Raw genomic sequence first — 135,476 nt, 5'->3', positions numbered from 1 at the left:
CAGTTAGCTTTTGCTGGGAAAGAAACATCTCACTGTCATTAAGGAAAGTTCAAGAAAGGGGGGGTGTGGGTTTGTTTTTTATTTCCCCTTCTACTATCTTTAAAACAAACTCTTTCTTTCATATTTTCTTGTGGCTCAGCCTATGTGTCCTGGAGACTTTTCTGGCCTCTAGTCAGCATCTTGAGAGCAGGGGAATGGCTACACTGAGCACTTTCTTCTTTCACCTCTTGCGTGCATTTGGTGAGAGGGAAGTGCTCAACAGCATCAGAGTTTTACATAATTGTTTTGCTCTTCCCTTGCTCTCTTTCTCTTAGTATGCTACATTCTTGAGCTAAGGGGTTCAAGAGACAGTCTCCCTTGAAATCAGCTCACATGAAGGCTTTCATAAGGTCTTTTGGAGGTCATATTTCATCCCTTGCAATTATTAAAGGCTACCTGCTACAAGAAAAAATCATTATATCATTAGTCGTAGGAAGACCAGAAAAAAAGGCTTGGCCTGTTTCTTGTGGAAAAGTGCTGTCTACAGATGACCCTCAGGAACTGGGTGTTTGATGCTTATTCTGCATTTGTTCTTACTGAAAGATTTACAGCAGGCAGACAGCTCATGCAGCTAATGCTAGTGGCAAAGACATAAGATGAGCTTAGGGCAGGGAAAATGCAAGTGAAGACTTAAGTAGAATGTTCGAAGATTAACCAGGCCTGGTGGACTGCATCTCTGAATACACGGATGTGATGCAGGATTTCTGGAAACCTGTTGTGGACAGACAAGCAGACTGGGAGAAGGCTAGAACAGTGCCAGTCTTAAAGATCATCTGTAGGGAGTAGAGCAAAGTTAGGGAATTTTAAAGCCTTTGCATCAGATCAAAATTTTTAGGACAAACTCCCAAAAGTCTGACAGCACCTCCCAGATAAGCGAGTGATTACAAAAAAAACAAAACAAAACGAAAACTACACCACACCGAGGTCATTTAGTTCTAGAAAAGAGTATCCAGAGAATAACACATAGATGCTCTCGATCTTGATTTGCGAGGCTATGGCAGTGTGGCACAACATTCTGGTTAGAAAAGCTAGAAAAACAGTGAAAGGCCTGAGGATGGGGTTTGATGCCTAGCTGGATGAGAAGCATCCCTGGAGGGCAGCAGTGGCAGCAGACATTACATTAGAAGCTTTCCATTATCATCTGTTCTGTAGCAGGTCTTTTAATGGGTTTGTTAATAGCCACTGCTGGGCAAAGGCCTATGCTTACTACATCTGCAAATGATAAGAAGGTTCAAGGTCTTTGAAGGGCGGGGTTTGAATTCAAGATGTTATCAACAAATAGGAAAAATGGCCTGGGAAAGAAAAACAAAAAAAAGAAGTGCAACTAGGACAAGATCAAGATCATGGTGTTGGATTGGAATAAACAAATGCACAACATAAGGTAACAAAATATGCTGCTTAACAAAAAGATCTGCAAAACCACAATGTAGTATTGTCACATGTTAAACAGGAATCCACAACATGATGATACTGGTAAAAATAACTATATTTCAGAGTTCCTTACCTTTATAGGAGTATAATCCCTTCTACTCAAAAACATCAGACCTTGTCTGACCTGGAGTATTCATCTAATTTGGAACACTGCATTCAGAGCAGGTGTGGGCCAATTAGTCTAAGGAAGAGAAGAGAAGTCTGAGAGGTGAAACATTTAGGTCCTCAAATGCATAAAATCCTGTGCAGAGAGCAGCAACATCTGCCCTTTATGGTGGATTAGGTAAAACGAAGGAATATTAAAGTTTGAAATTAGAAGAAATGTTTTAATGGATATTGTATGAGGGCACGGGAACTGATTGCTCAAGGAAGTGCTGTTTGTGTGAACTTTGCCACCTTCTTGGTATAAATGGAAGCAAAACTGCTGCTGCGCATTGCTGCAGGAAGAAAAACCTGCCCATCTGTGCCAGGGATGGGAGAAATGGGGAGGGAGGTGTGTTTGTGTCGATATGGGAGCCAGAGCCCCAAGTGCACCACCAGGCTCTGCTACTTCTGCCTCCCCCCATCCTGTTGCTCTCCTACATGGACGTCCCAGGGAAAGCCATGCTTTAAGGTGCTCACCAACCCATTATCCTGCTGCAATCCCCTCAGCAGTGCTCTCCCAGTAAATGCCATCTCACATTTTTGGACTTCCCGGTTTCTAGGAAAGAAAAAACATTTTTAACAGAACAGCGTTTTCTTGGCCAAGTGAACCAGGATTCTTCCTTTACTGCAGAGAGCATTTGTGCTAAATGGACAATAATTTAACCAATTTTATGGTCCATTATCCCTTAGAGCAGAAGAAAGCAAAGAACTATCTTAAGCAAATAGATAAGAAAATAATTTATTTTTTAATGCAGAGTGAATGTTCACCAAGCCCTGTGCTGTCATTGTTTTTTCATATACTGAGAACTGCAGCCAAACCAAGTGATGTGGCTCATCTCTGTTTTGTGATCATTTCATTTGTTCATAATTAATGTCCTACATCCTGCAAACCCAAGCAATAGCATCTGAGAGCTTCTTTTCTCTTTCAGTAGTCAGTAAACAGACATCTGGCTGAGACGTGCTTGGCATTGTTTAACCAACAGACAGTTGTGTTTTATGGGAGTGTGGCACACTGGGCCAAATTCCAGTTCCACTGGAAATCCTTGGGCCTGCTCCAAGGAATTCAGGTTAAGGACAACAGGGATGTCGGGGCCCAGGTTTTTATTCTGATAGGTGGATCCATCAATGCCTTATCAACAGCTCTTCACTGGTATAGGGGACATTGCTCTAAACCTCTGTTGGCTGTTCTGGTGGGTAAGGTATGGACTTATGTGCTCCATGCCAAGCTGTGAGACAGAAGGGCATGAGAGAGACTCAACATCAGCCTGCTAACTGATCTGTTAAATAAATATGGTGGGACTGTTTCCAAAACCTGTTTCTAAATAGCACCTGAGGATGTTTTGGCTGCCTCTGCACTTGGTATTTCTCATAGCACATGCAATCCTTGTACCTTTGGAGTACCTTGTACTTTTGGAGTGATTATTTGGAGAGCTGGCTGGGATTTCTTAAGAGGCAGAGCTTGATTGGAAAAGGATGAAGAGGCCAACTGTGCTGCATTTGCAACTTGAACAATTCAGGATTAAGTGTCGCAATTGTCTATCTGTTTTAGTAGTTAAAAATAAAATGTAACCAAATTATACTATCCTCTGTTGGCACAGGTTTTATGCTACTTGTACTTAGCAAGGTTTCATACTTAATTTTATCTGTTCAAGGTAAACAGCCCCTTAGAATCTACACTTACTAAACAACCTTTCCAAAATCCTCTCCCTAGAGTATTTTACCAGGATCTCATGGACAAAGCCAGTTGTTCCTCTGTTTGAGACAGAAATTATCTCTTTGCCTTATAAAATGTATGCCCTGACAAGACTTGATATCCAGGTAAAAGATGAGAATTAATAAAGCCAGGGGGTCCTTTTCCCAGAGTATATGAGGCAGGTTCCCAAAGGGACCCTTCCTGGATTTGGAGAAGAGAGAACACTGGGTGCCAGCCTGAGTTCAGCCAGGGCCCATCTAGGTGGGCAGCCAGGAGACCCCTGAGGGAAGTGTCACTGGAGCAGAGAGGACAAGAGGAGCTGGAGCCGCCTCCTCTCCCTCTCCTTTCCTCTCCCTCTCACTGCTGCTTCCCACGCTCCTTCAAGTAACAGAAATTTTTCATTAAAAGGAATGCTGGATTCCACAGCTTGGCTTCATATTTGTATTCAAAGCCCTTAATGAAACTATTTCATTATTTGAAATTTAAATGGAAATCGTCCATTTCTCCGGAAGAAGGCCAAGAGATAGAAGGAGATGTTTTGAATGTCCCAAAGTTTCTCAAGCTTTCTCAGGTTCAGGATTTCTAGTGTGAACATGGTGATAGTTGCTTGCCAGCTAAATATTCTGTATGTTGCAGGAACATTTTTCTGTGAGGGCAGATGGTGTTCGATTGGTAGTCAGAATAATACATGAACAGCAGAGAAGATGTGGGTTGATTAAATAATTAGCATACTGTGACATTCTATTGCTTCACTCTAACTTAAAGCTAGGTCAAAATGCTGGTCTATATTGCAACTCCCTTCTTTCTTTCTTCTGGTTGCTTTTTTGTTCTCTCCAAAGCAAAGTTTTAAGAGAAATCAAATCATTTCTTGGTAGCACAACGTACGAATTTGTTTCTCAGCTCTGCATGTTACAGAATAAAAATAATAATATAAAGGAAATTAAATTTTGCTAAATGAATTTAAGTTGCCTGGCAACCCATCATACCCAGTGTGGGATCCACTCAAGCATCGTTGCAGCTTAATATGTGGCACAGATCAGTGTTCAGGACAAAATGGATGATTTTGGGAAGTCAGGGCAATGAGGACTAGCAGGAGGACTGAAGCCTGATTTTCAGTCTCCATGTCCATCTGAACAGCTCTTTGCCTTCAGTTTGTTTGCATGTCCACCAGAAGCCTAATGAGCTAATCTTATCAACTCTACTGCTTCCTGTCCCCCTACTCTGTAATGGTACAATAACAATAGTTACAGGCAGTTTGTTGTCAGCCAAAGCATAAACATAGAAAACACGCTTCTCTCAGCAAGGATATCATTATTCCCTAACTAAATACAACCCACTGAATTACTCATCCTCTCTAAGTCCTGCTATCTATACCAGGTTTTCAGAGATTTTCTGTGAATAAAAATGAAAGAAGCTGTCCCACTAAGAAATCACTATCCTATAAAATGTTAGTGTTGACTAAAAAGAGAGCAGTATCTTTGGCTGCCATGTAACCACTAGCCAGGATGTAGAGGAAGAGTTGCTGTAGTACCTCGCAGATTTGGGGGTCTGAGGCCTTGGATGGTGGTGTACTTTGCTAGAAATAAAAATGCAAGTAGTGAAAAAAATTATCTGCTACCCTGTAAGTGTTACTGCTGTCTCCACAGTAATCTCCTAGATGTCCCCAGTGCTGCAGGCTTCAGTGTCTTAAAACATCCAGGAAGAGTCCCCGACAAACCTGTCCTTTACAAAGCTGGGAAATTTCCTTCTTTTTGTTTTGCTATGAAATCAATGTTAAGGCAAGGATTAAAATTTCATGTTTAAGAACGATCATGGTAAAATTGGCCAGGTGAGGTGGTTCACAGCTTCTGCTAGGGCGGGCTGACACTGTGAAGAAAGGGCTGCAGTGCTCCTGGAGCAGCTGGAGAGGATGTACGCTCTCACTCCAGCATCTATCTGAAGAAAAGAGTTCAGTATTTCTGTGTCAAAGTGCTGCAAAGACAAACTATACAAGAAATACTCATGTCAATAGGTTCCCTCCGAGATCACAGTTGGAAATCAAATTTCTCAATGTTATTTTGCTACTTTAGAGGACAAATGTTCAACAGTGATAGTAAAATAGAGTCACAGAATATGCTGAGTTGGAAGGGACCTACAAGGATCATCAACTCTTAGTCCTGCATAGGACCATCCCCAAGAGCCACACCATGTGCCTGAGACTATTGTCCAAAAGCTTGAACTCTGTCAGGCTTGGTGCTGTGACAACTGCCCTGGGGAGCCTGTTCCAGTGCCCAACCACCCTCTGGGTGAAGACCCTTTTCCTAATATCCAACCTAAACCTCCCCTAACACAACTTCAGGCCATTCCCTTGGGTCCTGTCACTGCTCACCACAGAGAAGAGATCAGTGCCTGCTCCTCCACCTCCCCTTCTGAGGAAGTTGTAGACTGCAATGAGGTCTCCCCTCAGTCTCCTCCAGGCTGAACAGAACAAGTGACCTCAGACACTCCTCATACAGCTACCCCTCAAAGCCCTTCACCATCTTCATTGTCCTCCTTTGGATGTTCTCTAAGAGCTTAATATCTTTCTTACATTGTGGTGCCCAAAACTGCACATAATATTCAAGGTGAGGCTGCCTCAGTGCAGAGAAGAGTGGAACAATCCCCTCCCTCCCCTGGCTGGCGATGCTGTGCCTGAGGTGACCCAGGACACGGTTGGCCTTCCTGGCTGCCAGGGCACTGCTGACTCATATCCAACTTGCCATCCACCAGGACTCCCAGATCCCTTTCTGTGAGACTGCTTTTCAGCATCTCATTCCCCAGCCTGTATGTACATCCTGGGTTGCCCCATCCCAGGTGCAGAATCTGGCACTTTTCCTTGTTGAACTTCTCATGGTTGGTGATTGCCCAGTCCTCTGATTTATTGAGGTACCTCGCAGGGCCTCCCTGCCTTCGAGGGAATCAACAGCTCCTCTGAGTTTTGTGTCATCTGCAAACTTGCTTAGTATCTCTTCCAGTCCTGCATCCAAGTCATTTATGAAGGTGTTGAAGAACACAGGACCCAGGATGGAGCCCTGTGGAACCCCACTAGTGACAGGTCACCAGTCTGATGTCACCCCATTCACTATTGCCCTCTGTGTTCGACTCGTGAGCCCACTGTATGATGTGTTTATCCAGATGTGTGCTCAACATTTTGTCCAGAAGGATCCTGTGAGAGACAGTATTAAAAGTTTCACTGAAATCCAAGAAGATTACATCAACTGGCTTCCCTTGATCAGCTAGGTAGGTTACCTTGTCATAAAAAGAAATCAGGTTTGAGAAGCAGAAGTTTCCCCTCATGAAGCTGTGCTTGTTGTGACCAATCCAGTAAATTTACATTAAGTTCTTGGAAGGTATTTTAATACAAATGAGCTTTCCAGTCTGCAACTTACAGCTCAGCTTGGGACTGATTTGCCTCCTCCTAAAGTCTGCAGAACCATTGGCTGCTCAGGTCTGTGGTATAAAGACCAGATGCTACTACTGAAGACACCTTCTGCCTCCCAGATTTCTGGGTGGAATTTTATTTGGAAATTCTTTGATTCCTGTCGTAAACTTTAGTATAATACTTGCCTCTTGCGCTAAGAAGTTGTTTTGTTCTTCTAAATTATTAAATTCCAGTGCTATGAGAAATTATTCCAGTATACCCCTGTTTATCTTACAAAATACTACATAGCTTAATAAATGCATTATTTTAGGGTCTTTGGGTAATTACTGCTATTGTTATTTTTTAAGTAGCTCATTAATACAACCAGGCCAGGAGGTTGAAACCATTGCTAATTTATGCCCTCCCCCCTCTTGAACTGAAGGAACGACATGATGAACAAACTCTCTTACTCAAGTACTGAGACCCACAGTTGCATTTCAAAATGTAAGATAAATTTATTTAGATCACAAAGCTCACATTCATTTACTTGTTTAATTTATAAAATGCACCTTGAAAAACATATTTGCTTAATGTAAAAGCTCAAAGACAAATAAAGGAGAGTGGACTGGACAAGAACAAACATTCCAAGACTGGCACCCCTTTAGCTCAGTCACAAGCTGCAAACTCACAGTGATTCTAAAGTTCTTATTCACCATATAAGTTATAGGGTTACTTTTCTTCCTAATCTAATGGAAGGAAGAAATCCCATTACATTCAGAATCCTCAACAAGAACAGGTATAGCTCTTCGCTTAGTTATTAATATTTATAACTGTCATGAGAGGGATTGTTTAGAAATAACAGTAAATTCTCTTTCCTTCTTGACCTCTGGAAGGCTTGAAAATTTGCTATCCATAAAACATGAACAGAAATGGTCAGGTTTGTACCAGGGTGCTTAGATGCACATAGTGGAGAGAACAAGCTGTGGGTACAAAGCAGATGATTTTTGAGTAAGAGTACCATTGGGAAAGTATGTTTATGGTATTAAGCTGTAATTCTAAAGGTCTGGGAGTGCAGTGGATATTATGTAAATTCAGTTGGAAGTCAGTGGGAGTGGCAGCATGATTAGCACACTTGAATTTAGCTGGTGATGCTCATCTCAATTTTGTAACAAAACCCCAACCTAGCACAACATTCTTATCAAGCTCCAGATGCAAATGACACTCTGCTCTCATTCTCTTAATTTTGCTTTAGCAGTTAACTGTGTTCTTATAATAAAAGTGAGATGTCATCATACTAGTGGGATGTGGGGGTGTTTTAGGACTTAAGGTCATCAGCTTGGTTTGGGGGACCCCTGAGACAAGCAATAACACAGTTATTAAACATTATTAATATCTGTGGATATTAATAGGTAAAATGGCAGCAACAGGCCTAAAAAAAGTTTGCTATTTGAGTGTACAGAAGAAGCATGATCACGCACCATATGACATTTAGCAAACTTTGTCAGTTATGCTCCTCTAATCTGAAGAATTGATCTAAAGAAAAGTTCAAAGGATGAGGTTGATTAAATAGCTCACAAAGATACCAGTTCCTGTGTACATTCATAATGATTCCTGGCCAGTCTCTATTTTCCTTTAGCTAAGTAAATCTTTTTTATTGGACACCTGATTCTGAAATTATTTCTCAGTGGTAAAAATCCTGGCAAAAAGCCCAACCAAACAAAAAAACCTACCCCTCCCCCTTTTCCTTAAAACAAAGGCACCATTTTGAGGTTCCTGTGAGACTGGGACCTGCATGATACTTTTATACATCTCCCATACTTCCTACAAATTATAGTGAAGAGGAGTTTTTTCTTCTTTATTGTATCCGCATATATTTTTTCCAACATTAGTTTGGAATATTACTGTTTAGCTGCTCCAAATGTTCCTTGCTTCATAACCTCCTTATTACCAATTGTTTGTTTGTCTGAATCATAAAGGAGATGTTGCCATCTCCAATTACAAAATATGCTCCACCAGTGGTATCAATAAAACCTGCTAAAAAAACAAGGGAATTTTTAAGGTTGCTTTCTGGATTTTAGCATCCATCTTCTGATTTACTGAGAAGGTAAAAGATGAGGATGAAGCATATGGATGATGTACTGTTCTGAAAGAGGCTGTGACTAGAAGTGCTGAAACACGAGATGCTGACTCAAAGGTGAATTTATATACACCATTATATTTCTTTGGGTTTGTTCCAAATAACACTGAAATGAATTTTAAGAGCTGCTCTCTCTATCTGGAGGAAAGGACAAAAATATTCAAAACACTCTTCAACTTGTTGTCTTTTTTTGGCATTGGCAAATACTATTTTTTTTTTTTTAATAATTAGAAATATGTAACTTCACTGTGTTTTAATTGGTGCTGTGCAAAACTAAGCTTGAAACTATTTCTGTGCAGGAAAGTATTCATCTTCCTCTCTCAACAAGCCCATGGACTGCACAAGAAGAGAAGCAGATTGATGGTCCTGGTGATCCAGCCCTGCTAGACACCCCCTGGATAGCTTTGGAAAGCCTCTAAAGATAAACTTAATGCTCCCTGGTTGTTTGTCAGCTGCATGCAGGTCTAGTCTCTCTGAATAATTTAGAGATGTTTTAAGTTACTCTCATTACAAATGGCCTTGAAAAGGAAAACAGTTAGTCGATCTGGTGGGGCCCAAAAATACCCCAGCTATATCCCTGTATGTGTCTCCATTCATTCCCTCTCTGCTAGCAGGTGAACAAAAGGCTTTCTTTGTATATTCCTTTGCATATTCATGCTCAATTTGAGTTCAGTAGCAAGCAGAGGTTTATTTTAGTATATCAGAGTAAATACACTGATGTCCAGAGGCCGTTTTGCATTCAGTGAATTAACTCTCTTTCCCTCTGGAAAATTTCCTTGACAGAAGATGGCAGGTCAGGTCCCTTGTCATAGTTGTACTTTGTGTTTGCTTTGCTTGGTAATGCCTTCAGCCCTCCCATTTTCTGTTGTGCATTTAATTATTCATGTAGTGTTCATCCATTTTTTTGGACATATAAGTTGAATTAAAATATCTAAAGCCTAGATATTAGCATAGCCACATTTTGTGGCTGTGAAAAATTAATTGAGAAGTGCTCAATAATGATAAATAATATCAAAATTGATATGACATTGTTACTTTTCCAAGGTGTACTTATGAATTTATTAGTAATATCTTCAATGCAGTCTTAATCAATTGTATAAGTTGTGTCACAGACATGAAACCATTTCTTACATGAGTTTAGAGGATTTTGTTTTTAGACTTGTGAATGGGACTTGATACAAATGCTGTGGTAGTGCCAAACTGATGTTTGAACTTGTAGAGTGTGATTAAAGGAGATAGGCTGAGGTCTTGGGTACTGGCACTATCTAAAATGAAATTTTAATTCAGTCATATATCGTACTTATAACATTTCATGTCAATATCTTCATCTTGCATGTAGCAATAAAAGCTTTCCATTAGTAAATCTCCATCAATCAAAAAAAGTTGGATTTGCTTTATTTCTCATCATGATAATGAGTTTTAAAAATGATTAATGGCCTAACCTGCTGATTTTTAAAAAGCCAGGATAGCAAACATAATTATTGCATGAAAGAATTGCCTGCAGCTTTTTGTGTTGTGCATGTTTGAAACAAACCAACCCAGACTTTCCATGTCAGGGTAGATTGACTACCAAATCATGGATCTCAACCATTAGTACCTAAAGGTGACTGAAAGAAACTCCATGTAGAGATTAGTAAAATACAGGTCTCTGGGAAAAGGTATATTTTGCAGGATACTTTGAGATATTGAAAATTAATATGGATTTTTAAGACATCAGTCTACCAAAATCAATACTGGAATATTATTTTAAGACTTGTGTATTTCTTTTTCTCCATGATGCATTTGCTAGACATCTTTTCAGCTTGGGACAGTGCTATTATTAATGTTACCATTAATGATATGCTGTCACAACATAGTGAAGCCGGCAGAGTGAAAGACAAAACAGTAAATAGCCCATGGCCTACACTGGAAAGCAGCCATATGTTAATGAATCCACATATATATATATATATACACACACCTTCAATAACACTGGAAGATGCAGGAGATAGGAGCTCAAGCACAAATTCATATGTAACACAAATAATGTAGATGTAAAGAAACAGGAAACTAAAAATCTTTCTCACAAATTCTTTTATAGGGTAAACCATCAGTTTACTGGAGCCAGCATCTCCTCAGGATCTTACCTCCATCAATTCTTTAATGGATTAATTGTTCCTGTGTCTTTAACATATAACTCGTGTTAGCAAATATAGGATAAGATAAAAAGGAGGAAAGTTGCAAGGAAGGAGAGGAATTCAGTTGAAGATCTTTATGTGATATCTCTTGTGCATAAATTATATGGTACAGTTCTGGAGGAACATATTCTCTATTTTTCTGGTTTGTGTGTTAGACTTCATGAACTGTATCATGTTTGGAAGCAATGCATAATTGATAAGATGTAATACTGACTTGATAAATTACTGGCAGTGTTTGTATACAGTTGAAAACTGAGATAAATTGTTTAACCGAGAGCTGGGAGGTGGCAAGAGAATTGGTGCCTGCCTGCCCCATTCACCCTCAACCCCACAAAAGCTGGGAATTATATTTCCAGGTATTATTTCTGCGTGTCTGGGTAAGATTTGGTCACTCACTTTGAGCAGCACACAGGTGGAAGAGGTTTCTAAAGAGACCTGTATATGAATACATAAAACAATAATATCAGGTCAAGTGGAAGATCGATTTCTAATTCAATACAAAGCTTTTATCTTAAATAAATACTTTAATTGCCATGTTAGGTGGCCTGTGGGGATCACATTGACAAATATGTCCCTTGTATTACAAAGCACCTTAAATCTGGGACAGTGCTTGCAACAAGTTATGTAAAAGAAAGCTCTTTCTAACAAAGTAAATGAAAGAAGGGTCAGATTGAGGTATGAATAACTATATTATCCCAGGGGAACTGTAACGACTCTTTTGGTTATTTGGTGTCATTTAATTACAAGAAGGACTGTGTAGAATAACACAGCAGAGCATAACTTTTGTTTTAACAAAAAAAAGATGGACTTCAGATGTTTTCTGTGGGCACCATAATACAAGCTTTTAACAATAGACTTCAGCTTAGGTTACTAAGGCCATATGTTTCCTAGAAGACAGAAGATAATGCTGTTTCTTTGGACCTTATCCTTTTATTTGCAGAAACAGTTGCAAGGGCAGGGTACCACTTCTGTCTGGAAATTAGAGAAAGAGATTATTGAAAATTATTTCTGCTATATCTGGTGACCTAAAGCTTGAAAGCATCGATTTAGGTATTGCATAGCTTACTTGTGATGTATGGTTATGTTTCTAACATCATATTACAAACACAATTACCTTGTGTAGCAGAGTTAGCAATCAGAAACTCATGGAAGGTATTTTACAAATGCTACATCCTTCTTGGGCTTGTAGCCTTTGAGCGCATTAGTGTTTTACTGGAAGTTTTCCATTAGGAAAATATTTACCATCTTAATTCTAATATAATTAAATACTTTGCTTGGGGATTTTCATGGTCACTAATTGGGTTAATACTGATCATTATAACAAAAACATAATTAATTTCCCACAGTAGTAAAATTAATTACACATTTAAAGCTAAATTGAATCAGTCAACAGCAAGAATGAACAATGGCGATGCTTCTGATTTCACTGTCTGAAGGTTTCTCAAATAAAACCTTCACTAACATAATACAGATGGACCATGTGTGTGTTTCAATAACTGCCCATAAGCAATTAACTAATTAGAGGTTAAAGAAGAACCAGGATTGATATTCCAGAAGATGCAAGGGAATCACTTAATCTTTTTTGGGGATGCAGCAGGAATTTGGGTTTACTTATACACTTCTACTTCTTCTTTGCTGAACAAAAATAAGCAGATGAATCTGAAGAGCACATCCCCCTCACCCGTGCTCAGCAAGAGTGGTCTTCTGGGTTTGTTGGCTTCTTCATACTGTTGAGGAGATAATGTCCCTTGAGGTGTCTTCTGCACATATGAACCTGATGTTCCCTTTACTGAAGGGTCCTATCTTTTTTTCCAGAAAAAATGGAGAGTGGTGTGCCCTCTCCTGTAGCCTTACTAATTGCCTGGCACCCAGCTTTGACAGCAGAGTTTGGGCCCTGGGTTGATTTTATAGGATAGATCAGGTGGATACATCCAGCAGGGTCTCAGGCCAAAGAGGATAAGCAAAGCTAAATATTGTTGGTTCAGGACAGTTCCTATCTTCATGCTTTCTGATCCTTCAGCTTCATTTCTTTCAGGGGAGAGAGGCAAAAACTCAAGAGCCACAGCTTCCCCAGGTCTTCCCCACCAGGAACCAGTATGAGAAAAGCTTGAGAGATTCTTCTTTGCATGTAAGGCTCACCATGTGGTTCTTTCCACTGGAGGTGGAGAAATCACTCCCTGGATTTAACAGAAAATGTAATTAGGGTTAACCTTAATTTAAATAATTGTTAAGCTATTAAAATAGCTATTAGCATGCCCTATCATTTGCTATCAGAGAAATGCAAATGTGTGTCACTGCATCAATTCATGAGAACACAGATTGGAAGCTGGTAATTGTTACTGTAGTTCCCACCCCAGGGACCCAGGAAGTTTTTATTCTTATGTTACAAACCCAGAGTTTGTGATCACCTCTCTGTTAGCAGCAGTAAAGTAAGGTGGGAGTTGTCAGAAATATAAAGACATTTTCATCCTCCTGCGTTTGCAAAACAGATTTACCTTCAGTGATGCAAAATGGAATAAATCCATAATCAAACCTCTGTACATTTTTACATAGTTTTATAGCAATTATCCCATCCTATTTCTACTAAAGATTCAATATTTTAATGAGCAATGGATCAACAAGATCCTTTGGCCTGGGCTCCAGAAGTGCACCACTGTCTATAAAATACATGTTATTAAGAATCACTGCAGTCAAGTGGAGCATTATGTAATTCTTTGACAAATGGACTCCCTGCATAAGTCCTGGGAAGTCATAAGTTTGTTAACTTTGGATCCCATAATAGCCATTTCTCTTTGCTTGCCAGGCATTGAACTTAACTCTAGAAAGCTACATAACAGACGATTCAAAAGAAATCAGTATCTAAAGATATATTATTTTGTTATGTGCAATAATTACCTCCAACAGGAACTGAGAATCAGGTAAATATAAACCAGATTTTTTTTTCTTTTTTTTAGATGAAGATATATAAGTTGTAGTAGTTCTAAAAAAATATTGATCCTAAGATAAATTCAGGAGACAGGTAGGTCTAATCCTTGACTATTTTTACATGAAGCAGCCCTTGATTTTGAGAACACTGTCACTATGTATTGAGAGTATGGTTTGATCTGTCTTTTTAAAAATCACATTTCTTTGAATGTAGATGAAATTTCTTTTCTTGACATTTATTCTTGTGCCACCAGTGTCATAACAGAAACTGCAACGATTGTGATTAAAGAAAAATTATTTCATTTCTCTGCAGCTTCTGTAATTGCCTTTGTGTCCTTTTCTGAACTGCTGTTCTGTAACTCCTCAGTCCCTTCTTTGAACAGCAGCTCATTGTTCTGAACTTCTATGCCTACTATGGCAACAGGACCTTAAAATGCAGTGGAAAAACTCAGATATCTCCAAGTTGTGTGGTAGAAAATAACCTGATTACTTCTCTCCATTCATATTAATAGATTCTGTTCTCAGATCTTAATTCTGATCACTGCCCTGAGCAAAAATGAGAGTGTTCAGCAGAGGTATGTGGTGTCGGTGATGAAGCCGCCCCCAGTCTTTTCCCAGGTTGGGCAAAATTAGCATAAGTACTCCATGCACACAGCTGCGGCTTCAGCGCGCAGGAGCTCCTGCAACAGCTTCCCGTCCCCAGGAGGGGATTTTGCCAGTGGAATGGCACTGGCATGGATTCATCAACCACACGCCTCCTCTTGCTTCCTACGCACTCTTTTGTACTGTCACCACAGATCAGTGTAGAAGCACAGCTTCACAGGTCAGAGCCTGGTTAGACTCTGCTGAACATTCTTCTTAAGTGTTGTTTTCTCCCTGTCCCCAGAGAGCAGAATCTATTTCTCTGGGCAAATTGTAAGCCAGATGGGATAATGCATCTGAAAGCTTGAAAGTCAGATCCTTTGAATTTTTTTGCTTTATGATCTTAATTTATGCACATATGAAAGTGAAGCATGGCTTTTTTTCTCTCTCCTTGTCTCTTTACTATCCAAAACATAAAAAACCAAAACAAGTCTTTTCAAATAACATTTTAAAAATTGTTCTTGAAATTGAGAAAATTTGGAAAGATAACCCATGAAAAACTGTTCCAGCAAACAATCGTAAAACAAACCATGAGTTTTATTTTTTCTTTCCCTTATCAGCTGTATAAGAATATCTGTCTAGAATAGTTTGATTTGTCTAGCACAGCATAAGCAGTGTGCACTAGAGCTGGCAAAAAACCACAGCTCTCTAATGCCTGACTGGTTCTTTATTGAGGAAACTACTCTTTCTCTCCCTACAGCTCCTCATTTATTACGATACACACCTTACAGTTTCTAAAATAAAAGTTATGAGTTTTACAGAGAAGACTTTCTGTAAAAAAAGTGTGATTCTGATTTAAGAGCTGTGTTCAGTCTGTGCTCTGCCTTGGAGAAAGCTCCAATGAAAACAAGCATGCACCAGGAAATAAAAGATTCATTTGTCATGTGCTTTGGTACCTTTGGTTACTTCAGAACAATGTAGACATATTTAAATTTCAGAGCAAACTTCCAGATTCTGCTGCACATACAAAAGTAGGTTGAATTTAGACCTTGACTTGTTACAAATCCCAGTACTGAACCAGGAAAATAACAGAGCCAATAGAGAGAGGAAATGTAAACGTTAATAAGTAAACATAATGAAAATTATCTTTTCCCCTAAGAGCACTCTCCCAAACAGCAAAAGTTTTGTCTAAATTTTCCAAAATGTTATGCTTAAAACTGCGGCTAAAGATGGGAAATGTTGGGCAAATGTTTTTAAATTTGGCGGCTCTATAGTTAATTGAAAACAAGATGTTATTGGTAAAACTAGGCAACCAAAATAATGGAGTGCTGAAAGGTTCACCCCTTTACAGTTATTACTAAGAAGGCTACAATGGCAGCAATGGCAAATGTTTTTGTGTTTTCTTTCCAGAAGCAGGATGTTTTAGAGGGTTGGGAATTAACTTTGATATTATGGCTCAGTGTATTATTTAATACAATGATACATTTGTCACTGGAGTCACTCAAGACTATTCCCTGACTACTGAACATCCGCACGTAATTGCATACTTTCTGTTCAGTCACATATTGCTGTCTCATTTGGGACACAGGGCAGTATATTATCTTTAAATATAAATGTCTGATCATTAGCTTGGAAGATAAATGATGGTCATTTTTCTGACCTAACTGGTTTGATACAGCTATAATATGCTGGCTTGGAACAAATGCAGACTTTTAGAAGACCAGTATATTTTGTGGGCAAAACTTATGAGTGGGACATGTACAGCATGGCTCTTATTTTGCATAAAGCTAGATTATCTCTACTCCTCTGGCCTTAATCATATGTGGGAATATAATTCTGCTAAAATGCCCCAATATAAATACCTGCAGACAAGGTATAGTTCAGTTAAGGACTTTCAACTGATGAAAGTGGAAACCTCTCCTTAAAATTATGGAACCTTTTTCTATATAAACACAACACTTTATCCAGGGATCATAGTTGAAACCTTAATCTGTAAGCTGTGACCACAAGTAGTTAAATCACCAGCTCCAACAAAATGAGATAGAGACATCCAATGTCTTGCACATGGTCATACAGCAGATTAGTGGCAGCAGTGGGAACACCAAGTCTTATGACTCCAACCTTGTGCTCAGTGCATTAGATCATAGTTGTCTTGTTTATATCACTGTATTTTCTGAAAGGTTGTTTTTTAATTTTTTTTTCTAATCAGATGCTTGTAAATTAAGTTGCTGACTGTAATCAGAAATGTATTTATCACTGACTCTGGCTTACAACCAAGCACAGTGTTATTTTTGAAACAGGACAGCATGTTCCTCTCATTCCAAGGAAAAGTTAATTATGAGTCGCAGGAGTGTATGTCGTGATTTTGTTGTGACTATTTGTCCTCTATTGTGTCACTTTTGCAAAAGACAATTAGTTTCTTAATTCTCATTTGGTGCAACAGCATTGCCTTCAATGAGATGCAGCTTTAGTAAGCTGATAAAACAAAGCAGGGTAGTTTTATAAAGCTGGTGACAACGGGAAGAAATGGGCATGTTTTATAACTGAGGGAGGATGAGAAGACAAAAAACCCTTACTGGTTGTATAGTTCAATAATCATCAGGTACCCTAGCTACATACTATTTTTTCATCAACCAAGAATATTTTTGGTCTGTAACCCATCACGTTGTTAGAACATAAGCTCTAAACTCTGTTTGCTGTGCTGTCATGGCAGCAAAAAACTTCCACTCAAATGCTGGCTGTCTAGACTTGGGCAGATTTGCCTTGACAAAGAGAACTGTGCCAAGGAAAAGGTCCAGTAGTACTAGCCATTTGGATGGATTAAATGATGGCACAGGTCTGCTAGATGGAAATGCTGGATTTCTGTTTGTCTGTGTCTGATAGCAACATTAACTTAGGGTTTAGTGGCAAATTATTTCCATGCAACATCAGGCCCCATATGTTATCTCCTCTTACAGTCTGTATTCATTTAATGTAAGCCTATGAATTTGTTTAAGTTCATTAATTCACTTTGTTTATTAATTCACAGTTCATAAATTGTGAATCTTATCAACTTACTTTAATAGCTAAATGACTAATCACTTGCTTCAGACCATACTTTAGGCTAGAGACATGCTACAGAAATACCAGCTTACTTTTCATAAAAAAAATACTAACCCCAAGGGAACTCAGCCACTAGAGAAAAATTGCTGAACATGACATCTGCTTGAAAATAAATTCCCTAATGGCTTATGGAAGCAACTTTTCCACAGAGAATTAACAAAGCCAAATTGTTTTACAGTTGTGTCATCTTCCATGTTATGAATTGCCTAGTATCAGTATCACTGTGTTATCCATACCCTGAAATACAACTTGTAATGTGTAACTTTACATCATTAATTAGTGTAAGAAAAATCTACTCCATTGGATTTTCATGGCTTGGCAAAGTGGTCATAATACATTTAGCCTACCCAATAAACATAGAGATCTGCTTCAGGGAAGACCGCTCCTTAGCCTCACAAAATTCATGTAAGACATTTGTCACACCAGAATTGCCACTGGGTGGTACAGAAAAACCCATACTGTGTCCTGGTACCCTGCATAATTTTCCAACACGTTCCCAGCAGACTTTTCACCCTTAACTACTTTATACCATCATACCATGCTCAGTGGTACGCAACACCTACCTACCTATCAATAAATGCCATTAATATACACTTAGATGGATTCCATGTAGCTCTTGCATTATTTGAGACATTCTGAGTAGGAAAAAAAATGGATACCATAATAACATCTTAAGACCACAGAGGCACTTGATGAGACCAAAAAAAGAACCCAGGACCATGCACAAATGTAGAGACATCCGGGCTGTGCCAACTGACTCCAGAGCCATGGAATGGTCCCTGGTCCTGTTTTATTGAGCAATGTGGTTACAGCTTCTATATCACTATTATTTTTCTGTAAAATAAAGGAAATTTCATTTCCTTACCTTGCAATATTATTGAGTGGATTGATATAATGAAGATATAACAAAAGGAACTTGATTTCTCTCTGAAATTATTTAAAATATTCTATTATGCAACAAGTGATTAATCTCATTAAATAACTTAAAGGAGGGACAGACCCTAAACTACAGTGATATAACGCCAGTGGAGTGCTTTTCTCTGTTGGAGAGGCACATGGGCTGAAGTTGGAAGAATATCAAAGGTGAGGCTTGGGAGCAGGTTCAAATGAAACACAGACAAAGAATGACCTACCAAGGGCACAAGTGTGTGGAGAGGAGAGGGAATGGAGCACACAGATGATAACCAGCAACAAGGCCCAATGACTTTTGGAGAACTGGCAAAGAAAATAGTGGTGAAGAATACAGCTTTCACTTGGACCACCTTCTGGACTGAAAACAATTTTGGGAGCCAACAAGAACTGCCAAGGGAAAGTAATTGTATAGATTGAGATCAGCAGTGGAGGGGTTCCAGATGCGGGTAACATGTAGCTGGAAAGAATGAAAAATAAGTTTGATAGTGAAAAGGGACAAAAAAGGCAGAAAGTTAGAAAGCACCCTTCAGGCAGCTGTTACCTCACAGTTTTAACAATATTATAATGATGAATCCAGCACAGTAACTTGGTTTTTAGGATAAATTTTCTTTACGCTTTGCAGTAGGTTTGTGAATATTTTTCACATATCCTTTGAATTTTCTATTACATTGTTTTCCCAAAGGTACTTGTGTATCCACCTCTCTTAGAAAAGACATGAGTACTAGACGGTCATTTAATACATCTGAAACAAAACAGTTTCTTTTATTGTCTGCCTTAAGCTTTTTGAAAAGCAGAGAAATTAAGATGTATCTTTTTGGGAAAAACATTTAGTTAGCTAAAGTAAATTTATGCCTAAGTCAAAGTCGCATCAAACAGAAATAAAAGTTTTAAAGCCGTATGACTAATACTTTACTGCCCCTTCATACAGTTCCATATATTACAAACCAAACTCATCCATTCCCCTACCAAACCAATCCTGCCCTGGAGGAATCATGTTTACTTATCTGGTCTTCTAGGGTTGGACCTATTTCTCTGTAGACAAGCTCCTCATCTAAATGTAAGTTTGCAGTATTCAAATCCTTTATTACCTTGGGGTATCAGTAGGATCAGAGGATAATTCAGGCTGGAAGGGAATTAAGGAAGTCAGAGTAGAATATATACGATTTTGGTTATTCTAATGGAAGAAGATGGGTCTTAAAAAGGAAGAAAGCAGGTTGATTTGCTTTAAAACAGCTTGTTTTATATATTTGAGTGGCAAACTGACCTCAGATTCATTTGTTACCAAGTTTTCCTTTTTTTTTTTTTAATAATTTCTGCCTGCGAAGTTCCCCATTGATGAGTATTTGTATTTCAGAAACCTTTGTGGAAGTTTCTGCTAAATAACAGCCAGAGTGGAAGTTGGGCAATTCTGGGAATCACATGCTTAAGCTAGTAAATATAAAATGGTTTTAATGAATTAATTCAGTAGCTTTTTATTAATTACCTTAAAAATGTACATAAAGCCTTAGTACTTCATACAAATACTACTTTAACTTTGTGATTCTACAGCTCTTCTGCAGAATTCTTTATCTTGATGTAGTTGTACAAAGAAGCAACATTTAAAAGAACCAGGACTATACTTCCAGTTTACATATAGTGTGATGTTTTTCACTGAAAGAAGCCTTTCAATAAGGCAATAGAAATGTTAATTAAAAAAATGTATTTAAATAGGTTCCTGCATTTAACAGTGATTTTAACAATTCTGCAGGTTGCGTACATTTTTACTAAAAATGTTTCTGTAGATTCAGTAATGTCATTAATGCATCAATAGAATATTTGTGGTGGCATCAGAATAAATGACATATTCTGGTAGTTATTTTAAAAGTAAGAACAGAACATATGTTCAGAAACAGCATAAGGAACAGCTCTGCTAAGTCCAAAAATCAGAGTAGATCATATGTTGCTGTATAATTTTGAAATATTCGAAATAATTAAAAGGCATGCTAAAGCTTTTATCAGTAAAAAGAAACATGAAATTAGATTGATGCAAGCGCTTCGAACCCTTATTACTTTTTAAAATATTTTTACAATACTGTTTCTAGGGACTAAGTTCAATGGGAAAGGGAAGTAATGAGTACTCCACAGGCTTGAGCTCTCAGCTATGCAGGAATATACGCACAATAAGTCACTGCAATTAGAAAGAAATAAAATGCAAATTATATACTTTGCATAAGCCTCCCAGTAGAAATGGTTAAGGATACCAGTTAATTCCAGAGAGACCCTAAGAGGTCTGGCTGCAGGTACAGCCTTATCCCGTTGCTAAGGGGACAGTGTTTGTCAAGCACTTTCTTTTGTTACTAGATACTGTCATCCTTCTCTACAGAGATCGGTTTCTCCTCCTTTACATGCTGAGCAGCTACACAGAAGTACTCTGTGCAATCCAGGAGTGGCGGCTTGAGCTAACCAGGTTACAGGTGGGAGGGCAGAGAAGCAAAGCAGAGGATCAGAGAGTGCACTAAAGGCAATTAGAGGGAGATGAAGAGTGAGAGCGAAGGACGCTGTTTCATGGCAACGGCAATGACTTTGACAAGGTTAGCCAAGAACAGCAACTGTGGGTAGATTTGGCCAGGGCTAGTCAATAAAACAGGACTGGCATACATGCTGTAAGTAACTAATGCTTACCAACTCACGAATCTGTTATCCTTTCCCCTTCCTTGGGAGGACAATTAACTCCCTGTGCTGCCACCACCACCTATGTGTACATCACTTTTACGAGCTACCTGGGCCACAGGGAAGTGAATCTCTCCCACTCTCAAATTCTCAGTGCCAGCTGATGAGCAATCAGCTTTAAGACCACCCTGACAGAAAAACTTTTGTATCATTCAAGCAAGCTGAGATTAAAATATTTTAATAACCAACACTGTGACAGCTTTAACTCTGCCTCTGTGTATGCTGTGGTTTTACAGCTTGTTGCAGCTGAGTCTCTGTTCACACCATTTGCAGTCTCTCATCTCTATTAGATCAGGTTGTGAGAGCAAGGTCATTCATTTTGTGCTGGCGCAAACCAGACCAGTAGTCTCTGTTAGCATCCAGGATCTTGTTCTTTCTAAAAATAGCCCTCCAGGAGAACTGGATGATATCTTTCCATCCCCTTTTAATATTTTAAGTATGAATAATGGAAATTGAATTTGATTTTGTTCCATGGTATTACCTTTGATGGCTTTTTGATGAAGAAGATTTTTTCCATTAAAAAAATAGACATGGCTTTCTGACTGGCTGTTTGTTCATGCTTATGTATCTGCCTGTTTTCATATCACTTACATGCTATGGCTTCTCTAGTTATATGTTCACATAACTCTTCTATTAGAAGGCACGGTAATTCCCATCCACTTGTGTGCTGGGATATTCATATGCGATACTTGTCTTTGAAAGAGCACAGAGTTTCTTTGTTGTTAATTTGCATTAAAATGTTTTGGTATTTAACAGTAGCTGAACAGCTCATTTTTCATATTTTGCAAGACTTGTGAAGGCCATTTACTGGGCTTCAAGATTTTTAATCTGATTTCCCAAGCAAATGAGGCTTATGTGAACATGTTCTCTTTGTCAACTGCTTCTACCTGTGAAAGCTGAGGAAAGCCTCAGCTTCGACACGGCTGGTGGAGTTCGTCAAGAACTCAGAAACAGTTAGGTTCCCTCTAGTTTTATGGAAACTAACTTCTGTGTAGAGGAAATAGAATGAAATTAGCACTCACATTGAAGAAAAGGCCAGGAGAATTAAGCAATTACGACAATTCATCATTTATGCCTTTCGTTTGGCAGGTTCTTGACTGTTCAAACAGCATGTGCAAAGCTCTGGAATAATTGCGACATGTCCTGTTATTGCTGGGGATGTAACAGAGGATATGGTGGGGATAAGCCAGGGATGTCCCACTGAGGAGGGATAGAGATAAACGGTAGAGAACTACATCTGCAGGGCACCCACTTCATTAGCTTATCTTCTCATGGAAAAACTGGCATGTCTGCATGGATTGTGGATGAATTTGGTGAATGATTTTTTTGCACAGTTTTGGTGTATCATTTCTGTAGTTTGTGCGGGCATGTGCTCGTTGATTGGCACATTTTTTGGAATTGCATTTAACAGTCCTGGCTGTATCTTCATGAGGTATTTGTTTTGGAACAGTGAAAGGCAACAAAGTAGAATAATGTTTTGGTCACTTGAGCCAGTTAAGTTTTTTACAAGTCCACCAATAAGAGTAATTATGTCATTTATCCAGCTCTGAAGTTTGCATGTGACTTTTGGCTAACTGAACATCTGCTAGAATAATTAGGTCTCAAACCCCACATTTTTATTTATGTTTTAAGTTTTTATTTCTGGAGCAGATGCATTACCCATGGATTAACAATGTGAAACTGAACAAAAGTCCTTGCTTTTTGATTTAGCTCACAGGACCTTTTCCAACTGTATCCCAGTTGGAAATCTGACCTTGTGGAGTCCCAAATTTGGCAGAAGGAAGGTGCTGCTGGAAACACTATTTTCCAGTTTCTTAATCATTTATTCATGAATTTGAAGTTACACATTGAGTATTATTTGGGCAAATCATTTGCTTCAAGAGTCAGGTTTATGATTCTTTTTCAAAAAGTGGAGACTTCAGGGTATCTGGTATGTCACTCTCACCATGTGTAGCTATGCAATTTCTGCCAGAGGGCTCAGGCTGTCTTTCCTAGCTTTCGAAAACTATAAGAAGCTAAGTAAGAGTCACAGGTTATTTACTTAGTGCCAACAACTTGATAATGCAAACCTTAATACTGAAAGGTCAGGTGTTTAATGTCCCAATAAAGAACACTTTGCATGCAAAACTAATCCGATTGCAAATCTGACTGGCAGTGTTCACAAAATTGCTGCCAAAAGTTCTTACGGGAAGTTGTAAACTGATATCCCAAATCAATTAGGGCACAGCACTGTATTAAAATTCTTAGCCATATTTTCATCTGCTGGAGCAGTAATATCTTTGGGAGATCTTTCTTGAAGATGTTTCAGAGGTTGTGTTTTAACTTCAACATTATGGGTTAGAGATTTTGAGTTTGTCTCTTCACTTCAACATTGCCACACCAATTTTTTTGCATTCCCATAAATGAACCACAAGGATAGAATACCCCGGAGCTGCATATCCTTGTGCTTCTTGCTGGGACTTCCATAAGTCTCCTGGTTGGAAAAACAGAATTTCAGTTTTGTGGGAGTTTTGATATCTTCTTTCAGAACCTGTTCTTATTCCAGATTGAAATACAACCAGAGAAAAGATGAGGGCCCGCACACACACACAGGGAGGTGCAGGTACATGTGCACACACAGCATTGGAGCACCCTATTAAGTGACATTTCAACAAAGGAGTGAGTTTTCTAGCTGAAAGATTTTATATCGATAAAATCAAGATGGTTCATTTTAATGTCAATATTATGTTAAAATATTATAAAGTAAAAAGTCTTGTGATTAAAAGTTTTTTTCTGAAATGCAAGACATTGATATTTTTCCTTCCTCCTCAGTGACATTTCAGTGAAATGACTGGCAACATTCCACTGGAAAATGTTGGAAAAAACGTCCAGCTGCTGGAAATTTTCTTCCACTCTTTGTTCAATTGTGAACTCACTTTGTTCACATCCTGACAACTATAGATAGCTTATCCGTCTGGCGTCTTAATTAGAAGATTACTAATCTAGGGCTTCAACCTTTCTGGTTACTGATAGCCTGTGTTTCCTAACCCTTCAGTTAGTCTTTTCATTCATACAAGCTATGGTTTTCATATATTTTAAGTCTTAATGAAGCACAGACTCTTTAATCCTATCTGGTTTAGTACTAGGATTATGGCTAAAGTGGAAGACAAAATTCAAAAGGTTGGGTGAGGATTATGCCTTAAATGGGCAAAGAATCAGCTTCTAACAAGGATCAGATAATTTAGAATTCTGAGGTAATTGCACATAAAATATTTGCTCACTTTAAGAAAAATCAGTGCAGAATTCTACTCAGAAAAAGCAAATATTTTTATATAATGAACACACACATGCAACATGTATATAGACAATGGTACTACGTTAAACAGACTTGGTGTTATAATTTAATTATCACGTATGCTATGTATCATAAATGCATTGGTTTGGAGGGGACCTTAGAGATCATGTAGTTCCAACCCTCCTGCCATGGGCAGGGATGCCATTCCCTATATCAGGTTTCTCAGCTATATATATTTGTATGCTAATAAACATACAAATATACTTTATCTCATACATATACTTACATAATATTCTGTTGCTGTACTTGTTTTCCTAGTAACTGAGACCTTCATGTTCTTTAATGTATTTTTCTTCCTATGACACTCATCCATAAGTTTCTAGCAGCTTTTAGTTTTAATTGCCAATGTGGCTTCATATCAGTGCAGCAGGAGAAGTTTCTCCTGTGTTTGTTGAAAAGTTTTATGGGAAAAAAATTATCCTGTACGTGTCAGTTACTTGTCTTGCTGTTGGCAAATTTGTTGTCACATTAGGTGATAGTTCTTCCCTTTGGCAGGAAAATCTTGATAATATGTGAATTGTTTATACATTACAGATTTATCACCATTACTTAAGGTCTGGCGTTGAGCTGTAGTCATGTTTGTGTCCAGCTGTGCTTTTCTGCAAAGGGCAGACTTGTGAGATCACATGTTAAATGCTTCCAGCAGAATGAATTGACCATTGGATTCAGTAGAAAGCCTCTGACACATCCAAACTGACCAGTTGCACTCCTTTTATGCAGGGAATGGATGAAGCTATAGCTTATACTGTTGCAATTACATCACAGGAACAAAATAAAAATAGTTGAATTTTGTAAGTTTGTTCAAGATTTGTCCTTCCTGGTAACACTGAAAAAAAAGTGAGACCCTTATGGTGGTGGGCAGGAGTATCTGCTGTTTGAATACAGCTTAGAAATTTTAAACATGTACTTGTGAAAAGCACAAATAGAACTGATTTCATTCAGCATAGCTCTGAAAAGTCGTGTTTTGGTTCCTTACACATACTTTTCACACCATCTCTTTGTTGATGTGGAATCATGTTTGTTTCGCTGTGTCCTGAAACTGGTTTTCCAAATGGAGCACATCATTACTTTGGAAGAAATTATGCGTTTCTTTTGCATTTTGAAAACCAAAAGCTTGGACTAAGAGTTCCAGTTGCAGTGTCACTAACTCTCAATTCTTCACCCTCAAAAACAGTTTGTCCAATGATACAAAGTTCTGCATTCCATTATGTTAATTGCATACATGAATCACAGAAATGTGATGATATGTGAGGCAGTCCAAAAATTTCAGATGACTTTTTAAACATCTAACGAACTGCATGCTGGATTCTGTATGGGTGGATGTCTGTGCCCTGGGAAGTTTTGCTGACATCTAACTGGTAGTTCTTTCGTATGAGGATGCTGCCAAAAGCAGGGGGAGAAATAAAAAAAAGCAGTAGAGGAGAATAACAACTCCAGCTACATACTTGATCCCACAGGAATCTTCATCCCTGTGCTCAATACAGTAATTTCATCAGAAAGATGGCCATTAGCACAAATTGTACAGAAAACTTCAGGGTTGGAACACTTTCTAGGAATGAATAGAAAATCATCAGGGTATCTGAGGTAAATGTCAGTGCTGGTACAGAGAAATATATTTGCCATTAAGCTCTGCTGACATTTTCTCTTCTAAGATCCTTTTTACAGTTGGTTTTGGTCTGGACAAATGTCTGTCATTTGGGACTTGTGTTTTCCAAGATGGTGATTTTGCTCAAACTGATTTTGCTTTTAAATGCCCCACTTTTAAGTTTTCTTTTCCTAACTGAGGTGAAGAACAAAATCGAGAAAACACATTGATTTTTTATATGACAAAACATTTCTGAAGGCTGCTAGGCTGAAGGAGATTAATGCTTCCAGGATTTGAATGGTGACTTAACACTAGGCAGAAAGATGACATTGGGACCAAAGACATTCCTTCTTACCACGTTGTGAAAATTTTCCTGTGTTTGGCCAGCTCATACGTGTCTGAAAAACCTGTTTGCATGTACTAACATGTTTCTTTATAGCTCCAAATGCTAGTGAGACTTTCTGACCCAGTAACAGAGTTTTATACACAACCTACACCCCATAAAAGATTACAATATAAAGTCCATAATATAAGCTATCTGCTTGGCTGTTTTCTCTGTTAGTCACAGGAGCCATGCATAGCCTGGCTCAGATGTCCTTCTGGATCCCAAGATCCTTGTGGTAAATGCTGCAGGGCCTTGTGAAACCCTGTCCTCTTTGCTCACTGTGATGGTCCTTTTGAATGGAGCCTCTGGCAGGCAAGGAGAAGAGCACAGCAGAAGGAAGTCCTGCGTGGGACAACAACTGTAGACCCTCAGGGAAAGAGAGGATGGTACAAGTTCAAGAGAGCTGAGGAGAAGTCATGGAAGGGAGAGGAAGGACCTGTGGCAGGTAGGAGAGAGGAAGGAGTAGCACCAGAGGCTCCAGCAACTCCTGTTGACCTGCTCTAACAAGTCCACATCCTTCTTATGTTGGGGGCCCCAGAGCTGGACACTGTATTCTAGGTGGGTTCTCATGAAAGCAGAGTAGAGGGGGAGAATCCCCTCCTTTGACCTGTTGGCCACACTCCTTTGGGTGCAGCCCAGGATACAGTTGGCTTTCTGGGCTGCAAGTGCACCTTGCCAGGTCATGTCCATCTTTTTGTCAACCAAGCAAGTCCTTGTGAATGTGGCTCCACATGAGAGTGTTCTCTCAGTTTTATGCCCCCCAAAACTATAGGAAATTGAGACTACAGTTACAGAACGTTATGGTTTAGAAACAGAAGACCCAACCATGCTCAAATGTCATCTTCCTGGTGCACCAAGTCAGTCAGAGGTGTGATGGGAGGAATAGTCTGTCACCACGCTGCTATGTATTACAGGAGATCTGGAGCACATGAAGGTTGCATGTGTAATTTCAATGCTGCTATTTCAGTGGTTTTACTTAGCAAGACTTTTTTCAATGTTTTTACAGGGTTGTACAGGCCCTTGGTGTGGCCAAATATATGTGCACACAGGGAAGCCACATGCATGTGACTGCAGGTGCTGGGGGAGTGACATTCTGGGCTTGTTGATGGAAGCATTGGTGCAGCCTCACATTGAATATTGTGTGCACTTTTGGGCACCACAATGTAAGAAAGATATTAAACTATTAGAGAGTGTCCAAAGGAGGGCAACAAAGATGGTGAAGGGCCTTGAGGGGAAACCATAGGAGAGGTGGCTGAGGTCACTTGGTCTGTTCAGCCTGGAGGAGAGGAGACTGAGGGGAAACCTCATTGCAGTCTACAACTTCCTCACAAGGAGAAGAGGAGGGGCAGGCACTGATCTCTTCTCTGTGGTGAGCAGTGACAGGACTCGAGGGAATGGCCTGAAGTTGTGTCAGAGGAGGTTTAGACTGGATATCAGGAAAAGGTTCTTCACCCAGAGGGTGGTTGGGCACTGAACAGGCTGCTCAGGCAAGTGGTCACAGCTTCAAGCCTGACAGAGTTCAAGAAGCGTTTGGACAGCGCTCTCAGGCACATGGTGTGACTCTTGACGCTGTCCTGCGCAGGGTCAGGGGTTGGACTCGATGTGGGCTGTGGGTTCCTTCCAACTCAGGACAGCCTGAGTGATTCTGAGAAGCGTGGCTTGGCTGACACTAGTGCCCCCGGAGCCTTGGCTTCTGTTCTAGCCAATCGCTTTTGGAAAGGAAACCCACGGAACAGAACGGCGGGAAGCGCCGGGAGCTTCCCCTGACGGACAGCGGCGTTTCCGCCCCGCAGCCGTGAGGCGCCCGGGACTCCCCGCACCGGGGCCAGGCGGGGCCGGACGGCGGCGGCGGGAGCGGTGACGCGCCGGGCGCGCTCCGGAGGCCGCCCCGCCCCGCCCCGCTCACCTCCCCGGCCCGCCCCGCCCCTCCCGCCGCTCCCGCCCCTCCCGCCGCTCCCGCCTGGCATCCGCGGCGCCCGGCAGCGCCTCTCCTGCGTGCGCTCCCTCCGCTTGGTACGGCCCACCCCGCCGGGGATCATGGCGATTGATGGTAAGTAGGCCAATAACGGGCTCCTCTCTCTCGCCCCGAACCGCTCCCCTCCCCCAGCCCCCTCCTCTCCCTCTCCTCCCCCGGGCACGGGCAGGGGGGCGGCTCCGGGGGGAGGGAGGGCTCCCACCGCGGCGGGAGGTGGGGGCGCACCGAAGCGAGTGGTCCCCCAGCCGGGGAGGGCGGCGGGGGGCGCCTCCTCTGCTTCCCGTCCCCCTCGGCCCGGCTGCGGGGGGTACAGTGCCGGGGCTGTTTGATGGTGGGGGAGAGGTGAGTGTGGTGTTCCCTCCTCCCGTCTCCGCGCCCAGGAGCCGGGCAGGGGTAAATAAATCCTTGGCACGGTGGCCGGCATCCTACCTCCTCTTCCTCCTCCTCCTCCTCCTCCGCCGCCTCCTGCCCCGGGGATGCCGGGCGTGCGAGGACCCGAGGAGGACGAAGCCATCCATCCCCCCGTGCCTTGAGCCGCCCTTGCTCTGTCGGGGAGGCGGGGGCGGGCAGTGCAACCCCCGCGGCCGGGGCTTTGCCGCCCCTGCCCGCCGCTGGGTCCCAGACCCGCGCCCGGGATGAAAATGTGGGTGCTGGAGGTGCGCAGCCCTTTCCACCCTCCCCGCAGGGACTTTGCCAACTGCTTTAAAACTCGTTGGCCCTCTCCTGGCCCCTGAGTCTCTGAAAACTGAGTCCCCAGGCGAGGGATGCTCCCGGCTCTCCGCCGGTTGCTGGGAGCTAACAGGCTGCACAGGAGCCTGGTGTCCGCAGATCTTTCTAGTCATCACTTAGAAACAACAACAAAGGAGCGAGATGTTCGAGACACTTGTTGGGTTTGTTTGGAGATGATCATCCTCAAAGGCAAGACTTCTGAGCTTTGCTCTGAAACCTCTCCTCTCGATTCTGAGAGTAATTTTACACCTCGATAAAAATCCTTTTAAAAAACAATAAATCCCAGAACTTTATTTCCAGCCAGAGAAGATCCTAAGGTATGCAGCTTCCCCGACTGAGGTGTTTCTTTCTGAAAACGTCTGTTGTTATAACTTAAAGAATCTAGGAAAACAGTGAGGGAGGGGAAAAAACAAACTGTTCTCGTTTGTTTCGCATGTGGGATGCTCCTCTGCTGTCACTTTCCCTGGATTAGTAATTCAGGCCTCTGTAAAGAGAAGTTGCACTGCGCAAGCAGAGCTGCATGTTCACCCTGTCTTGGAAGCTGTGCACACCAGAAGTCTGAGCTGGCCAGCTTTAAGTTGGCCGGGTTCTTTTCTGCTGAAAAGTCCTCTTAATATTATCAAGAAGATAGCAAAAAATTTCTGCTGGGTCTGGACTTTTTACATAATTCGAGCTCAGAAAGAAAAAAATTATCAGTCCTTCAAAATCTGTCTCTGTTTTCAATTTAAGCAGCATTATCCCAGAAATCTGTGAGAATCTGTTAGATCCGAAAATATTCACGGTATGTGAAATTCATGTGTAATATTTTCAGAGGATTTAGGGTATTACTTCTTAAAAGTTAAAGCAAATAATCATGGATGAATAAAGCAATCTAGCCTTTGAAAAGAATGCAACACTTCTCATTATGGCCAGACTTTAGAAATAGCCCAACTCTTGTAGATACTTACACGAAATATTCAAAATGGGGCTTAGGCTCTTGAGAAAATTGGGTGCATAGTTTACAGTTAAATGCAGAAGCAGAATAAAAAAAAAAATCCAATCACGAAAGTGGTCTGCTGGGTTTTGATTTAGTACTCTTCCTGAAGACAGAAAATGCAATGTATTTTTCTGCTGTAGTCTGTAGCAGGCATGCATCCTCCTCTTTGTTTTCAGCTGAATAGCTGACTATATTGATGTTCTCTCCCTCCTGTTTGTGCAACAGTACCTTGCCTTGGCTGTACTGTTTAGCAGTACTGTGTTCTGACCAGCAGTGCTAAAAAATATGAGTTTGATTTGGTTGAATACTAACTCTTGAAGTTGGCATCAAACCATGGGATTTCTAGTCTAAACTGTCAAAATACAGAATTTGCATTGTGTCCAAGTAAATTTGTAAATGTATTTAAGTAAACAGAGAAAATACTTTGCTCAGTTTTAAAGACACAGAATTTGGACAGATTCTTTAATTTTTTTTTTTTTTTTGGTAGAGGCACAGGAAATAAGCAAGATTGAAGACTTCTGTTTGAAGAATTAATATAAAACAGTTCAAAATCCCTTCAATGCAGGACATAGATGTGAAGAGTGCACAAAATTAAAAGAGCTCAAGTTAAAATAGAATTTGTTAGCTGCTTTTGGCTGTTCTCAAAAATCTCCAAGTACCATATCCTGTGTCACTTTGTCAGTATACCAGCTGACAGTGAACTCCAAAGTTTTTATAAAAGTGAGACTTTTTGTATCAAGTGTTATAGAGAACCACGGAGCCACTGGCCATGGCCAGTGGCCATTACCCTTTTGGTCAGTGTCAATGCTTTGTTACAATCACTATAAGAGATTTCTAAAAGATGAGTATTCTTCATGTGATCATGGTTCAAAGCCCTCATCTAGTGATTGCAGGAACAATGACATCTTTTTCTTTAGAAAGTTAATGTCATGTTAAAACATGTTCCTTTTGTATTTCTTTATAAAGACATCAGGTTACAGTTTGCATAGGTCAGGCAGTCTCAGATTTATGAGGAAACAACAAAGAACAACCCAATTGGGAAAGTTTTGGCACAAATGAGATTAAAGGATTGTATTTGCAGTTGTTATTTCTGTGTAGCTATCTCCCAAAACACAATTAGTATTAGCTAGGAGCTCTGTTTTATCATGCAAGGTAATTTATTGCTTAACTTTTCCACTTTTTCACAGGGAAAGATTAAATTAATAAGTAGAGTATCAGAACAGGAAGGTGACAAATATGGTAGGGAGTAAGACCAAACTGAAAGCAGTAGTACGACCAGACTGGTAGGCAGTCCGAGGTTAAAATGCTCCACCTACAGCTGCCCAGTCCTGGAGTCTTGTGGCAGTTTGCTGGGACTGGGGAGAAGGTTGAGGAGTCACTTCTGAGAACCCTTCAGCATCACTGTGGCAATGATCCTTATGGCAGCATTAACTTGATTTCTCTATGCTGCTGTTCCTCTTTTGAGCAATAGCAATGGTTTGGCATCTTAAGAGAGGTCTGTTGAATTGAGGTCTAGGTGAGGAGCTAGCAATGGAAACCACACTGCATTGCATGGAGGAGGGAAAGGAAATGTAAAAGGTTGCAAGTGGGATACTTTATAACCTAAGGCAGAATTGCATCTCTTACATAGCCTCTTGAATCTACTTTTACCACATTTTTGGGCTGCACTTGAACATGCTCTAATGTAGTACAGGCTATACAAAAGTTTATGTTGCTGAAGGAGGGGAATACATCTGGAGATTAATCTTTTCAGAACAAGTTAATTATTTTCAAATTTAAACTCTTTCCTATGGTTTACATTGTAAGGAGTTTAGTTTTAAGAACTGAGAAGCTGTATTAAAGAGAATAATGAGCCAGCCAGATAAGAGGAATCTAGTAGAGAAGAAAGAATTACACCTTGGTGCTGTCATCTAATAAGTTATTGGTAGTGAGACTAATGAACATGGCTTCCCATATTTTTTCCCTGTGATCCTTTCAGTTTAACACTTCTTCCTGATGTAGAGGCCAAGGTCCTTTCCAGGTGTCTAGGTTTTTGATCATTTTGTTCTTGCATCTCCTGAGCGTCTCTGAAGTGTCTTGATCTCTTTGATGCTTCTGAAAAAATTGTCCTCTTCTCTTTCCTCATCTGCCAGCTGTTTGGTTTGGAGGAGGCATCTGCAGCTCTGTGTGCTGTGCAGGGATTTTTTTGGCCAGTGGGCTGTCCTCGTGTTTAATGGGTTCTGTGTTTGTGTTGTATTTGACTGGTAATGTTTATAAAACAGTGAATACTAAATGTATGAAGTTCTTAAAACTTTCTGTCAATTTTGTCTTAAATTAGCCAGCAAATCTAAGACAAAAGAGTAAACAATAGAAGGATGGGGCAGGAAGCGAACTGATTAATTATATAACCCTCATTTCCTTGGGAAACAAAGATAAAAATTACTGAATGAACCTACTTTTTGTTTATGTATACAAAAAGAGAGGGGATTTAAAACACTGCTTCATATAGGTTACCTGAAAACTATGCCTAGTTGTAAATTTCCAGAATCCAGAAAAGGAAACAACGGAACAATTAGCTGCTTACAGTTAGGTAGGAGTATCATAAGTGGCTTGTAGGCTTGGGGAACAGTTTTATCTTGACTTCCTAGTTACCTGGGGTATTGAGGTATCACTGCAGCATGTACTAGAAGGGTGTAAGATGACATGGAGGTCCTCGAGCTAGTGCTGATCTGAATTGGCAGTAGTGCTTCCAAATCCTGGTGCGGCCAGGACAGGGGTTGAGCAGCAGCATCAGTATTAAATAAAGCCTAAACATAAGAGGACATATTTTTTGCTTAGGCCCACTTTTAAACACATTTGCTTATTGTGGAGTGGATCATATGTCAGGGTATCAGATTTGATCAGCCACGGAGAATCGGTTTAATGCTGCCTTGTGCTTGTTCACTATCTGTAGTGGAAACTATTCAGTGAATGCCTGGTATTGTCACTGTAAGGATGATTCTCTGCATTATTTGCTGATGACAGTAAAACCTTGTGCCATATGCAAAATCACCAGTTTCCTGGTTGGATTTGTCTTACACCATCATCGCTGTAGTGTTGAATCTGTTGAAATAAGGAAAGCCATTAGGCCTCTATCACCTTTCAGATTATAGAGGGGGCTATCTTTTTTTTTAAAAAAAGACATCTACCCTCTAATGCTCTACAGACTTCTTTTTGATAAGTTCCCTGTGGGCTGGGATGTAACTATCATAGTTAATATAAGAACAGGTGATGTGTTCAGGGTGAAATTCTTCTTGAATTCTGTTCATTTTTAGTGCTTAGCACTTTTGCAAATTGGAACTCTTGACGTTCAAGATGGGTGTGCAGGAAAGCAAACACACAGCCACTACTTGATTAAAGATGTTGGCTTATATTGCTGCTCATCAAAATACAGGAGATCTCTAAGAGAAGAAAGAGTCTTGCTGTCTTCTGGAGAACTTTCAACTGTTTTAACTATTAGGTCATATTTTCTCTTCAACCTAATTCAATTATAATTCTTCCAGCTTTTGTAATGAATAATGCAAGGGATTATTCAGCGCTGATACAAATTTTTTCCTGAATATTGTCAGGTTTTGAACTGCATAAGACCAAGGGCCTATGTTGTATGTAAAAGTTGAAATGGATTTCAAGTCATCAGTTAATCCTTGCACCTCCTGATTTTTGCATATTTAACTCTTGGAGGTGTTAGGTGTTTTCTGATTTCTGAGTAATTCTGTCTCTAGAGTGAGAGGGGGAAACTTTGGGAGGATTTTGAAAGTCAATTTTAAGACAGCAAATAAGTGTTGAGTTTGTGAACTAATAGGTTGCATTCTGTAGAGAAGCATAGTCTTCAGTGTGAAAAGGGGTAGGTTCAGTATGGCTGACACAAGCAGTTTTCCTACTAATTGGAATCTTTTAAAATACAAATTCTTTGTAGTAATTTCTGTTTGTATCACAAACTTACTGCATTGTGTGAAATGTGAGAAGTCCAGTTACTGATACTATTTCTGTGAGTATATTTTTCTCCATAGACCATAGAATCATTTTAAAAATAGAAATATTTCTCAGCTTACTTTCTGTTTTGAAACTCTGCTCTAGAGTAGTGATTAGTGGGGGTAACTAAAAAATGCAAGAATTAGCTAAAAGTCGTGCTAATTTTTCATCCTTTTTCTGCTATCAACTTTTTTTGTTGACATCTTCCTTTTTATTTCCAGAACATTTGATAACAGTGTACATTGCTTGGCAATGCATATTTAATAATTTTGGCATTTGCAATGAAGTTCCTTTTGTGGCTTTCAGTTCTTTTAAAAAAAAATTTAAAGGTTTTATATTAGGTCATCAGATTTGAACCATTTATACTGGATGGATGTTTCTGTGTGAGTTAGATTTACTGTATTTCTTTATTTCCATCAGTAAGACTTACCTGAAGAAGTACTTGACTGAGAGCTAGGTAAAATAAAGAACTTTTTTGGTTTTTTTAAGTGCTAATTCTATTTCAGTTGTCAGAAGAGGAGGGAAAGAAAAGTGTCTGGTCATTCTGGGTAGGAAGGAAGGTGAGATAATACTATTTTCATGATGGGAGAGAAAGTCCCAAATAGCCTCTTTACTTTATTACTTGGTCAGCTTAGAAAATCCGTGCTGTCTCCAGAAACGGCTATGCTAGTCTTGATTAATTGTCATTGATTGCTAATTCATTGATCAGTGCCATTGGTTCTGTTGATTACAAATATAATCCAGAAGTAAATATCTTCCATGAGAAAACTGGTTTAATGTTTGTCAATACTTTTATGGTTGCGTAACAGCAAACAAAATATTCTTGGGAAAGGTAGATGACCTTATCCTTAGGCTAAGAAATTACTGGACAGTGATCATTTTAAATGGTGCTAGTAAAGAAGACAGTCTTTACCATAGGAGTTTGCATTTTAAAACCAGAACATTGATTTCTGACTTTTACTCTTGAAAACTTCTGGTCTTGAACATGTCTGCTGCTAATTTAATCTGATACTTATTTCTCTTATTAGTGAGTTAGACTGTGAATAATTGTCTTTATTCTAGAGTCTTAGTCTATTAGGTCATTCCTCATATGAAAACCATTTGTGTTTTAACTGTTTTCACTGACCTTTTTTTTTTTTTTTTTGCATTTCTTTGAGTGTTCTGTGGTTCCATTTTATTCTTTGAGGTGGAAGGACCAAGAGGAGACCAAAACTGCATAAAACATACAAGATGCGGGCATATAAATCACTATATAAAATAGCAAATTTTATTTTTTTTTAACTTGCTCTCTCTTTCCTTATAAACTCAGACATTGTTTGCTTTTTAGTTTGCTTTTTGACTAGTTCTAAGCATTCAACTTTAAACATTTCATTTTTTACATAACCAATATTATTTGTAGACTAAAATTGTGAAAAGGTTGCAGAGGTGATTTTACACCACGAGCAAGGATAGGCTTATAAATATATGTAACCTTTTTAGGACAAACACCATACTGATGCCAGCTGTAGAGTCGCTGTTCTTTCAAAGTCTTTTCAACTTTATTTTCCATTGCTGTTAGCTGTCTGTTCATCTAAAACCAGATTCTTCCTTAAATTCAGTTCATGGTATGAGACAGTTTCTCAAGGAGCAGATTTGTTGATGTATGTAACCCAGAACACTTTCATTACGGTTGTCTCTTTCGATAAATTTGTAGTATGTTACATGAAACAGCTTAGCATAAGAATGGGTTTTCTGGGTATCTTGTATTCACAGCAGAAGCATTAGTATTTCCACGTGCTTCAGACACGGTAACATTAATGGTGTTAGGCTTTATTCGCTTGTATCCCATTTTACGTTTCTGCGCTGTAACACTTCTATTTCATGCACTTGCTGCACAGCCTTGTTGTTTCTTTCTCATTTGACAGTCCTGCACACTCAAGCCTTACCTGTGAGTTGTAGTTTTAACTATGACCGTGTCTGACGAGGGGTCCCAGAGCAGGAGGGAAGGAGCTCTGCTGAAATGCACGTCCCTTGCCATTGCTGTGCGTGGGCAGCAGCAGCTACTCCTCTGTAATTCAGCAAGATGGACTCTCAAGGGCTGTGATGAACGCTGTGCCCCTCACCCTCTTCGTGCAACTCAACCTGCGCAGTGTTGTTGTTCTGCACTGGAGTTTTGCGGATTTGCCAAGGGAAAAAATAGTTGTCTAATGTTGAATAAAATGTTAAGTAAACATTTGTTGAATGTGGTCCAAACTTATGAAAATGCTAATTAAAATACAATCCTCAGCAGGAAAGCAATTTATCGTTTAAAAAATACATCCCCAAAATGACACCTGATGACAAAGGCTTTTGTGATACAATGTAATGTTCCTCTGCAGCTGCTAATATGGATTTGTTGCTGAGCTGAAGAATAATGAATTTTTTACGCACCACAGTTTTGGTACTGGAACTGAGACTGTACGACATGTTTATTGAAGGGATGGAATGTAGCCTTGCTGAGTTTGTGGGTGATGGCAGGTAGGGGGCAGTTAATAAGCTGGAGGGCAGGGCTGCTGTCTGGCAGGTGCTCGGCAAGATAAAAAGCGGCCTGAAGGAACCTCAGGAACTTAAACAAGGACAAATGAAGCCTAAGCCCGTGCAGCACTAGATGCTGCAGACAGACTGGCCAGAAGAAACCCTGTACAAAAGACCCTGAGGTGAACAGCAAGTTCAGGGACCAGCCAGGTGCCTCTGGCCTGTATCCGGTTGTGATAACCCAGCATGAGAGGATGACAAACTGGACTTCGTCAGCAGAGTGCCACTAAGTTGGGAGGGAACAGAGTACATGGCACATGAGGAGAGACTTAGGCAATACATTTGTGGAGGAGACTCTTACTGCAACCTTTTACTATATAAGGGGGTCTCAGAGATGGAGATGAGGTCCTAAGCTGTGCAGTGAAAGCACATGAGGCAGTGGGTGTGAGCTACATCCAGGGAAGTCCTGGCTGGCTGTGAGGAGGAAGTGTTCACAGTGAGAGGGAACCAGTGCTGTCTGGAGAGGTCATGGAATCTTGGGCATTGCAGAACTTGGTTGGTTGAGACCCAGAGGAATCTCCTGTAAAGCTGGTCCTAGTCCTGTTCTGAAGTCATTCCCAACCTAAATCCCTCTATGATAATGCCAGTGTTACATTTCCGAGACAATTATTTTCAGCGTCCAGTAGTGAAGTTTCACCTGAAGTCCAAACATAGTAGAACTTTGAATTTGAAAGTGGACTCATTTTAGAAAGACATAAAATTTTCAATTAATACAAAATTCAGGAGATACTTTGTCTTCTTTGATGTACACTTTTTCATCTCTTTGGTGTAATAGTCATCTTGGCAAATAGTGACTTGATATACAAAATCTTTGTCTTAAATTGAGAAAATGAAACTTCATCAGGTGTTTCAGCTGCCTCTGAAAACCATCTGGCCATTCTGTTTGTGCTAAATGTTTGAATGTTTCAGATTTTTAGGATGGTTTTTTAGGTGGTTTTTCTTGCTCAAGAAAATGAAAATGTTTTGTTGAATGTGCAATTCTAAAATTACTAAATCTTTCATTATTTTTCATTTTACTTCTATTGTCTGAAATTAAGAAAAGTTCTGTGTGTTTCTATTCTCAGATTACATTTTGGACAAAATATTATGTAGTTTTATATGCAAACTCACTTAAAATTTTAAAATCTTAAATCTGAGATCACATTCATAGTCAAGATGAAGTAAAATTAGTAATAATTTGTGTCTAAATCAAACTTAAATTTTAATTACCTATAAAATTATGGTGAACTAACACTATATTAGGATCAATTACTTAAAAACAGTATTTAAAGAGTAAAATTTAAGACGGTCATACCACTGAACATTTGGGATTTGTGGGCTAAGTGACACAAACTCAGTTTTTTCAGACTGAAGTGCTAAATTAGCAGTCATCCAAATATTTGCTGTCATCCAAATATTTTCAGTTTAGTTTCTTTCAGTGTCTAGGTTGTTGAAAGCTGAGAGAATTTTTGGGAGTTGGAAAGACAGAAAAACTTGTGTTCATTTGTTAATCTATGAGTAAAAACAGTGTCAATATTGTATTAGTTCCACAGTTTTGAGGACCACTGGGTAAAAGAAGTATCTGCCCAGATCAATTGAGGATAAAATATGTGTTCAATACACTGGTTAGCTTAAAATATAAAAGATACTTTCTTCAACCTTATTTTCAAAACATGTAGATCACTTGTGTTTTCATTTAACAGTTGATTTTCATCCAAAAGCAAAGTTTGGGGAAAAAGTGATAGATCACTCACCTATTAAATAAGAAATAACATTCAGCATTTTCTAGCAAAATAAGAGGAATAAAATCCTGACTGAATGCATATTAAATGGTATAAATTTATTATAGTTTTGTAGTCAATAAAAAGTAGCAGGCAGATTAATGCAAAGGCTTTATTTAGTGGAACACCATCATATTTTAGCATCTAAATGATTGAATAAAGATCTCTTTTTTAGAAAACAATAGGTAGCAATGCAGAATCCAAACCTAAGATTAGTATTTTATGATATGATTTCAAGCTGGTTGATTTCACTGAGGGAAGTGAATATAATTTAAATCTACTGCTGCTCTCTTCTCTTAGTCGTTTCTAGGTGAATCTTTATTTTTAACTGTCTGGCATCTGCGTAATGAAAAATTCTGTAATTCTTTTCAGTAGTTTTTATTATTTCCTTACTGCTGAATTTAAGACTATCAGGAGAAGAAATTCTAGGGAGAAGACTAGAGAGTGACTTTTCTGTCTCTATTCTGGTTTTTCTTTTGTACCCTGAAGATGATTGCAATGACATAAAAGAAGATTGTAATCTTCTCCTTAAGTCTGTTTTTGTTTTGATTGTTTTTTTTAATGCCTTGTTGTCATAAAAGCAGATTATTATTTTTTAATTTAGTTTTTCTTCTGTTTTTTGAATGAAAATGATGTTGTCCAGCTTCTAGAATGCACTGAAAAGAGGGAATCATATTGCTATTATAACTGGCTTTTGTAATGGTGATGACTATACAAAACTCATGGAATCCTCGGACTTACTGACTCTTGAGTTCCCATTCAAGACTATCTTTGAAGCTTGTATTTCACATTACTGAATATGAAAAAAAAATATTGACATAAAATGAGGATTCTTTTTAATTTCATAGACATTTGATTTTATTTTAGAAGAGTTATGTTTTACTACATTTATTTGATCCCTTTTATCCTTTTTTCCTTCCAATATATGCATTTCCTACAGTTATTTCTTTAAAGTGTAAATTTAACTACAAATACAGATCTCTTTAAAACTTATACACCACCATCTGCTAGTGTTACCAATTAAGAGTTTTAAGTATTAGTTGATATTATATCATAGTATGCTTTATTGTATGTCAAAATTCATTTATTATGGAATAAAGGAGAGTAATAAGTGCTATATAATGTATTTCCATATTTTTGAGATGGAAAGAATTTTGTTACCTAAAGCTTGTTTTAGTGTGTCGTGAAGCATTTGGAGCCTAGCAGTGATTAATGCATATGGAATAGATGCTTTGTGAGTTTTTGTGTCTCTTGCTTTGTATTTTTATGAGATTGCAGAGAACTGGGTATGAAAACCTCAGCAGTTCCCCTCACTTCTATATTCATATGCTGTAGTCTTTTGTTGTCAGGGGAAGAAGGCTTAGTGGGTGTTAGGGTGTAATTAAGAGAAGCCATAGCTTGACGTAGTTTGAATTCTAAGGTTTGACCACGGGGCATATAATTCCAAAATGTAAATGTATTCAATATAAAGTGATCACAATAAAAAAAATCAACTCTTCCAATAATTTCTACAAACCATTAAAAGAATCTCTTCGACAGTTTGCCACTGCCCATTCCTCCTTCTGCAAGGCTTAGCAATAGCTTGTTTCCTGTCCAGTTCCTGGATCACACCTTTCTCTGTGAACATGGTTGACTGAATGTATTCTCCTTCCTTTGTGGGTTCCTTCCTTGTTCTTACTGGGTATATTATGTGCTGGCATTTTGTTTACGAGCTTGAATTCTAACATTAAAATGTAAATGAAAGCTGTTTACAGCAACAATTTTATTATTCTCGTGTAAGTATCTTAAATTCTGTAGCGCTGTTTTTTTTTATGAAAGAAATCTTTAAAGGAGAAATTCCAGGCAAACCCAACCTTTGGTAACAGGATTTCTCTCTTTTTTTTTTTTTTTTTTTTTGCAATGGAAGATAATAATAATAATGTTATTTTGGCATTATGTTATGTCGCAAATATTTTTGATATTTTGGCAATTCTTTTGTAGATACCCTTCTGCAGGGTAGTTCCCTCCAAACAGGAAATTATGTTTTGTACTTGGGAAACATTAGTGTGGCTTGAGTTAAAGTGCTTGCTTTTGTAATTTTATCTGTATAAATTCAGTGTAAAGCTCTTCAAACTGTACCACCATTAGCAATACTAAGCCAAAGGTACATTTATGGTTTTCTCCAAAGGATTTAATGTATAAATGGAAAATTTGTTAGGTCGGTCTTTTGCATTTTCATTAAATGAGATAGTTTTGGTGCTTTCCTTTACACGGTTTATAAATCTTATTAAGAAACCAAATATATTTTATTTGTTACTGTTTTCTAATTATGTATTTCCACATAGGTGGAGAACGAACTTGTGGTGTACATGAGCTGATCTGCATTAGGAAAGGTAAGCATTGATTTGTGAAGGTGTAGTTCTTAGCTTGTGAATAGTACTGCTGAGAAATCTGCTGCCTAATGTTATGATCTCACCTTTTCTGGGTCTTAGTGTTGCATCTTTGTGTTGCAGAATCTTTTGATGCTGACAGTGTCAATGAAAAAAAGAAAAAAAAAGTGAAATTACAAAATAAAATTTGATTTTTTGCAAGAAGGATGAAGGTACTCCTGCAATATTCACCGAGTTACATGGAATTTGTTGATGTTGCTCAATTGTGTTGGGTAACCACGAAAATTTTGATCTTTGCCTTGTCTACATATTTGTAGGATGATTTGATTTTTAGTAGTAATAGAAAGTTGTGAGGGTGTTTTAAATAACTGATGTAATGGACTGGCAATATCTGCCTCTGATTTCAGGTGAGATCCTAATAACTCAAACTTCTTTGACAACGACTATATCAGTAGTGAAAGCAGTAATTGACAGAGCACGGAACAGAGCTGTGCTCAAGAGAAAACTGTTACAGGCTTAAAGCTGAGCTACAGTGATTGAAGTTGGAGCTTGACAGAACAGCTCAGCTGATATAAAGACTAGATACAGTTCTGTTTTCTGTCCCTTTTGGGAGCCCTGCACTCCCTCCTGCAGCATTGCTGTTGAATCTCTGTCTTCTGATCTGAAAGCTGCCCTTGGATAAAAAAAACCAGTTTCTTCAAAGATTAGTTGCTTGAACTGAGTCACAGTTAGGTCAGAAGAGTCTTGGTGCTTTCAAAAGGAGAGGAGTAAGAAAGTGTGCTGGGAGAGGAGGAAGTCTACAAGACTCTTTTGACAACAACTAAGTGTTAGACTGGCTCAATAGTATTGTCAAACCACATCATACTTCGTGGGAAGAAATTTTGTTTGTCCTCTTAGTTTCCATTGCATTCACTTAGAGGTTTTAGTAACATTTTGAGGGTTTTTTGAAACATTTATTTAGCATCGCCTAACCTCAGAATTAAGTTTACCGGTTAAGGTCAAAACAGCTTTATGGTCAGAAGTCATCTTTTCCAAATATCTATTAAAAGAATTACTGAATGTTGTGTGTGGTTTGACAGTACTGTAATTAAAAACATTTCTCTGCTTTTCTAAACCGTGAATCATTTAGATCTTGCTTTTTTTTGTTACTTCGTTTGTATTTTGGAGGGGAGGTGAATTTTTTTTCTTTTAATGTTTTCTTAGGCTTTGGTTTTGTTTTTTAAAAAACATCTTCATTGCTGTCTCTGGTTTTCTGTTGATGGATGTTGGTACACACAGTGCTCTGTATTCCTTCTATAATAGGCCCTGTTTTTCTTCCTGAATTGAGAAACTCATTGGAATTTCAGGAAGCCTACTGATAAAATTTCAAAATCTATTAATCTTCTTAATCCCGATTTATTTTAGGATACTGTAGTGATTTTAAGAAAAACAATTCTTCTGAGTTCTTGGAGGCAGTGCTCTATGGCTTTAATGTTAATTGCTGGGAAGTTAAATTGAAAAGATGTACCTTTTTAAGGTTCTAAGTTAAATTTGAACATTAGATTCTAAGCTCCATTTGCCATTGATATGATACACTTTTTTTTTTTTTAATAACAGGTGCATGGAACCTGTGTTTTAGCATTAGTGCTTATAAATTAGCCTAAGTGTGATTAAAAGAGAAATATCCTCCTAGTGCCATTTATACCCACATTATGTTGGGTTCCTTTTTAGGTCGTAGGAGTTTCCATGTGTATTCTAACCTTGTGTGTCCCTATGCCCAGCTGTGTTCCTTGTAGTGCACGGATTGGGTGCATTCTTGTCTGTCTTTGCTCCCTACTTGATGTGTATGTATAAAGAAGAAGGTGCTTGCCATTGTACTAAGAATCTTCCAGTTGTATAGAGTTTTGGTTACTTTATCTAAGACTTTACATCATCTGATACACATCCAAGATGCTTTTATTTTCTGACCAAGGCCAGGCTCCTAAGCATTGCTTTATTTACCAGTTGTCCAGGCCTGCCTGCTTGCCAGGATAAGGGTGCAGACTCAACATCTCTACTGACCTCCTCGGAATAGGAAGGCGTTTCCAAACTGAGAACTCCTCACTGCCAGCAGCCTCGAGCTGGTCAAATCAGACCTTCCAGCTTTGTCATTAATGCCACTGAATACTCATGTCAAGCTTACACAGGATGTAGTTCACCATCTCTTGGCTGTGCCATGAAAGCCAAGCCTTTTTTTGGTCTGTGAGAGCACTGTAGAAGTTGGATGGACAAATTAAGTGTTCACATCAACACATAGGTAGTCCTGCAGTCCTGTCTGGTGCTGAGTAAGTTTGCAGTGTGCCCCTCTCCTTTTTCACTGGTGTCTGTGTGACTGTGGCACCAGGAGAGTACACTCCAGCACTCTGGGCATTCATACATTCCCTCATTTTCATCGAATACAGTCAGTGAGGCTATGAGAGCTGGTGCAGCATTTGACAAAATGGTTCTCTAGCTGCCTGAAAGCCTCTGATGTTTTCTGCCAGGGGATGGTGGGCAACTGTGACTGCCCTGTGACTGTAGTTAGAGTGCCCTTGTGGAACCCCTGAACGAAACATTAGTAGTAAATAGCCAGTGTTAAGTAACTAAAGTTCTTAGAGACGACTGTGTACATTTGTGCTTTGCTTATCTGTCCATGTTGAGAAACAACTAGTAGGATAAGTTCCATCTTATTTTTCCTGTACTGAATAGGGAAAAGGGAAAAGTTAGCAGGAAAAGGGAAAAGTTAGCAAGCAAGCAAGCATGTGTCTTCTATGAATAATGCAGGGGAAAACTTTCCGGTTTCAAGTGATGGAGTGTAATTACAATTTATATGGGGATTATATGACTTGAAGAACACCTGTTGCTGTGATCAGGTTTTTTTCTAATTGTCAAAGTAACACATTCTTAAATTGTCTTTTTCTTGACTGCCTATTAATTTTTTGCTAGGAAAATAGGAACTTTGGAGTGTCATATGATAAAATGTGGCAAGTGACCAGAAAGGTCTGAAAGGCTGTGTGTGACCAGACCATTTAGCTCAAATAGCGTCATAAAAACTTCTTACCTTCATGTGAAGGCTGTAAAACCAAAACCCAAGCTTTAAAAAGGAAATGAATGCTCTAAGACTATTCAGCTGCTAAAATAACCTGAAACATAATTTTTCTTCTTTTTTTAAATTTTTTTTTATTTCTCAGGTTAGTCAAATCCATGGAGGTTTTTTTATTTGCATTTGTTATTTTCAAATTTTTACGTACTCTAGGCTGCACTAGCCTAGACTGCAAATAGTTGCATTTTTGTTTGTATTTTCATTTAAAAGCATCATTAAAGCTTTTTTTTTTTATATTAACAATGCTTCCACTGAAATAAACCTAACTTAGTCGGTAGATTTATTTTTAGTTTTTTAAGATTCAAAGATTTGCAAGTACCAGTTCTAATGGTCATTGAATATCTGAGATTATCTGAATTTTAGTGTAAATATGATCTCAGTATGGTATTGATACACAACTCAGATTTGCTACCCAAAGGTGTAGCAGTGGTCTGGCACAGGGCTGCTCCCATGTCTCATACAGTTACAGCTTCATTTTTGCCCAGGGGAGACTGTGTTGCGTCCACTTCTGGTCTGCACAAGGATTCCAGTACTTTTATAGTGTTTGGTTATTTGGTTTCCTTTAAGCAGATTCATACATTTTTGAGAAGAACGTGCAAAGAGCTGATCAGGAGTATGGAGACTGATAGGCTTTTCTGGAAAGCCTTAAAATCTAATTCGTATGTATTTTTAAAGAGGCTTCTTCTAAATGCATAAATACAGAGAATGTGTGTCCTGAAAATGTATTTTGTGGCCATGATGTAACATCTAATAGCCACAAAATCCTGAACAAGTCACTTTCCAGCTATCAAAAATAACTTTAAAGATGTATGATCACCTATTAGGGAGGCACTAAAATTTGTGTCTCCTATGTTTAACATAGTTAAGTGGTTGAATTGTTTGCGTGGGCTTGTATTTACACATTGTTGAACTCTGAAAACTGAAAAGAAAAGAAAAACGTATTTCTAGTTTTATTATAAATTAACATCTTGTTTACTTCTATTATTTAATGCAAGTTTGTTTTGTGTGCATACACATATTCAATATCTGACAATACAAATTGAAGACTTGGCTGTGGAAAGAAGAGTCTTGCTTAGTTTTTGACAGCAGGTGACAGTTTTTCTGAAACTACTCAGTTAATGGTTTGCCTTTTTGCTGGTTGTTTTCCTAGTACACACTTGTTTTTGAGAGAGTCATGAGAGTTTTGTAAGGTGTTCCTTTGGTTATTTGCTACTGACATAAAAGAATTCAGGGAACTTGAGATCACACTTGAGAAAAATGTATCTTTTGTGGTTGTGTAGTGCACTGTAGCTGCAAGTCCAACTTGGAATTGGCAGTTGTTAGATGCAGTAATATTTTATTTAAGGCTGTTTTCAAGTTCTGTTTGTACAGACAAATCAAACTTGAGATGAGTGCTTATGATGTTAAGGTGTTACTGAAGAAATATTAAATATATTCTGGTATTCTCTTAAATATATTCTGGTATGTATGATATTCACCGTATGGCATGGAAGTGACATTAAAGGAGAAAATACATGGCCATATTACTTTCAGGTCTCTCACCCTTGTTCATTTGTTTATTCTCAAAGTAATGCAAAGTGATACTTCTAACTCAGCAATGTATTCTGTATTTAATTCATGGAATTGTAGATTGAGTATCTGAGTAAGGGCTGAGTTGCACAGATGTTTAAAAATTATTTTAAGCTCTTTTTTCTTTTGCAAGATGTTCTTTTCTGTCTATTGTTGTGGCAGTCTTGCAAACAAAGGAAACTGTTCAGCAAACTGACTTTGTGACTAATAATGGAACAGAAGTGCTCTCTTTAATATGCAAAAGAGAAGTTGCAGAAAGACAATGTCTTTGGCTGACAATGAAAAATGTCACTTGTAATAATAATTTTGAAAAGATAAGAAGGTATGAATTTTTGCTTTGTCAGAAGTATGTTTTAAGTAGAACTATTCCTCTTTAATGTTCTGGTCAACTATTCTTATCCATTTGCATGTGTCTGAATGTTAAGTTGCCAACTGCATTTAATCCTAATGGAAAAAAATAGTATTTATTCATGAGTTTCATTTTACAAGTAGAAACATTATTTTACTGCAAATCAACTGCATCTGATGCTCAAGTTACCTTACAATTTTTATGATAGTCTACACTAAATAATTGCTTCTGAAAAAGAAATAAAATATTTTTCCCCTTTCTCCCTGCTGTCATCTAGTCGATAGAACTCCTTGTGCTTCATAAAGAGAAAGGTGATGCCACAGACGGTAGCAAATTTCTTTAAATTAGGAAACCTCACATTCCAACCCAGGATAATCTGTGATTCTATGATTTTAAATATGTGTAATTTCTATGCTCATTTAGAGGTTCAGATTTGGACAGTAAAAAGTAAAGTGCATTTTCTCTTTCTTAAGATAGGAATAAAACCTCTTCATTAAAAAGGTATACACAATTAAAGCTACTTTTATAATATAGGCAGAAAATAGTAATTAGTCTGTTCATAATTGTACACTAATTAGTTTAAAATAGACAAATAATTTTTTTTCTGAAGGCTTGAAAAAATTTTATGTCCTTTATTCCATGAATGCTAAACTTAATAGACCTGGGAGATATTTTAGAAATGTGGCTACATGTTATAAAAATGGAAGTTATAATGTTAAAATTAACATCACTGGAATATATACTGAATTCTGCACTCTGTTGGAAAGTTAATCTGTATGTATGTGTTTTGGATTAGAGAAAATTTAATATGAAATAAATACTTTTCTTTGAGGTTACTGAAGCAGAGTATTGCTTCTGTATGTTCCCCTGTGTTGGGAGTCTTCTGGAAAGCAGCAGCTGCTGAGGTCACTTAACTCCAGCTATGGCAGTACCTCTTCTTTCATAGCAAGTTTTCTGTGTAAGAACTTTGCTATATCTAAACCCTGGTATTTCTTCACTCAAGAAGTTTGCATGTTCATATAATCATTTTTACCTCACAGTACTTTGCTGTATATCCTAGTTAATTACTGTGCTGGATTGTCTCATGCTTTGATGTTAATTGTAGTGTCTGATAGGGAAAAATGTGGTTTTAGAAGATTTTTAGTACATAGATTTCCTCCTCCCCCCATAGTGGAGACCTACTTTGTAATAGGTATGAACTTCTAAACCACAAGTCTCTAGACCCCTGCGGGTCTTAAATACTTTTGCTTTGGGAGGATTATTTGAGAATGCCATTAAAAAATTTATAACCACTGCTGTTCTCTTACCCACTGCGTGGATAATAGTCATGTAATATGCTATGTAATTGCAACAGATTATTGGGATTTGCAGGTAATCAACATGATTCCATGATCAGTGTCTATTCCAAGTGGCAATGTGATGCTTCCTTTGCTGTTTCTTTTCAGAGATTTCTGTTGTGAGATATTACTCAATAGGAGATGAATTCCATGTTAGAGAGAAAAGGCATTGAGGGACTGGTAAATCAGCAGGGATGGCAGGCTGACAACTTCCTCAGCCCATAAGGATTTAGGAATTAAAAGATTTCTGTCAAAAGTTTAAATCTCCTTCTCCGACTATGACTTCAGTTATTCCTAAATTCTTTCATAGATCAGTGGTATTTTGGAGACCAGAGTCCTCTTTTTCCTGTAATGAAATTTATTTCCAAAAGACAGTTTCAGCATGGTATTTTAAAAGAAAGGGAAAAGGATCCTGGAAATGACAATCTGCAGAGGCAATACTAGAGTTGCTACAAGTATTTTCATGCACTTATGTATGTGATTAGTTAACTTAATAAACCCAGCCATTTTTATCATAACCTGGGAGCAGCTGAGGTCACTTGGCTTGTTCAACCTGGAGAACAGGAGATGGAGGGGAAACCTCATCACAGTCTACAACTTCTTCACAAGGTGGAGGGGCAGGCACTGATCTCTTCTCTGTGGTGAGCAGTGACAGGACTCGAGGGAATGGCCTGAAGTTGTGTCAGGGAAGGTTTAGGTTGGATATTAGGAAAAGGTTCTTCACCCAGACGGTGGTTGGGCACTGGAACAGGCTGCCCGGGGCAGTGGTCACAGCACCAAGCCTGACAGAGTTCAAGAAGTGTTTGGAAAATGCTCTCAGGCACACAGTGTGGCTCTTGGGGCCAGCAGTTGGACTTTGATGATCCTTGTGGGTCTCTTCCAACTCAGCATATTCTATGATTCTGTGATTGTATTTTATGAAGTAAGTGAACTCTATTTGATGTTTATTTAGTCAAGTAATTTAATTGCTAATCATAAAATCAAATAAACTGAATTTTTTAATTAAAATAAATTCTAGACTTTCTTCCTATGTGAAAGAATTCCTGGAATCTAGATGTTAAAATGTATTTTTCTTATTAGTCCTTGTGATTAGAATGAAGAGGAGAAGAAGTTCTGATTTCTCTCTGTAGAAGTGCATATTATCCTTCAGCCAGTGTGAAGTGACATAAACCAAATGGTAAAAAAAATTTCTATTATTACTGATAAGTTTCCACTGGAATAAAAGTGACAGTGGAGTTAGAGCAGTGTAGCTGTCTCAATACACTAATTCTAGTGAACCTCTCATGTAAACAAGCACATTTATGTTTTGCTTAATAGTAGGTGTATGAAATTTTTTAGAAATTAACCCATAAGTAGCATCGTGTATCACTTCAGATAATGTAAGTTTTCTGTTTTCCTCAGTCTTACTTTGAAAGGTCTATTTAAAGGGCGTTATTATTCTAAATAGAAAGTTAAATAAGCACTTTCATCCTGATTTCGTTCTATCAGTCCTAAAAACTCCTGAAAGGTACGCGCTGCTAAGATTGTTAATAATTTTCTCATTTAGGAAATACAATGCTCTTCTCAGTTCTGGATTGAAATTCAGTTATCATTTCAAGTTTATATTCGTTTGAAATTGCATGTCACTCAAGGTACTATACCGGATATAGGTATTTAAAGTGTTGAAATATAGGTAGCTCATGTTACAGGTGCTTTTCATTTGTACTGGAGAGTGTGTAAACTTGCTGCACAAAAAAGTGCAAGATGCATGAGCAACAGGCACAAATGAAGGAATGTCATAAGACCAGCAGTATAAAGTGTATTTAACATAATACACTGACAGATGTAGCCTTTTGTAGTGGGCCAAGGTACAAAGTCTGTGCTGCAGAACAAAGCCAAAATGTAAGTTTTGGAGGGGCAGCATCTTTATACAGGAAAGTTTCAGTTTTAATGTTGTCTAACGTAACTAAAAAATTAAAACCATTGATAAATGAGATGTAATTGTGTGTTTTAAGTTGAGCTAAACCACTTTTCCAGATTGTTTCGCCAAAACATAAGAGAAATAGGTAAGTTCATAGAAGGGAATGACATAGTTCCAATGTCTCATATGAGATAAAGAAGAAAGATTAAAACAGGAAGCATAGGAAATATGTTTGGAATTTTGTCTTTTGACACGTTTAATATAAATATTTAGAGAGAATTTTGATTTCATTGTCTGTCATTGATTTTTAGCAGCAATATCAGGTAGTCAATTTTTGTGGGAATGTTGCTCCTGTTTTTTATACGGGAAAGTATTCTAATACTGATCTCAGCTGCCAGACAGTTTAAGTTTACAAAAAGTGCAGATAGTCAAGAATTTAATATTTAAGTCTTCTGACACAACATTGGATAAAATATTGCCCTCTGTAGGTATATGATTTTGTCCAGATAAACGAGGTTCTATTCACTTGTTAGTGCTTCTTCAACTACTCCAGCAAACAGGAAGTTACTAATGCTGCTAAATTGTTATGAAACATTATGTATTGAGTTTTCATTGTCAAAGAAAAGCTGTTTAGAAAGAGCACAAAACCTTAGGTAACCTTCAAGTTCAGTTACTTACTGTTAGAGAAGAGACCATCCTTTGTAATTAGTTATAAAAGGAAAAAAATATTTGCATGTAAACTGACACTTATGAAAGTACAGTTCGAGTAATCAGTCAGACCAGCAGACTGGGGAGCAGACGGAGGCAGAGTGGGTTTTGTTTGTATTTTTCTGTTATGACACGAGTTGCCTGTGAGAAATAAATACCTCCTCCTTGGAGATAAATAGTTCAAGCATAGAGAAAAGGCAGTCAAGGCACAAATCTCATTTTTTGGTTCAATAATCTGTGCAGCCTTCTGAGAATATGTTAATTTCTTGTGCAAGTTGGAAAGAAGTAACAAGCAGCAGTAAATAGCATTTGGATGAAAATATTTTTGAGCTGGACAGTACAGGTTATTTTTGTGTAATGTTAAGATGCAATGGTGTAAAAAATTAATAGCAATAAAAATAATTCTTCTTCAAGACTAAATGCAAAACAACAGTCCTATTTACTTAAAAGAATTTAATAGGCTAAAATATCTTGGATCAAACTGTAAAAAAATTAAACAGGTTATAAATAAAAACAAACTTACATTTTAATTGGTTTTTTGTACTAGGATCTTAAAGGTAATGAGGTTCTTCACCTCATACCCCCTAGTTCCTTGATTTGTGTGCAGAAGAGATAGTGTTGCATTTGTAAATGAATAATTGAAACATCATTAAAATAACTACGTGGCTTTGTACATAGTACTGAGTGAGCAGTGTGATGTGGAATGTGGAAGCTTTAAAACCAATTGACTGGATATTAAATACAATTTGGGGGTAGATCTATATTAAAAATATTAAATGCTTTTAAATTTAATATTAAAAATAATAAATTATTTTTAATACGTCTGAGAATGTTTGTTGTTTTGGTGATTTTAAAGATGCAGTTATTTTCTGAAGAGTTTGAAACATCTTTTGTAAAAGAAAAATTATTTCATAACAGGGAAGTTATTTGAGAAAGACATGCTAATTTGATATTTAAGATGAAGAGATGGTAAGTTTCTGAATTCTAATAATGTTGATTCTAGTGTTGATAATAATAAAAGTGAACTAAAGTGATGTTAATGTAATGCTTCTCTAATGAGTATAACTTTCCATGCCATTTCCATAGCCAGCAGTTCAATTAGTCTTAATGACTGTAGGAAGATGTTAGTTCTTTTAGTATTTTTAAAACTGTGTTATATTATTATGAATTTCAAACATAAATTAATTCATAAATTCAAACTTTCATTTTTGTTTTTCTTAAGAACTGAGGATAATTATGAAGTTCATACAAGTAAGACTTTTGAATTTGAAATATGACTTTGAGAAAGTAATGCTTTTCTACTCGTTTCTGATAGTAGAAGAAACCACTGGGAACCTCTGAGAGTTTTTAAAATGCATTTCATGGTACAATTAATGCCCAGACAAGTCAGAATTTATGACAATGTGTGTTGAATCAAAATAATTCTGGTGCTGAATGTAGCACAGATGTATTTTATATGCAAAAAAGAATTTTTTTTCTCTCTGTCTGTGAAGCGTACCTGCTTGACACTTCAACGGTGAGAAACTAATTGAAAGATTAATGTGATGTATAAAACCTGTATTCATAGATGGGAATTTGTACACATTTCATGTGGAAAATTGAAGTACAATTTTTTTTCCCTGGCTTTATAATGGTAATACATTACAGGATTTCAAATTGATAATATACTTAATCTGTGAACAAGTATTCTAAGACTCTTTACATGGTTGCAAATTGATACAAAAATACAATTTTCAAGTCCTGTGTTCACACTGAATTACATTAATAATTAATTAGTCTTGCTGCAGCTAAAGTTTCATTCTTTTTTTTAGGTATCAGCCAAAGTTTCTTTTTTCACTCCAGAAAGATGTCATCAGATACTGTGTTTCCATAGAGAACTATCAAGCTTGCAGACAGTGCTTTTTTTTTTACTAATTAGTGTCCATGAAGTACTGGAGAAAAAAACTCAAAGGCTTTGGGTTTTCAAGTTACTTTTAGGTTGTGGCAAACTTCCTTAAGCACATATTTGGATGCATCAGAGCAGCTTTGGTTGCTGAGCAATGTAAGCATAAATAAAAAAAGAAGAAATAACAATTTAAACCTACAGTTTTAAAAGATTGAATGTGAAATACACAAGAGCATTTTTCTCTGAAGTTGTTGCACAATTTGTCCTATTAGAAGGAAACATTTGCTGTCCTTCATTGTGAACCATTCCATGACTGGAATTTCGTTCAGTCTCCTGCTCAAATCAGTGTTGACATTGAATTCAGATAAACTTGCTTAGGACAGCCTGCTCCAATAATAAAGCAGTTATTCTCACAGATAAATTCTGTGGTCCTATGATCTTTATCTGTCAAACCTTCCTAATCTGTCTTCTTTTCTTGCCTTCTCATCAGTTTCTGGCTTGTTCTGTGTACTCCGTCTCCGTGTTACACCATCTTCATAACTTCCCATTTCCTCACTGGACATCATTAACTTGTGTCTAATTGCCGCCTTCTACTTCACTCTCACTTCTGTTGGTCCCTGCGTTCTGGGGAATCACATTTTCTTCTTCCTGCCTTTTCTGCCACTGCCTCTATGCTTGATAAGTGTTAGGGACTGGAGCTCATTGAAGAATGAAGATTTTCTGCTCTTGGCCCAGTCTCTAGTCTCATTTGGGTCAGGACCAATAATTCAAAGAAAACTAGGTGTTGTTCCAATAGCCCCAGACATTCTCAGTTATCCATATGCAGTCTTGGGAGGGGTAGGAGCATGCCTACTGCCAGCAGAACCTTGGGAGATGTCATCTGTTAAACTTTGTGGTCAAAAATGAGCTGAGGCTTTTGTCAAGTCTCAGAGTTTTCCCATATGTAGTAAGATTCCATGAAAATGGAATGCCTGACAAACAATAAATCAATGCCTGACATATGCCAATTTTTTTTTGTTTCTATTTGTTCATGATAATGAAAATATAAAAAACCCCCACAAAACAACAACAAACTAGCTGCCTTTCCTCTCTGTTCCAGAATAAAATTTCACTTTTCTCACCTTGTTGCTCTGCTTGATGCAGCAGGACGTCTCACTTGAAGTTATCGGCAAGTTCCTTTTCATGGAAAAATTTTCAGGGTTGTAGACACAATGTTATGTGATCTCTTCTGGTCAGAGTTAAAAAGTGAAGCAAAAATAATTTTCACAGTTTCAGATAGGTCTGGATGTCCAGCTCAAAACAGAAGTGCAAGTCTGACCAATCCATTTTGGATGGTGGAAGGCACATTTCTTTTGATCTTTCAGTTTTTGAAAGACACGTATTTAATAATTTAAGAACAGCACCACAGACCCAAATGTTCCCTGTCATCCTGCAGAATGAACTGAAGAGTTTGTGGAACTGCATGTGTTTCTCAGTCAGCACTTTTACATAGATGTATGAGCCCAGATTTACAAAGGGCATATGTCAAATCAGAGAATGATTTAATTTGGAAGGCTCCTGGGAAAGTAATTTGAAGTTCAGGCCCCTCCTCAAAACAGGGGTAACGTTAAAGTTGGATTCTATGACTGATCTAAGCAATCTGTTCCAGTGATAAATCCCTCTTATTCTGGATTTTCCCCCCCTCCAACTGGAATTTCTCTTGTAGTTATTTCAGACTCTTGCCTCTTGTTCTTTTGTATTGCATCTCTGAGAATCCAGGCTGTGTTGCCAACTTTTCTGTAATCCTACTCCTTTTTACACAGTGGAAAATGTTGCCATGCAGCATTATAGTCCTAAAGTGAAGTGCCAAAATCTTGGCAAATAGAATTCATAAATCCGATAAATCTTTGTAAATCTTTAATAAATAGAAAAAAAATCACGAGTGTGATTTATGGTGGTGAGTAGAGAGTCTAGCAAAATCAGCAGGAATAAAGGGGTATGTGAAATCCTAGCTTTCATCCCAATGAATGCAGTTGGGTTCAATCCAGGATGCACGTCTGTGAGTTGCGGCGACAAAACCACTCTTAAGTGTTAAGGTGTCTGTTACCTCAAGATCTTACTCTCTCTCTGTAGAATGTAGGTTTGAGACATAACTGAGGCTATAATGCTTCTTAATTGATCACTACTAATAAACCAGCTAACAGATAATTAATCAGCAATCCACTAGGTATCACAGTTTTATAATGCCTTATACCATTGTTAATTCCATGTATTTATTGAGTTCTAACACTTTTTTCTTATCAATCGCACTGTATTATTTTGGAATTACAGTTCTATAACCTTCACTTTAGCCTCCCACCCCAGTTAGTAACAAATTTACAGTTCTGTCACCCTTTTCACTTCTCACTTTGAGTGTTTTGGATGTGGACCCTGTGGAGAGTCCACTGGGTTTCCCATGAGTCTTCCCTCTGACCCTTTATTAATGAAGCAACTCAGCTTCATTAGAGTCTGTGGGCATCTGCATGCCTTTCAAAAGATCTGCCCACTTTTGTTCTTGTACTGCCTTTATGAGTTGTTCTTTACCTCTTACATTTCTAGACGCTTGTTTTTCCTACCCTTCTGTATACCTTTCTCTACCCACTCTACTTTCAAATAAACAAGCTGCCCCTTAATTGCTCTTTCTCTATTGCTCCAATTTGCTACATCCACTTGCAGATTTCATATTTCTAAAACCCTTTCCTTGATAACTTGGCCTTAAATGGTCCTATTGATGTTGTTAGATACTGATGGACTTGTAAGATTCTACCCCTGTCAAATATCACCAATACTCCCTTTCAGTTACCTGCTTAATAGCAATTACATATTCTTTATTTTACATGGTTGCTAAGACACGTCAGTCTACTTTGGTCTCTTTTACTTCTACCTGGTTTTGATTAAGTGTGCTTTATCTCTATTCCACGTAGCTCTTTCTGCTTCATATGCAAGTGAACATACGTGCTTTTTCTCATTCCTTTCTTTGCTCACACGGTATCCTGGTTATCAGGGAGCAGCGCAGGCCAGCTGGTCCCTAAGGGAAGAGGAGCCAGGTGCTGAGCATAACAGGCTGACAAAGCAAGGCCTCAGTCCCTCCTCAGCAGCACTATCTCAGAGCTGTCCTTGAGCCCAGGCAGCCAAACCTCCATCCCCTTCCAGGAAGAGGGCTTGCTGTTAACTCCCTTCCAGTGCTCACTCTGTCAGACGTTCCATCAGAAATCATCAGCCTTGACGTCTTCTGGTAATCTCCCCATTTTTCTGTCTTGTTATGGAGTCCAGTACTCTGGCAGAACCTCTTCCTCAAAGGGTCAGTCCTCGCTTGGATTAGGACCAGATGCTTTTCTGTTCTTTGAAAAGATGACTAAACATTAACTCAAATTTAAATGGTGTTTTTTTAGTTATATCTTGCATATGTATTTGCAACTTTAGAGGTATTTAATAATGATCAATTCTGATACTGTTACAACTTTGTAAACTTTTACAAGATTTTGAAAAATGTGTTTTTTTCTGTTTCTTTTAGTATCTCCTGAAGCAATTGGATTCCTGTCTGCAGTTGGGGTGTTCATTATTCTCATGTTGCTACTTTTCCTATATATTAATAAGAAGATGTGTTTTGAAAATGTTAGTGGTTTCCCAGATCTCGATTCAGGATACACTACAAGAAAGAATTCACAAGATAAACTTTGTAAGTATTTGACATACAGTGTACTAAACTTAATTATAAAATTGCACATTTTTACAAGGATGTAACAACACAACAGCGTTGACTTTTCCTGTGACTGTGCAGTAGTTGGAAAGGAACAAACCTTTGTGTCCACGAGCTACAGAAATTCAACAGCTATATAACCAAAGAGTTGACCTTTACTTATGGGAAGATACTTCTCTTGCACTCTGAGAATACTCTTGAACTCATTTTAAACATTCCATAATTGTGTAAAATTAAATCTTTTCAAGTAAATTTGTGAATGGATTATTGGGTTTTCACTCAGCTTATTAAAATCCTTCACCAAACTTTTGGAGGTCTTGCATTTTTCACCTGGAAAGTAATTTTAAAGAACTAAAACATTAGAAACATCTCTGACTAGCAAATTACTGAATACTTTTAATACAACAAGGTCTTTAGTGATCATGTGTGACAAAGAAACTTAGACCTTGGAAAAGATTTTGGGGTTGGTAAAACAACCCCTTTCTGCTTTTGTGCCATGGAAATTGAACAGGCTTTGTTAGCTGATGTGAGAGAAAGAGAAAGGCCCCAGGGAAGAGAATGGGAAATTGAGAGGTCTTCTTCCCCTCTACCTCTTAAAATATGGAGCTAAATTTTTATTTTCAATTTTCTTGGAGACAAAAAATTTCTTCCCCTTGAAATTAAGTCTGTCATGTTACCTTTCTTTTTTGCTACAAACCAAATCTTCATGTTTCAAAATACCTTACCTTATTTAAAAGGCAGCAGATGTTTTGGGGTGAAGAAGTCTCCATGATGTGTGTTGGTTGTGTTGTGTTAAAGATTTATTTCAGTGTGACATTGATGAAAGGACATAATTTAACTCACAACTTCTTCTTTGCAGGTTAGGATAAAAAAAAAAAATTTCCACCTCACACAGTTGTCTGGTTTTTGAAAATAATGAATTTTTTTATGGCTAGTTGGTGCTGCAGTTGATGAAAGACTATGGTTTTGCTGGTTGATTGTGGCCTCATTTCAAGGTATTTACTTAGCTGTTTTCTCATTATTTTCAATGCACATTGAATGGAAAGAGGAAAGCTGCAACTTCCCCTGGTAAATATATTGATTTTTGAGATAGCAAAAGCAAATAGCTCTGAAATTGAACTTGGAGAAACAGAGATGATCTGTTTGTGAAGCAGAGGACCTTTCATTATTAAAAATTGTTGCTGAATAGGCTGGACAAATGGCGTTTTTCAAAAACCTTCACCAAAATCTGAGCCTCCCCTCTGTGTCTTCCCTGGTGGACACGCTTAGCAGTGCTGTGGATGATCTGGCCAGTGTTGTTGGAGAGGTCAGCTACACTGTAGCTGACTCAGTAACAGAACAAGTAACCAGCATGATAAATGGCCTTCGTGCAGAAGATGAGAGCTCCAAAATGCAGAACGATAAACCTGTGGAAGGGAGAGAGGAACATACACCGCCATTAACTCATTCTCAGGAAATTAGCAGGAAAGTGAAGAGAGGTGTTGCAGAACACAAAGAGACTCATTATTCTAATTCATTAGATTTTGTAAAAAAAGGTACAAGTCAAGTTGGAGTATCTGACCATGTCTTGGACAAAAACCAGAGCCAGTTAAAAGGCACAGATAATGATAATCCATCCAGTTATACAGAAGTACCTCAGGTTTTGAAGTCTGTAGGAGGACCTTTTAAAAGGGAAGCAGTAGGGGGAAATGAGTGTATTGTAAATGATAAGTTCTTGAAGGATAGTCACCTGAAAAGTAATAAACTTACCATGGAGCAATCTATTGAGGAGCAAGATAATTGTCTATATGCAGTATCGGATAATTCTAAGAATCACTTGCATAGAAAAATCAAACCTCAGTCACCTGGAGTTGATTTTAAGGATTCTGATCAAGAGCATAGCATGAATGTTCCCCAAGATTTAGAAACAAAACTTGTTGAAGTACAGAAGCAAAAATTATCAGACTCCAGCTTGAAGAAGATGCACAATGATCCCAGTTGCCTTAATGAAATCGAAGAAAAGAAACCAGAAGCCTTTTTTGATAGAAAAGGAAAATTCACCTCAAAGGATGAAGACGTGTCAACTACAATTGCAAATGATGGTAAAAAGAAAAACTCAAAGAAATTAGAGGGAGAGCTATGTAATAAGAAGACAGCAGGAAAAGGTGAGGAGTCCATTAGCAAACTGTATTCTTCAGCCTTTCCTGAAACTTATGATGATTCCTACTTTTTTCACGTAATGTACACATTTAATAATAGCGTTGCCTGTGGATGAAAGTAGGTTTGTTTTTTCAGTGCTTCATTCTCTAATGATGTTGATACTTCTTGAAAGTTAATTACTTTTGAAACTATTACCTAAAGGAATTGATTAATAAATGGCTTTCCTATGTTCTAACCTTACTTTCTTTTCTACATGGTTTTTCTTACCTTCTCTGCAGTGCCTTGTGTGATTTCTGTTAAAAACTATGAATTAATTAATTAATTCTTGTTCTGGAATGTCATTTTCATTTTGTTTATTTTAAAAGCATTGCATAAAATGTGCTAAGATGATAAAAGAAGTAACTTCTCTTGCATTTACATTACAGTAGATCTTCAGAATATTTCTGGGATGTGTAAGATTATGATTTCAAGATGCAAGACTCAATGAGAAAATGGCTATTAAGTGATTTTAAGTATAGAAAAAGTGAATGAGGCTTGTCTTAAAGTTGTAGTCTTCAAAGAAAATCTGCGTGTTGTTGATATGGATACTGTGTCTGCTGTCTTTAACATCTAGTCTTAAACAAGATGATAAAGGGGTTGCAATAACAGTTGAAGTAAAAGTAAGAATTAAAACCTTGCATTTTTACACGGTTGTTTTGCAAGCTGCCTAGGAAAGTTTTAGAAGGCAACACAGGCTTTTCCACAGGTGCTGTTTCTGCAGAGAAATGAATGCTTTCATAATAGAAACACATTTTTTTTTCTTCAGTGTGTGTGTTTTCCCTTATCTGAAAACTTCAGTTATCTGCTTTCTTGGGTTTTGGTTTGGTTTTGGTTTTGTTTGGTTGGTTTTTTTAATTTGGTTTAGGAGGTGTTTTCCATGTTTGTATGATAACTATGATCTTATCTATTATTTCTTTATGTAATACTATATTTGTAAACTATATTCTCTCTCAAAAATGGCATTTTAGGTCCCGTAATAAGCAAATTAATAGATTTCAATAGTGTACTAATTGCTCATGACCCGTGTTAGCCAAATAAAGCAAAATTTTTAATAAGAACATGAATTCTCTTAGGCAAGTTTCCTACTAAGATATGAAAGTCAAACAAGAAGTGGCAAGGAGAGGCATAAAACCCTGAGATTTTTTTTTTTTTTAATGTACAGGAAGCTATTTTTTCCCAAGAATCTGAAACAGATTTGCATTGTTAATTTTAAAAAGTGTTTGCATGGATAGCTTATGTTTTAACTTTAGTGAGGTTTTTAAGTCCTCTGAAGAAGTCTTGCTTCATGACTTATAATAATAGTACACATTCTCAGTCTTTTATGCTAGGAACTGGAGAAAAAAATAATTGGTATCCCTGAGAACTTCTGGATGCTTACAAAAGTCAGTGTATTATTAGAGACATAACTTTCTACTCTTCTTTAAAACATGTTGCTATCATGCTTTATACTATTCCATTCTTTATGCAGGCTGATTAGTGAACCTAATTTGTGAATACATTTCTTGCAATGCTAAAGGATGCATCTAATACTGTTGTCTGGCACTATATTTTAGTCCTTGTACGCTCTGCTTTAATTATAGTTGTGGAAATCTGCAGAAGTTTCCAAGTTGACAGGTTTTAGCCTATCGAGGGCTGCATGAGATATAAAATTTTACTCTGTGTACCAGCAGAGGCTTTTCTGGGCAGCCTCTTGCTCTGAATGTGTTAGCCAGAATAGATCCTGCTTGGTGTGATATTTTCAATAAATGATCAGTGAAATTGAACTTGCTTTATAGACATCCATAAAATGGGAAGAACCATATCTGTTAGACTTGGTTTAAAATTGATAGCGTAGACTGGAAAGACCTAGTTGCTCATTAGCAGTCTATTAAGGCACTATTTTTCCTGTAAATACTAAATTAAGATTATGTACACATTGCATGTAGACCTGATAGCACCATATCCAGTTAAGGTTTTCTGACTTTTTCCATTTCAAGACCTTGTTTTCAGTTTCCTAAAATTGTGTGCTAAATTTGAAAAATCTATGATGAAATTAGGCATTATTTCTGTTGGAGATCATGTTAGTTTTTTGTTTTGTTTTGTTTTTCTTTTTTTTTCCCCCTCAAGTTATACTTTAAAATCTTCAGCCGTTTCCAAAAATATGTTATGGGAAAAACATGCTGGGTATTTGTGCAACAAAATAAGTAGATTTCACATCAGCTTTACTAAGATATTTTGGCACCTTTGTATATTGGAATTTGTACTTGAAATGTGGGAGAGCACTTTTCCTGTGTCAGAGAGGCCCATGTTCTTTTATGAAAAAAAACCCCAAAGTTTGATGAAGTTGTAAATTTTTGGAAAGTTTGCTTTTTGAAAAGACATGGTAAACACTTCTTATACTTTGCTTGTTAAATTCACTGACCATCCCATTTGCACTCATATGCTTCATTTTAGGAGTTGAAGAATAGAGCAGGTCTTATCATGCCTTTAATGTTTGTGGTTGCTGAGGGACAGTGGAAGTTTGAACAGAAAAATTGAGAATAAATGCGTCCTTTGTGAGGACAGAAACTTCCTGAACAAATATAATGTGATGCATGCAGTAGATTGGGATTTGAAGTAGGATGGGTGACAACAATGGGACTGGAAAGCAGGAACTTAGAGTATGACTCGACTCATATAAATGTAACTTTCTAAAAGATGTCTTACCTAAACTTGTAGCATAGGTTTTTTTGTATGAGTACCAGGGAGAAAAAGACCTTGATGGGAAGTGGTTTTATTCATATGCTCTAGAGGCTTACCTAAAAGTAGGAAGGATGGACCTCTGTTGTTAGGCAAACACTTGACTGTAGAAGAGGCCTATATGATTGAAATACATTGAGTTACTTTAATTTTAAATGGCTGCATTTTGAGTAATCTGAATCCTTCCTTTAGTAGGAATACTCAGCCAAAGGAGTGAGGCTGACTGGGTGTGAAGGCAGAGACTAATGGGAGTGGAAATGCAGAACTAGAGCTAAGGACAGGGACTGGGAAGAGGTCTTAAAAGCAGGGAGGGGAGAAGCGGATGATTATGACTGGATAGCATGTTAGAGAACATTCTCTCACAGAATCAGGAGCTGAAAAACAACATTTTGGGTATCTCAAAGCTCTTCTAGTAATGGAACTTCGCTGGCAAATCATATGCTGTAGGCTTGCTCACTGAGTAGTGGTCATGCTGACCTTTACTGAGTTTACATGGAATCTCTTAATGCTTATTGGAGTCTGAGATTTACAGAACCTGTGCAAAGCATGTTAAATTTGGGTGGAATCCATCTGAAGTTTGGAAGAGGGAGGAGGAAACTTTCCTTTTACAGAGATAAATATGCAGCTGAATCTTTGATTTGTGGGAGGAAGTCATGCTTGAGATGTAGTTGGAAAACGTTAGCCACAGGAGTGGGCACTGTAGAAGAGCTGACATAAAAGAATTGACTAGATAGATTTTTTCCATGTAATTTTTGCTGTTGCCAGATGTCTGTAGTGAGAATCTGCATTAATTTCAGTTATTTAACAAGAGGCTGTTTATTTAAAGTTAAATAAAATTGTGCATGCAAACATCTTTCACTAGCATTTTCTTTCCCATTTGTTATTATGAGTTTAAGCACTACTGGCATAAATATCCTAAGATGATTTTTTTGTAGGCTTCTCTTGGCAAATGAGTTTCATTTCTATGCTATGCTACATGCTCACAGCAAGAATCAGCTGGGAATGTAGGATCAGGAGCTGCCTTTTTGTATGTTAGGTATCCAAATGCATTTTCCTACCTAATGAAGGGTTTCAAGAATGTCAGTGCGTGCTACCTTGCAAGAATTGATCAGTTTTCTGTTGAATAAGTATTAGAATGGTATTTGGGGCTTAATGATCTTTCAGGTTTTCTAGAAAATGAAAATAGCTCTCACCAGTTACAAAATCACATAATGCTTATAATTACAATAAAATATTTTTAAAATATTACAGAAATTTTAATGAAAATTTCTTAATGAAATATCTTTAATATCTTCAGTGATAACCTTTTATGGTTATTTTCTTGTATTCTATTTTGAGCTGTAGTCGATTTGCTTTATTTTATTCAAACAGACAATTCTTATATGAGTAAAGACCAGCATGGTTCATCATCTGAGAGTGAAGATGAAGCACTGGGTAAATATCATGAGGCCTTGTCTAGAACCCAGAGTTCCAGGCTGCCAGTGGTGGATGGCAGACAGCAAAAAAACTATATATGGGAAACCAGACAAAAATATAGTCCCCTGTCTGCAGAATATGATGGATACAGTAGTGAAGCCTCAATAGATGAAGGTAAGAGTGATTTAAAAGCCTTCCTTTTACTCCAAATTTCAGAACTGTGTTCTGGATAAGTAAGTCCTAGACGAGAGCAGCTTGACTAGAAAATAGTCAAGATCTGCAAGAAATATCCAGACACCTTTTATATTTGTGCATGCTCAAAAAAAAAAAAAAAAGCACAGACTTGTGTGCATTCTTTCAGAAATACTGCTAATGATATAATACCTTGTTATATTAAGTTTCTTTAAATTTAATTTTGGGGGAAATTTAAACTGGTTTGATTTAGGAAGGAAGCATGGCAACTCTTGTTGAATTTGTGGTATTATAAATACAAAGGAGACATGTTATTCCTCTCTTGATAAGCTGTTATAACAGCAAAGTAAATGGAATAGGTTATTGGCTATGGTGCATATGGTCATTGCAGTGTGCATTACTGGAATGTTCTGTATGTTTTCTTCTCTTGAAAGAAATTACTACAAAGATTAGATTAATGTATTTTTTCCATGATGCTGAAAGTTGGATGTAAACAATGGATATTCTCTTATGTGCTGTATATTTTTTGATTTTAAGTCAGGGTGAGAACTTGACCTAGAGGCTGAGAATTCTGCTGTCAGTATTTTGTCAATATGCTTTTTGTATTTGAAAATAGCTGTATGTGAGAATTGTGTCTGTAGCCAGTTTCGAGTGGGAAAAGTGAGCTTTTGTGGAAGTTAGATAAAAGTCAGATTCTAATACAGGTACTGTGCTATAGTAAGATATTTGTTGGTCTCCCTTTAGTACATTAAAATGCAGAAGTTTTTCGGTGTTTGATGTTTTCTAATAAGCATGGATACATGTAATTAAAAGATATCTGTCCTTAAATGTTCTATATAGTCCAGAAGTGCTTGAAAAAAAATATTTTCTACTGTGTAATGTAATTAAATTATATAAAAGTCTGTTTGCCATTGAAGTTTTTAATTAGTGTATGATCATTCGTGATCCCAAGCTAAGACCCAAAGCACATGAAAGCCATAGTTGAATTCAGTTACAGAGTAGAGAATTCGTTTTTGATCATCAGAAAATTCGATTCTTTCCTTTGCTGTTAGATTGTAGGAAGGCTGAGTTCCAGCAAATAGTGAAGGAGACGCAGAGGTGAGATCAAGTGGTAAGAACTGATCCTTGGACACCGTGATGGAGAAGGACGAGGAAGAGGGATAATAAAAGTATCATGTTTGGGTTTTATATCTACTGAGATCTCTCAGCAGTGTTAGTTGGGGAAACATGAAAGACAAGATACTAATTTTTTATACGGCTTGTGTCACTGTTGGGAAAAAGTGATGATGTATATTAACAGGAGAGGGAAAAATTATGGTATTTTTCAGCAAATAGTACAAATTATACAAGAAGACTACTTTCACATATCCGAATAATGTATTTGTTTCTTTTCAAACCACTGAGGCTGGTTGTTGAAATAGTCATAGTCATGACATTTGTCTTTCTATTTCATCGTTGCTCAGTTTTTTTATCCACCTCAGTTCATCTTCTCAGTGAAAAGTCCTCAGTTCATCTGAGCTTTTTACTTTGACCCTGTAACATTTAAGCTTCAAAGACATCGTGCTAGCCTGTATCTAATTTTTTCTTTTGGTTGTATTTTATTTCTTTTTTGAATTGTCTTCTTTATCATTCTCTTAGGTCATTAGGTTTCATAGTCACTGATTTTCATCCTCTTCTGGGGAATGAAAATTCCAGTCTAGAAATCTATATCATATTTACAATCTAAGACAAAATAACCTTGTTGGCAAGTCCAAGTTTTGCATCAGGAAAGTTACAATTGTTTCTCCTCTGTTCCTTTTTTGTTATTCTTCTATTGCTAAAGAAGTCTGTCACCAGGTGCTATTCCTTCTCAGTGCTCTTTCATTCGGGGAGCAAGCTGGATATAAACCCCATTTATATATATGCAGACATATTCAGGGTTTGGAAAAAAACCCTTTTAAAGCAAAAACTGTCAAAACATTGTAACTTAGAAAATTTGAAAATTTTAACCACATACTTCTACTTGCTTAAATCTTTAATACTGACTGTATTTTGCTTTTGCTGCCGCTTATGACATCATTCCCTTTCCACATTTTACACGAAGTGCAGAGTCAGCAGTGTTATTTATTTGACAGCCTGCAGTCATTCTACAGTGTTTGGCAAGCTGCTTGCAAATCGGAGTGATGTTTGTCTCATTTTTGGAATCTCAACAAAATTATGTTTAATATTATTAAAAAAAAAAGGTTAGTATTGGACATGGTAACAGATTAACAACCTAGTGTTTTTCACTTTTCAGTGACCTGAAGGTGGCACACTAGAATAGTGTTAGTACTTTTTCACACTCCTCCTAAATTATTTCAAATGAAAAAGAAAGAATCTTTGCACAATGATAAAAAAGTTTTAGAATAGAGGAAAAGGCTGAGTGTCCCTTGTTATGTTATGATCATTACAGAGGGAAAGCTGCCAAACCTAGAACTTTGATGAAAAGAGAAAGCTGAAAACCTCATGAAGAAAGCCTACAGTCTTAAATAAATGAGGGACTGGCTATTGCTACCAAACAGTTCATATGTGTTCAGAGGAACAGTCCACTGAACAGATGACATTAAAAATCTCTGATTCCAAGGGGGGGAGCATCAACATTCCAGATGTTTCAGTGTAACTAGGTGTAAAGCTTTACTGTTTTCCTTAAATTAGGAAAATAATTTCATTAAATACTTGGTTTTCATGACTGTTAAATGATTTTTATAGGAAATGTAAAGACAGGTAATAGAACCATTTCTTGATTCTTTGTAGTGGAAGATGAGCAAGCTATGTCTTCCTATGTACTTTAGTTCATATGAGAAAAAGTTGTCACTCCATTTGACTTCATGTGCTTCTGTTTTTTCATATGTACTTTACCATTTCTACTTCTAAGTCTTTAGCATTTTGGCTGTATTTCCATCTTATGGCACTGATTAGTCCATATGTTAAACAGGACTTGATAATGTTACAGTGAAGTGATGAGAGGACAGAATTCGTTTTTGTCTCATCTCTGTTTTCCTCCTGCTCCTTGCTAGTAAACCAGCCCCTGATCATTAAGATTAAGGACAAGGTGGAATGGTCTTAAACAGAAGGAAGGTAGATTTAGATTAGATATTAGAAAGGAATTCTTTTCTGCGAGGATGGTGAGGCACTGGAACAGGTTGTCCAGAGAAGCTGGAAGCGTTCAAGGGCAGGTTGGATGGGGCTCTGAGTAACCTGGTTTAGTGGAAGACGTCCCTGCCCGTGCAGGGGGGTTGGAATGGTCCATAAGGTCCCCTCCAACCCAAACCATTCCATGATTCTGTGAATTCTATCAGAGGTAGAGCAATGCAAATATTTCACTTTCAGAAAACTGTTTTTCTCTGCTGAATTTTCTCTTCAGCAGTTAATCTCTATCACGTGTTGTATCTTGCAGTAGTGAGCTGTGTGTTTTCAGGGGAGTCAATAAACAGTTTTACTAATAACTGTTTACTCTGAACTTCTGTCTTCACTGTTTAAACTTGTTCAGATGTGTCTAACTCTGCACACACAAAATTTAACAACGAGACAAAAATATGATCTTGTCTTTATTAATACATCCTGTTAGATTTGCTAAAAGCATGTATAATATTAATATGTTTGCATCACTAAGACCTTCAAAATGTCTGATCACATTATTTTAAGGTTCACTTATTATCAATTACATAATTAGTTTATTACATCCATTTTCTGGCTTCATGCCTCTAAAAATGTTATATTCCAAAGCCTGAAAATGTGTGTGCTGTGTTTTCATATCATTCTTTTCTCCTCTAGATGGCCATATTAATCTTTCCTTTCAACGTATTTATATAGAACTCGCACGGCATTTTGTATCATGTTTGTAATAGTTGAATGAAGAAAGCAATATATTCTGTGGGTTTCGGTAGTTATTTTGATGATGGAATGTTCTAGTAGCACTTTAGTTAATTCTGTGAAATTCAAGGTTTTAAATTTTCATTCACAAATACCTGCTTATGACCAGTGTCTGATCTACTTTATATATTTGTATTGCGCATTTGATACATTTAGATTTTAATAACTTATAGTGCGTACTTAAAATGAAAAGTAAATTACTATTGTCCTTAGATGCAAATATTTCTACAGACTCAAAGCTACTGTAAATATGTAACTTTTGCAGCGAGGTTCTCATGGGCAGGCTTAATTCCATAATATCGCTAAAGGAAAATCTAATTCATTAGAGAATCAAGTGGATGACAGATGTCATCATTAAAAGGAAAATGGTAGAGGTTTGCACCTGAAATTTTCAACTCTTGCACAAATGACCAAAAACTTAATCACCGAAAAGAGAAACCTGTATAACTACAGTGTATGTGGACTTAATCTCTGTGCTTGGGCCCAGAATTCCAGCTCAAAGTTCGAAATTTTAATTTTGCCAGTAATAGTGTTTGTGTTATTTCTAATATTATCCAATAAAGTATGGATATTATGGATATTATGGTCACTTCCTGAAGTGACCTCTTTTCCTTTTTCCTCACACACATCCTGATAAAACTTCATTTTAGGTTTTTATAACAAGTATCCTACTTCTTATATTATTTGCTACCATTTCAATATGTTGAATATGTAGTATTGCCTTTATGTACTCCAACTATTTGTAATATTTTGGAAGAGGGGACTAAGATAGGCTGTGATATTACATGTCTGTTTCAGAAAATATGGAACAAAAATAAGGAAAAACCCACCATGAGATATTTTTTGCTAACAAAGAGTTTATAATTTCAAATAGGGATTTAAATAAGGAAGTGTAAAAATTTTATGTTTCACATTGGCATTATTCTTTGTACTTCGTATTTGGAAATATTTTTTAATATCTATATTGTGATCTTAAATGGACCATGCTTTCTTAATTACTTCAAATTCAAAGAAAAATTTAAAATATGATATTAAACTAGCTTCTTTGTTTCCAGTAGTGGCTGCTTCCTCAGCTTTAACCAAACATTACACTGAGAAGTTGTTGTGTCTTTCTTATCTCTCTAAGCCTCATAGGCAAGTACAAGATGTTTTCTTTAAAGTGATGGTTCCCTAAATTCCTAAATATTTAAGTTTTTAAACTTAGAAATGTTAGGGTAAATATATTGAAATTACAGTTTTGCAGGCAGATGTCAAAAACTATAGATGGTTCTTTTGTTTTGAAATCAAATTCTCTGAATCCCTTGAGATGAGAAAGGTAGAAGAGGGGAAGAAAGCAGTTTGGATTTTTTCATAGTTGATTTGTGATACTCTTAAAGCATGTCTTGCCCAAATTACCTCTTTAACAGCTGTGCAAAATTCCAGATTAGGGAGCAAGCAAGAGGGATTGATCCCAATTTGAGACAAAGTAAGTGACATCATGATGGAAAAAAGGAGTAAACTCACTTGCTGACTTAGCACACTTAGATGTACTTTATTTAGCTATAGTTTACCAGTTCTATTACAACCACAGGTTCCATCTCCAGCCTATTTTAAAGTCTTTTTCTAACTTCTCAATTGGTAAAGCCCCATGACTGAAGACATGTTTGTTCAGAGACTCTATTTCTGGGATTGGCCCAAGTGCCTTACATTTTGCAAGGTTTTTTTGAAACATATGGAAGCACTAAAAGACTGCAGTGAGAAAACATAAGTTCTCTTAAATGAGAATCTGCTGCTCTAGCAGACATATGCTACTGGATTTTATCCATCATTTCCATATTGTGAAGGTAGAATATGATGTTATTTTTATAGTTTATCTTCTCCTCTTCTATTCTTCTCTAGGCTTTCGGCACTTTATGTTGATGTGTCTGTGGACATATGTTTGCCTTGTTCCTCAGTGTCAATCTTTGCACATGAAGGTGACTGTTCTTCTGGAATTTCTTGGATCTAATTCTTTAGGCAGCTTTTTGCCTTTTCCTTCTCTCTTGTTAGTTTCTATTTGGGAAAAGTCTCCTCACTGAATTAAAGTATATGTAGAGATTTTCTCTCAATATCTTTTCAACATAAGCACCAAAAAGTCCTTCATAAGCACCTCAAAACTGGTATACAGGTGAATCTTCCCAGTTTGTTAAAGCAACCTGTGAAGTTTTCCTCAGTAAATACATTCTGTGAAGTAGGATCCTACTTATTCAGACTTGTCAAGCTGAGGTGAAACCCATTGAGCAGGCTGAGAGAGGAAAAATGGATTACTCAGTGAATCCCATGATAACCAGTTTATTTTCCAGTTTATCTTCTATCATTATTCCTTGCTTGTTAGTAGATCTACTTTCAAGCCAAGTGTGAATGAAGACTTACTGTTTTGAAATTATAGAGTGAGGGCCCTGGTATGGTTGTATTGTGTTCGGCAGAATAAGGGCACAGTTCTCTCAAAATTGGTCTGTCTATCTGTACACTTCAGATGTTATGAACTACAGGCAAAGACAATGGCTTACATGGAAAAAGAACTGTGCACTGGTATTCACACTGGAAGTTGGAAAGCTTAGTCGAATACTTGATCATAAATAGTTATTTCTTTTATTTTTCCTCTAATGTGCTTCAAATAAATGAATTAGAAATAGTGGAAAGAGTATTTAGCAAGAAGGTGGCCAACCACTTTTTTCTGATGCATCTTTATCAGATTACCTGTGAGATTTCTTCCTACCTATAGAAAGTAAATACTCTTTTTGTCCTGCTATTTTGGATAGACTTAGGGTTTCAAATAGTACATTCATCAAGAGACTTTGAAAGGGTCTTCAGTCAAGAGATTTAAGAGAAGTCTTAAGAAACCTTCGAAGCAGTGTTTCATAAATGCTTCAGAGTGTATTTTGAAGGCCAAGTCATGTTACAGCTGTGAATACTCCAGATATTCATACTCGTGTATCCTACCTGATAATGCTTGTGTACTAACAACTGATGTCATTCTTGTTGCACTTTCTGGAGATTTTTTTTTGATTTTTAGTTGATACAGCTTCTTTATGCTTGTTTTTTATTATGTGGACATCTACCCATGACATTTTTTATTTTAAGAGTAATTAAAAATCTTCATGTAGTACAGGAGAAAGTGCAGTGATGCAATACTAATGATACAAAGGTCTGATGCCTGATCGTATGTGTCTGCCTCCTCTGGTTAATTGGAATGAGTCCTCATTGGCTTCAAGCCCTTAAAAATTGGAGACAGCAAATTTCTTGTGGTTTTGAAGCTTCTGGGGAGTGTGGCCATTCAATCCATAGCTGTATCAGCTCTATCAAGGGAATATTTAGGGATACTTTCATAGAAAAGATACTTTTGTAATTTGAGGATTTGCAGAATAGTGTCCAGAACTAACTTGATTTGCAGCACTTTCTACTTACTATCTCTGATGCTGCGGTTTTGGGTTTTGGGCTTCTCTGTGGGGTTTTTTTGGTGTGAGCTTTTTTTTTGGTGTGGGTTTTTAGGTTTATTTTAAATGCCAAAGTAGCTTCCTAGTGCATTATGACAGACCTCTATTATTCTTCTGTAATACTGGAAGATAGTTCTCCTAAGTACTTGAATTTATGATGCATGTTTCCCCAAAATAAACTCAACTGAACATTGCAGAGACTAAGGTGATTTAAAGATTATCTCTTGCTCTGTCTTTTATTCAGTTTTACAGAGTTCAGATCTTTTATCCTTCCCAAGAAACTGTTACCATTTGTCTTGTGAAAAGTTCCTGATAGCAAGGAACTTTTCATGTAAGTAATTCATGTATTAGGCTATGATCATGTTGTGGTTACAACTCTTTACCCGTAGGAAAAGCAGACAAGGAAAGTCTCGTGCCCTAGAATGGACGGAATTCACAGATGAGGTAGAAAGTACATGTGTAATTCAATATTATTACTGTAATTTTCTTGAAGAATATTATGGAGGGGGCAAGATATAAACATGGGATTTAAGTGCAAAGGAGATCTGTGTCTGAGTCGAAACACAGTTTGGAAGAGAACAGATTTACATTGAGAACTTGAGAGTTTAAAAGCCAGATAGATGATATCAAAGTTGTGCGCAGTCTTTCAACCAAAGGAAACACATGGAAGTGCTTGATAGAATGAATTTGGATAATTCTGAAACCATGAATTTACCCTGTGATTAGCAGCAGAGATGCTGGGAAAAAAAGATGCTGTTAAAGTATGCATGTCATCTACTTCTGAGAGAAGAAACCTAGTAACAAAACTCAGTTGGGGATGATGGTAAGATTTTCAACAGAAAAATTCCTTTTCCAGCTAGACCAACTCCAAAGAGGAGGAAAAACTGTCTGCCAATGGGAAAGGGCTTTTTTTCCTGATGTGCACAAGTGAGGAAAGCAATCTCACAAATTAGGTTCCTCCTGCCAGCATTTTGAAGTCTTTGAAGAAATACCCACCCTTTGCATTGATGTGAAGGCTTTGAAGAAAGTCACCCTTAGCAATGTGATATCTCTGAAATGATGTAAATCATACATTAATAATAACAGGAAAGTTTTCATTTTATTGTAAACTTATTATTTTAATAAGTCTCTCATCTATTCGAATCTGGAATTTATGAAAGGATCAAGATCTGTCGTTAACTTGAAAAGTTCACATATGTATTTGTGACTGAAATAGTTCCTATTTAAAATAGATGTTCTGTGTTCATAAAATGTTGAACTGTTTTGCGATAAAAACACAAGAGTATTGTATCAGCAGAAAAGATCATTTCCTCGATGAAACACGTGATTTTGCTGATTCTGAGAGTTCACATTGAAAACTGGGTATTTCTTGTACTAATATCTAAAAGCTATTGAGAGTGGGCATTCTTTTTTCCTTGGTGTTGTGGTAATATCCAGCAATATAGGGTAGCAGTTACTTTGATCTTTATGCATGTATACCAGGGCATGTGTCTTGTTCTGAAAGACTCTCACGGACCAGACAGAAGGAGGTACAGTTTTCATAGGTCTTAACCCTAATTCAAAAGATCTCATGGCTCTATCATGGAAAGAGTGACTAAGAAACAGCATTGAACAGTAGACCGGAAACCTCTGTAGACATTGATTAGGTGCATGGGGAAAAGGGATTTTACCCTGTACTCTACTTACCTGCTGAGAACAGTCATGCTACTTGGTCATCAGAGTGAAGCAGTTCACGTAAATATGAGAACTAAAGTCATTATTACAGCTTTGGAATAGAATCATAGACTGTTTTGGGTTGGAAGGGACCTTAAAGATCATCTAGTTCCAAACCCCTGCCATGGGCAGGGATGCCACCCACTAGATCAGGTTGCCCAGGGCCCCATCCAACCAGGCATTGAACTTTACATAAGAATATTACAAAAGAACGGCTTATGAGTTCTTCCTCTGTTGCAGGTGTGGATAAATGGAGCATTCTTCTTACCTTTAAAGGTTAACAGCCAAAGATTTTTAACTCTAATCTGAGACTAATGTTTGCCTTCTAGTTGTACCTTTTCCCCCTAGGTTAAGGACAGGTTACCATTAGGCCTTTTTTTTACAATCTGATCACATTACATTCAACACATCTCTTTGATAAAAGAAGAACAACAGGGGGTTTTTTTGTAACTGAACTATTTTTTTTGTTTTGTTACCTAATGTAGATTATTTTCCTTATGCATATATATCAATTTCATAGGTATTCTTTAACTATATTGTAAGTGTTCTCTTGGAATTATTTAATGAATGTTTTGTCCTTGTACAAGAAGAATAATGTTACCATTTTTATCTAATAACATGTATTTTATTGTTAGGATAACTATTTTCATAGCTACTTTATGTACATTATTTATTGAGACTATTTAGTATCTGACTAAACAATATGAATTTTTTTCTGTAGCTTGTGTGGAGGGAAAGATATGTAATTTGTTTTCTTGCAAAATAAACTCTAAGGTGCTGCTTGCAACACTTCTGTGTTACAAAGTTACCCCAACTTTTAGGAATTATTGGAATATTTTCCTCGGGGAAAAGGAAAAGCATGATATGTTATACAACTTGAAGTAATATTTTTTGTTTGTGTCCTTTTGGTTTGAGGTGAGTTTTTGGGGGCAGGGGGGTTGGTTTGTTTGCAATTACTTTTCCTCCACTCTACTGACAAACTGGAAATAGATCCTTGGCTAGTGTAATTGCTGTGCTTCTGGTCACTCCAGTGCAGCACATCAGGTCTCATGAAAGCACATAGGAAAACTCAAAGGGAAAATTATTTTATTATGGAAATTCTGCTCTGGTCCTTTGAGAGAAGCTAGCAGACATGCTTAACTGGCTGTAAGATTTTCTGTGTGGAGTCACCGATGTCCAATTCAATTAAAGCTTGATCTTTAAATTTGTAAATAGGAAATCTTGCTACATTCACCTTCCACACCACTTAATAGTCTGGCAGCATGTGTTTTTGTGTATATATTTGTACAATTTGCTTGGGAGAAAAAAAAAAGTGACCCAGCTCTCTATTTTGACCTTTTTGCTTTCAGTCTTGTTGAACCATTCTAAATTTTGTCCTTAAAAGTGTTTTGCAAAAGATATTTGGTTATCACAATTTTCTAATTGTTTTAATTTTAAAAGAAAATTTGTGACATTCCTTTGCAAATATATCAATTTGTCAGATAAAGGTTAAAAATTAGATACATTTTATTCATGTTAAAGTCACACCCAGCTTATTTAAAGGCAGCTTTGACTTAGAGTTGCAAGCCTGAGGATATTGATTTGAATTATGCATGACTGTCTGGTATGCAGTTCCATTAGCCTGCTGGATGGATAATGTAAACATGTTCAGAATTTTAAGTATCCTATATGAGCATATGAGCGGCAGGTTAAAAATAGAGCTGATAAGAGCATGTGTATCTGAAAAATCCAAATCTTGGAGAATAAAACGACAAAAGGGTCGTGTCTTTTCAAGAGACTGACTTCAGGTGTGATTTTCTTTTCTTTGAAGCTGCTTGGCCTGAACAAATACAGCTTGTACATATGACTTGAACAGGTGACACGATTGCTGTTATCTGCTGCAAAGCATACTGGAAAACACACTCGTAACCAAAAGGCCAACCCTGCAACTGTTGGCAAAAAAAGCGGGGCAGTGTCTGTTCTTGTTTAAATTGGTCAAGATTAACTCTAGTGATTAGGCTAATTTCGCCGTATCTTCAAGGAATCTGCTTTGGAATGTTATTTGATTTTGCTCAAACTTCCTGTGGCTTCCAGTATCTCATAGTTCCTGTTTATGTTGTATCTGATCAGTTGTTTGTTTGTATTTTAGCAGTCTGTAGTTTGGAAGTACAAGTAATGATTTCTGAAACTTTGTTTTTAAATCCTTAGCACTAAAAACAGTGTGTTAGTAAGATTTAAAAACAGATAGTATATTTTTAGAATTTTGTCCAAGTTCCTGTGAATTTTAATAGGAAAAAAAAGACAACTCTGAAATGAAAAGTACAGTGTCATCTATGTTACATTTATAAAGACTTATCATATTTCCAAATGTTTCTGTTGCATATGTAGAGTTTTTCACAATATGGTGAGCTGAATGAAAATCACAAAAATCTTTTGCACTTATTTTCAACATCTGATGGATACAAACCAGGAAACTAGTCTGATTTTGCATTAATTAATACTACCTTCTCAAAGTTATTTTGCTTGGAGTGCCTCATATTTGGCTATGTTAAATGCTGTACATAATATCAGATTGGAACTATTTCTAGATTATGAGATTGAGAGAGAATAATGATGTCTTTTCCCTGGGCTTTAAAGCATTTATTTGCTTAATATAATAATAAATCCATGGAAATTTGCAAGCAAATATGTGACTTAAAAGCTCTTCCTGATGATGAAGTTAATTATACCACTCTCATATATTTCTTTCTTTTTCTCTCAAAGCTTGGATCATGAATTTTATATTCACACAAAATTTGGCCAGTAGATAAATCTTGGGTAGTACTGGTAAAATTTGAAAAGGTGTTTTGAATTGATGGTCATTTTTCCTTTTAACTGAGGACTAGTTAATTTGTTATGAGACTAGCACTTAATGCTCTCCTTTGAGAAACTCATCATCCTGTTTGGTAACAGCTGTTATCTTTGACTGTAACCAGAACAAAATTCCTTTCACTGTCAATGAGAACCACTGCTCTGAATCATCTGCTTTTCCTTCCTGTTAAGAAGAAGGGGCTTTTAAAGAAAAAAATGTTTTGAAATAGCAATAGTAGTTGTCATTAGTGTTAAAGGCAATCTATTGGCCACAGAGGTGTAGGGAACAACAGTGGCAACTTCCAGACAACTTCAATATTTTGTGAAGGAAGAATTTATGAATCTTTTTTATGAGAAATGGTAACAATGGCAGTTATTTCTTTAAAAGAGACTAGTTTGCACTTTAATTCTTCTCAGAGAAGAACGGGGGAATCTCTTATGTGTTCTTTGTGCCCAGTGAAGATAATGCAAGAGAACATTATACAGAGGAAAAATGATAGCATGTGTAATAGTGAATGTAGTGGCCTGAGTACAGAGCCATTGTGTAAATATCTCCACTGTTCCAAATGCTCTTTTTTTGTTTTGAGTGGTTCTGACATAAAACTACAGAACTGTAATATTTTGATAATACAGGCGACAGCATAAATGCCACAATGTAGCAGTCAATTTTAAGTTCATTTTCCTTATTCTCTAGCTTTTGGTTACTTTAAAAAGACATTTTCAGGGGAAAAAATAGAAATGGGATTTAATTATAGTTGAATGTTCATGGTGAAAATATTATATGGATTTTTTCATACCCCAAAGAAAGTTTGAGACAGTACAAAGTTAAATTTAAAACTTAAAATAAGTGCATCTTATGAAATCTGGGTAAATGTAAGTCCAACCTACACTGTTAGAAAAATGGAAATATTTAATATGTCATAGAATCATAGAATCATAGAATCATAGAATCATAGAATCGATTGGGTTGGAAAAGACCTCCGAGATCATCGAGTCCAACCCTTGGTCCAAATCCAGTCCATTTACTAGATCATGGCACTCAGTGCCACGTCCAATCTGCGTTTAAAAATCTCCAGGGATGGTGAATCCACCACCTCTCTGGGCAGCCCATTCCAATGCCTGATCACTCTCTCTGTAAAGAATTTTCTCCTGATATCCAACTTAAATTTCCCCTGGCGGAGCTTAAGCCCGTGTCCCCTTGTCCTATTGCTGAGTGCCTGAGAGAAGAGACCAACCCCCACCTGGCTAGAACTTCCCTTCAGGTAGTTATAGACGGTGATGAGGTCACCTCTGAGCCTCCTCTTCTCCAGGCTAAACAACCCCAGCTCCCTCAGCCTCTCCCCATAGGACTTATGCTCCAGTCCCTTCACCAGCCTTGTTGCTCTTCTCTGGACCCGCTCCAGCACCTCAATATCCTTCCTGAACTGAGGGGCCCAGAACTGAACACAATACTCAAGGTGTGGCCTCACCAACGCAGAGTACAGGGGAAGGATCACTTCCCTGCTCCTGCTGGCCACGCTATTTTTGATACAGGACAAGATCCCATTGGCCTTCTTGGCCACCTGGGCACACTGTTGGCTCATGTTGAGCTTCCTGTCAATTAGTACCCCCAGGTCCCTTTCTGCCTGGCTGCTCTTCAGCCACTCTTTGCCCAGCCTGTAGCACTGCATGGGGTTGTTGTGGCCAAAGTGCAGGACCCGGCACTTGGCTTTATTGAACTTCATCCCATTGGAATCAGCCCATCTCTCAAGTCTATCCAGATCCCTCTGCAGAGCCCTCCTGCCTTCCAGCAGGTCGACACTCCCTCCCAATTTAGTGTCATCAGCAAATTTGCTGATGATACACTCAATCCCCTCATCTAAATCATCAATAAAGATGTTAAACAGGACTGGGCCCAACACTGATCCCTGGGGAACACCACTGGTGACCGGCCGCCAGCTGGATGCAGCTCCATTCACCAGCACTCTCTGGGCCCGACCCTCCAGCCAGTTCCTAATCCAGGAGAGGGTATACTTGTCCAAGCCATGGGCTACCAGCTTTTCCAGGAGTATATTATGGGAGACAGTGTCAAAGGCCTTGCTGAAGTCTAGATAGACCACATCCACAGCCTTCCCCTCATCCACCAGGTGGGTCACCTGATCGTAAAAAGAGATCAGGTTGGTCAGACAGGACCTGCCCCTCCTAAACCCATGCTGGCTGGGTCTAATCCCTTGTCCATCCTGAAGGTGCTGTGTGATTGCACTCAGGATGATCTGTTCCATAACCCTGCCAGGCACCGAGGTCAGGCTGACAGGCCTATAGTTGCCAGGGTCCTGCTTGCAGCCTTTTTTGTGGATTGGGGTGACATTCGCCAACCTCCAATCATTTGGGACCTTCCCAGAGAGCCAGGACTGTTGGAAGATGATGGAGAGCGGTTTGGCAAGCTCTTCTGCCAGCTCTCTCATCACCCTGGGATGGATCCCGTCTGGTCCCATAGACTTGTTGGGATCCAGCTGGCTCAGTAAGTCACTAACTACATCCTCCTGGAATACAGGAAGGCTATTCAGGTCTCTGTCTCTGTCTATCTGCTCTAGAGGCCAGTTGTCCTGAGGGCCACCTGTCTTACTGCTAAAAACTGAGGCAAAGTAGGTGTTAAGTACCTCAGCCTTCTCCTCATCTTTGTTAACTATATTTCCCTCAAAGTCCAACAGAGAACTGAGGTTTTCCTTGCCTCTCCTTTTGCTATTAATGTATTTATAAAAGGACTTTTTGTTATCCCTAACTGAATTAGCCAAATTAACTTCAAATTCCACTTTTCTTTCCCTAATTTTTTTCCTGCATGACCTAGCTCTCTTCGTAAATTCTTCATAAGTAACCAGCCCTTTTTTCCACAGTCTGTAAACTTTCTTTTTATCCCTGATTTCTTTTAGAACCTCCCTATTTAACCAAGCCGGCCGTCTTCCCCTCCGGCTGGCCTTTCGGCACACTGGTATAGCCTGTTCCTGTGCGCTCAAAATTGCCTGCTTGAAGCATGTCCATCCCTCCTGGACCCCCCTGCCTTTAAGGGTTGTTTCCCAGGGTATGCCTTGAATTAGTTTTTTGAATAGGCCAAAATCTGCCCTCCGGAAGTCCAGAGTAGAGGTTTTAATGATGGCTCTCCTTACATCCCTGAGGATTGAGAATTCTATTATTTCGTGGTCACTATGCCCCAGGCGGCCTCCAACCACTACATCATCCACCAGCCCCTCTCTGTTTGTAAACAGTAGGTCTAGTGGGGCCTTACCCCTGGTAGGCTCATTTACCAGTTGATGAAGGAAATTATCCTCTATACACTCCAGGAACCTCCTTGACTGCCTCTTCTCTGCAGTATGAAGCTCCCAGCAGATATCCGGCAGGTTAAAGTCACCCACAAGCACAAGGGCTGGAGATTTTGAGACATCTGCCAGCTGCTTGTAGAATAATTCATCTCCTTCATCATCCTGGTTGGGCGGTCTGTAACAGACACCCACAAGGATGTCAGCCTTGTTGGCCTTCCCCCTGATTCTGGTCCACAGGCACTCAACCTTGTCACTGCTGACCTCAACTTCAACAGAGTCAAGAGACTCTCTAACATATAAAGCCACCCCTCCACCTCTTCTTCCCTGCCTGTCCTTTCTGAAGAGCTTGTAGCCCCCCATAGCAGCACTCCAGTCGTGTGCGTCATCCCACCACGTTTCTGTGACAGCAACTATGTCATAGTTTTGCTGCTGCACTATGGCTTCCAGCTCCTCTTGTTTGTTTCCCATACTGCGTGCATTGGTGTACATGCACTTCAGCTGGGCCATTGATTTTATTCTCAACTCAGGCTCTACACCCTTAGGCTTTTTTCTGGAGAGCCCAGTTGCCGCCCCTTCCCCCTTCAAACCTAGTTTAAAGCCCTCCTAACTAACCCTGCCAACTTACGGGCTACAGTTCTTTTGCCCTTCCCAGATAGATGAAGCCCATCTGGTTTGATGAGACCAGGCAACATGGAGTTTGCCCCATGATCAAAAAACCCAAAATTTTGACGATAGCACCATCCTCTAAGCCACCTATTGGTAAGCTGTGCTTTCCTAAACCTCTCCTCATTTATCTCTTCATTCATCCCAGCTAGCACAGGAACTGAGCCAATTACTACCTGTGCTCCTGTCCCATGAAGTGATCGGGTCAGAGCCTTAAAATCTTTTTTAATTACCCTGGTACTCCTATTATTGATGTCATCACTTCCAACCTGGACAACCAACAGCGGGTAATAGTCTGAGGGTTGAATAAGCTTAGGAAGTGTTTTTGTAATATCCCTCACCCTGGCCCCAGGAAGACAGCAAACTTCCCTGTGGGATGGGTCTGGCCGACATATAGGGCCCTCAGTTCCCCTCAAAATGGAGTCACCAACTACAATAACCCTTCTCTTTTTCCTTTTACCTGTAGTTGTAACAGATCCAGTAGACCGGGTGTAACCAGAAGACCTTGTAGACAGATCTTCCTCCTGACTGTCCTCCATCAGACTTTCTGAAACCAGGGCCATATACCTGTTTTTTAAGGGCACCCTGGCAGGTGAAAGGGGTCGAGAGGGGGTGTTTTTGCCTCTACGAGCAGGCACCTGTTTCTTTAGTCTGTATGTGATTGTTGGAAATTTACAGAATGATACAGTTATTTTGTAATGTTACTACAAACAAGGGTAAGAGTCTGGTTTTTATGCATCAATGTCTCTGCCTCAGATATTATACTTTAAAACGTCTGTATTTTAAAGCAAATCTGAGCTTGTGGATATGAAGAAGTCAAATACATTTTTTGTTGAGTGTTTTGTTGTAGTACTTAGAGAAGTTTAGGTAACTGAGGAAAAGAGACAAGAGCAGCAGTTGTTTGCTCATTCTTCACTGGCTCTCCTGCTCTTAGTTGCCTCCATGACACTTGTTTATGCAGTTGATGTCTTTCCGATGATTTAATGCATGGAAGGGTGGGATACAGTTCTGAATCTATGTTGAGTTCATATTGCAATAATTTATTTTTCCTTCTGGTTATTCCCCTTTACTTTTCATACATCAGTTCAGATTATGTTATCAGAACTTGGTTTTTGCATCCTGTGTAAATTTTGCTGCCTCAGTGGGAGGGAGTCTTTTGTTTTTAAGAAGAGGTCAGAATACAAAAACATAATGGGAAAAATCAGTTTAACTGCCCTCTTCCTCACTGAATTAGTACAAATTATTCCCAGCTTGTTGGAAAGCAGTCTGCATTTGAAAATGTCCATAATAAATTGGTATAAAGAGGCTTAACAATTTCTGTTTAAAGGAGTTTTATTTACTCTAGTTTATGCATAATCTCGGAGTTGCATACAATGTGTCTGCAACTCCTTTCAGAAACTCTTGCTGAAATTTGCAGTGTTTACATCTCCCGTGGTTATACTGATCTAGAAACACACAAACTCTACCAACTCAAAATAAACAGCAAACTCAGAATGAATCTGTGTACTTCCATTTTCATTTTAACACTGTTTCAGTGTTGGTCAGACTAAATTTATTTATGTCTGTACCTTTTTTCATTTTGTTTTCCTTGAGCAAAAGTCCTAGATTTCAGATAGAAACAAACATGCCTGTTTGTTTCATTACAGATGGTAGTATATGTCGTACCTCAGGGGTTTTTTTGGGGGGTAGAGGAAGAGGAACACTTCAAGTGGTTAGATGTTCATCCTGTATAGATCTCTCAGATTCCTACTGTGCCACTTCTCTGGTGTTCGATAAGGCACACAAAGCAGTTGTGGGAGAAAGCATATCACTTGTATCCATGGTAACTCGAAAGATACTTTGGAACTCAAAAGGATAGAATAAGCCAGAGTAATAGGTCTCATTATAAGGGCAAAATACATAAAAGATTCAGGCATATGCTTTTAATTAGTTACCAAAAATAGCTAGAATCAGAGATGATGCAATGAAACAATAATTCTTAGTATTAGAAATGAGCAACACTTGAAATCTGAAAGGCTTTTATCTTACCATCTTACAGGTATTCGGTCCATGAATACTAATAGGTTTGCAATGGTTTCTTAATCATGCTTAGGACATGAGAGTGCACTCTGATAAAAGCTAGAGCAAGTCTCGTATGACTGTAAGTTTCCGAAGTTCCATAGTGATGTTAATTCTCATGGCTGTGATGCAGCTTCTTATGAATAGCATAAGCAAAGCATTCTCTCCTGTTTTGCAAGTGCACTGCTGAAAAATGAATGTAATGTGTGCTTCTATGTAGGGATAATAAAAAATGGTTAAAAATACAGATTAATTTGAGATCAAAGATACAGTATTTTTCAGAGTAAGTCACTTTAATTAATTTAAAATAGGAAGGTAAGCAATGGGGAAAAGTGTGAAAACTTGAAAGAATGGTCTAGAATTGAATCCCAGAGAACAAAAATAGAACAATATATGAAGTACAAGGTATAGGATATTTGAATAATCATTTTAATAAAAATATTTTAATACAGTGAATAATTTCAAAGTTTTCTATTTGAACAGCAGTGTTTGTAAGGGATCCATCTTGTATTGCAGTGCAATTCTCCACATTATTTCCTCTGTTGCTATAGAAACTAATTCTAGTGCAGCTGTGATCGCTTATCAAAATTCTAATGTTTCAATACCCATTTCTTATTTTGAGTTATTTAAATAGCCTTGTCTTACTTTGAATCAAACTGCACATTTCATCACTGCTGAATTGTTGACTGGTCAAAATGTTAATGCAAAGTGACGGCAAATGCTGTGGGATTGTGATTTTTTTCTTTTTCCTATCTAAGCTATCATACTTATTGTTAAAGTTTGAATAACAAGCAAATTAAGACTCTTTCATTTGTTAAATTTTAAAGGTCAATATTTGTTGTCTAACATCAGCATTTTGTAATGCATATCACTTCCTCACTGTAATCTTAATTATATTTAATATTTCATAAACCTTAAATTTTTCCTTTAACTGATACTTGGCATTCAGGAGGGGGCGCATATGTATGTTTAAATATATGTCTCTCTGTGTGTGTAAACTATCGTTAGGATGCTTTTAACGTAAAAGTAAGTCTTGACATATTCTTTTTATCAAAGTAAAACTTTCAGTGTTACTACACTGTCTAAAACGAGTATACTACAGTAACATGTCACCAGTTAACAAAGTATTCTGAGTCTCTTTTGCTCCTTGTACTATTGTTTCTTTGGGACTGGATTTGGGGTTGTTTTTTTGGTGGTGGTAGCAGTGGGTTTGGGTTTCTGTGTAGTTTTTGGCTAGTTGGTGTTTGTGTTTGTTTCTAACAATGAAAGTAGATATATGGTAGATATATGTAATTAATGCAGGATGCAGCAATGTAACATTCTGACTGTGAACCATGTTAAACATCATTCTGCTGAATAGTTTTCAGTTGTAATGCTGAGATCTAAAAACTTTGCTGACACCAAATTACGAGGAAGGGTGTGATAGTAATTGGTCTGGAGACATATGTTGTATATTTTCTGCTGTTGTATCAAAGCTACTGAAATGTTCCTGTAGTACTTTTCAAGATAATCACTGACTTTCTAATGAGCGTACACTAATTTCATGTAGAGTGAAATAAATAATTTTCAATTTTGAAATTATCATACAAACATTTTGCAGCTGTAGCTGTCAGACTTTGATTACTAATTAACTGCTGTGCACCACCTTTAAGTCTCTTATTCAACAAGCAGCATCAAACAGTAATTTCAAATTAGATATATAAATTTTTTGCTAGTATAAGAAAGATCTGTAAGAAGTGAGTTTTGATGGAGATGCATGTTTTCACTCTGTCTCAATGGCTAGTAGGTTGGTGTTGTAAATACTTACAGTTACACCACCGTATTCATGGCAACACAATTTTCCAGATAGTGTTTTGGGAAGGTAAATGGGTTGAGAATGACTGATCCTTGATTGTTCGGCTCTGTTGTTTCTTTGGGTTGGTGACATGGAAGACCTGTTCCTCTCCTGCTATTTGCTGAGGTCTGGAGCATGGTTCAGTAGACCTTTGTGCGCAATATGCAGCTTGGCCCCTCTTCTCTCATCCTCACAAGCTCTTGCTTACCTCTTATGGCTGGTGCTATGCCTGAATGGAAGGATCTTTACCAACCAGACTCATATTCATCTAGTCCTGTCAAAATGCAGAAAATTACCTATTTTGTGAATTGTATGACAACTGTGGAAACATAGCAACATCACATATTACGTATAAGCCTAGTAAAGCAGCTCGTCTGTGACGGTGGGAGGTCTCGGAAGCGCCGCAAAAAAGTGCAAGAAATTTAGTTTTGAATAATTGTGTTTCTTTATACCTGGAGAAACTTGTTTGAGGCCTTGCTGGAGTGAGTGGAACAGACTGATGTGCTCCCCGCTGCTTAATCTGTGCCTTTTCTGTGAATTCTTAGCCCTCTTACTGGGTATGTGAAGCAAAGATACCTTGGTTTCAAAGCATCTCCATTTCCTATGATTTCACAGTGTCTATTTTGCCTTTCTTTTTCTGGAGAGTTGGCCTCATAAGTGGTACTAGTGCCATTCCTAAGCATACTTTCTACAGGCACTAATATGTAAAAGGTTTTAGAGTAGTTCTTGAGCATACATAGACAGTTTTCTTCTGTTGTTGACCTGTTAGGTACTCCTGCAAACTGAGATCATAGTAGACTTTTCTTCTGGGTTCTAGCTGCTTTTTATTTGATAAAGTTATGAGAGATGTTTAAAAAAAAATAATTCTGTTTTTTTTCTGAAATCCTTTTTACAGAAATACTCTGATATACTGCAGGAAATACAGTCCATTTTACTACAGCAAGTCACTGAGCCAGTGTGTCAAAGAGAGAAGGGAAAAAAGTGCCTGAACAGATAAGAGAAATCAAGGTGCTTTGGAATCTTAGGATCTGAATAAATAATTACCACTGTCTCCCCAGTTAAAAGGAAAAATAATGATAAATCTAAAATATAAATGTAAAAATAAGTGCTTATTGTGGGACATGTCTTGCTGCTCCTGGAATGTAACTAGCTGTGTTCTTTAGGTCGTGCAGATTTTCACCTACAAATATGGATATTTCCACCCATCAGACATCACTGATTTCTCTTTTATCTCTTTGCTCTGTTGACATTGCTTTTTTCTCAGATCTGAATCACTTTTTTGCATGTCATATGTTGTTTTATTTTCCCCATTCCTCCACCTTTCTTCCTCTGTCATTTTGCTTTGTTATTTTACCCGTTTGTAATTTTTCATTCCTGTTTGCATCATCTTTTTTTATTTCTCTCTTTGCAGCTTTTCTCATTTTCTGTACAGATCTACTAAACTTCTCTCCCTTTATTTCTTTTCTTTGTTCATTTACCAACAACCTATCACTTTTTTTTCTGAATCTTTGCTCCTACTTTCTCCTTTTGCCTTTTTCTCTTATTCCCTGTACTTTTTTCCTCATACTTTCTCTTCTTTCTTTCCCACTACGAAGCTGATGATATTGGAAAATTCGATGGGGGTATATCTCTTAAAAAGCTGGTGGCTTGGAGGTTTCCATCTTGTTGGTGTTATACATTTCAGGTGAACTTTAGATTAATAATAATTTAAAAAGCTTGAAGTAAAAATAAATAAAAAATTTTAAAACAACCAACCAAACCAAAACCAAAACCACAAAAACGAACAGAATAAATGCCTAGAGTACTAGTCTTAAAATATTTGATTTCAATTCTGCGCTTCACTGGAAACTTTCTGTGATTAGGAGCACTTCTGAGCTAGATTCACAGCAATCTTTATTACCTCTTTATTTACCCTGTAGTTTAGTTCTTCATTTGTAAAGTACCAAACGTTAACATCTACTATTATAGTACTACTATTGTCCACCATAATATATTAACAGCTGCAAGACAGCCAAATTGGGATCATGTATGTATCTTAAGTGGATGGGCAGAAAATATAACTCATGCTCTACTGAAATGGTTCATGCAGAATTATTGTATTGCTGCACTCTCTCTAGCAGAGCATCCTCTGCACACAAAATTGCTGTGAAAACAAGGCAAAGCAATCAAAACAAGCTTTGTGTTCCTATTCTAGAAGCAGGTCTTGATGGAAAATATCTTTCGTGGTTCGTTTTCCCCAGTTAGGATTAAGTAATAATTAGAAAGCTAGAATAGTAGGGAACTTTACAGATTTTTTTTTTTTTAAATTACAAAACAGATACTAAGGTGAAGCTGTTTTTAAGACACTACAAAGTTATAGCATTTGAACTTGCAGAAAGAATTCTCACTAAAGGGAGTAGTTGTATCTTATTTAAAATAAAAGTATAGAAAAAAGAGTGATGGAATTCTGATGGTTAAGGAACCCGTGTAAATGCTGTATATACTGCTGAATGGATCTGTTTGTATTGGCAAATGAATAATTATTGAGATCTTCGAGGGGCTTTCTGTACCACTTAGAAAACTTCAGGGTTTTTTTTTTTGTCAAATATAAAAATGAACATGCCTGAAATGAGCCACAAAAACATTAGTATGTTAAAGAAAATGATACTCACAACACATTAATCTTGCTTTCTAATCACACTTTGTTTCCTCATTTGAGACCGAATTGAATGAGAGCAGGAACATTACAGGAATATTAGCTGTGTGTTACAGTTCTTTACTGGGAATTGATTTTAGACCTCTGTGGGATCTTTTTCACCTTTTCAGCACTTTATCCTGCTGCTCAGCTCCAGTGCTTAATACCGCAGCTGTAGTAGTATAAAACTGGACTGGATTTTGAGCTATAATTTAAAGTGATAATTGCACTCAAATGAAGTATACCAATGACAGGAAAATATTTCTGAAGCCCACATCCAGCTGCTACCATCTAGGGGTACGAGGGGGATGCCAGTGTGCACACACTGGTGAGAAATGAGGATTCTCAGGGGCCTGAGATTGTTTACAGCAGGTGGAGTTTTCAAAGCTTTTAGCTGTAAAGCTCTGAATTTCCCTTAAGCATTTGTAAATGCTGGTGAAAAAGCCAAATTTGGGAGAAAATTCACAGAGATGATAAAAGGCATTTCCTTGTCACCAAGATACTCTTAAGATTTCAAAGCCGGTTGTCAATCACCCTCAGCAAGCAGGACTTCTAGTGTATTCTAAAAGAGAGAAGAAAAAATAAAAGGAAGATTCTATGAATTCATTTAACCTATCTTTTTAGAAGTGATATTTTTCTTAAAATTTTGATAATTTGGAAGAAATGAACAGTGGACAGAGGTGCACAGAAACACTTGTTCGTTTAAGAAGTTAGCCAATGTAGTGATCTGAAAGGTAGTGCAAAGGAAAGTTGGCTGATTATAAAAGTAGTATAAGTGAAACCGGCATCTAAATGGAACAACAAATAAGTTTTTCTACCAGAATGAGCATACTTAGAACAAATGCTTTACCAAAGGAAATATAATTATGGAAAAGAAGGCAATCAAATTCACAGTTTCACTTCTTAAAGATGCAAAGCTTTAAGAGCTGGATGTAGTATCAGAAAACAAGAGGTTCTGGAAAGCTTGATGCATTGATATTCACATCAATAAAAGATTAAAATATTGAACTGTTAGGTTTAAGCATTATTTTGGACAAGTGGAAATTATAAATCCAAAACCAGGTAGCAGAACTCCTTCCTATTGAAATTAATAGAAATACTGTATAAGGAATCAGAAAATGATACTTAAATTGAAAGCAAATTAATTCAATAGTTGCTAATATATAATTTTCATTGAAAGCCGACCAAAATATTTGGGAAGGAAACAAAAGAATGTCTTTGACAGCTGGTTCACTATAATGCTTTTAAGAATATATTTATAATTAAAATGTTATAAATTGGGCTAATTCGGGAAAGAGAAAGAATTTTTCACCAGTGCAGGGCTTTTCAGTATTGCTCTATAAAACAGACCATAAATTCTTACAAATAAGCAGTGCTTTAGTAAGTGCAGAAAAGAGCAAATTTCTTTTGTCTGGAAACAAAACCAACCGGTTCCGCAGGCTAAAGATGTAAACAGACACATTAAAAAAAACCCCAAACCAAAAACTATGCATGTTTCAGTAATTTCAGTCATTCTTAGACCTTTCCTGTGGAAGAAAATTGAAGCTTTAATGACTGGACACAAAGATAATTCTATATTTTTGGATTACTTTAATATAAAAAGCAAAAGAGAACATTTTTCTTACATCAATGACTAGTAGCATTAGCCTTAGAGGGTGAGGAAAATGCAGTGCTAAGAACTTCACATGACATCAGATGTAAATGGCAGCAATGTTGTTTTGATTTCCACAGGTCAGCAATTAAGCTCATAGTGTCTGGAATTTTCTAAATATTAGGAAACAGAATTATCTTTTATTGAAAAAAAACCCCACCCAACCAGAGATATGATTATTTTTTTTGTTATCTGGTGATAACACCTGCCTAATGTAGAAGATAGTTCAACTGTGAATAAAAGTCTAAAATGTGGCAAATGCAAATTCTCATAAAGAATTTTTTTCTGTTGTCCATAAGGACCCCATACCACTCTTATATTCCCCTTTTTTTCACTAAGCAAGCCTCATGCCATAACTGTTTTGGAAGAGAAATAGAATAATGCCAAGATAATTTGTTATATTGTGAAATAATAAGGGGTTTGTCGTCACAAAGATGCATGTAAGCTTTTGATTTTAAAGGAAGGAGAGGCTTGAGGTTTTATTCAATATTTAATGTTTATATTTTATACTCCTCGTAATATGGGGTAATTCAGTCAACATAATATTTTTGGATGGTAGAAAAGTTCAAACATGAAAATTCCATTTGGACTGTCTGTGCTGCTTATCAGAAATCTCTAAGGGTATTTAATCATTCAGAATAAGAAAGGTTTCTTTAATTTTTAAACATGTATTTCATTTTATGTTTTATTTAAATTGTCTTAACATTTACATAGAACCCCTTGAAGGCTTGAAAACTTGAAATTTACGTTCGATTAAAAAAATAAATAATCATGTAGCATAGTGTATGCGGAGATATATTAGAGAAAGAAAAGGTACTGTTGGAATATGAAGATATTCTAAAAATTACAAAATCTGACTTGCCAAAATTACTCATTTATATTGTGCTTATTTGTTTTAAAGAAACTGGAAAACAGATTCCAAAAGAACTGTTGGGGTAACGTTGCCTCCCACATTTGTGGGAATTTTTAAAGTAATATATATGAGAAAATTGAACTTACAAAAATGTAGTTAATGACTGCTTATTAAACAAGGGAATTAAAGGCACAAGGATGATTTCTTTACCCATATGTTAAGAGATAGGTGTTCTTGGAATTATTCAGGAAATATGGGCTAAGGAGGGCTAAGTTTGTGCTGCTGCTGAGAACCTTTGGGAAAATTATTAAGATAGCAAAGATTAAACACTAGAAACATGGAAAAGAAAGAACATGACCAGCTGCATGCCAAAATGTTGGGCAGCCTAGCATGGTCCACAAGAGACCAGGATAGAGATGAGAAGTGAGGAGCTTTGGAATTAGCAAGCTCAGATAGCAGCTGCAAACCGAAAGCATTTCTTCTGGTAAACTTGTGCATCTCTAAACTTTGATTCCACACAGCAAAAAAGTTTGTGTATTTTCTCACAGCTATTGACTCATGGCTCATAGCTATTCCAGGAATACTCACTTTGGCCTAGGTTGTTGCTGTGTCAGTTTTTACTGACAGTCTCTTGAGATTGATGGCAGGGTATGTATTAGGTATGATGGCTTGCAGTATGTCCTGAAGGGACATACGGGAAGAGATTACCCTTCATTGTTTAACAAACAGTACTAAAAAGAAGATAGTTATTTACTTTTGACTTAAATGTGCTAATGACAGTTTACATGCTGCAATTTCTGAGTGTACCAGCAAAATGCTAATCTGCTTGTGTTTCTCAGGTGTTTCACTTACAGTTCAGATTTGTTTAGCTATTAAGCAAGGCCTTTACTATTACCATTATATGAGTGTTTTTCCAGCCTACTAAGGAAGGAAGAAAATTTTTATTTAAAGCAACTAACCCTTTAAAAATTGATTATTCAAATCTGCCTATTGGCAGCAATATGCTGAATTCTCAAGGAAGAATTTACCAAATCTTTGTTACTAAACAAATTTAGTTTCACTCATATTATGAGAATGCAAAGTCATTTCACATACTTTGGCTGGAAAGCTGGATATGAGATCTTTCTTTCTATTTGTCTTTTCTCTGTTCTGGCATTTTCTGGTAGGAGCCTCAAAACCCGATTTCGTTTCTTTGTGGTTGTATCTTTCTTCCACTTTTGGGATGTATGGTGGCTTGTTTTTCATCCCGTCTAGTGCAAACTGCTATGGTAATTTAATATTATTTATTTCATTGGGGGAATTGGCAAAAATTATTTTCTATCTGATTTGAGAGCGGAAAGTGTTTTTGGAAATGTGCAAAGAAACAATTCAACCATTAATTTTAGATTTTCAGTGTAACCATTCGCTTGTTAAGAGTAACTCTTTAGCAGATGTTATTAGGCACGCTCAGTGGTCTTTGGAGGGTGTTCTTTGGCTTTGTCACAGTACAAAAGTATGCACAAGTGTACCTGTGTCTTAAGTTTATGCCTTAAATGAAAGGTACGAGGTATGTTTTAGACAGGGGGTTGACAGGTAAATATGCAAACACTTCAGGTCATGCTTTTCTTTCGGCTCCAGAAGTTTTCCTCCAGACAATCAGTGATAGGCCAGCAGGCACTAGCAGTGATTTTTTGTGTTAAACTTTGATGCATATGCAGAATTGTGTTGAGAGATTGATTGTTGAAATTAGTTGCTCCTTCTGTGTAATTTTTAAGGAAAATACCCAGTATCAGATATTTCGTGTTGCTGTATTCACTGGTATCATTAGTCTTTGATATCATCAGTCATTAGAATATCTTAATGTAATTAAAATCTTCAGTATTTTTATATATATTTATATTTATTATATATAAAATATATATTATATACAGAGAGCTGTAACAAAAAATTCATTTTATTGCATCATTTACTATGGGAAAGGGGAAAATAATTTAAAATGAGACATTTTCATTTTAAAAATTAATTTGTAAACTTTGATATCTTTTTATGCAGATAAAGCTTTTGTTCAAAACCAGTTTGTGCCTGTTTAGACAGAGGTGTCCTTAGATTTTTAATCCCAGATCCTTGTTTTAAGAATATATGTGCTATTTCAGTTTGATAGACTAAACTTTCAAAAATGTATTAGTTAAAACCTGCCCCAGGGCTTTAGCTTTTTCTGAGATTTTTGAATCACATCTGGTTAATAAGAATTTTCTTTTCTTCACTTCTTTCCTGCCTACATTAAAAGCACCTCTTTCTGTCACACAGCCTGTAGAGTTTTCCCATAGGGATATGTAATGGAGTTCATGAAAGTGAAAAAAGTGAGTCACACAGTCATTTATTTACTCATGTAAGACAATAATGGTGTTGATAGTTACCTGGACACACTTTCATATTGTTAGACTGTGCAAAAGCTAGGAAGTAAAAAGTCTTTGCAGAATTGACTTCAAGTGAAAAGAAAGATATCAAATTCGGGGCTGCATGGTAATTACTGTTTCATAGAATGCTGTTTGTTGCCTTTTAGCAACAATGAGCAGAAATGTTACTCTGATTTTGCTAGAATATTTAATTATATAAATTATGAGAAGGAAGCCCCGTTTTCATGGTATGGATAGGTATTATTATTGTATTATTATTAAAACACCAGTTTAGATTCTAATATTATGTCAACCTAGTTTCATGGGCAAAAGTTATCTGATATTAATAGGTAAGATTTTATGTTTATCTGCTAGGCAGATGACTGCAATTCGAGAATAGGATTCCCTGCCGGCTGTTTTGCTTTCCAGCCCCATGGGACTGAAGTTTCAAGAGTTAGTGGCACTGGTCTAACTAAGAGCAGGAGCACTGTAACAGCAATTCGGAATCACTCTGAATGGCAGACTGACTCTGATGGGTTTATCAGAGAAGAGGGGGTTCCTGACAGTGGTTTCATCTCATTGGAATGTTTTAATTACTCATTTCCCTTAGCTAAAGCTAAGAGGTGTTCTGTTAAGAGCCATTGAAATAGAGAAGAGCCCTGCATCCCCCATTATCTCTGAGGCCTGTATTTGTCTGTGCAGTAGATATGCTCCATAATGAGCTGTCCTGTCCTTTCCCAGCAGTGCACATTGTCTCCCCTGTAGCCAGTGTGTCTGGGAGTGCTTCCCATGGGCAGTGTGCACCCAAACCATGGTGGTTTGGGCTTTACATCAAGTCTTAGATGCTGTGAAGTGTTCCAGCATGCCACAGTCACATACAGCCCAGCCTTCCAAAGGAAAGGAGAGCTAAAGAGAGCCTTTTGCTTAAGACTCTTTGTTTCCTAGGAGAGCCGTGTGACTATGTTCTTGGCCTTTTCCATAAAGGTAACTCTTATGCATACTCAGTCTGTTTATATGATATGTTGAACAACTGGTGATTAGCTCTGAAGGAGTTAAAAGGTTGGAGACTTTAGGACACAGTCAGGGCAATCCTGGATAAAAAATTTGATGATGAAACTAAAACGTGCCACCTTTGTTATGTGGGAAAGATCAGTTTCTTTCTCAGATGAATCTGAAATCAAAGCTTACGTTATTCTAATGTTAATACTTTTGTTAACTTCCTTGTGTGGTAGATTTTTCTGTGAGAGAAAGTAGAATTTCTGACACCAGAAAACATTTTTGCTTTGAAATTTTTGTGGAAAAGGTAATTCTATGTGTGAGGAGCATTGAAATATTCATTAAAACCTCTACAGAAGATGTAAACAAAATGTGACACAGGTCATCACCTATCCTTGATGTTCCTTTTATTTCGGCTACTGCACACCTTGCTGTCTTTTCCCAATTCTGTTCAACTGTGTAATGCTGCATAGTAAAATATGAGATGAAAACTTGAAATGTAATTATTTTGAATTAGCTTTCTATATTTGTAGCTGTGTATCAGGTTTATTTTCTGAGGAGATGTATAACCACATTTCTATCTATCTATCTAGTGTGAGAAGCAAAGATGTCAGTATCAAGTATTCACCCCAAGCACAAGATTGCTCATGATCCTTTTTCCACTGTCTTTAGCCACTCTATCTAGTGTCTAACTTCCAGACCCTTTAGCTGTCCTTATCAAGTAATAAAGGATCTGAGACACTGCTTCACTTTTTAAATTCACCAGTGAGCAGAGTTTACTTGTGTGAAAGGCTGCCTTTATTAGTACCTTATTTGTCTTCAGAGTTCAATTTGATATCTCCCTGGTGGACAACTGCATGGGAGGTGATCAGTTTGATATCGTGGCTTTAGGGAGTGCATTTTGCTTCTGTAATTGGTCTACATTCCACCTGCACAGAATCTGACATAAGATATCCAAAGGTTTTTGCAAGGTAAGCATCACTGAAGTCCAAGCCTAGAATTTTTGTCATGTCATATTTGTGCTATATTTATTTCTATATGGTTTACACAATCCATTCTGACTACACACTTAAAACTTTGCTTTTATCTAAATTTCTTTCATTTCCATTTTTAACAAATTTTTTTTCTGTAGTGTTCGTCATCTGATTTGAAATGTAAAGTAAAAAAAAAAGACATACATAGATTTTAAAAAACTCTTTCCAGACTTATAGACTTACATTTTCCACAGAACTGTTTCAACAGTAAGTAATCAGAAAGTAAGTAAAGAATTTTCACTTATTCTCAGCAAACTGCATACAGAGGATGAGAAGAACACCTCCGCTAGATGAACTGCAGCCGCCTCCATACCAGGATGACAGCGGTTCTCCTCATCTTTCCTGTACGCCTTCTGAAGTTGGAGACAGTAAATGTGAATATTCCCAGTGTAGCAACAGTCCAAGATGTTCATATAAGTGCCCAAGTGAGGGAAGCACGGGGCACGAAATAGAAAGCTTTCATAACAAGGGATACGAAGAGGATGTGCCAAGTGATAGCACAGCGGTTCTTAGTCCAGAGGTAAATGAAAACAGTTAAGTGTTCTGAAGTGCCATTCAGTGCAACTTTTTAGGGCTTTTTAATCTGAAGATCTGTGCAGCGTTATATGGACACTGATATTGCATCTCACTAATTTAAAAAAAAAATATTTTGTTACGGTAGGATTTCAGATTGTTCAGATTACTGTAGTTATCTTTATGGCACCTTAACTTTGAAACAAGCTCCCAGTAAGTGTGAATTATTTTTGAAACCAGTCAGAAAACTTCTTCACACTATGAGGACTGTAGTCAAAATTCTTCCACAGAATTTTTCAAACAACCTAAATAAAAGTTTTGTAAATGCTTTTCAAACCGAACACCCTACAATATAAAATAACTTTTATGAAAAAAAAAACCCCAAACTATGAAGATTTTTCTTTTAATTGTTGATGTGATATAGTGGTTGGTCCACTTCATTTTCCTGTTTTCTGCTATAACTGTGATGATATCTGTGTTTTTTTTTCTGTGAAGAAATCATCTTTTCTGACACATATTTCCTTGAAATGTCTTTAACAACCAGTTACTGCACTGATATTCATGGGTAAGTCTACTTAGTGATGTCATGTGCAGAAGAGGCTCCTTTTGGTACAAATTTGTCTTTTATTGCTACCTGAAGTATTGAAGGACATATTAGAGCTCAATCCTGATGTACCTTAGTAGACCTTTTGATTAGTTGATGTTGCATACCTGGGGTGTTGGTACTAGATCTGGAAGGCCCAACTGCAAGGTCCTCCAGTGGTGAGCTGTCTTTATGTATCTGATGATCAACTGTGATCTGTATTAACTTTATTGCTCATGAAGATATGGTGTGTACATATAGTCCTTGAACCTGGATATACTGGAAGAAATCTAATCCTAGTTCTTCCCAGTGTGTCACTCCAGTTGTTAGTGTAAGCATACTCAATAAAAACTGAGAATGCTGCCAACTTTTTTTATAGCCACTCAAAACTTGAAGAGTGAAGCTTTTAGAGGAATGAATTCCCATAGCTATGTAGCAACCAGGTTAAAACAAGAATATTTTTTAATCCAAAAGGCTTTGTTGTGGCATCTATTCATTCATGTGAACAAGTGTTTTTTTGATTAATATGAAGATACACTTGAAATATATTTGTTTTACATACTTGGGATAACTTATTGCATGAGCAGTAGGTCGCTCTGTACTTGTAAATATTTTGTGTTTCAGTATCACTATCAAACTAACTGTTGTAAAAATATAGGAGATCAATATTTTGTTCAAAATTTGAAGCGACAATAAACAACCTGAATTTTAAGTTTAAACTACAGTTTTAGGACTGATGCAGTTTACAGAAAGTTCAGAAGTTGTGTTCAAAAGAGATGCATCTTGCACAGTTTCGGTAAAATTACATGAATAAAGCCATGATAGTGACATCCCTGCCCATGGCAGGGGGTTTGGAACTAGATGATCTTTAAGGTCCCTTCCAACCCAAGGTGTTCTGTGATTCTCTGATAATTTTTGGCATATTCATAATTTTTGACATATTCATACAGCAGGAGCTGCACATGCAAGTAGGTTTGTAATTCCTATATTCTTTGCTGGTATGTCACTGTGCTCTCAGTCATTAGCCAGCTCTTCAAACACTGTAATATATTACCTTAAAAATGTGTGTATACTCACACTGAAATAAGGTAATTCTGTCTTTTAACATATGTATATACATTTTAACATGTAGGCATAGAAGAAGAGATCAATACAGCCTAATTCAGTCTGAGCTCTGTCTGATTGGCTCCTGGCTTTTGGTGGTATCGGCCAGGTGAAGTCTTTTGATTTCTTCTTGTCTGCTAGTCAGCCCTCTCCTTGGGCTTTTGGCGTTTGATAACCTTGTTTATGAAATGAACAAAAGGATCATAGTGCCTTCATATTGTCTCAAGAAAGCTATGTATTTCCACACTAGATTTAATAATAGAATACAATAAATAAATAAATAAATGACTTTTCTTCTTCTTCTTCTTCAGGATATGTCAGCTCGAGGATCATCTTCACAGCTTCCTAAACCTTTTGATCCTGAGCCAGTAGCTAAATATGGCACACTGGATGTGACTTTTGACTATGACTCACAGGAACAGAAGCTTTTGGTGACAGTGACAGCTGTCACAGACATTCCCACATACAGCAGGACAGGTGGAAGCTCGTGGCAAGTACACCTAGTTCTTCTCCCTATAAAGAAGCAGAGAGCAAAAACCAGCATCCAGCGGGGACCATGCCCTGTCTTCACAGAGACATTCAAATTTAATCACGTTGAGTCTGAGATGATTGGGAATTATGCAGTTCGCTTTAGACTGTACAGCGTACGTCGCATGAAAAAAGAGAGGATTGTGGGAGAAAAGATTTTTTACTTAACAAAATTGAATCTTCAAGGGAAGATGTCAGTGCCAGTGATACTGGAACCTTCTTACAGTCTGTCTGTGAGTATTAAATGAGGCAGAATAAGAATGCGGTGATATACAGTGTCCTGAATTCTGTAAGAATAGTGTGTATATTTATAGAGTCATCACATCCACTTGTTTTTTTTTGAACAGCCATAGCACTGTATTAGCACAACAATTATTTCCTTAGAGCTTCTATAAGTACATTCACTCTCCACCTACAGAAGCTGCCCATATTTTTCCTTTTAATTACTTAGAAATTTCCAGTCTACAAATAGGGGTACAGTGGTGAATACATGTATAAACACAAATATATATATATATGTATGTATGTATGTTCCTTACTACCCTCAGCACTTGAATTTAAAACAAAAAAAAAAGAAGCTATACTAGCAAGTGCCCTCCATCTGTTGCAATTAAGTCTTGCTTGCAATAGGTTATTTCGTTTCAAGAAAGAAAGATAGGAAAGAGGAATTTTGAGAGTATAAAGCCATTTTTAATAACTTCAGATTAGAATCTTGTAAATAATTCATTTCCGATTCAATGTGAAGTGGAATAGTGAATAGTAGCTCAAAATGAAAAGGATTTTTTTCTGAAAAAACAACTACTTACCTGATGAACAAAATTTCTTGTCCCCCAAATAATTTAATATTTTTAATAAATCAAAGCAACAGTAATTAAGGGTAAACATTAGGTATCACTTTCAATAAACACAGAAGATCACTAAATTGGCAGTGATTAGCATCTTCTTTTTAATTTTTGTAAGTATTTAAGTATGCATTTGTCCAGAAAGAGAATGTTTGTCATGTTGTGGTCTGGACTTCCTAGACTAGGAGTGGTTGAATGCTCATTGTTTAAGAGCTGTATATGTGCTTAATTATGGGCTTTTTGGGGAAAAAGATGGTACACTGTATGTATTTGGGGGGGTTTTTAAAAAATCAATAAAAGAAAAGGAGGAGGAGAAGGGAAAGAAAGTATTTTTTCAGGTGAAACAATGCAATTAATTTCTTCTGTATTTTGAAAAAAACTTTGGTTCAATTGAAATGGCATTTCTGTTGAACATAAGTATTGCAAAAGACACTCAAAATAAAAGACCGTTGTATTTAATGACTAAAAATATATTAATTAGTAAAAGCTGAGACTAAAACATGGACCTGATGGAGCATCAACTGACAATAGAACAGATTTTTTATGGTTCCTTAAGAAGTACAAATTAGTCTAATCTAAGAATGAAGGAAGTTGAACATGAGCCAGCAGTGTGCCCAGGTGGCCAAGAAGGCCAATGGATCCTGGCCTGTGTCAGGAACAGTGTGGCCAACAGGACCATGGAAGTGATTCTTCCCCTGTACTCAGCACTGGTGAGGCCACACCTGGAGTACTGTGTCCAGTTCTGGGCCCCTCAGTTCAGGAAGGATATTGAGGTGCTGGAGCAGGTCCAGAGAAGAGCAACAAGGCTGGTGAAGGGACGTGAGCACAAGTCCTATGAGGAGAGGCTGAGGGAGCTGGGGCTGTTCAGCCTGGAGGAGAGGATGCTCAGGGGAGACATCATCACTCTCTACAACTCCCTGAAAGGAGGCTGTAGCCAGGTAGGCATCAGTCTCTTCTCCCAGGCAACCAGCAGTAGGACAAGAGGGCACGATCTTAAGCTGTGCCAGGGGAGGTTTAGGTTGGATATTAGGAAGAAATTCTTTCCAGAGAGGGTAATCAGACACTGGAATGGGCTGCCCAGGGAAGTGGTGGATTCACTGTCCCTGGAGGTTTTTAAGATGAGACTGAATGTGGCATTTAGTGCCATGGTGTGGTAACCACAGTGGTGTTGGATCAGGGGTTGGACTTGATGATCTTGAAGGTCTTTTCCAACCCAACTGATTCTATGATTCTGTGATTCTATGAAGTGGTTCACCTACCTAGTGCAAACTTTCCTAATTCAAAGTTTGCTAGTTTCACAGCTTGGAAAAAAACACCCCATGAAACAAAACATTAAATATTCTAAATGTGTTTGCTATGTTTGTGTGTGTTTCCAATAGGTTCTTGTATAAAATTTACCAAAGTCAGTGACAGAGGCCAATGAAGGAGCCAGGCCTGTGATTGATTAGTATATCCCATATGTGCACTGGTTATTCTTCAATATTATTTTCTTGATTTTTTGTGACAGGGAGTGTTAAAACAAATTCCAGGAGGCATCAAAGATGATAAGGCTGTTATTTATTTTCTGTAATGGTAAGGCATGCCATGTCATCATTTTTCTCTCTTCAATTTTTGCGGGAAGGAACAGGAATAAGGAATATTGGTAGGAAGTTAAAGTATATTCCAGAGTTTGTTGCTTTAACAGGGTTTAAGCAGCCCCACCCTTGCTGGAAAGGATTCTTCAGTCTTGATAGCTTGAATGAGGATCCATGGTTTATTGGAACCGTGTAAATAATTTTTAAAGCTTTCAAAATTCATTCACATCTGACTTTACAGGTATTTTTCTCTTATCATTTATAGCCAGTATAATATTTTTCTAGTGAGCAGATTTACAGGATTTAACATAGAGTTGTTTTGCAAGAGTGTTAAATTTCATTGTGTTCTTAGGATGTATGACTGGAAATGGGGAACATCCTTGGGTTGCTTGACTTCAAGCCTTTGTTATTGGAAACAACCAGGTCATCTTGATCACAAAATTGTGAATTTTCATCTGAAAACATCAGGTTATTTAATTTCAGTTATTACCATTTGGTCTTATGCCAGCGTAAGTTCTTACCCTTCTCAGGTGTTTGCCTCTGGGTATATTTATACACATTGGTCATATTCCTTTTTAACTGTCCTTTTGCTAAAATAAAACAACAGTATTTATGTTCAACTAATCATAAGTGTCAGGCAGGAGTTATTTAATGGGAGAAGGTTGTTTCAATTTGGATATATCCAGTTGCTCAAGGATATTTGTAATTTTAAAATCCATGATGAGATACATTGTACATTCGGAATTAAATTTGCCTTGTTCAGTTGCAGAGTGTTTTGTTGCTGAGAAGTGTTTATATTTGACAGCTTTTTTTATGAAGATACTTCTTGGACAGATGCCAGTTGTCCTATTTTTTCCACTGCTTCTCATTATATGGATTTTATATATTAAATATACCTTCTGTCACTGAAACTCCCTAATCCATTGAAACATCTATGCTAATCTCTTCTGCAGAAATGTGTTTTATTTGCTTCCGTCTGTGCCTGATATTACAATAATGTATTTTATTAGCTAATCATCTGCCTTCTGATTGTGTAAGAACACTTTGTATCCTGTGAAGTTCAGGGTTTTTTTCAGTGGTGTCTTAAAGCTATACACCGGGGAATGTGGTTAAAGGTAGATCAGCAAGTTCAGTGCCTTCAGACTTAGTGACACACTCACATGACTGGGGCCTGCAAGTCTCTGGTTATAGTTAAAATGTGAACCAGTGTATGTCGTGGTGGGAACGTGATACTGTTATGTTCCTTAAATAGGTTTCAAAGCTACACATGACTCCAAATTTACAAATATATTCACAAAATATCTTTTTCACCCAAGTGTTCACCCTGTTCATCATCTTCCTACGTTGTGTATGTCTTGCATTAGCAGCTATTATCCCCAGTCCTGTTGCCATTTAACAGTCCTGTATTGCTGCAGTTCTCCCACGTAACAGGGAGTTCCTCCTCAGCCCCCTTATTTATCACATGTTTCCTTCCAAGTTCAGCATATATTTGAGTGAAGAGGAAGCAATGGAACCAATATGAGCTAGGCAGAGTGCAGTTGTCACTGTTACCTTAAACTGTGTCCCTTTCAGATTTGATAGAAATTGTCCATTGCATCTAAAGTTTAATATTTACATTGTGGTTTTGTCAGAGTAGAGCTTGTGTAGGAAGATCTTTGTTGATGCTTTCAGATAAATTTTCCTTTTAGTACAACGGTAGACAAATTCGTGTTGACCCGTCTTGGAGTTTAGAAATTTTGTTTATTTATCTTCAGGAAATCCCTGTGGACCAGTTTTTAGTTGCTCTTCATTCTTCTCACCCCCCAAAATTTTCCTGACAGTAAACAACAGCCTCCAGTATAATGTGCTTATAAAGACATATAAGCAGTTTATTGAGTGAAATCTGTTTGGAAAAGATCAAAGAAACAAACGTAATCCGTCCCATAGGTTGCTTTTTGGTGTAGAATAACAAAATCAATCATGGTTTTTATTTTGTGATTGATTTGGGAAATACCATCTGGGCAACCAAAACATACCTCTTCCTGCTAAGCAAATGTAGTAATTATTCATTATGTATCGTCAATTTACAAAGTGTTTACTGGGGAGAATTCAGTTTATTTTTCTCTCTGTCTGTAGCATTCTCTAACACTGAACTCCCAGGTGTGATCTCCATAACAAAGAATGAATGGTGTTGGCAATCGTATGTGCTTAAAAGATTATTTTTGTATATCTTTAGTATAAATACCCAGAGCGTCTGGATAATTATTTTAATTGCAGGTTTTTTGAGTGAAGGCATTTATGCTTGCAGCATATAAAGATGCTCACTCTTGCACACACACGTGCACTGGCTCCACTATGAGGACAGTGGTTAATCAGCTGGTGTACACTGGTTTATGCATGATGATTAAGGCACAATGTTTCGTGTTGCCCTTTATGCGTGGCATATCTTCAGTATTCTTTTTAATGGATGTTTATCAGTTCATCATCTTTTCAGGAATAAAAGCTTTCAGAGTGGCATTTCTTTCCTGGGAATTCTTGTCCATTATAGAGTCAAGCTGTCAGGCTTTGTGCAAACTCTTACAAGTATAAAAGTCACTACTGATGACTCTGTTACTGTGTTCTTATGGCATAGTCTATCCAGGATTGTATTTTGAAAACTAGATACCAAAATTCACGTGTATAAACAGAGCTTTATTAAATACCAGTATGATATTTAAAGCTGCTAATAAAAAAATTACTAAGACTTACCTAGAAAAAGAAAAAAAACCCAAATATTTTCTTCTTAGTGTTTTAACTAGAGTTCTACCCAAAAGGAAGAGTTACTATGTGATGGTGAAAAATGCTTTCAGTTACCTTGTAAAAATTGTGTCCCTCAAAGTAAGGGACAATTATCTTTAAACTCTGAGCACATTCTTATCTCAGGAATAACTTGCTCAATTCATTTGAGTTGCTGGTGTAAAACACGGAAGATTAGAATTGATCCTTTGACACAAGTAGAAAGATTACTTGTGATTTCTTTTAAGAAAGTCATTAGGTGATGAGAAAATGGTTATCATGATAGTGAGGCTGCGGGAGAACTTGACAGTACTTGGCAAATGAAGCATTCTCCGTGTGTTTGGCTGCTTGTGCAACATTTCATGGCAGTATCAGCAAGCAGCAGTTATTGTTTTCTCAGTGTCATGGATAGGGTTAAAAAAATTGGCAAGTACCTGAAAACTGTGAAGGAATATGTCTTAGTCTTATTCTCCATATGTTTTTAATTAAAACAGGGAAATCCTGATGAGGGGTCTGGAGCATAAGGCTTATGAGGAGTGGCTGAGGGAGCTGGGGTTGTTTAGTCTGCAGAAAAGGAGGCTCAGTGGGGACCTTGTCACTCTCTAAACTACAGGAAAGGAGGTTGCAGTGAGGGGAGAATCAGTCTCTCCTACCAGGGAACAAGTGACAGGACAAGAGGAAATGGCCTCGAGTTGCACCGGGGGAGGTTTAGATTAGATATTAGGAAAAAAATTTCACAGAAAGGATTGTAGAGCATTCGAACAGAGTGCCCAGGGATGTGGTGGAGTTACTATCACTGGAAGTGCTCGAGAAATCTGTGGATATGGCATTTGAGAACATGGTTTAAAGGTAAATGTGGTGGTGGTGCTAGGTTGATGGAACACCAGGAGCTTTCTTCAACACATTATCAAAACCAGAACTTGAATTTAACATTAACTTTCAGCTGCCTTGCTGTCATCCAGATGGGGAGCAAGTTCCTACATTGGTAACCAGATCTATTACCATAACCCTGAATGTAGGATACCGAGAGAATTTTTTGAAGTCAGTAGTGCAAAGAATTTCATCTAGTTGTCAAAATCATCAGTTGGTCACAAACAGAGTAAAATAACAATTTTAAAACTGATATCTTTTGCCTTTAATCAATGACTTGTGTCAAGAAAGTTATATACTCAGTTTGGTCCCCACAGTCTTTGATATTTGCATCAGCAAATAATGGAAACTATGTTTCGGATATGGCATTACTATTTTGAGTGCATGATGATGCTTTTCAGCCTCTAAAATGCCCCCAGTCAAATGACAGGCTGTGCACGACTGTTCTAGATTAAATCAAAGTAATCCTCCTGAGCAATACTCTTTATTTACTCAGAAAAGCCAGTCCGTTCAGTGACAAACATATTATCTAGAATTCTATGTGTAGATTTGATCATCTTTAAAAAAATAAAATGGAGAAAGCTTATCAATACATAAAGCTAAAAAAGTCAGGTAACTGAGATTCTCAGACTGTCACTCCCTTTAGCAAAAGTCTGGTCTCCCAACCTGGATTGCAATTTCAAACAGCAGTAAGGAAAATAATCGTGCTGTAAATTTCCCAGAAGTGACTTTTTAGAAGTTACAAGTAAAGATTATCAAGGTTGTCACTCACATGAAATTTCCACTTTTGAAGACTATGGAGCTGCTGCTTAAATCTTCCTCAAGAACTCCACTCTTTCAGTGGAGGTACGCTTTAACCTATCTGTCTAAGTGAAATTTGTTTTCCTTAGAAATACTGAATTTCTGGAATATTTTGTTTTCTTATGATTTTAATTCTCTCTTGTTTGCATGTATGTGTACACACAAATGCCTTCTCACTTTTGCTGCTGTTTTTCAAGAAAACTAGTAAAAGTCAAAGCACAGAATCAGTTCTGTTTGCAGGTTCGAGTACCTTTCAGCAAAAGCACATGCACTGTTTTCCTTCAATTTATTTCCATTGAGGGAAATCCTAATCAGAGATGTTGCACAAACAGATGAAGTCAACTAGCCTGCAAATTCATGATGTATGTGTTTATGAAACTTTCAAGTTTAGTTTTTAGCTTACTTACTCAGTGATTCTTATTCTTCTCCTGGGCTTTGCAGTGTAAGTCTTCATCATTAGCATTTTTCATTTCAGACTTGAGCATCTTCAGGTAATCACTTTTTTTGTATATTCAAGCAGCCTGTATTTGGTATCAGATAAGCATTTCTGTTCATAGGGTGCCTTTAGCAAGGGTTCCTTTTAGTCTTAGGGTGTCAACATCTTGTCTGGTTTGGCTTCCGTACTGTTTGACCCTGAGCTGAGTCTTTCCCAGCTCCTGCCTTTCTGTTGGGCTTAATCAGCTGTCAGCTGGCCCCGGGAGAACCCAGCTCATCTCTTTGCTTCTTTGTGATGTGTATGATAGCTCTGAAAACTGAAGCACATCCCTTCCAACTGCAAACACCTGGTGGTCCTCTGATCATGGGGTTAAATGTGACCTGAACAAATCTAAAGGGGTACCACTAGGAGGTTAAATCAGAGCTGGGTGAACTGTGTAATCGCAAATACTGACAATAACTGACAAATGCACTTACTTGTAATGTTACAGATTTGTTCATTGTGAAAAACAATTGCATGTATGTTTATGCAATCAAATACTAATCCATAGATTGATTACTCATAAATTGTGCTTAATGTTTGATCACTGAATCGTTCTCTTTTCCCAGTCTGAAGGGTGTAATCAAGAGAAAAAAAGAGAAAAATGAAATTATTTGCTATTGATCTCCTCAATGAGCATAGACCAACTGCATCTGGACAGAGCATTGTCATTTAAAGAAGTCTCTAGTCTTGGAAGCTGTCCCACAGTAACATCTCCACGTTCTTATATGTGTGACAGGGAGTAAAGAGAGGGGGAGGTGTGAGTGAGCCCGGGTAGGAGCTGTTAGCATAGCTTCATCAGGAGTGCAGGTAAAATGTCTGCATTTTGTGTCAGATGTTCTAAACTAAATTGCTAACACAAACATCTGACAGCTTTTAGTGCTTCAATCTTTCTTTATGCTACGTGTCTTATCTCAGAAAACAGAATTCAATAACAAAAGGCCTTTTGCCTCTTTTCCTCCCAGCCCATGGCTGTGTAAAAAGCTGGTAGACTTGTGCAATGTGAAAACAACACTTTGCAAATGCTGTAAATTCCATTGTACGTTCATTTCCAGTTGCCTCCACTGCTGCTCGGATTTGCTCTGCAAATTTCAAGCCCATTATGTCTGTGGAACAACTTGGTGACCTTTTGTCATCTGGCAAGGAAGCCAAAGGTGTAATTTAAATGCAGGCTAATAGAAGTTATAGAAAATTTCTAAGTGTTTCCCTTTTGGTGGAGAATTAATGTTTTGTTCTGCAGAGCTGATAATTTTAAAAACATGTAGACTTAAAGTACTAATAGCAAATTCTCATGAAATAGAAAAAGCAACACAGAAATCTCTGTGAACTTGTTCAAAATCTTTCAGAAAAGTTGAATGTTGATTTGCCACTATTAAGAATATATAAATTTTAATTTAATTTTATGACTAAATTAATGTATCTTAAAGTTTGAAACCAAACCTGATTTTAATAATATAGTATTCTTACTAGAAGACCCACAAAGATTTTATTTTTTATTAAAATTAGTTAATTTTAAATTATTTTAAAATGGAATTTTGGGTGCTGTCGTGTCTAAGGATAGCTAAGGATAGTTTGATAGCTCTGTGCATTATAGTATCTCTGCTAAATTAAAGCTGTGCATAGAATTTTTAAGGTTTTAGTCCCTTGAATCAGGCAAATAAAAAAAAATATTAATTTTGCTTCGATCTCAATTTTTCAGTGTTCCATCTATGGGAAAACAATATGTTTGTAGAATTCTGCATCCATAAAACTTTTATCTCTTGAGAGTCAAAAACAGGGTAGAACAGAAGCTTTTGATGAGAAGTATGAATATTATCACTTCAGATAATCTGATTTTCAACTACATTAATAGTAGTTTAATAAACAAGACAACCCATATTTGACATGAATACCATTAATGTTGAATGTATTTATTTGCTAAAGATCCTAAATTGGAATTGTTGATTAAGAAGTCCTGGTAATTTTTAAAGCATGCCATTCTATCCAAAATAAATATTTTTTGTTCCTAAAATCAGGTCACATAATGGAGATATTAGAATATTTGCTTTCATGTTTGTGATTTAAGTTGATTTAGTAATACTGCAAAGTGTTAAGTGCATAAATAAAAATTCACATTATACTTAATTGGAATGTGCTTCAAGGAATCTATTAAAAAAAAACCAAACAACCAAAATAATTACCTGTCATAGATAATGATACTTTCCTAAACTTGAATCTTTGTGAAATGCTTAAAACTATATTTTCAATGTTTGCAAGTTCAGGTTATTAGTTTAAAAGCAAAATACCGATAACTATTTGGGTTTTTTTAATTTTACAGTACAGGACAGCTGACTTTAAACCTTGACATTCCTAATTCTTTTTCATCCCTGTGTTTTCAGGGCTGAGTTCTTCAGGTGGTTTAAGTTCTCCTTCCCGGGAACGTTCTGGATATTTTTTTCAAAAGTATTTTAGCTTTGAAACATGTTTTTATGAAGTACCTGGTGCTGCAGCCACTAATGAAGGATGTGGAGCCTCTAGGTTTGGTTTTCTCCTCCCTAAGAGCTGGTCTGGAGCCTGTGTAGTGCTTGGGTGCTCTCATCACCTCAGCAAGCTTTCGCCTCAAAGGGGAACAGTAGCTTCAGGATTCAACACTGGGGTGGTGATTAAGAGAGATTTTAGACTTTTATCTAAAAACTGTTGGAGACCTGGCTTGAGTTCCTCTTTTGCCTACTAGGATTCAAATTTCCTTCCCTAACCTCTCAGCTGTATTGACCTAGAGGTAGAAAAAGTAATGTTGCAAAAAAGTTCTTTAAGAGATTAGTGGTATAACATTAACATTTAAAATTGGAGAGAGACATTTTGACAAGTAGCATGCTGTGAATCAGATTTTTGTTGCTGAAGGATTGTCAGCAAGGTTTTATCTTTCCTGTGTATATTTTGAAAAGCCAAGAGAATCAGATGTTCTTGTTTCGTAAGCCTACAGAGACATGATTTTAACCTGGGCATTGAGGAAAATGAACTTTTAACTGCCTTCAGAGCATGGCCACATTATTCCCTGTCATTAACTCCATTTGGCTTAAGAACAAAATTTATAAGCAGAACTCCAGGGTATAGAAAAATAACAGTAGGAGATGAATATGTAAGTAACAAATACTGCGTTTCCATGGAATTATGGTGCAGGAAGACAAATAAATACATTTGACTTATATTACCACTGATGCAAATAGATGGTTCTCTCTGTTGTAAGAGGGCAGAGAAAAATACTACTGAAAATGCCTCTTAGGGGTTGAAGTCTGATGTAATGCATTATATGTGTTCTTGTCCACTGGCACGAGAGAAGAGTGGGGGTTTTTTTGATTGACAACTTTTGTACAATAGGGACATGTGAAATACAAAAACTGCTTAATGGGAATGTTTTTATTATATATTTCTTAAAAAGAGGTGTTTCTTCCCTAGATAATATATGCAAAGAAGTCATCAAGGACAATAGTTTGGAGAATTAGTAATTAAATTTTTGTAGAATATAACACTTATTACTGTTACAATCCAGTGGAAAGCAGTGATTCTTGTAAGTGTTGGTCAAATAAAGTAATACTTTAATAAGTATTACTTATTAAATTACTAACTGTAATAAAGTAATACTTCGTGATGTATATGGGAAAGGTTTAGGTCCTTTGCACACAGCTCTCTGTTAGAAAATTGAAAAGCTGAATTTTTTTCATTTACTGTAGTAAGACCGACCTTTGAACCAACTACTTGGAATAGACTTTGCCATTTATTTTTTTGCTTGTGCTTACTGTTAAGAATGTATTTTTATTATGGCTAAAGCAACAAAAATAGTTTCGGGATTTAGGATTAATGTCCTCAATCTCAAGAGGCAGTTTCCAGCACTGTGGTCAGATCATCAACACTTTGACAGTTCAACTCAGTTCTTAAAAATCTGCATATAAGGTTTTAAAGCAGTTCTTGCTAGGCTATTCTGGTGCTTCACTGACCTTGAAAAGCCTTTTCTGTTATGGAACCTCAGTCCTTTTTTTCCTACTTGTTAAATTACACACAGTGTTTATAAAGGAAGAGAGAGAAGAGTTATGAAAATAAACTAATGTAGACAGATTTCAAACAAATAGTAACTTTTGGTCTGAATCTTAAGTTTCCCACAGTGAAGGAACAGTGTCAAAGTGGCCTACAGATAGATTAACAGACAGATTGAATGCAGATCTAGATGGAGATGAAGAGCATCTGGTAGTATTCTAATGTTATCATGAGATGAAAGCTTCATTGTAGCTAAGTTTGTATTCATGTTGTACCAATTAGCAATTTCAGTGTTACTATTTTACAATTTTGCACTTGATCATGAAGCTTATATTTTGAGCAGGTAAATATGTAACTTCTTGACTTGCTTTTTCTTGATAAGTTTGCTAGCACTCTTCTGGAATTCTGACTTGTGTAAATGGAAAAACCCCTCTAAACAGAAACTTTAATAAAGCTGTTATTTCCAACTCTAGTGCAGTTTATGGATTTAACACAAAGTCAGTTTACTTTCGATCTCAGCTGTCTGTTACCATCCTTGATTCCAGTTTCTTCTTCTCTTCCACATAGGGCTTTTCTGTCTTCTTTCAAAAGACAACTGATGAAATGCAACCTCCTCTTCCTCAGGTCTTTCACATAGTTGTCCCCAAATCCTCTGTTTTCTCCCTTATTATAGCCACAGAAGGTATATTTTGGTTTACATCGTTTAACACTGTTTTTACCCAGTATCGTAATTTTGTCTCCTAATCTGCTTCACACCTCACTGCTTCATTTTGCTTCTTAACATTTCATTTTCTCTTAAATTAGAATTTTCCAGTTCGTAACTGAAAAGCATTTCTTAAAAATATGTTTGGGTCAGCACGAAACAAAACAAGTTGAAGTTTGTTTTTTTAATGTGAAATGGAAAACAAAATATGGTTTAGATTTTTTCTTAAGTGAATTTGGTTGCTTTATTTTAATGTCTTTAAACTTATGTCCCCACAGCATTTTGTAGGAAGTAGATGCATAAGTTTATTATATAATAAGGATTAAACAACATTCCTTTGTTTGTCTCAAACCTGCAAAGTATTTTGGTTTAGAAAATATCATAGCAAAACATTCAAGTTAGATGCTCTCTCCAGATTTTCATCAAGCTTGCATCCAGCACCAGTTCTTCCTATGCAACAGTTCTAAGGTACAGTCAGTTGCATTTCCAAACACTTACAGATCTAAAGCATCACCTGGGTCTTCTCAACCCACCATTCAGCTGGTGAGATCCTTTTGCCTTGCCTTGACAAAGGCAGTCTTGTCCTTCACCCATCCACTCAGGATTATGCTGTAAAGGAATGATATTTCTAGTCCATCCTTATGTACCTTTGTAATATCACACATTTCATTTTTCAGTTGTTTTCCTCCTTCTCTGTTATACCACACAGAAGCTACTTATTTTCCCTTTCATGGTACTTCAGGACTTATTCCCACTCAATTGTCACTCATTTACTATTCACTATTTCCAACAAGCTAAACCTTACTCTGATACCCATTGTAATCCGTTTAACTCTGTTGTAAACTGATTTAGACTGAGTCCCTCTTAGAACATCAGTAAACTGGTAAGTCACAATTAGGACAAATGTGCTATCATCACCTTCTCTTGGTATGCCACAGCCCTTTGAGAATTTGGGGGAAGTGTTACCCAGCTGCTCACTTTGTGTTGTATCTCTTTTGTGGACTTGCAGCACGATCTCAATTAAATTTGAGACCTAAGTGAACAGTGTCAGGTTGACTGTACTTAAATTCCTGGCTCAGCAAAATAATACGATGAATAATATCCATAGGGATAATGTGTCACAATTTTAAAATACCAGAAAACTTAAGTAATAGCTGCAGTTGTGACAGGCTGAGTCTTTCAAGTGTGCAGTGCACACTGTGACTGCTGAATCAAGTCATCTTTGTTTTAAACTTTTCATTTTGTGTTCTACTGTTGAAGCTAGGAATCGAAAGTTTCCTTTTCTATGAGTGACAAGAATCAGAGAATGAATGTGTACTCGTATTTAATTTTCAGCAGTTTATAATTTGTAATCAATTTGAAATTTATTCTTGGCATTGAATAAAAGACTTCTGGAGAAATAACTAAAGATTTAAAATTTTGAATTTGCAGTTTGGGAGATGGAAGTCGGAAAGTTTTGTTGAGGTCCTTCTTTAGTAGTAAAAATACATTTTCTAACAACAGTGAATGTTTATTAATGAGGAACTGGATTGCTACTTGAAAATTCTGTCAGATGTCTTGGAAATGTTCTGTTGAAAAGAACTAGTTAAAATGTCAGTAAGAAGAATATTATTGTAGGTTCATAATTTCTTGTAGGTATCATGTCTTCTATAATTTGCGATTCTGTAATGTGTTTGGCCTTTACATGCATTTATATGTGTATGCATTTGGGCTTCACCTATGTCAGATGAAGTTTCTTGCTTATAAAGTTAACTTTTGCCTTGATGAGGATTTGTGCTATTTAGGGTTTAGATCTGATCTTACGCCCATGTCAGCTGTTGCTGGAAATGATAAAGACATTTGGAATCTGGAAGAATCGGCTTCACAAAATCATCATGACTCCTTGAAAGAGTGATGCCAGGTTCCCAAATGAGTCAAGCCATATTTGAAAAAATCTGTGGATCCAATTTACATTTTTTCTGAGAGGATCGTAAAGGGATGTGCTGATAATCCAAAAGTTTCTTCTTGGCTACCAAGCAAATTGCCATGCTATTGGATAAATTCCATCTAGTGTCTTGTTTTTAATAGTACAACTCTATGTGCCAGTGCAAATGAAAGTAGGAACAACCATGGTATGATTAGCATGGCAGCGTCAAGAAAGTATGTCTTTTTTTTTTCTAAAGCCAATAGTGAGGGGTTAAAATGATAAAAATTGGTGTTAGAAACTCCCTTTAGAGATGCAATGTGGTGAGACTGCATGAGAGATACAAGTTTTTTGGAAGCTTGCAAGATGGAAATTAAAGCATTACTTGCTGCGTTTTGGATGGCATTCCTCCTTTCCCACCCAAGACAAAGGATCTACTGCAGTTCTGTATCCCTGTATCAATTAAATTCCTTGTAATTTATTCTAGACAGAGTGCATTTTTCTATTTGCATGTGTTCTGTTATTTTGCTACTCATAAATTCTCAGTCTAGAGAAAAATCTTTACAAAGGATGAATAAGAATTTTCTGCATTTTATTATCTTCAAACTTCCACTGGTGTTTTGCATTTTTTGGAAAGTAAAAGATCCAAGGTTCAATGTTCTCCATGATGCTGACAAATTATGTTGCAGGTCTTACCTTAGCAATTGAAGTAAATAGGGACCATAAAGGCTGTTCTTCATCTTCTGCTATTATTTTTCCTGAATTATGAAGCAGTGGAAACACTGAAGAATTGTTTTCGTTTCAGACCGCTTTAGTCTTTGTTACCTCTAACATGTGCAAATTAAGTATATATTAAGAATGTACATTTCTTATTGGGTGATTGAATGGAACTTCTGTTATTGTCAGTAAGTTGCTTTCATAATTTTCTATGCATTATTCTAAAAATTGACTTCCCAGTAACACTGTTCCATAAAGCACACAGAACTTTTTATCTGTTTTATAGGGCTGTGACTCTCAAATGAGCATGTCAGAAGTGTCCTGCAGTGAAAGTACCTCCTCTTGTCAGTCTTTGGTACATGGCTCAGCTCCAGAAATCCTCATTGGCCTCCTTTATAATGCTACAACTGGAAGATTATCAGCAGAAGTGATAAAAGGCAGCCACTTCAAAAACTTGGCAGCGAACAGACCACCCAGTGAGTGAAAATCTTTTTTTCATCCTAATGCTTCTGTACTGATGGGGCTCTTGGTAGCAAGGACTTCAATCCTATCACTTAGTCTTACCCAATCAAAATGAAATAGAGCAATCATCAACTAATCTGTTTCATGTTTTATATTTCTAGTCAGTTGGGAAATAGCAAAAATCTAAAATTCAAAATATTAATTGTAAGTTGACAAGCCTGTTTTAATTTTTCATGATGACTGACTAATAAATTACCTTTATCATAATGATTAATTGCTAAATTACTAATGCCTCACATCACAGGCCAAGAATAAAAAGTCAGTGTTTAAAGAGAAAGTACATGCCAGTTAATATTAATATAAACACTCTGAACAGTTATTGCTGTTCCTAGAGGGGTTGATACTGCAGTCATTAATTGCTTATGTGCCTGTATATATGTAGTAATAGATGTAACTTTGGAATGTCAGTGAAGACAACAGAGAAACCACTTGAGATCTTTCACATATTTACTATACAGAAGGAATGTTCACCATCAGAAAGGACTTGAACTGTGTGTTGAAGCACTTGTTCAAAAATACATTTGTCTGAAATATCTGTGAACTTTATATACTTCTAAACTGGGGCCAGATGGAATGTCACACACAGAGAACGTTATTACTGTCTCTAGTTCTTTTCAGCTTGAGAAAGTTCAGTAACGAATTTCTTTAAAAAATATTTTTTATTGTTTTTAAGGTAATGAGTCTGATTTACATAAGTGTTAATGAGACTTAGCTACCTGTTCCTTTTGATTTTGTCTGGAGGCTCAGGCTTTAGCCACTCTGTTTCTTAAACCCGAGATTAGTATGGCACCAGCAGATTATCTGGCACGACTGGATTATGTAGCAGGCTGCCAACATTTTGTGAGTGGTTTGCACATCTCCCTTTTGTCTCCAGAGTACAGGAAGTAAGCCAGACAACTTGATACTGATGCTCACTCATCTTTCCTGCTTTCTTCACCCATGTTTATTCTATTCATTAATTGGGGTTCACCTTACTCTGCTTTGCTTTCTCTATACTTTTCACACTGATGGAGCTAGACTTTGTTGGCATGGCCAGAGAAGGAAGGCAAAAGACGGATCTCTAACACTTTTATATAATTAGGTAGCTGCCCCAGAGTCATCTATTTGGAGATAAGGTATGGAAATAGATGGAGAAAGCCAAGGAGGTCCTATGACACTGGGGTGGGAGAAGGAATGAAAAGGAGAGAAGACCTGGAGAGAGGGATCATGTGTTTCCTTAAAGCAAAAACAGATGCTTATCTTTCTGGAATCTCAGAGATAGGCAGTTTTTATTTAATATTTAGAATATGCACGTTAGGAGGGGTTCAGTACTTGTTTTGTAAACAGAGGTGTTCATTCCCTGCTATGTTAATTCCCAAAATATGCTCTGTGGGCCCATGCTGTGTAGCTAATAGTTGTGTGTGTGAATGGGGTCAAAAATCTGTTTCAGATTGCAAGAAAGCAGCATAGAATATGGCATGTAGCCCTGTTCTGTCTAATCTTTTTGGAAGGAAGATTTTTCATGTTGTCTTTTATCATCTCCTGTGAAGGATAGGGGAAAGTTTTGATATTCATAATAGTAATAGTCCAGTTCTGTTTAGGCAGCTGTGGGTTCGGAGTTCTGTTGTTTCTTAGAAAGCTGGAAACTAATGCACTTTCTGGGTCTGGTAAAACCATGCAGAGGATATTGTGGAATCTAGATTTCCCCTGTGGGCTGTTTAGTGCCATCCCTCTCCCCTCACCCCAGTAGTGGTGCCACCTGCTTTTAAACTCCTGGACCCAGGTGCATACCGCTGCCCTTTCCTAACTCCTTGTTGAATCCATTGTGGACGCCTGCCAGCCTCAATCTGTGCCATCATTTCCACAAAATGAAAACTAAGGCCCATAGGGATGATGATGAAATGTTCTGGTCAGATTTGTTGTTCAGAGTACCAGTGGTTCAAAATCCTGAGAAGTGCTGGAAAGTACATGTGCAGTTCAGTTTTCATTCATGTGTTGAGAAACAATGATAGAAATGGAAGCAATTATTCTTTCCCACGTGCAATCCTTTCTGTACTCTAAGGGTTGTGAACCTGTGAATTTTTGTGAAGTGCTTCTGCAGCAAATATAAACTGAATACTAAATTTCTACTTCCTGGTAGTACAAACTCCTCTGCTGCATATTTATATGTTATATAGTACAGGCAAACAACTGAGTACAGGCAAATAGGCCAAATTCTGCAGTTGATAACAGTGGATGTTGGAATGTGTCTTTGTTTCTCTGTGTGACAATTAATATTTTGTGTGAGAAAAAGATGCTTCTTAATATTCTTTAAAGTTTTGTTGAAACAGGGTATGAGCTTTTGCATATTAAAAGCATGTGTGTGTATGCATGCACACACACATTAAATCCATAAATACATGGATTTTAACAAGTGAGATCTTTACATTCTAAATAGAGAACCATAGTTGAATATCAGATATAAGTGTCCCTCAGCTATTTTTAGAGATTAGATCAGAGTAATTCTCGTGCCCAGGTTCATCACTACTCAAGAACTAAAGTATAAGAATCAGATATCAGTAACTATAAAAGCTAAGGGCAAAACCAGCTTAGTTTTCAGTTGAGTGATTTTTCATTTTATTGCCTTTAATAGGTGAAGTATAATTACTATGTGCAGTTTTTCTAAATATGCTGGAGTTTGCATGAAAAAGAATAAGTTTTGTTAAAAAGGATACAGTGATTTTTACCCAATTTGCTACAATCTAATCATTTGCATGATTCTTGCTATGTTGAGTGTGTTTTAGAACCCAGTGGTTATTAGTGCTAAGATAACCCATTATTTAAGTGGTGTAATTTTTGTTAAAGATTACACAAAAACTGCACAAAATTTTCATTTCATTAAATTTTACCTGACAATCCTTTTGTTCAGTCCTTTTTCTGATCTATGCTGCTAAGGTTTTGTGTTCTTCCACTCCAGTGAATAGTGTTTCCTCTTAAACTTTAACCTTTGATCCTCTCTCACCCAACTACTGACATCTGGTCATTATTTCTTTTACTGCTTTCCACCCCCTGTTGTCAGACGGACTGTTCTGTTGTCTAAAACACTTGATAGGTGGACAGGTTTATATAATCCGAGGTGAGTTCCTGTAGAAACTAATTGGATGTTGTCTTTTTCATGCAAAAGAAAATGTGCCAGCAGTAAAATTTCCACGGCTGCCTGCATATCGGTTTATAAATGTATATGTTTATTTTTTGTGGCAATCTCTAATGCAAAAGTTGCATTTATCTCTGATTATGGATGTTGGGATTTCAGTGTACCTGCGAAGTGAAAATATTCGATTTGTTTCTTTTTACATAAACTCCAGTCTTTAGTTAATGTTATCCATTAACAAGAATGAGATAGGAATAAAGAATGAAACACAAGATTGTTTTATACGGTTTTATGTTGCCTGTCATCAGTTAACTTCATGAAATGTGCATCCTTCTACAGGAGCATGGTTTGGTGCTTCTGGTCAGAGGAAAATAGAGCTTTAAAAATAAGGGTTTATACCAAAATGTGAACGCTTAATTTGTGCTACCTACATTACTTGCATCAGCTTCTTAAATGTGCTGCTTAAGAGTACTGTACAAACTATATTTTAAACAATCATCTTGAATTATGCAAAAACTTGTTTCTCTTTAAACATGTATTTAATGTATTCCTTCATGAACCTAGGAATTAATAGGGGTTTTGTATTGTGTAAACTTCCATCTTTGAATGAACTTTGCTACATTTTGGTCTTCAAAATAAATAAAACTGAAAAGCCCAAAGCGAGAACCGCATCCATGCAGAGATTATTCTTAAGCATTTTATTCTGGCTGTTTTGATATAGTCACTGCGTATCAATGTTATTTTTTTTTCCTCTTCATTAGTTGCCTTTATTCCACTTCATTTGTTCATATTCTTTGAAAATTCAGTGGTATGCTTTACAGTGTTGTGCCTAGTTGGAGCTTGCTCAGTGTTAATGCAATTTAAGTTTCTTTAGACTAAATAAGGGGGATCAATGGGAAGAGGATTATGAGGTATACCTTTAATTTGATATGTACCCATGTACATAGTATTGAAGCTAGTTAATTTGTTAGTGTGCTTGTAATATTTTGCTAACTTGTCATCTTTCCATGTGTCTAAACTAAGCTGTGTTCAGCCATCCTGGTATACACCATATCCTTCTTTCTTGTACATATCTTGTTCTCCAAAACTTTTGTTCTAAGATATCTGACATTCCAAATATGATTTATTTCGTAGATACATATGTTAAGTTAACACTGCTGAACTCGATGGGGCAAGAGATGTCCAAATGCAAAACTTCCATCCGGCGAGGACAGCCAAATCCAGTGTACAAAGAAACCTTCGTTTTCCAGGTGGCTCTGTTCCAGCTGTCAGACGTGACACTCATACTGTCTGTATATAATAAGCGCAGCATGAAACGAAAAGAGATGATAGGGTGGATTTCCTTAGGTCTCAACAGCTCAGGAGAAGACGAACTCAATCACTGGACTGAAATGAAAGAATCTAAAGGACAGCAAGTGTGTAGATGGCATACTTTACTAGAATCGTAATGGATGGTAGGAAGTGTGGTCATGGTTTAAAGGGAGTTTGTTCTCCTGAGAAGATGATCATCCCTGGTCACAATCAACAGATCTGTTATGGGAGTAAAAAAACAAAAATTGAGGTCAACATTCCATCATAAAGAATGCACAAGATGCAAAATGGCCGGACTTAATATACAATCTTCACTTAGTGTCATAAACTTCCTTGGTGTCAGAGAAGCCGTGCTGTACACAGATATATTAGCAGTCCCTTCCCCATCCACCTGATGCTGTATTTGTTTGGGTTTGTTTTGTGGTTTTCAATTCAGAAACATTTTGTGTAAGGTTCTTTGAATTAATGTAAGCTCCTCCTTGTGTACTTTTTGTATTGCTTTAATACTGTAGCTTCTGACCTGCCTGCATTCAGATTAAAGGTCAACAGTTTGCACTTTGAGAAAAAGTTAATGGTCTGTCTAGCAAAAGCAAAAAAAACCCAACCCACTGGTGAAAGAACACTTAGTAATATAGCAAATAGAAATATACTGTTGTTTTACACTGAGTTTCTTTCCAGGAGCTTAGTACAAGTAAGTTTTCATTTTTTGATATGCAGTTGGTTTGAAAAATACTAGCATTTGGGCATCAGGTGAACTTTGACATCAAACTAATGTTTCTTCAATCTGTGACAGGAACGAGCTCTATATATGGCATAAATTGGGTTTTTCCCTCTTGCCTGTACTTCTGCCTAATCCAAAGAGACCAGATCATTGGTTTGGTCCCTTCCAAAACTCCTTAGACAGGTTGTACTGTAAAACTATGTAACTTTCTGTTGAAAGCACTTCCAGTATTCATGTATTCCAATGTAGGAAGCTCATAGAGCACGACTTTACTAAAATATATTTTCATTAAACAAATTGATACAAATTTCTTTAAAATGTCATCAGGTCGAAGTTAGGCTGAAAGACTGTGAAGGAAGTGGCAGCAGTTGAACTGCTCTGAATGAATGTGAAATACTATGGCTTTGCTTGAAGCAGGTATCCGTTTGAGTCTCTTCTGAGCTCTTTTAGGAACTACCATATGCTGTTCGCTGGAACTAGAGAGCAGACAAGGAGTTTTTACATTTCTTCTTGAAGAAGAGAACATCAGTAAGTTATATTTCTAGTGATTTTTCAGCAATTAAATGAGTGTTCCCATGCAAAATAGAAGTTTGCTTTGCTTGTGTTCAGGCTGGGAAACACAGCTTTCTAATGACGCAGTTGAGAAGTCACAGTATTACAAGAAGGTTTGCCATCAGGTAAACACTTGTGGCATCCACCAAAATTGGGGATATATCAGTGCTTCTGAGATTCCTATTTGTCCCAAATGCTTTAGGTGGACTCACACTAATTTATTGACTGCTGAATCTAATTCATATTACTGAAATTGTGGGTTATTGAGTAAACATATTTCTTTTTAAAAAGCTTCCCAATTCAAATATTCTTTTTGCCAGTAATGAATAAGCTCCATTTATTTTTAATTATTGCTGTATGAAAAGCAAGTGATTTTTTTTTTTCTTATAAATGATGGTTATGTCTTACTAATACGGGACCTCACTGACTGTTGTAGCACCTGGTGGGTAGAAGACTATTGGATTTTGTTGAAAGAATTAGTTTTAGTCTAGAGCGTTCTCATTAGGACAAACGTTTTTCTCTTGAATTTCTTTATACTGTCTCCGAACAATCCTGACCTTTCATTTTACAGACTGTCAAGTACAGTGAGATTGGTGAAGGTGAGTATGCTATAATAGAGATATTTCACGTGGTTCTCAAATTCTCACACTACTTAACAATTACATTAAGTCCTTTTTTAAAGTATATTGTAATTCCATGTCTTAGTTTATTTGGTGCCTTTTGATGGGTTTATTTGCAGAGCCGGGCTTTCGGTTTTTATGGATTTAAAGATTTAAACACTATTACAGACCTTTTTGGGGTTTTTTTCCTCCTGATATTGCGCTGCTGCTTCATTTACAGAAGCTTTATTTACTAAATACAAATAATGCAAAAAACTTTCTTTAAACAGGAACGGTCTTGCAGCAATACTCTTTCAGTCCTTTTTGTTGATCAGTTTGTGAAATATAATGTTGAGTGTAGAATTTAATAAAAAAACAACATTAATTTTATATGCATAAGGAAAATGCTCAGATTTTCACAATCCTTTCAGTTTCCCATGTAATAGAAACCATGACTTAGAAGCTGTACAAAAGCAGTTTTTCAGTGGATGTGGAAGTGTTTTTATCCATTCTCTTCGTGTATATTTGGACGCTCTTTCCCGAAGCTGAAAGTTGTCTCTTGATGGTTGTCTCTTTGTACAAGTTTTGCTATATAAAATAATGTACAATATTTAACAGCAAGAACTGAGCCAGTTAATTCTAGTGGAGATGTACTTAATGTCGCTATTGAACAAATGAAGAAGTCAGTTTGGAAGGTGCAGCAAATAACCTCTTACAAAACCAAACTCAATTAAACTGTGTCATGATGTGCGTTTCTGCTTGTAGGTTGATTTGCTTCAGCTTTCCATCTAATCCTTTAGATTTCTAAGGCACTGAAATCTTAATTTAGACACAGCAGAGATTTATAGTCATCTGTGTTGGGCACATTACGGGAGAGGAATTTCTCTCTAGGTCACATGACTTTTCCTAAAGTATCCAGGACCAATCTGTGTTTCACAGAAGCAGGATTGGTTTACTTGGATTTATACTGTACAAAGCTAGGAACTCAATGTATAAAGAATGTAAATGAATGTTTAATTTTGAGGCAGTAGAATATGGATTTGCCATGCAAAACCAGTCACACCAATAATTGGATTCGTCTTGGGATTTTTGTGAGTTAATTATAGTACCAATAGCTGTCATGTTGTTTTTTCTTCCTAGAATCCATTCTTACTATTTGATTTGTTTGTAATTTTGTTTTTCTTATTGCTTATGCGAACCTATACTTTTGTATTTGAAGTCTGCCTTTAGATATTGTGGATTTTTTGAACCCTGCGTAAGGGCTTACACATACAGTGTGGTTTTGTGCATTCAGTTAGATCATAAGCCCGGAACAGAATTTCTAAAGAACCAAGTATCACTAACAAATTAGAGGCACTTGTGTTTTCCTCAGAGTTGGCTGTGGTTTTTTTATAGCTTTTTGTTGTTTGCCTTTGTTCAAAAGTACAGTGAGCACTTGGAAAAAATTACCAAACTAATTATTTTTCTGTGTGCCAGTATACCATGTAGAGATTGCAGATCTTGAATTGAATCTGTTTCCTGTCAGTGTAGCCTTAAATAATTATAGAACAGTGACGTTCTTGCAGATTCTATTCTTGAAAATATTGCATCCTTTCTGTGTATAAACTATTTGATTTAATGTTTAGAACATTTCACATAGCTCGTCTTAAAGTATTATGAATGTGAAAAAGTTGGTAAGGACAAGGTTGTGAAGGGCAGGACAGCCAAGCATGAAAGATGCACCGTGCAGAAAGATGAGAGGCTGTACAGCACCTGCAGGACATCGCTGTCTCCCACATGCATGGAGGCAAGAAGTCAGCAGAGTCGTGCTGCACTTCCAGTTCAGCCAGGTGGCACAGGGAAGGAGGATAGCACTGGGAAGATTCAATCCTTTGTCACCGTGGTGCTTCCTCACACTCAGGACTTAAAACATCCACATTGTAATCACACTGTGAGGTCTGACTGCAAAGGCAGAAGTTAGGCAAGGTGTTAAGTTCTGCTACGGGAGAAATATGACACTATTTCTAGATGCAATTAATGTCTTCTAAGCTCATTAATAATTAGATATGGAAATATGGGTGAGCCCTTAGAATGAATGTATGTACTCTTACTAGAGCTGAACATTGTTTATTCATCAAGAAAAGACTTGATCTGAAAACAGATTTTATTGCGTTTACTGTAGGACATATTTTTCTCTGTAAATTTTTGCAATGATTCTTGATGGCAGATGTAGTGTCAGCATCAGTACCTTCCAGTTTGTCACACCTTTGGAGCAATTTTTTTGTTGTCTAAAATTTGTGTTGCTGATTTTTTCTCTTTTCTCCTCAATGACTCACTCCTGCAAACTCCCCAGCACCCTGAGAAGTTGTCTGGGGCAGTGACTGGGCCTTAGAAGTCAGGGACATTCTGCATCACTTACTTTAAGGTACTGGTGCAAAATTTCTGTGACCTGTCCAACTCCCAAAGATTTCTGAAATGAAAACCATCAGTTTTAATGTAGTGAAGCAGAAGAAGAAAACTTCTTTGAGGGAGACATTTTAATGTAGAAATTGAATACAGATTACTATTACACGTACCGATTCTAACAAAAATTCTGAGGTAAAATCGGAATGAGGGTTGAGGGGAGGCCTTTGGGCCTGAGCTGTTTCAACTTGAAACTAACAGCAAAATGCCCTTTCGTTGAACTCATAATTGTATTGAGCCCTTTACTTCCTTATCATACTTCTCTGGAGGAAAAAAATCTGTCCTGTTTAAAGCAGTCTTTAAAATTATGGCTTGTCACTTGTAAGACAGACTGACTTCCTCCTGAAGCTGAATTCTCAGTGACAACTAAACATCCATTTAATTCTCTGACTGATGTGCATGCCTGCCTACTGTTACTGTTAGTGAGAGGAGCCCATGGGCATCAACAGGAGAGCAGACCTCACCCTGAAAGTGTGAACAATAGGATTGGTGGGTTAGAGAAGTGGTGCAGCATGGAACCTGCAGCACAGCCAAATGTGATTTCAGTTATGAATGAAGGTAGAAAAACAAATGTCCGGATATTGTCACAAACTTGTTATTTAATCATTCTCTCTTATATTTGTTTCTTCCTGTTCTCAGATTTTGAAATATTTTTAAAACTTAGTATTAAAAATGTTAAAGCAGTTCCCGAACATCTTGATAATTTTAACTGGAACATTCAGCAAAATTTATTGTTAGAACAGGCCTTCAAGAATGTTCTGTGGTTTTGGTCTCTTTAACTCAACTGCTAGATTTTGTAGTGCATCACAGCTGGATTTCAGACTACTTTGTTGTGATGATTGATTTTGAGGGGAAAGTCACAGGAGCATTTCCTTGTCACTGAATGAACAATGCCAGTTGAAGAGATGTCATCTGAGAGCGAGAGCATTAAAATAAGAGATATCTTCATGCAGTAGCAGTAACAGTGACTCAAATTCCCCTCTTGGAGCCTTGTGGCCCTCGGAGGGTCCTGCTCAGAGAAACTGTGACATGGGAATTGTGGAATTTCATACATTCAAAGCAGCGCTGGTCTGTGTGGGCATCGCGTGGCTTCTAAACTAGTGTATTTTACAGAGGGAGATTTTTTTTTTTTGCCCAGGGTGAGTAGGGTGAGTGCCAACTGGCCTGTAGTGACATGGATTAGTTTAGCCTTAAGAACTTATCACTGCCCCTCCTTAAGTTCAAGCAGGGTTTTTTCCTTTCTGCAGACTATGCAGAAATTTTATGCACCCAATGTATCTGCTTATATTATGCCTACCTGAATATGGCACAATTATATTAATGCTGGCAAGCTTAGTTCTTACGTTAGGTGGTGTGACTGAATTAATAAATGGGCCTGGTACATGCTGGATCAGGTTTTACTGTTCGGGCTTACACTGGTACAATATAGAAATAAGATCCTTATGTGGAGGAATGTGCCAGGAGTTAGGAAAGTGGGTAGTATTGCTCCTGTAGGAATGAAGACCAAGAAACAGCTATGCCCAGAAAATGGGCAAGGCTAGCTTATAGCAAGAAGGAATCATTCACTTCCTTGCAAGCATGTACTGGTTGAGCTGGCATAAAGACCCTACTCAGGAGAGCAGAAGCAGTAATACCATATCACTGAAGGAATACCTCATGGACATTCAGGGATGTAATTAATGTCATCCTTTTGTCTCTTATATCTGAGGACAAGAGTCTTGCCCATTGTATCAATACCATTTTTTTGCTATGTTTTGCGAATCCTGTGGACATTCACTGCATGCTGAGGGTCTAAAGTGGATTGCTTTTTAACTTTTGGTTTATTTAGAAAGCATGAGTTTGAAGGATATTACAGAATTAACTAGAAGCATTATCATAGCTTTGAGATGTAATCTCTAGGCCATAGTGCAAGCAAGGAGCAGGGCTTTGAACCAGTTTTGATAGTTTTGCAAATGGCTCATTATGACATTTTAAGAAAATTTCTAAGCAGTTGAATGTATTAAGGAATATTTACAAAAAAGGAGATAGAGCAATGATCTTTTTTTACTATACAGCTAGTTTGCTGTCCTTTCCAGTAAACCACAAGGTTCATTAGTGCTCAGTACTGTTTTGTTTACGATAACTGTTTTTAATGTGATTTTCATGACAAAGTGTAATTAGTGAAACCTTTTATTCAATTTTTCCCTTTCTTTGCTTTTTTTAAGGAGAGATTTCTCCTTATATAGTATATATACTTTCTTACAGAGCTTTCTTACCTATTTTTATATAAGATTTAACAATGTAAAATTAAATGCTCTATGAGCAAACTATATCACTGTTAACACAATCAAAAGTGCTACTATAATGACTAAGGGCCTGAACCTTCTGCCTTTTACTCAGGTCCTGGTTTAACCAGATGTATTTCATGTTGTGTAGTACCTTTCCCTGTAAGTAGTTCCATCTATTTCTTGGGATGTCTCAGAGAAAGGCACTACTAACATGAATAACAGTGGTAAAACTGAGCCTCCTCTCCATTCTTAGTGGGACATCTGTCATGAATACAGGCTGCTGGCTCTGTCCCAAAGTGTAGTCATAGATTATAGTTCCCTTGATCTTCAGTGATTTTGAACTTGTTTTTCTGGTGACTATAAGCTAGTAACTGATCTTAGTGAATACAAATATTGAACTGTGCTGTTATCAGCAAGATTATTAAAATGTATTTCACATCTTAATTCATTCTTTCATTGGGATATAAGGATTTTGAAGCATTATATTGCGTAGAGATAGCACACATTCACCACATTTCTAAAAAGTATGGGATATACAGTATGTAGCATTTTCTTGCATACTTTTATACTGCCTGTATGTCACCGATGCACTCGGTGCCTTCCTTCTTTTGTATAAAACTAATACGTAGAGAAACTAAAGTTATGGTGTGTAAGCAATGTCACTGCAACTGAAGAGATGTCTTAAACTGATTATTTCTAGTCCAGGAGGTTTCAAAGGGCAGTTCAGTTAAACACAGTGCTTTATATTTCTTTGAATTTGAAGTTTTCCCATTTCCTTCCTCACCCCCTGTCCAAGAAACTTCCTCGTATGACTGTTTATTCTTAATTGATTCCTGTGTCTGATGTAAGTCACATGGTGTTAACCAAAGAACCAAGTCTGTTTCTAATTATTTGGACAAATAATGTTTGCACTTGCTATTACTTAAAGACAGAAGTGATATGATGGATCTCTGTTAACAAATATAAAATAGGCTTCTGTAAATGTGACTCCCAGCTGAGAATTCCAGATACCTCTTTTCTGACTGGATGTGCATTGTTGTATCAGTAGCAAAGTGTTTGGGTTGTATTTCTTGGTGCATTTTAATCAAAATCCTATTACAAACAAAAATGTAAGTCAGTCAGTGCTGTCAAATTAGCTTGGTTTACCCATGTTATATCTGAAGTGTGCTATTTTGAGAACAGATTTGGCTTTCCTGTGTCTGAAGTCCTGATATTGTACAATAATTATCTTGTGTATGCTGGTCTTACAGGAACAGACTGATGCTGCATTGTATGTACATTTCCTACCAGTGTCCCTTCATTGTATAATTTATGTAATATAACACAGTTTTGAACTACTGTTTCAACCTGAAATTCCTTAAATTTCAGTGCATGTATAGCCTTAAATATTTAAGACACCAAGCACAGTTTTAATGGGAATAGGTTATATTTGCAAGTCCTGTTTGACACAGAAGTCAGAGAATTATTTTTATATATCAGTCAAAGATTGTAGAAAATGGGTATATTGCAGTCATCTTATCAACCATGCTCCTACTTATATGCATTAAAAAAAGGGCATTTTTACTAAAGGTTTTAGAGGTAAAATATCAGTGCTCATTTCCTTTTTTGAATTTATTTTGTTTTCATACTTCCATTTCTGTACAGAACCATGGTGCCCTTAACTAATACCCGTGAATGAATTCACACCTATTTTCAGTATTCCTTGAGCTGCTTTTCCTCTCCGTTCCTTTTTCCAACTGAATAAGTGGTAATTAAAATTTCCCTAAAAAAAAAAAAAAATTCCCCCCCTTTTTTTTTTTTCATTTTGACAGTAACATAATTAGAGCAAATGACTGTTTGCAGCTGTTTATGCAGCTTATTAGAGTCTTAGAAGTTTGTTTGAAGCTGTCATTATAATCCAGAGGAAGACATACGTCTCATGGCATTTGAGTCCACAGCAGGTGAAAACGGGAGCTCTGGCGATGAACATGCAGATCTGCGCATTGGGTGTCAGACTGTACATCCCCAGAGGGATTTATAATTAAGTGTCACATTGTATCTGCAGTACCTCCAGTTGTGTGTTGTCAGATTCTTGTTGTTTTATTTTCTTTCTTACTACCTAGCAAAAAAGTACTTTTATCATTTTCGTGCTACTGTATATTAATCTTGAGGGTTTCCCGTGCGCAAGAACGGTTTAATGTTGTCAGTTCTCTTTCTGTAAAAAAACCCTGGACTTTCAGCATACACGTCCCATTCCTATTCTGGGGAGAGCCAGAATGCCACCAGCTGGTTTTAGTTATATTTACCTGTACAGCACAGGTAACTTTAATCCCATGTTAGTTTGAGTGAAACATGCTGTAGTATATTTTCAAACCATGGATCTGTCACAGCATTAAAATAGTCATTTTGCATATCTGAAACTTTGCAGCTGTGGATTTGTATTTTGTTTACTTCTATCTCTGTGAAATGTATTTTTGTCAGTTTGAGGACTTTGGATATTACAAAGTATTTTCTGTATGTGGAATCGGCTTTTTGCATGTGAATTTAATTGCTGAAAAGTATTTGAAAAAAAGGAAAAATCACTTTTAAAACTGGTTGTCGTCACTTTCCTTTGGAATTCATTAGATTGTAAACAAAAACAGATTTCACTGTTCAAAAGATAGTAATGCTTGCTCAACCATTGGAACTGCTGTCTGCATTAAAAAAATAAAATCTTTTTTAATTTTGGCAAGCTAATCCTAGCCCTTACACACATTTTGGCTCTGTTTACAAATTTCCTAAGTTACCCCAATTCCCTTTTTGTTCCTCACAGTCTTTGTTGATGTCATCTTCTACTTAGAGAATTTTAAATTAACCAGTGTGATAATGTTCTAAAAAATATGATGTGTATACTGGCAAATAAAGACACACTCAGGTGATCATTCTGTTTGACTTGATACAGTTTTCTTTTGGGGTCATCTGTTGTGATTCTCTTTGCTTCTTTGTCCCACATGCATTTATCAGAAAAGATCTCATCTAACGTACTTATGTTTAACTTCTTTCTAAGGAATAAGCTGAAATAATTGAGGTTTGATTTAAACATGAAAGAACACTTTCCATAAGTAACAATTATAATTTTACTGTGACCCGTCTTAGGTCTTCTGTGCTATCCTCTGATGATTTTTGTGGTACCTATTAGAAAAAAGGCTTTCTGGGCTTTCATGGCAGCTCAGTTTCAGGAGGTGTGTGAATAGATGTATGTTTTCATACCTATTAGCATGCATGAAAAAAGAATTGTTAGAACCATTTAAGTAGGTTTGCCTATCCTGAAGGTAGGAAGACTTAGTGTAAAAAGCTTTTATTGTTTCTTCCCATTTCTGCAGCTGAAAGGAGCATAACCCAGTGACCTTTAGCAGATGAAAGTGGAGAGAGGGGTGCATTTCTTTGCTATACGATCCTGATCATCTGGACCCCTCATCATATGTACAAATCCTAGGACTTCTGCAAATAAGATGAAATGGTACTTGCTGCTGTTAAGGGTAGCATTTTCAAAAGGCTATACACTTAAAAATAACCTGGCATTCCATAAGGAGACTGGTACATATTTGGTATTTGAGAAGCTTTGAGAGTTTCTCCATACAACACTTGTGTTGTGTCCGTATTCTTTAGTAGGTTGCAAGATATTTGGTATCCTTGTGTGTCAGAAAAAAAAACAACCCAGGAATGTTTTTCTCCAGATTATATAAAATCTATTAAAAGGTGATAATATGAAAAATATTTGCTTAAAAATTAAAGATTTATGAAATTGTGAAAACATGGCAGAATAAGTGAAATAGATATGTTATCTGTAGGGTGATAGTTGTTCACCATTTATGAACAGTCATTTTCTACTGAAAGATCACAGAGCAAAGAGTTACTACACAGCTTCAGCTGCATGTGTGGTACCTTGCAGTAAGTCACCCATGTTTCATGCAAGTAGCTGAGCAAAATTATGTGTAATACTCATAGTTGTTAAATAGTTTGTTGTGCAACAGTAATAGCTTCAGACAGGTAGAATCAAGTTACATCACTTTTATGCAGGTACAATTTTACCTGTTAAAGCTTTTCTCTGAATTGTCTTCATGTGGCAAATTACATATCAAATAGTATTTAAAATTATTTTGAAGTTGCTAGTCACTTGGTTCCAAAGGTTCACGTGAGTAAGGGCTATTCAAGATTTTTTCTGATGAAATTTGCAATTTTTTTCTCTGGTATTTTTGTTTTTACAGTCCAACAGTGCAGTTCTAATTTAGTGTTTTGTTCATATTAGACGTTTCGTTTTACTCGTAAATTCTGAATGAGACCATTGCATTTTGTTACCTGCCAGTCATTTAGAGTAGCTACATTTGAGCACAGGGATTCAAAAAACCAAATTTACTGTTGCATTGGCATCAGGAATAGTAAGGATAGAAGAAAGAAAGAAAACCACAGAAATGAAATAAACTCTCGTCAAGTAAAATCATGCAACAAATCAGATAAATGATTTATTATTAAATTTAAAACCTAATAGGTTTGTGTGTTCTGAGTGTAGTTTACACTGGTTTGTTTTCCACTTAATTAGAAGCCTTACATTTCATCTTATTAATAATGAAAATCCTCTTGTCAAATTGTGTAAGATCATGTTGAACTAATATGTATATTTTAGAAGCAGAATAAAATTTCCCATTGTAGCCTTTCATATTATTTCATTGCATTATGCAAAAATTATGTTCTGCTTTTAATTTTGCTACTGTGAAATTAGAAAACTTCAACTCATCTTTCATTCCTGCCTGAGAAAGTCCTGGTTTTAAGACCTGTGATAAGGATAGTTCAATTGCTGTAGCCCACTGTTTACAATGAAAGGTTAACTGTAAACAGAAATTCAGAATACCGAGCCAACTGAGCTTTATAAATGTAATGAATGTGCATATTAAAAATAATAGTCAGTAATCAAATCTAAATTTATATCCTGTCATATCAGTTCTTGTTACAGTAGTTCAACAGTTCAGAAAGGGAGTAGGCTTAAACATGCCAAAGGAGACCAGATTTGTACTCTATTTGTCTATTAAAGTACACATTTCCTATGATATCACAGCATTTTCATCTGCAGAGACCTAAAGTACCAATAGACTAAAATGTCAGTCACACAAACCTATGCTCATTAATGCCTTCACCAGGAAATGTCTGGCGTTCGTAGGAAATCAGGGAGATACAGAATATAGAATTCATTCATATTTATATTAAAAAAAAAAAAGAAAAGCCATATAATCAGCTGTCTTAAAAAGCTCCAAATCAGTCAGCTAGGCTAAAGGTCATGAATATGTAGCTAGATCTTAGTAAGCCTCAGTGGTAAATCATCACACAAGCTTCCTGCTGTTTCCTGAGACCATATAAAACACTCAGGAGCACACAAGCCAGACCAGTAGACCAAGTAATGGCATTAACTATTCAGCCTGTGCCATCTGTTACACGTACAGCCAAGCAGGCAGTTTGGGTAGAGTCATTCTATATGGCTCCTCATTTCCAGGCACTGGGGTTTTTAACTGATCTTCTTCACACAAGGCTTGCCAGCAAGTACAAACTACCCTCATCCACAGCACCACCACTCATTGCCAAGTGGCAGCATTGATTGGGACGTGACAGTCAGGTGTTTGCAGACTCCTGAGCATACTTGTTAATAAAGCAAGGCAAGAGTGTGATGCTGTTTGTTGGTCTAAGCATGGGACTGGGCATCGGGATGTTTGATGCAGACTGGCTTTGTAGCCAGGAGATTTACTTGGCCCTTATTTTCATTGCCAAAATTTCCATTTTCACAGAATCACAGAATATGCTGACTTGGAAGGGACCCACCAAGATCATCGAGTCCAGCTCTTAGCCCTGCACAGGACCATCCCCAAGAGTCACACCATGTGCCTGACAGTATTGCCCAAACGCTTCTTGAACTCTGTCAGGCTTGGTGCTGTGACCACTTCCCTGGGGAGCCTCTTTCTTCCTCGTCATTGATATACCCAGGCACTAAATGACCTGTCATGCTAGTAAATTAATCAGTAAAACAGATGCACATCTTTTCTTTCATTGAAAGATAGTATGAAATACTCTGTAAAGCATTACTATATAGAAATTGCTATATGTGGTATTATATGCATAAGAATGCTTTTCTCTTTATGCTTAAACATGCCAAATATGTATGCTGAATACCTTAGTTATGCAGAACTTCAGTGACTCTTGCTATCAGCAAGAGTCACTGAAGGATCAGGATAAAGCCTAAGAAGATTTTTTTTTTTTAAAGTTTTCAGTGGGATCAGTTTCCCCATGTGACTGAATTGGAAGCTAAATGAGTGCCAGTGCAGGGAGGGGAGTGGAAGTGCACAGCTGGAGCTGGCAATCCCCTGGCAATCTGCGCTTAGCTCAGCTAAATATGACACTGAAACCTCTACCTGAGAAAGCTGTTCTGAACATGGAGGCATTTTATATTGCTGACTGTTGCCTGTTGGAATCTAACCAACCACTTCTCATCTTATTTTGAAAAAAATATTTTAAAAACTGTTAGATGTGAAATCCATAGGTGCAGGCAGAAATTAATCTAAAAACTTCTGAAACACCAGGGACAGTCATTTTAGTGGGACAGAAATCACTACTTTATTCTGGTATAATTCATCGTTTAAGCAAATCTATTGAAAAATTTATAGCAATGTAATAATTTAAAATTCTGTCCTTTTAATACAGTTGATGTTATTTTGGGGGTTCTCCTAAACATCCAACCACATTCCTTCTTTTTTTTCCCCATCTTACACCCCTCAGAACACTTGTCCCACAGCAGGACCCCCTTCAAGGTCATAGGTTGTCTTTGTCATCTGACACAAGAGCCCCTGTAGAAGGATTGCCACTGCTGGTACTTGGACCCCAGGGAGCCCTTTGAGAGGAAAGGTGGTTGTGCGTGAACATGTGGGACCATCAGCACCAGTAGGAAACTGAGAAAGAGCAATTGCTGAAGGGAATTCAGAAGCAGGTGTTTCCAGACAATGTATAAAGATCCAAGGATGCTGGTACCCAAACCACTGCACATCTTGCACGCAGATCTGCTCCTCCACTTCCTTCTTGGCTTTTCCGTGAAATGGGGCGATCTGCCCTTAGGCAAGCCTTTCCCTTCCAGAAATGTTTCAAGGAATTGTTCTTCTCTAAGTGCATATCCTACTCTCTCTAATTATGCATAATATTTCACTCTCACAAGGCAGACATGTGGTGTAAGATCTACTGTATCAACAGCCTGAAATACAAAATACACTTAAGCTGTTCATTGTCATTCCAGACAAACCAAATTAAGCATCCCCAGCAAATACTGCAATCAAAGGAACAAAAATGGTTAAATGAATTTATAGTCCATGTAACCACTGGATGACAAACATTTCTGCCATGTACAAAAGTAGAAATGCTGTCATTTATGTGCGAGGTGGATCTGAGAAAATGCTAACACATTGTGGTGGTCTGCAGTTAAGATCTTCAGCCTTCACTTGTATCCACTAACTCCATTTGTCAGTGGATTTCTCAGCAAGTTATTCCACGTGATGTTTTCTGGATTATTTTCTGGATACAATGTGGAGTTCTGCTTTTCACTTTAATTACTGCCTTTTTGTAAGTGCATGTTGAAACATTTAACAGATACTAATTTTGGTATATATTCCTGTGTCAAGGGAGTGTATTGATGTTCCTAACCTAACCCCGAAATGAGCCAGTTGATGAAGATGAAGCCTAGAAAGCTCTTCACAGTTCAAGCCACTGCTGCTCACCCGTTTAAGGGAGGAGACAAATACATCAATCCTAATTTAATGGGAGAATTTTCAGGTAGACAGTAATTGAGTTGGAATTTGGCCAAAGCCTTGGGGTTAAAGAACCTACTGTTATGAAATGTTTTAAAGGGTTTTAATGAATACAAACAATTGAGATCACAGTCTCTTCTCTTCTGCAAGGGGCAGCAAAAAATGCTTGTTTGCCTCCAGAAATATTCTGCTGCCTGTAATGAGGCTGGGGCATTGAAAAAAATATGCCACTTTCTGATACACCAGGACCGGTTTCTTACCCATAAAGATCTCAATGTGTTGACCTGTAGGAGGAGTAGCTGGCTCATGTATTTTAGTAATAGCTCTCGCATCAGTACTGGGAAATAGCTGCTAAGCAAGTAAAGAAATCCGTAACTAAATGGAATTGACTTACATTATATTCAGCTAAGTTGGTTTTTTTCCCTTTTTTTAGTCTCAAGAATCCTGATGATTTGCAGAATAATTTCAAACAAGCTTATTAAGCTCTTCAGATAGGCTGGACGACAGGAAGGTCTCCAGACTTGCTGGTTTCCATAGATATCTATTTCCATTTCCACAAGTTCTTTTGGATTTCTTACATATATGTATTTCTAAATATAGCTAATGGTTGGAAAAAGAAATGTGACTGGAAGAGTCCTTGGCAATCTAAAGATGAGGGGAAATTGATGCTTTACAGATCCTGGAATTGTTTGCCTTTGAAGCTCTCCAGGTGAAAAGAGTTTTGTCAGCCAGCTGAAGCCCAAATGTAAGTTACTGTATGCACAGAGGGGATTGCATTTTGTTATTTTAAACAACCTTTAGTGGGTGATACTTTATCAGCTGAATCATAGAAGTCTCTTTAAAAGCAACAGCCTCTAAAATGCATCTGAAGGTATTTACTTCAGAGATTAAAGAAAAAATATGCAAGTCAAACTTTATATGGCTGTTGAATCCTTCAATATGGGATTTGGAACAGTGATGCATTATGCTGCCTTGCACCAGGACAGCCCCCAAAAGCAGCAGGGACAAGTAATCGTCTTGGTCACTTTCATTGATGAGAATGAATAAAGAGTAAATCCTTTCATTTAGGTTTTGTAATGCTACCTGTTAAAGCTAAATTCTTGCTAAACTAGCAGAGCTAACGGTTTGGTTTTTTCCTTCTTTAAGTATGCATTTACTTTTGGTTTTAATCTCACAGTGGGTGTGCAGTTCCTAGCACACTGACATAGAAGGACCTGACGTACCAAGTGTCTCCGGGGACTCTGGAATTATTAAAAGCTGTAACATTTACACCTGTGTGTGTGGAATGGCTAAAGTGGTACCAGGTGAATCAGACTTAGGCTGCAGAGTATGGGCCTGAGCGTGAACCCTGATTCCAAAATTCCCATTAAAATGTATGTATTTAACTTTGGGCTTCTTCTATTAAAGTGAGTACTTCCTCTGCACAAGCATGCTTTGAAACACAATATGTGTCGTGTATTACCGGATTAGATTTTGGGAGGTAAAATCAACTTTATTTAAAAACATACACAGTATGTAAACTGAATAAATAACTCAATTTTAGTGTCCTGCCTGAGATTCCCTGCATTCCCTTAATGCTTTCCTCTCCAGTCTCTATACTTAGAGACAGCAAAACCTGGGCAAGTGGTTAATTCCTTCAAGATGACATGGACTTGGAATCCAATTAAATATTATTCTTGCTTTTATATTTGATTTTTGGTTTGGATTATTCAAGAATATTTATCCTTCTCTCTTGGAATAATTTTGCTTTTGGAATAATTTCAGACAACAAACATAGTCTAAGGTTTAACTTACTGTGACCCTCTCTGGCTCCTAGAATAACTTCTCCTACCAATTTATTTCTCAACTGTTGGCTATGCTCTGCTGTTTTTTTAACTCCTTTTGTGCCCCTCAGATTAGGAGTTGCTGCTGAGATATTTTTCTTGAGGACCTTTTATTTCTGATTTTATTTATTACTGTGTGCTTTTCTAAGTAAAGGAATTGCTCTCATGGTTGTAAAGTAGTAGGAAGCTGCTGATGCTTTCTGAGAGCAGAACCACACACAGGAGACCCATTTAATTTGCTTTGTAATTGAATGTACTTTTCCCAGCATCCAAATTTCTGGCAGTTGGGATTTCTTTTTGAAGATGGTATATCCTTCAGAGGTTGTGATGTATTCCTATTAAAGACAACCAGGATGGATTTCCCAAGCTCCTAATAATGAATTGCTCAAGCAGACTGTTGCCAGCGAATCTCCCTCAGAGTTCTGCGTAATCCTCCAGTAACCTTGTGCAAACTTGTCCCAGGCTGTACCAGAAACTTGGCACCTTGCTTCTGGCTGTCCCCAAGTTGGGCTGGTGCCTCCCAGAGCCGTACCCTGCGCCGTTGCTGTGAGCTTGTTTTTGTCTTTGGACTGATTGGATCTTTCTTCTTAAGGCCAGGTTGTGCCAGCTTTATTCAGGCTGAGCAGTCCCACTGCGCTCAGTGAAACTATTCATGGAGTGAGGTGAGCTTGAGGAACTGTTCAATGGGAGCTGGGCTGGCACCATCTGGTCCTTGGAAGCAGAGAGAGGAAAGTCTTTTCCTCCTTTTGTGAAAAGCGGAGAGCATGTGTAACTGAGAGGGACCATGAACAGGAATGTGTCAAGCAGAAGTAGACATGGGAAGGAAAAGACTCTTTGATTCATTACCATGGAACAGCAGCTAAGCTGGAGCTAAAAAATACTTCAGAGATTTAAGATGAGATCTAAATTTTATTTTAGAGTTCAAATTGCGATTTTATTGCAATGACAAAAATTATTCAACTGAATAATTGAACCAAAGATGATCATTATTCAGGGGTTTTTGGTGGTTTGATGGATGAAGTGATATTGAAGTTTAAAAACCTCTCTCCTTTTATCAAAAAAATTCACTGTTCCACTCCAGAGTGCATGCTTGAGAAGAGTTGGTTATACAGTGTCTTTGCTATTGCTACTGGAGATGAAGGTGAAAGTGGATATGGACATCGGAGCTCACTCAATATACTGTACAAAACTTGAAAATATAAAGGAATACACAAGTCCTTCTCCGTATAGTCCTTTTTCTGCTTTTTGGAATTTGGGGAATAGTGATTTCTTCAAAACCATGAGTTTTGCGGCACAGGTTTGTTTAAACTAAAGCACTTGCCTGTCCCCAGCCATTACTCATACCAGTTAGAAAACTTCACAGGACTTAGCTTAGACATTTCCCCAGTCCCTGGAGCTTAGATATAGTCCAGGACACACCATATGGATAAACAAGAGGGTTGACACAGCTGTGCAGTAGCTGTGAGGAGGTTTTGAAGCAGGCGAGCAGGAATGGCTTTGGGTAATTGCCATTGCACCAGATCCTGCTCTTAAAATGCTGTCCCTCCCACACATGACACTATCTTCCTTTCTGGACATTGGAGACTACCCAGGTCTGTGACAGGCCCTGCCCTGATCAGTGTGGGGCCCAGCATTTTGTTACCTGTGCTACTTTTGCCTGTGTAGAGGAGGGGGAAATTTCCTGCAGGGAGCTGGGTTGCTCTAACCGGAGTACACCTGTGTGTTCCTCTTCTCCACACACCCCTTGAGCTGCACCTCCTGCCGGGAGCATGCACAGGAGACTCTGCCAGGGCAAACATGGTTCTTCTTGATCCCTGGGAGTGTCATCCACACTGGACTGCACTGTCCTTATAAACAGGCCCTGCTCATGGTAGTAGAAGTACTCCTGAAAAATGAAATGTTAGCAAAAACCAACTGCCAGCGGAGGAAGAGCCACTTGTGTGGATCAGAGAGCTGCGAGTCCCAGCCTCCATGAGGACACACATCTCACCACAGGTCTCTAATTGAAAACTGATGCTCAGAACAACTTCAAGCTTTTTTAAGCTGCTGTTCAAGTAAAAGGAATAATCACTTTTTGTAGCACCAGTTAAATAACTGAATGCAGAGCTTAGCAGAATATTATCAGTCCAAGGACAGTGATTGCATAATTATTTTATATGATATAAGTATTTAGAGATTACTTTTCCCTTAGCTATTAAATCCATAGATTAGACTTGAAAACTGAATTTAAATAGTTTTATTTTTTTTTAAACTTAGTATTTTAGGGTCTGCATTGTAAACTGAAACATAAATAAAGCCTTTTAAATGTCGATAAAATTGATCTTTTTTTTTTTTGCTTCCTCTTATAGATCATAAGTGTTGAAGTCTGAAAACAGGGACACAGGCGAGGAGACTGAGAAATGAATGGGCAAAGTCATGTAAGTAAGAATTAATCTGAATGATGAAATTCTCAACAAAAATTTCAGTCAAATATGAAGTTCTGCATCTAAATATGATATGGTCTCTTAACACTGTAGCTTATGATGCTACACCAGAACGCCTGTCTCTGGGGAGACACTGCTGGAGCACAGAGGGGAATGACTAATCCATCCCTGCCAAAAGTATCTCCTACTGATTACAGGGCATGTGTGCTGCCCTGTTGCCTCATGAGCTACATCGTGCATAAAAAAAAGGATGCTCAACAGCACTGTTATCATAATTTTATAATAATTTCATTATTTAAACATTTCTCTTTTTCTAAGGCATTTTATGTGCATTGCGAGTATTTATTGTGGAAAGAAAACATTTTTAAACATGTTTTAAAATCAACACCCCATGTCCCATAGAAAGATGGGCTCTCTCCATTCTCTTTTCTTCCCAGCTCCTCACTACAGTCATGCCACATTGCTGTGGCTGGGAGACCTTTATCCTGTAACTAAACTCATTCTTCCTAACCTTTACAAAATGTGTGAGAGTGATATCCTGTATCTCTCCCTTGGAAGGTACTTCCTGCAGACACCTCAACCCAGGCAGCAGGTTGGGCTATTTTTCCTTGTCCAGGTTTTGCAAAGCAGTGGTGCCTGAGCAGGATCAGATCCTGGCCATGCTCATGAGGCTGCAGCTGCTCTGGCTGCTTTGTGAGCATTCTGGAAAGCATGAAAAGCTGAGAACCACAGGAGGCTGAGAAAGGGTGTAGACAAAGTGATTACAGTGATTTTTGACTTGTGGATCTCTAAATGTTTTCTATCATGTGCTTGGCTTTATCCCTATGCATCTCCTTCCCCGCAGCAGCCGCCACATCCCAGCTGATCCCTCCTTCCTGTCACTAAAATGAGCAGCCGTGCTATTATGAATATTAAAATTCACCCATTAACACTGCAGTGAGGTGGGGTTCGAGGAGCTCCTACCTCCCAGCCTGCTGTGCCACCCTGCCAGCAGATTCGGTAAGGCGACACCACACTGGTTTGTCCTGGTTTCCTTCCCAACCCTGACAGCTGGTTATAACTGGTTGAGCGATGGCTGGAGTTCAGCACAATTCAAATATCTCAGACAGTCTGTACAAACATCTTTCCTTACTTAGAGGTCCTGTTGGAAGCTGTGTATGTTGGACACTTAGTGAGTTACAGGCTTTAGAAACTACCTGGCAATGCTGGAGACCTTGAACCAGACACAAAACTTCCACTAATGCAACCTTTAGAGTCTTAAGTAGGTACTTGGCTGCCAGTTGCTTTCAGGCACACTGTAAAGGGACTTTCTGAAAAAAAAATCTGACTCTGGACCAGCATCCCCATTTGTTTCATCTCGATTTGGAGTGGTTAAATAGGAATTTGCAAAGGAAATGAATAAGGGGACCAGCTTCTTTCATTTAAAAGGCTTGTCTAAGTAGAACCAAGCAACAAAGGAACTCTGTGTAAGGTTTGCAATTTTTGTCACTCTTGTCTAACCAGATTTACATCGTCAAAAACAAAACAAACAAACAAATTCCCCAAACCAACATGAGAGAGCATGAGCGATTTAGAGTGTGTGTATTACAAGTGATACAGAATATGCATTTATGATTCAAAATTTTAAACAGCTGAGAAATAAATATGCAAAGTAGATTGTTCTGTTTGCAGATGGTAATCCTGCCGCACTGATTTTGCTCAGCTGCCTGATTTTTCAATGTCTGCATTTCTGGTTTCTGGGATTCCTGATTAAGAAATAAAATATGAGTCACGGTGCATGGTTACCTTCTGTGCATCTGAAAGGCTAACTCAGTGACTGAAAACAGATTATTGGAGGCTGATCTTGCCCTGCTGAATTCGATGCAGTGTCAGGGGATTGGAAAAAAAATCCCTTCTCCACTCTGCCCTTCATTTTTAGAGCTGTAGGATAAAGGTTCCTGCCAGTTCTTGTAGATCGGCTTGTAGCAGATCGTCTGCCCGGCCCAGCTCTCCCGGGGGGTCTCTGCGGGTGGGGACGGCCGGCGGGCAGCACGCTCCTCAGCAAGGTGAGGCACATCCCTTTCCCTCCCTCTCCCAAGGATGACTCAGTCGGTTATTAAAGATTTCCAGCTTCCAGCTAAAAATGGCACCAGCAGCGGTGCCCCAGAGGGAAGAAGGGGAGACGTGAGAAATGGGTTCTGTTCCTGTCTCTGAGTCTTAACACACACACAGACACACACTCTCTCTCACATGCACACACACACACACACACACACACACACAGAGCTGATGTGCAGCTCATCTGGGAAAAGTTTATTTTGCAATAAGAGGGTTTAGTATTTTGCTAAAGGCTTTTGCAAAGACTGGTTCCAATTTTCAGAGCCTGTTGCCAATATTTGTGAGTCATTTCCTTGGAATCCTACCTTTGGTGTTTATTTCCCTTAGAAGGAAACTTGTAAAAGAATAATAATAGCGCTCATTCTTCGTGGAAAGTAGCACACAGCAAAGTGGGAGACAACTCGCTCTTTGTTCCAAAACACTTTTGTATTAGTTTTGTTTACTTTCTTCAGCAGACAAAAAGTGAAGAAGGCAATATAATTAACTCCATAAACCATCTCATTTACAGTGCCAGTGACATCCATGTGCTGCTGTACCGGAGCTAAAGTTAAGTGGGGAAGCAGTTTTAATTGGTACCTCTCATGCAGAACAAGTGATGAGAACTGCCTGGTGATTTGGGAAGTCTTATGTAACAGCAGGGCTTTGCTTTTTCTCAGCCCAGTCTGAGTGCTGGGACTCCTTTTTCCCTCTGACTTCAGTCCCAATAACAACACTGAGCACCTATTCAGTGTCAAAACCCATCACAAAGGTTAACTAATCTGAAATACTGTCTGTTACAGTTTGCAGCGATAGGAGCACCTTTTGCCCTCAGGATGTTGAAGCATTTTGCAAACTAAACTCCTACTGAGCTAAGTGGATCCTGGACGGAGCTTTGTATGTTGAGCAGGGCCACGCAGCCACCAGCGGGGTGGAGGCAGAGAGCATATGAGACATTTTGGCTAAGAACACTGGAAAAAATATTTATGCTTACTGAAATGAATACCATGGAGCTTTATTGTTCTCCCAGACCAGGCAGGCAAAGCAGCCTTTGGAGGATGGCTGCAGTAAACTTATTCGCATCTTTTCTCTTATCTGCCAGAGCCCTGTGGCAAAAAAAAAAAAAAAAAAAAAAAGAAATGCAATTCTGCTTGTATTTTTATATATTTGCACAAATTCTGGTGC

The 135,476-nt window shown here is 37.5% G+C and overlaps 1 protein-coding gene across 7 annotated transcripts; it reads left to right on the top strand.

Annotated features, from left to right (window-relative positions):
* The first annotated feature begins 28,464 nt into the window (after window positions 1–28,464).
* Window positions 28,465–123,079, top strand: SYT14 (synaptotagmin 14). 7 transcript variants are annotated; one of them, XM_064648315.1, is made up of 9 exons: window positions 28,465–28,584; window positions 40,842–40,889; window positions 55,267–55,431; window positions 61,720–61,938; window positions 91,530–91,798; window positions 93,790–94,239; window positions 108,943–109,132; window positions 112,216–112,272; window positions 113,422–123,079. In XM_064648315.1, exons 1-9 carry the CDS (start codon window positions 28,572–28,574, stop codon window positions 113,733–113,735), a joined length of 1,725 nt encoding a protein of 574 aa, XP_064504385.1. In that variant the 5' UTR covers window positions 28,465–28,571; the 3' UTR covers window positions 113,736–123,079. The 7 variants fall into 7 exon arrangements, with proteins under 7 accessions (XP_064504385.1, XP_064504386.1, XP_064504387.1 ...); XM_064648316.1 differs by lacking the exon at window positions 112,216–112,272; XM_064648317.1 differs by lacking the exon at window positions 61,720–61,938 and having other exon boundaries at window positions 28,466–28,584.
* Window positions 123,080–135,476: the final 12,397 nt, after the last annotated feature.

The sequence above is a fragment of the Pseudopipra pipra genome, chromosome 3, assembly GCF_036250125.1.
Source record: "Pseudopipra pipra isolate bDixPip1 chromosome 3, bDixPip1.hap1, whole genome shotgun sequence".
Taxonomy (NCBI): Eukaryota; Metazoa; Chordata; class Aves; order Passeriformes; family Pipridae; genus Pseudopipra; species Pseudopipra pipra.
The sequence above is the reverse complement of the archived record's forward strand: the minus strand, read 5'-3'. Positions and strand labels throughout refer to the sequence as shown.

Bases quoted from the DNA above. Each gene is read 5' to 3' on its own strand.
- SYT14 (XM_064648311.1), top strand. From the start codon at position 56,651: ATGGCGTTTTTCAAAAACCTTCACCAAAATCTGAGCCTCCCCTCTGTG. The intron at 57,597-61,719 runs GTGAGGAGTCCA...TTATTCAAACAG, and splicing joins TAAGAAGACAGCAGGAAAAG to ACAATTCTTATATGAGTAAA. The intron at 109,133-112,215 runs GTGAGTGAAAAT...CCCTGTTGTCAG, and splicing joins GGCAGCGAACAGACCACCCA to ACGGACTGTTCTGTTGTCTA.